The sequence below is a fragment of the Ptychodera flava genome, assembly GCF_041260155.1.
Source record: "Ptychodera flava strain L36383 chromosome 23 unlocalized genomic scaffold, AS_Pfla_20210202 Scaffold_24__1_contigs__length_23054250_pilon, whole genome shotgun sequence".
Lineage (NCBI taxonomy): Eukaryota > Metazoa > Hemichordata > Enteropneusta > Ptychoderidae > Ptychodera > Ptychodera flava.
In genome coordinates, this window is record NW_027248278.1 from 11,445,391 (window position 1) to 11,589,569 (window position 144,179).

The window sequence follows — 144,179 nt, forward strand, 5'->3', positions numbered from 1 at the left end:
CCATGTGACAAATTGACATGAAATCACTTATGATGTCATCTATAGCGTTATTACATTGCAGTTTCATATTCAACATACACTATGCGCCGCTATTAATGCCGCAGTCAAAATGCCTCGGAAACACAAGCAGCTGTTATTGGTGTTGTCAAGTATGAGAACCTTAATGTTCTCATTCTTAAAAGGAATATTCACTCTTTTATGAATTCTTCAATGAATTATATTCGATATTAAAATCCTTTTATTGTTGTTTGAATATTTTAAGCATGCGAAAATAGTGATCAACTGTAGACAACTTGCACCCTGCTTGCACCAAGACAAGATTTAAACATAAAGTGAACCATTTTAGGGTCTATGCAATAAATCAGTTTCAATGTACATACTTCACCATGCATGACTGAATCTACACTGTGACATAAAGTTTGGAAATCTTGAAAGCTGTAATGTTGTAATGAGATCTTGGTTGGCCGCGCTTTTCATCTTGATAAGAATAGCATTGTTATAGGAGCTAAGTTGGAATGGGGCAGTTAATATTGTCTAGAGGTCACATAGAAAATCACCTGCTTGTATTCAGTAAAGCTGAAATTTTTGACAAATCTCACGTCATGAATCAACGTTATTTTGTATACTGAGTGATGTTACGGAAATAGTCCTCTTGTCTCACTTTCTTTTTACGATTGACAACATCTCTCAGGTCAGGGAATTATCTCAACGAGAGGTACCAACATGATACTACTACATATGGAAGCCGTAAAGTTGAAGTGGATGAAGTTTATTGATACGCAGTCAAGTGGGACTACCGATAAGTCTACAACGGCCAGGGGATGCCTAGACTGATAAAATCTAAGCCTTCCCCACAAAGATATATATTTGAGTCCCAAAGTCAATTTTTGTTGCCTTTATAAAACATAACCCAAACTATTTTTTCATGGCCATTTTTTTCACATTTTCCCCAAAATTTTGATGAAAAAGTGAAGCCTATGAAAAGTGCTGACCATTTGGCCCAAAATTATCAAAAGAGTTACATAAAAATCATAAAAGATGGTAAAATGTTGCCCAAAATTACGTGGGAGAAACTAGAGCACTCAATGGGTTAAGTGTCCATTCGAGTACCAGCTTCATTGTCAATATCAGTAAACATCTTTTGTCCATACTTAATGAAAAGAAAAACTGTTGGTCGTTTTCACGTTTCTTTTAATTTACTGATCGGTAACTGCATTGTATGTTAATTAATACATTGGCCATGATACTTGAGTTAATAAAAAAAAAACCCACCGGTAATGATGCTTGATTTAATAAATGACCGTCTTTGACCGTCTACAATTGTTTGTATTCCCATCCAACTGGTAGGATGTTTGTCACAGAATTAACAGAATTATACATATACCGTGTGAGACTTTTACATGAAAATTGCATATTCGTAACACTACGTATATTCTTGATATCATAAAAAAGGTAAACAAAGTTTGACTCTATCCGTTGAATATCTCTGCTCAAGGTCTGATTTTTGGTTTTTAAAGAGGTGATAGTTGATTTTTTCCGAATATTTATGAAATGCTATGGTCCACACTTAGGAGTTTTCTTGAAGTTTTGACCTCGACTTTTGTCTTGAAATGCAGCGCTGCCAGCATGATGTGAATTGTGAACCTCAACTCTACATAAAGTCATTTTGTTCTGAAAAGACGAGTCTGTCGGGAAGATATCAAAACAAGAGATCCTATAATTGTAACAGTTTGAATCAGAGGTTTCAGTTTGCATTTCAAACACCGCCCTAGCCACCGATGTAACCCTGATAAGCACACATATTTATCAGGGTTGCCTACATTCAAAAAATGTTCGCGGACGGGTCAGTCACTGTTGCAATGCTGCTTTACCGTATCTGATGGTGTGTTTTGCATGTATGCGAGATATTGTCAATAAATGGGTTTTAAACAATACTCAAAAGGGGCGTCGTCGTTCTTACAGAGGATATAATCAGAGCTAAAGAGATTTATGTGAACATAGATATCAAAACAGCTCTAGAGGGTATCACGTGAGCTGCACATATGTCATAGTTATTCTTAAATGACAAATTACAAAGCCACCAAAGCTGTATATCTCTGTTCCATAAAAAATTAGAGTATATATTATTCTAGTATAATGAACACGATTTGAACTAAGTTTGGATAATTGGATGCGAAGTAAGGTCGTTTTAACCTGCAAATTTAGGCTCATCTGCTTTTCTTTTTAAGTTATACACACTTGTTTTATAAGTAATTTGTGATATAGCAACACTCAGCTATATGGCACCTAACACTTTTGAGAAATTTAAAAAAATATGAAGATCCAATTATCCCAAATTAGCTCCAATCTTGTTACTGGAAATTCTTGCCCGAATGACCGTAGTGACTTTAGACTGATGCTAATATCTAGCAAAGTAAAAAGAATACAAATAGAGTCTTACTTTCATTGATTTGTTATTAGCGGTGGTGGTGGACAATTAAGTTTATAGACGTGTTCAATCCTGGGGATTGTGATACTCGCATGACTCTCAGTCCAGAATTTAAGCCTTTCACCACCATGGTTTGTCCCAAATCCATTGTTTTCTATGGTAAAGTTGGACCTGTATACAGGGAACTGGGGGTGAAAGGGTTAATAAAGGTGTTTTTGGATCAGGGTATACATGTACCCCTGACAATGGAACGACAATTTCAAAGCACATGTTGCATTGAATTGAGGGGGATGGGCCAATAGTCAAAGTTTCTGGCCAAATAATTATGTCGAAAATCTACACCATTCTGCCAGATCTAAAATCTGTGGGCACAGTAACGCTCACACAATAACTGTTTAAGTGGGACCAAAAGTCGTCGACGAGAAACACAATGAGGGTCAAATGTCCACGTTTTATAAAGATTACGTCGGGCCAAAGTTCATGCGCGCTACAAATGGCCGTACTCTCGAAGTGCCTGTACTCCCCATAGAATTTTTGTCTACTCAAAGGCAGGGCAGTGTATTTATTAACAGCTTGAACTGGCAGGTACAATGAATCATACCATGATATTATGAAGTTGTTGTGTGGAAGTCGTATGAGAAAACAACATTTCAAACCAATAATATGTCGGAGTAGAGTGTGTGAAAATCTAGCAATGACAACAAAACTCGATGTGAATTCACGTCACGTCGCATACTCGAATCCTTTGTGAATGGGGACAAACGCGCTACTGCACAATACAAAGAACAAAACCGAAAGCACGGACAAATACAGGACAGACTGTCTATTTGTCTGTGCCGAAAGGTAGCAATGTAAAAGCTAGATAAAAACTTTAAAGAGTGTCATTCAATGTTAATGAGGTAAATAGTTTACACAAGCAAACGCCCGATGCTAAATAATTATAGGCGCACATAATATAATTATTTATATTGATCTTTATGCTGATCTCAGTACATTCGTAAAATTGTCACGAGCCTAATAAGACAGAAAGCTTTTTAGCCTGTTCCCTAACTTTCAATTAAAGTGGCACACCATGGGAAAACTATTCCTGATTGAATTTTCAAATCAGGAGTATCTAAATATTGAAATTATTACCAAATAAATCGTTACAGATTCACCCTTTATTCTAATATGTGATTGCTACACATAAGGTTTGTTGTTCAAAAATAAAATGAAAGCGCGAATTAAATGGTCTATTAAAACATAAATAGGAATTTCACTTGGCCATCGTTAACTATACAGATCATTATCACTCATTTCTGGTCGAATGCCCATGCAAATGACCATTTCCATCTGGTCATTACGTTATATAGGGTTTATTTGGCACTCTGTCAATTACCTACCATAAACCTACGCACAACAGAGTACTGAATTCCTTCCTGTCACCCAGAATTCTTCCTGTGACCTAACTGAGGATACGGCTTCACTATGGCCGTTAGAATTGACACAATGGTGAAGGAGTGGTCTGGTTTCTTCTACCGCGGTTGCTATTTCCCGAATTGTGTTTACAACATCGAAACTGTAAAATCTAATCCTATGGACCAGTGGGATATCAGGCCAGACGACGTTGTTGTTGTGACGTACATGAAGTCAGGTACATATTGGATGTTGAATTTGCTGAGCAGTCTGTATACCGACCTGAATCTGTTGTTACCGTCTACTAAGAAGGTTGTCAGGCTTGACCAATTTTACGACGACCCTGATTGTGTACCTGGAAGTTATGGTAAACATGCAAAGGCTATGAGGGAATCGTTAGATGAGATGCCTTCACCACGTTTGCTGTACTGCCATATGCCATTCCAGTTCTTTCCAAGGGCTTGGCAAGATGGTGAGAAAAAATGCAAGATCATTTATATCGCAAGAAACCCAAAAGATGTCTGTGTGTCTTACTACCATTTCATGCAGGGATTTCCCTGGGCCGGCATGGATTTGAACTGGGATGAGTGGGTCCGTGCCTTCGTGGATGGCAAAGTGTGGTATGGATCGTGGTTGGATCACGTGTTAGGATGGAGACGCTTTGGTCTGGAAGACAATGTGCTTCATGTGACATATGAAGACATGAAGAAAGATTTGAAATCTGTCTTGGTCAAAGTGGCTGATATTTTGAATCGGCCAAAGTCAGATGAAGAACTTGATGACGTTGTGAAAAAGTGTAGTTTTGCATCCATGAGTCAAGGTGTCGAATTCTATAGACGAGTTTCGTCTCTCGGAGACGAAAATTCTTTTTTAAACAGCGTACAGCACCTACGCAAAGGTAAAGTTGGTGATTGGAAAAATCATTTCCTGGTTTCACAGAACGAATTTTTCGATCGAGAAATCACTGTTAAAGCAGAGAAGGACGGACTGAAGCTAGTTTACAACATATAGGGCCAGGGTGTGTGGGGCACCTGTTCGGTGTAACGTCCATATCGCGAATATAGCACGGTTATTTTCACATCTCGACCATTCAGATCGCTGTAATATGCTTTATCTGTGAACTGTTTTAATATTTATGACTTGATGAATCTTTCACATGTAATTCATATCTATTTTAGAGATTAGGGTCACGCGTTTGAGTATTTTTGGAACCCGTAATTTGACGATAACGAATAAACGCAACATACGGGACACAATACGTTCATAGGACACAAGCTTTTTCAGTGACATTTTGTGGTTATATAAGCTATCCTGACTATCCCTGTGTAGCAATTCAAAGAAAACAGTCCGTATTTGTAATTAGCCATGGTGCCTTAAGTCTACTAGTTACTTCTACAAATCATCAAAGCTGAGGATTATCTATCATCCTGATTAAGCAACTCCTTATCAATGCATCTTATGAGCTCCGTATGTGTGTGTATGTGCTTAACAATATATTCGCATATGAATATATTCATACCAATCCATAATCCGATAACACTGGGTTAAATTCTTAATACAAAATCAACCGTTATAAACACAGACACAAAACAGCACAAAAGAAACAGTAGAGCACCGGTACATATAACAAAGTCAAATTCGTAACAGAAAGCTATATTGACCTCTGGCAAAAGGCATTAATGTACATGTATGTATGCATGTATTGTATTGTATTGTATTGTATTGTATTGTATTGTATTGTATTGTATTGTATTGTATTGTATTGTATTGTATTGCAGCAATAAAGCACACCCAGCGATGATATACCACAAGATTTTGACCAGTTCACGACATATATGCACGGGCGATAGCGAGTGTGTATATGAAGTGAAATGTTCAAAATCGAGTGGTATACCGTCGCTGGGTGTGCTTTATTGCTATTATATCATAACAGTATATTGAAACTCTGGCGCGGAACGTCACAAAGGACTTTTCCTTAAGCTGAGAGCTAGTGCGCATGCCAGCCGTGGTATATCGCCAATATACCACGGTTCTTTTCGCTTCTCGACCAATCAGATCGCTGTATTTACACCATCAATATACTGGTATGATATAATGTAATATAATGTATTGTATTGTATTGTATTGTATTGTATTGTATTGTATTGTATTGTATTGTATTGTATTGTATTGTATTGTATTGTATTGTATTGTATTGTATTGTATTGTATTGTATTGTATTGTATCTTTTAACCTGCAGAACTACTAGAACTACTAGAACTACTTGACCGTTGGCATTTAAAAAATGTGTTTTAAAAATGTTACCAAATGGGAGTGGCTCTTTAAGGAGTTTGTGACTTCCCAGCTGAAATAAGTAGCCTGTAAACTTTACAGTTGGAACATGATGGACACAAAGATCATTGATGTACTTCATCAAATATTTACAGCAGGAGTTTCGAGCGAATGTGATTGAAGAGATTCTTCAAAACTATTTGGATTCGGATTCGAAATTACAACGCACGGCAACCAGTCACTCAGCGAAGACATCACAGTGAAAACCAAATAAAAAAGAGTGGGCCAACAGAAAAGTATTCAAAGCTCATTAAGAGCGGCAGCTCTCGTACATTTTTGGCAGATGCCTCAACATGAAAACCAGAATAACATAAATCATGAAATAGTAGGCCAGGTAGTTGTACTCCTATGGTTCTTGATCAGTGGTTTTACTTTATGGCAGCATCACTCACCAATACCGATTCTGCTGTTTCACAGTACTGTCTTCCCTCGTGATGCACTGATAAAAGGCATTCAGGGTCTCTTTTATGTGCCTACTCACGGTCTTTCCATCTACCTGACTTTTCCACCGTTAGCCATGTTAACAACATGATAAAAGTATGCGGTTTCTGTCACTGCTAGGATAGAAAAACCTAAAGCGTTTCTTCTCAAAAGTATTCATACGTAGTTAGAAAGATATCATTTATATGTAGTAATAAAATAGTCAACTGATAAAAGCATATGTAACGAGGAATGAATCATAAAAGTTGCTGATTTTGATGCACCTAAAATTTATTCCGAGAATGACATAGTCAGTGTCTGCAAAAACTCAAGGACGTATAAGTTTTGTTCAGAAATTTTAAGCATAGAATATGTAAAGAATAGAAATACTTGATTTCGAAAATTAAGAGTAGTTTCAAAATGATTTAGTTCATTGTAAGTACTAGATGACTTTTTTAATTCTATGTCGTATATAATCGCTTGTCATGTGTTTTTTATGCACAGTGCACTGTGATATTATCAATGGAGTAAGAGAAAAACGAACCTTTTGTGGTATGTAGTAAACTGTTAGAACTAAGGTGGATTAAGCTTAACTGCTTACTCACTGTGTTTTGTTTATAGAATTTCAGATAATTTAAACGCTTAAAGAAGTTCAATAAACGGTTACTGGAATTTTGAACCGGAACCGAGCGTAACTTCAGCATCGTCCGTCCTTCGCTAGTCTCAACTATTGAGGGCGCATGTATAGTCCGATTACATTCAGTTGCTGAGCTGCGTTCTCGTCGAGGGGCCCAGTGCGGTGTAAAAGCCAGCCTAGTCTCCCTAGTGTCCATGAACCTCTCTGGTACGTTTTCTCTCGACTTTTCGGCTTTTTGTATCACCTTGGCTCCCAGTACTCATTTCAGAATTGACGGTTCTCATAACCCCTTTCCGTTTTGGGTCCTTTAGAACTCCATTTTTGCTGAACAATAAGCTGCTGTATTCACTGTCGGTGCTCTGTCGCAGCTGCGCCATGGCATTTCCCCAAGGTCAGATATTATTCCTACTTTAGAATTGCTCTCTGACGCCATGGCGAAGGAGTGGCCTGGTTTCGTCTACCGCGGTTGTTTTTTCACCAACTGTGGTTATAACATCGAGACTGTGAAATCTAATCCAATGGACCAGTGGGACATCAGGCCAGACGACGACGTTGTTGTTGTGACGTATATGAAGTCAGGTACATTTTGGATGTTGAACTTGCTTAGCAGTCTGTATACCGACCTGAATCTGTTGTTACCAGCTACCAAGAAGGTTGTCAGGCTTGACCAATTTTACGATGACCCTGATTGTGTACCTGGAAGTTATGGTAAACACTCAAAAGCTCTGAGGGAATCGTTAGATGAGATGCCTTCACCACGTTTGCTGTACTGCCATATGCCATTCCAGTTCTTTCCAAGGGCTTGGCAAGATGGTGAGAAAAAATGCAAGATCATTTATATCGCAAGAAACCCAAAAGATGTCTGTGTGTCTTACTACCATTTCATGCAGGGATTTCCCTGGGCCGGCATGGATTTGAACTGGGATGAGTGGGTCCGTGCCTTCGTGGATGGCAAAGTGTGGTATGGATCGTGGTTGGATCACGTGTTAGGATGGAGACGCTTTGGTCTAGAAGACAATGTACTTCATGTGACATTTGAAGAAATGAAGAAAGATTTGAAATCTGTCTTGGTCAAAGTGGCTGATTTTTTGAATCGGCCGAAGTCAGATGAAGAACTCGATGACGTTGTGAAAAAGTGTAGTTTTGCATCTATGAGTCAAGGTGTCGAATTCTACAGACGAGTTTCGTCTCTCGGAGACGAAAATTCTTTTTTAAACAGCGTACAGCACCTACGCAAAGGTAAAGTTGGTGATTGGAAAAACCATTTCCTGGTTTCACAGAACGAATTTTTCGATCGAGAAATCACTGTTAAAGCAGAGAAGCACGGACTGAAGCTAGTTTACAACATGTAGGGCCAGGGTGTGTAGGGCACCTGTTCGGTGTAACGTCCATATCGCGAATATAGCACGGTTATTTTCACGTCTCGACCAATCAGATCGCTGTAATATGCGTCATCAATATACAGTTATGAATAAATAGTTGTGGCATGTACCAACTCGCATGAGCTGTTTTAATATTTATGACTTGATGAATCTCTTCACCTTTAATTCATATCTATTTTAAGATTAGGGTCACGCGTTTGAGTAGTTTTTCGAACCCGTAATTTGACGATATCGAATAAACGCAACATGCGGACACAATACGTTCATAGGACACAAGCTTTTCAGTGACATTTTGTGTTTATATAAGCTACCCTGACTATCCCTGTGTAGCAATTCAAAGAAAACAGTCCGTATCTGTAATTAGTCATGGTGCCTTAATTAATTAGTTACTTCTACTAATCATCAAAGCTGAGGATTATCTATCATCCTGATTAAGAAATTCTTATCAATGCACCTTATGACTCCGTATGTGTGTGTATGTGCTTAACAATATATTCGCATATGAATATATTCATACCAATCCATAATCCGATAACACTGGGTTAAATTCTTAATACAAAATCAACCGTTATAAACACAGACACAAAACAGCACAAAAGAAACAGTAGAGCACCGGTACATATAACAAAGTCAAATTCGTAACAGAAAGCTATATTGACCTCTGGCAAAAGGCATTAATGTACATGTATGTATGCATGTATTGTATTGTATTGTATTGTATTGTATTGTATCGTATTGTATTGTATTGTATTGTATTGTATTGTATCTTTTAATCTGCAGAACTAATATGGACGCTTTCAATTTGTTACAACTGCTTTGAAATGCCATTCTGTTTTCCATAAACTCTATCAAATGGTTAACAAATATTTCCTGGGCTATATCGATGAACGTTAAATCGACTCTGTGCCTTTCCGTTTGATTCTGTTGATTATAAAAAGATCACCACTGAAATATCAATAAAACATAAAAGTTAAAGGTATACAGTCACCTGTAATCTAAATATGCCCATATATGGTCAAATGGGCATTCCTTGGTATTCAAAATGCCCAAGAAGCAGCAGTGAAGAAAACAGTGAGTTACTTGAAGGCCCGTGTTATTTTTTGTAAATGTTGGTCTGGGGAGGTTCACCCACTGCGGAGAGATACGTTTAGATCTTGTACAGAGTATAGAGGTTCACAAGTATGTGAATTTAATGGTGATTTATTGCTGAAATGTAAGTTACCTGCTGAGGACTGTCCGTGTTTTCTCTCCTTTCAAAGGAATCCTCACATTGTACGTACGTTGAATTGGATACTCTCCAATCACTAATAATCCCGACTGGTAAGTATGAAGTAAGTAAGTAAGTAAGTTAGTGAGTAAGAAGTAAAAAGGTCAGAAAAACATTATTTACTTTTCTCCCATTGGACATCAAATAATGAAATTTACATAATTTGCATCTCTTATACAATTATTAATATGTCAATCTTTCCTTATGCATTTTTCCCAGCGCCTTGAAGTTAGAATAAGGTGTCAGTGACGCAAATTCACTCTTTAAAACCTTGAAAATTACATTTCAATGACGCAAACACAATCAATGTCCCTGACAATGAAGTTTACCCGAGATGAAGGAAAATTTTTATCGTTCACTGACCTTTATACAGACTTAGCGATTAGAAAATGATATTTAAGGCATAGGATATTTTTGTCTCTGACACCTGTACGCTGTTTTGATGCTTTTTGTCGCCCCTTCCCACCAATTACTGTATGGAGAGACTGCCGAGGTAGTACTCTGTTCTCGCATTTAGTGCAATGCTACACAGCTATAACTATAGCATAGATGTTCTGTGAGGCTCTGAGGGTCTGTGCAGCTGTCTTCCCTTATTGCCGCTATAAAGTGTTATAAGGAAGAAAAGACATTCTGAATCTGTAGTCTCATAGCTTGGACCGGTCAAATAATAATGTGGTTCAGCGAATCTCTTATCAACCGCCGCACTACTTTCATCAACTGTCAAGAACCCGCAAGAACATTATCATATGACCGGTCCGGTCTCTCTGTCTCTCTGACTTCTCTCTCTCTCTCTCTCTCTCTCTCTCTCTCTCTCTCTCTCTCTCTCTCTCTCTCTCTCTCTCTCTCTCTCCAGTAACTATTGACTAACATAATTAATTGTATACTTATTTTAGCGTTCAGAAGTGATAAAGGCTTTGTAACTATATACCCGACATCAACATTCGCCTGTCCGACCGTACATTTTCCTGCCGACTTTACTTGAAATATATGTTTTAAGTTCCCAGTTCGAATCTGGCAACACGGACGTTCTGGAATCGTCAACATTTTTCTCTCCCTGCCGGTATACTCACTCCTTGGAGCACTACATACACAAGTATCATACATCCTTTCTCAAGAAACGTGTGCAGAGACCTCAAATGTGTCCAAATGTGCGTCCTGTACTGTATTCATGTTATAAGAAGACACGTCTTCTATTTGACAAATATCACAAATCCATATGGCTTTCTCGCTCAGATATATAAGGTCAAAAAATATTTATTTATTTCTAGCCACCGCAAAATTTACTTGGAGACCTGCATATGGTGTCTGTCTTCTTTAATTTAGTTTTGGAGAGAGATTCCCAAATATACAAAGGTCACACTACACACACTCAGGTGGTTGTGATGATAGTAGAAGAGACAGACTCTACGACCGAGCGCAAGGCTTCTGTGTGTAGGCTTAATTTAGTTTTTATCCCAACAAGACTAAAATGATATACAGCCTAATATAGCATTAGCAAAATTTATTGACTCAAATAGACACATTGTGTAAAGCTGTCCTCCCTTAATGCCGCTATAAAGTGTTATAAAGAAGAAAAGACATTAGTGTCTGTAGTCTAATAACTTGGACGGGTCAAATAATAATGTGGTTTAGCGAAAAGCTTGTGAGTAAAATTCACAATGAAATAAAGAAAATCGCACCGCCGCACTACTTTCATCAAATGACAAGAAACCGCAAGAACATTACTATATGACCGGTCCAAGCGTATTTTAATCCTTAGTACCACCACTCTGGTTCACTGATCGATCAAAATATTTATTCTTTGTGTGAAACCATTTGTGCTATTTGAAGAAGTGAAGGGTTGAACCTGTTATTATGGTTCATGGTAGGTTGTTTTTCTTAGAGCGAAACAACTCTCTCCATTTTGTAGACATCATCCCAACGTCTTTATGATCTTATCTCCTTCTCATCTAGAAGTTTGAAATATTTCGTCACGTACACAAACATATTTTACCGTACCTTTGTATATCATCGCCAAAGGTATTTGACATCTTAAATTTACCCAAATATCGTTCACCCTCAGACAAAATTAGAGAGAATTTCAAAATTAAAATCCTTTGATATCTAGTTAATATATGCAAGTTAGTGGATCCTGTCTGATTACATTCAACTCTTTTCAATCTTTCATGTCCAAAGAACTTCTATAACATTGTGACCAAGAGACGGGTTTAAAGGTCAACCGCTAGAGACAAACCACGTGATTGTTTATCCGAAACAGTCCCTGACGTCATAAATAGTAGTGTCGATCAGAATATTTTGGGTAATCGAGTAAAAGTATCAATGAAAAAAAATACCGAGTCAGACTATGTCCAGATGTACTGTAGATATAGTTTTAAACAATTTACACAACATAAGGGGAGAACCATTTGATTTCCCAGGGGGGAAGGCTGGAGGAACTTTGGTAAAAAAAAAAAAAGTCGTAGAAGAAAAAAAACTGATCCAGCAGTGTCTTAATGGCCAGTAATGGTATAAAAAGAAAAAAATTGATGCCTTAGTGTGTGGGAAAAATTTGCTGCCATATCCATTTCCTCCAGCCCCCCCCCCATCAAATGGTTCATCCCTAATGTCTGTACTAGTATCATATGTTCTCTGCATGAGTCCGGCAATCCTGAAAGCACTGAGTAATGATGCAAAAGTCGGAAATGGGAAACAAAAACAAAAGACGAAATGAACAAAAGAAAACAAAACTGACCCCCACCACAGACAGTAGAGAAACCTTCTATGCCTCCACTCATGCACTCGTCCGTGCAGTTTATTTATTATTAGGGAGCGTTCAGTTTTTACGGCTGGGGGGGGGCCGGCAAAATCTTGTCGCCGGTGTACAAAAAAATGATGACCCCCCTGCATTTTTCGTGAAAAAAAGATGACCCCCCCTTTGTCAGACGAAAAAAATTGATGACCCCCCCCCCCCCCCGCTTAAAAATAACTAAAACCCATACGTCAAATTTACCCGCATGGTTTGGATTTGAACTCCGGTACGCAGCGCACTTTATTCGTGTAGCAGAGATGCCAGTGCACAAACTTCTCAGCCACATCCATTGAAACGTCTGTTAATTAGGACGACTGTAATGCAATTTTTAACTTCATTTCAATAGACAACTCATGTCCATGGACATTGTATAAAGTGAACTTTATTGGAGTGGTTCGCCAAAGGCAGCCTTCCGGTTAAGAGGGTCATGGGCCATTACGTAAAGTCAACTTTATTCTAGTGGGCCACCAGTACCACCGGTAAAGAGGGTCGATCATGGCTATTGCATAAAGTAGACTTTACTGGACAGGGCTGCTGAAGGCGCACGGCCATTAAGATTGCCGTGGGGTATTACATAAAGTCAATTTATTGGAGTGGGCCGCCGCAGGCGGCCCGCCGGTAAAGAGGGTCGATCATGGCCATTGCATGAAGTAAACCTAATTGGAGTGGGCCGCCAAAGGCGTCTGCCCGTTAAGAGGGTCATGGGTAATACATAATGTATATTTATTGTAGTGGGCCGCCGAAGGCGGACCGCCGGTAAAGAGGGTCGATCATGGCAATGGCATAAAGTGAACTTTATTGTTGGTATTATGTTTTTGAAAATGTGGTGACCCCCCCTTTCTTACCTGTGAAAAAGCGATACCCCCCCCTTTGCGGATTCCAAAAATTTGATGACCCCCCCCTGGATTTTGCCGCCCCCCCCCCCCGGCCGTAAAACTGAATGGTACCTTAGCGATTTGGTGAGGTCACGAACACTGGGTCACGAACAGTCAACCCACTTGCTCTGCGCCCTCTATCGATTCAATCTTCCATTCACAAACATAGAGTGAACCTTGCAATATCTGTCTGTGTACATAGGACATGGCGCAAAAATAGCCAGTTTATAACAAGTTTTTGTCTATTATCCGCGACCCGTGTGCCCAGACACCAGTCTAAATATGCAGTTTTCCATGTGTAAGCAAATTGAGGTGCTGATGCCGGAAGACGCTGTGATCTCTGAGCTCCGAACGGGAGACGAGGTCGCCGTACATATACAACAAAATGGAGGACCGTCTGCAGCGTACGGTTTTCCACGGACGCCGCTTACACCTTCACACACGCTAATCCAAGTTTTGACTCAAGAAGGTAAGAATATCTTCAAGCAGTCTTGCATATTTTTCTCTTGCGTGCCGTAAATGGCTTTACCAATAAATTGTGAGTTGGCCGATTGCGGTATTACCGGTAGCGTACATCCCTCGTTTGTGCGAAGTTAACACAGACTCACAGACAATGGGGTTCGGAGCTTGCCATATATAGTGGCCCACTACTTTTACCATAGACAGCAGAGGGGTCTCCCCCCTCTCTACTGTCTATGCTTTTACCGACGATTTCGTGCTTGCCCCGGTGCCGGCACACAAAAATCGCCGGGGGACTCGTGAGCTACGGAACTGCAGCACGGTTTCGAGCTTGCTGCGGTTCCGTAGCCCTGCCACTACCCTTGCTCCACTTCCCCCAACACAAGTAGCAAAGGGGATGGTAGGGCTACGGATCCACAGCAAGGTTCGAGCTTGAAGGTAGCACATAATTTTCCTACCAAAGTTGTAGTGCAAAATTTTACCTATTTTCATGAATTTTTCTGTTCAGTTTTTGACATTTTGGACCGAATTGACATTACTCATTGACTACAATTTTTGAACCATATTTTGGAAAAAATGACAAAATTGTCTGGATCTGAAAAAAAAAATTGTCTGTATTTTATACAGTCCACAAAAACTGACTTCGGCACTCAAAGGGTCAATATTAAAGTTCAGTCCTATGCAACCTCAGTAAGCTGTTATGGTGCAGAAGTGTGACCACAGTAGGGTTCTCCTTGGGGTTGCCCATCCCCCTTAGTTTTGAGCAATCGTTTCACATGTTATTAACCACATATAAAAGAATATACCGTTATAACAAAAGAATGTGCCAATTGTGTAGTGTTATGTAAATTAGCTGCCCCTCTGTTTTTCCTGGCTTTCGGAAAACACCCAATCTGATTAAGATCCAATGTTGTGATGGGTTGGTCTTTACGTTATTGTATTAAGGTTGACCGCAGAAGGAAAAGACCGTAACACAATAGTGTAAAAGACTGACCCATCACTACATTGGATTTTAATCAGATTGGTAAAACACTGTTGTACCACAGATGGTATTTACTACCTGCAGTGATGTTAACTTAACCCTTTCACCACCATGGTTTGTCTCAATCTATTGTTTTCTATGGTAAGTTGGACCTGTATACAGGGAACTGGGGGTGAAAGGGTTAAAGCCCCACCTCACCAATAGAAACAATTACAACAACAAATACAACAAAGGGTTATACAGTATTGAAATTTGTCATTTTTGGGGTGCCTATATTAAGTGATTCTAGATCAGCCTGTTTAGATGAAATCTCAACAGTGAGGTCGAAGCTCACCCATTGCTATTAAAAAAATTCCAAGTAACCCGATTTTGAATTGCCAAAATCTTTTATCTAAAGGTGCAATGCATAATAGTGCTGTTCATGGTTACAGGTTTTGTTACTAAATGTAGATGCATGTGCGTGACATCAGACACTGCTGCTTGAAATGTGGACAAATTTTATCAATGTTGCATGCATGGCTGTTGTTGCAGATTGTACTCTGACCCATTTATATATCTTTTAGTATTGGCAGTCTCCGACAAAGTGGTGTTTTTGTCATTCTTGAATGCATAATTTCCAAAAGTGTGATAAAAAATGCAAGCAAATATTTATCTTTGCATATTACTATGAGATGAATGAACAGCTCTATTGAATTTTTCTTGATAACAGTCCTGACTCCTGAGCTATCAAACTCCGACACACACACACACACACACACACACACACACACACACATATATATATATATATATATATATATATATATATATATATATATATATAATATATAATAAAACGATATATTTGTCCACAAATAAATTCAATAAGAATTCAAATTTCTCCAGTATTCTCTGCTCAGGCTTTAGGGCTGATTGCAACACTAAGATTTTTACTTGATGCCTCTTGCATAGCAGTATTTCTGCAATATATTTTCTGCTATATCCAAATAAATTTTGACTCTGTGCACTTGTCTTGTGGTCGCATGCTGTTATATGTAATACTTAGTTTTTGACAGAACATCAATCATGGTACCTATGTACCAATATCTTCTGTCCTGCACAAGTAGTTTCCGAAAGCCTAATCTAATCTTTCTGACAAACATTTTTTCTCTGCATATGAATAATGGCATGCTGACCTTGATGAAATCAGCAAATGGTGCAGTCCTTTGTTTAATATTGCCATAAATGCTCAGAGTGAAGAATTGTGAAGAGCGCCCTCAACAAATTCCCTCCAACTGTTTCAGCAGAAAGCTCGCACAAGACTCTCTCACAGTTCCCTCGATTACTGGACAGCTCTGATTTTCTACCACACAATGGCACATCCTCGACGGGCTTCCAAGCATGTTAGGTTCAGTGAGCTAGTTAGGCTAACATGTACCCCTGGCTTGTCGAGGCAAACTCTCAGCTCAACTGTTGAGGGCCCTTGATGGCCTGAGTTGGCATAGTTGCTATTAAAAGGGGACTATTTCACACTACTGAAATTTATGAAATTGAGAATGCCTCAAAAAATCAGGCAATAGACTTCAACTGAATAGTCGATACCTTCAAAGAAAGATGTCCTCATTTGACCTCATCATTGATCATTTTGACAATGGTTTTCCACAAACCTCAGTAAGATTAATGTAATGAGTGTGAAGAAGATTAAAGTCGTGATGCAACTGAAATGCTGTTTATCTTCATGGATGAAGACTTTTGATATCATGTGCAAGGTGATAAACAATGTCAATTTTATGGGTAAATTTTCAAATCTGGTGAGACGGCCGCAAGGAATAGGCTGTGAACTCATTCTTAGTATTAAACCTCTCAGGCCTAAACCTCTATACATAGGGGTCACTCTGGTTAAGTTACCAGAAAAATCAGGCCTGAAAGCTATCGGCATTATGTAAATTTTACTCTGTCTGTTTTTCAGAACACTCCTTTGTTTATTTGTTTACTTCACTTACTTACAGCTATATAGACATGACCTTTTGTGTTGATGGTAGACATACTATCAAATGATTATTTGTGGGTAAATTTCATTTTCATCTAAAAAAATTTAAGTTGTTTAGGGCCTGTGAGAGACTTCAAGGTATACACATATGGTTTGTTGACTGACATGACCATTTCCATTATTTCATAAATTGATGCAGATTGCTGTCAAATATGGGATGAAGCAAAGAAACACGATAGAGTTTCTCATCTTGGAAGTCACTTTCTTAGAACAACTCAAGAGTTGTTTCACCATCTTAGCAACAACACCCTGTCAAGTAAAGGTGAGTGTCTCGGCTTGGAGAGGTCAAAGGTTACAAGATATTTTTGTTTGCCTGATAAGCATTCTGAAGTTTTGTTTCCTACTGCAGTGTGTATAAATGTCAAGTATATCTGCTGTTTATAAACTGGTGATATACACATATAAATATACATATAGTATTGTCAGGACTGTTTTCAAGGTAATTTTTGGATAATTTCATTTTGTAAGCAAACATTACAACATTTAATCCATTCACTATATTCCTTTTAGACCATCTCCCCCCCCCCCCCCCACCACAAAAAAAAAAAAAAAATCCATCCCCCACCGCAAAAAAAAAAGAAAAAAAAAGAAAAAAGAAAAAAATATGCAGCTAGTGATAAAAGACAATAACTATTGCAGCAATAGTGCCAAACCAGCATTGTTAGGAATAAAAAAAGAAAGGCGGAAAAAACCTTCATTGCTGCATCACTTTTGCTGATTGTCAAGGACCAGAAACATTTTATTTGGGGCCTTGTACAGGTCAACAACCATCATTGATAATGATTTGTTTGTGCCAAAGCAGGGTGATGAAAGAATTCAATTTGAAAATTTGCAATTTATCAGCTCCATCACAGTTTCCTCGACCTTGTTTCAGGAAAGGCACGGATTATCAACTTTCTGCATGAGAGTGGCGTTATTCAAATGAATGTGAAGACCACAATGCATTGCTGCAACAGTGAGACCGCCCAGACAGATGAGAAACTGATGGAATGCCAAACCGAGAGAGTTGAGGAGTCACATCCCACTGATGAGAGTGAGTCTAGGCATGTGGTAAGTGGCTTTCCACAGGCTTGTTCAAGCAGTCACAGCAAGCAAAGAAACTCCATCAGGTACCCCAATAATAATGGGGAGAAACTCAGAATTCCAGACAGTAACGGTGCAACAGTCCAACTCAGAAGTCAGAACAGTGAAGTCACTCAACAGAAAGAGTGTAGAAAAACAAGCCTGCATATTTTTAATGAGGCCACTCGGCTGCATGCAAGTGAGAGCAGGACCTCTCAACTTCCTGTAAGAGAGGAGCAGGCCACCCAGCTCCGTACTTCTGATATCAGGACTCCCCAACTCAATGGTAGAAGAATAAGAATTCCACAAATGCAAGAATCAGCAGAACAAGCTGTAACTACAGATAAAAACACAGATTCCGTACCACTTATAAGTGAAATAACTCTGTCTGGAAGACTTGAAGGATATGCAAATGAAGTTGAAGGATATGCAAATGAAGTTGAAGAATATGCAAATGAAGTTGCAGAGCCACAGAACTACTTGAATGATAGTAAGACGCTCCTACCGAGGAGTTGCAGGTCGAAACAACTCCAGAAAAACATTAATAAAATGAAGAGAATGCACAGTAACAAACTTGAACTTGGCAATGAAACAAACTGTGCTAGGAGAATTCAGGACAAGCCACTGCAGTTTGATTGCACAGGTGAAGCACATCAGACTGATAGAGAAAGTCAGCTGAAATCATGTGTGGTGACCAGTGAACAAGATGATCTTGGTAGTCATGGTGACAATGCAAATGAGGCGTTGCCTGGGACTCAACATGGTGACAGTGCAAATGACGAGTTGCCGAGGATTCAACACTGTGACAATGCTAATGAGGTGTTGCCTAGGATACAGAACTACTACAGTGTCGCAGAAGTCAGCAATGCAGTGTTTACCAACACCCTTGTTGCAGGATCCATAAACTCAGACAACCAATCACAGGAGAGAGATCATGTGGACCAATCAGAACACATCAATGCCAGCAGAATAGCCATTAAGACAGAGGAGGCTGATGATCTGATGGTTGCTGTGAATAGCCCTGCTTCAGAAGTTGAGAAGAATACGTCAGCTGGTGATGACGTCAGGTTTCTGGAGAGTGTCACATGTAGGTCAAGTACATCACTGGAAGCTGCCAGGCGGCAAAGCGTGCCAAACTGTAGTCAGTTTGCAGTAGAGGAAACACCGACTCACGGGTATACTGCTATAGGTCAAAGGTCAAAGGAGAAAATTGTGAATCCCAACAGTGACATTCCTGTGTCCCATCCGTCTCCTGGAGCACGGGAAGAGACTGCCGGCATAGGTGAAAACATTGTGATTTTACATCAGCAGGAGCGTGACGTCCAAACCAGGGAGGGTGGACATGTGAGGAGACAGCCAAACAAGCCTGACGAGGGAGAGGTGTATGTGTACAATACATCTGCAGTGCGGATGTACCAATGTGAGCATTGTGGGAAAAGACTGGATTCAAGGAGAAGCCTGGCCCTTCACAGAACTATTCACACAGGTATGCTTGTTGAGTAAAATATGGAAGTTAGTTGTAAAAATTTAAAAAAAATGAGAAATGACTTGTCATGTTGCATCAGTATGAAGTTATACTGTAATTAATGCAAAATGTAGATTTACTTTATAGTGACACTAGTATGTGTGCATGGTTGTGTATGTATGAACGTGTATGTATTTATGTATGTATGTACATGTATTTATTTATGTACATGTATGTATGTATGTATGTATGTATGTATGTATGTATGTATGTATGTATGTATGTATCAGTGTTCGCGGTGACTTTTTGCTCCTCGCGTACGGCATACGCATTAGTCTGCTAAGATTGCGTAATGGCTGGATTTGAGTGCGTAATTTTACTTCCGCACTCTATTGATAAGAAATCTGACTGCGAAATACAATGTGCCGTTGAATAAACCTACACTACATATTCGGATTGTACGATGTAACATTAGGCCAGAGTAATTTAATTCTTTGTTTTGCGTCCACTCTAAATGGGAAAAGGTACGCGTCTAAGCGGCTGAAAAACACACACAAGAAAATTAACACAATGTAATTTGATTGTAGCAAATAACAAATTGTAACAAAATTTTTAGTTCAGAAAAGCTAAGCGGTTATGTCCTAAAATTTCCTATTCAAATACACTGTGTGTGTTTTTCATGGAAACCTTAAAAACCTAGGCAGGTGCGGACGCAAAACAAAGAATTTAATTACTTTGGCCTTATTTTAATGAAAACAGTTTAATGAACAACTTGAACAATGTTGAAACGTAACAGCGAAGGGTATACATGCGACCGTCAAAACACATCGGGCAACCCAAAAGTTAGAGTTATGGCAGCTTATTCAGAACTTCTGCAGTGTTCAAAATTTATCGGGATTCCGACGAGCTCTACCGATGAATCATTTTTTTCACGGACTCGTAGAGCAAAGTTGAAAGAAAACAGATTTGTCTGCTTCGACGCCATGCTGCATGTGTGCTTGATCAAAATTTGGGAACAGCGAGACGCAATGATCGTGCACGGTTGGCATTTTAATTTGTCACAACATTTCTGTCAATCACTCACTTTGTGTCATAAGTTTCAGAAACTATCGCTCGCCTGAAAATTAGCAACGTAATTCATAGGCACAGCTGACATGATAACGTGCCTAACGTGATAACGTGTGGACTACGATGCAGATTTTTCAGACAACGCCCAGAGAATCCGAAACTTTCCACACAAAATGAGTGATTGACAGAAATGTGTTACAACAAATTTCGTCTGGTTGTCGCCTAAGCTCAGTCGTGGGGAGTGCTTTCGGTGTTATCCTTTGCGTATAGAAAACGCATAACAATGAAAAAAATGCGTAAAGAGTCAATTTCAATGTGTAAATATGCACAATTTTTGAGTAAACGCGAACTCTGATGTATGTATGTATGTATGTATGTATGTACGTACGTACGTAGGTATATATGTATGTATATGTGCATGCCTGTGTATGTATTTATATACATAAAGACATGTACATATGTAAATATACACATGGGTACGTATGCATGTTAATATGCATGTATGTACATATACACACACATACATACACATGTACTTGAAAGCAAGCACTGACCCTTTATCCCCATAGTCTGTAGATGCACCTAGCCTACTGTAAACTGTTGGAGTGCATCAAAATAATGTTTGCAAGGTTTGTCACTGGTCTCTGTATGTGATAGAAAAATGGTGATACACATGTACAGAACAAATATGTGAATAGGAACACACACTCCTTTTCATGTTGCATAACATAATTGATCATGTCTTCTATTTATTTCTCTTTTCCAACTTAGAAAACCCTATACGGATGGCAAAATCAAAATCTTTCATGAAAACCTCCAGGCACAGTAGAACTGGAAACCCAGGTAGACAGGGGGAATCCAACCAGTATGGCAACACCAGAAGGTCATCTCGATACTATACGCCAGTGTCCATGCTCTCGCCAGCCGCACTGGAAAGGAGAAGGGATGAAATCCGGGAAAGAGTTCGTAAACACCGGGAAAGGAAAAAAATGGGAACATCTGAGGAGCGGTATTTGCAACAGGGTGTACCAGAGAACAGTCAATCATGGTCTGTGTATCTCTCTAACTTAGCACAGTGAAATTTTAATCATTTGAACACTGATCAATGATGACCTAAGGTGACCCCTGGTGACTTAAGATGACCTCCCGTGACCTAGGATGACTCTTTGTGACCTAAGATGACCTCTAGTGACCTCTGATGACCCCTGGCGACTTATGACACCCTGGAGTATTTACCCTCACAAGATTCAAAGGGGAAAGGTAGTCTAGAATAAACAGAAATGGTTGAAGATTACATTTTCTACCTGGGTGAATTATCGGCCTGCTTTTCAGCCAGAGGCTGCACAGACCACAAGATTTTCCACCGGAGAATTTTGAGGGTAGGGTAACCCCTCTGTTTTTGGGAGCAGCCTGTTCATAAGTTGATAACCATACAAAAGGGTACAATTTCACAACAGGAGAATATACAATATATGTATTGGTATGAGAACACTGGACTATACAGTATCTCAAGAGTTTGTGTAGTACATAAAGCAGATGAGGACCATGCTGCCAAACCAGGCACAGACATTGGTATATGCCTGCACAGCCAGGGCTCATGTTAATATTCAGACAAACAGTATGGACCAACATGAATGGTGCCCGGTTCAAAATAGAAATTTAGCCAGTATTGCCCAGATGTGTTCAGACAATCAGCTAGATAATGGGGCTGATGTGCAGCGTCTCGGAAGTTGATATCCAATTGGTAGGCTGAATCTTACCATTATAATTGAATAATAAAAATAGACTCCCTAAGTTGTTGTGAATAGTGACAATCAACCAATCAGATATAACCTTCCGAGCACGCTGCACCTCAGCAGGGATAATGTGTACAACATGTACAAAGCACACATCAACATTGTATGGTTTTTGTATGTCAAAAGGAAGCACAAAAAAGACCCTACTGAAAACAACATTTTAAAAGTCACTGAAAAACACTGAGGATTTCACCAAAAGTTAAAACTTATTTCAATTGTGGTCCTCAAAAGGTGTTACAGAAGCAGGTGTTTTGGATGCTTTTTGACCTTTGACCTCTCGCATATACACCTGATACTATACCCATTGAGTTTTGTCATACAGAAGCTTTTTGGTCTGAGAAGACAGGGACGTGCAGTCTTACAAGCTGGAATGTAATTGGACACTTCTGACCTTTGACCCAACAACTCCTTTGAGGCATCATGGATTATGGATTATGGATTATGTAAGTCAAAACGAAAAGTGAAGCAAATTTTAAGTTCAAAAACTGAATTCAAGTGAAATAAGATTGCTGTACTTTGCTTTTTTGACTGCCCAGAATTGAATCCTTGTGCATAATCATGTTTTTATTTCAGTAATTGTTTTATTGAAAAAATTTAGAAATGTACTTTTTTATTTATGAAAGGCTTGGCCTCTGAGCAATATGTTGTTGAATATTTTTACTGTGCATGTGTTTTGCTGATATTTGTTGTATTTATTTCACTGATTTGTGGTCAAAGTTCCTGTACAAATACTACAAATATTTCTTCCAACTCATTGAGGAGTTGTGGTCTGACCCTATCATCATTGACGTATGGTACAGCCTTGTGTATTGTCTATGGTGTGCTTGGACCGCTATACTTGAAAAAGGGGAAAGTATGATGCTAATGGAATTAGAATACCTAAGGGCAGCAACAGTGAACTAAACTGTTGGACTTTGACAGAAATATTTTCTTGGAATATTTTATCTTGTGCTGTCAATGATGATGTAGGTCCTGTGCAATAGAATTGGTGATAATGTTGGTTTGTCACATTTGTGAAAGGGGACGGGGGGGGGGGGGGGGGGGGGCAGGTGGGGAGCAGGACAAATTGATCAATATTTGTCCTGCAGTACAAACATCAGTACTGCATTTGTACTGCCAGTATCAGTACAAATTGCCATTAATTTTACATTTTTCCTCAAAAGATTATTTTTGCGGACAAATACCACTTGTGACATTCTTTCAGGTAGATGTTTTTTTAAAGTTCCAGCAAAATATTTTAGAAATGCTCTCTCGTGTATTTTTATGGTAAAACATGGCATTTGGAACTCCAGTGCAGATAGACACAGAAAGAAACAGCTTTTTCACATCTCAAGGTAGTATGTGCCTTGCAAGTGAAAGACTCAAATTTTTGCTGAAACTTTCCCGAATGAAAATTTCAAACATTCTCTTACCAAATCAAGAATAAAAATCAGGGGTCACCGTGCAAAGTTTTGAACTATCAAAACAAATTACCCAACATTTTGCGATATTTGAAATTCAAAATGGCCACCATACAGTGTGTTAACTCTATGGGGAAAAATAAAATGTTCAATTTTTGAAAAACTAAGAGTAAGATGGTGAAAGTATTTCTTTCTCCAAGAGCTTTAAAATGAGCTCCCACAAGTGGTAGATTAAAAAAGAATTGTAGAAGTTTGAGAGTCTGACTATCTGTCCCCGAGGCGCGTTCTACATTAATTTATCTTATGCTGTTTCTTGCAACTGACTTATAGTTTCAGGTTGAACAAAGAAATTGTTTATATTTGATGTAAATTAGGACAAAGCACTATGGCAAATCGATATTCATATATTTTTACTGCGGACATTTATGATATAACATTTGCTTCTGCTTGTTTACATCTTTCAGAGGACATTTTTCAGATCACATGATAAGTTATAACCCAAAAGTTTTATGGATAACTATGTAAAAAAGGGCATTGTATTGTCAAATGAACAACTGTAGCAAATTGTCCTGAATATGCAATATATGTGGTATTTGACTCCTGTGTTTATGCCTCTATCAGTGTCACCTTTTGTTTGTGTCTACGTGTCTCTGTCAGTGTCACTATTAGTCTGTCTCTGTGTGCCTGTCAGTGTGACTGTTTATGTATGTGTGTCTTTGTATGAAGGCTATGAGTTCTTACACTCCCATGGTGGTGGTGTGTTATGTAGTCAAGACGATGGCCCAGTGCAAGGGAGGATGTATCTCCTATGCTTTAACACAGGTGATACACCCCTCTTGCACCGGGCCATTGACCTTAGTAATTTCATATAAAGCTGAGTACTTTGTGTAGCTTCCCTCACAAGTTCTCTGTGGACCTCATAATAAAACATCTTTGATCATTGGCACCAACTTGGTCTGTTTCTGATTTGTCATCTCTGACTACAATCCTGACAAGAATTAATTTAATAAGGAGGTGGGGCGGAAAACTTCCTTGAAACCAATCCACTCATGCAGTTTCTCCATGTTATAAAATATAATATAATTATATAATTTTTTAGGGCAAAATATCTCATTCTTCATCAAAGGTACATGTCCAATGGCTTTGAAATGTGGTCTGTAGGTGCCTAGGCTTGACCTTTAGTTCAATTTATTCAAACAATGATGAAATTTGTATGCATCTTTTTTGGGGGGGGGGGGGGAGGGAGCAGACTTCCCCTTCGGTCAAATAATTAAATTTACATAAAGTGCCCTTTTACCGCTTCAAAGTTGTGTGACATTTTCTCCTGGAGTTCCTTTACTTTCTGTAAAGTTGTTGCTCAAACTTAAACGGTTCACACCAGAATTGTAATGTACATGTCATGTAATGACACAATAGCAGTAAACCCCCTTAGCAATGGGTATAGCACTCGATTTTGAGCAGTTAACTCCATGTATGCATGAGTGCTGTTATGAACTGGTCAAACCCTTGTAGTATACCTGCTGCTGAGTGTAGTTAATTGCTTTAATATATATCACTAAGCTATTTCAGTCATTTTTGAAGCACTGCCAGATTATAAAGAATGGTGCACCATGGGAAATTTTCTAGATATTAAAATATATTCATTCTTTATTTCAGATCAAAATTACAGTTCTCACAATGACGTACCAGAAGAATTGGACTCTTCATTGACAATTTCAGACAATTGCAGGATGTAGAAAGAGTAAACATGAAATTTCTGAAGCAAAATATACATTCCATGATAATTGAGTGTGAAGTGTAAACAACAACACAGAAAATTGTTACTGATTAAAAGCATCAACATCTCATATACAAATTATCACATTGTAAAGGCACAGCTATCGATAAATTTTTTCACAGAATATAGAATATTTTGAATATTACATAAATTTATTATAATTTTTAGTATTTACATAATCCTTATCTTCAAAATATAGAATTATTCTAAATGACTTCTGAAAGACAAGCTGTATACTTTGTGGGCTCTCCATTGGCTGTTACTTTTAATATTTTTTCCAGTGTTTTGTTGTGCTTGTGAAATAGTTTCTCATTCTGATCCATAAAACATGTTGGATGGCTAATGCTCAACTTGTCAACTCTTGTCTCTGAATGTTTGATGTTCAATGTTCAGTGATGTTGTCAATGAATGTAGTCTTGACTGGGCTTCATCTATCAGTATAACAGCAATATAACGAATAATATTTAATTTATTCAACACACTTGGCCAAGATAAATTAGAATATAAACCTGTTCCATGGATACATATAATGACAACTTTGCTATTGTTCATTTAATGTTGTGATATTTGACCTGATCTTCATTGGATGTTATAATTGCAAGAAAATATACAATTCTCCTACAACATAAAATTGCAAATATAACAAGTAAAACAACTATAATATTCAAGTACTGTAAAAGTGTACTCTGACACAGTCTACCCTAACCAAGGCATCCATAGCTATGTTATGTTCTGACAACTTCCCTACCCAAAGACCACTGTGTACATCCAATAATTAACTGTTGGTGATGTGTAAGCAGATAAAATACCATTACAATACGCACAGTTGAATTGAAAAATATACAAAATACATCATTGTAAAAACTTCCAGTAAATAACAATTGATCATACTATTTTATCATTATGATTTATTATTAATTTATTAAAGGCGCACTTCATTAATTTGATTTCAGTGGTCTGTACAAACTTATAAATCACAAATTATAATTAGACACTATAATAATCTCTATAAAATATGTACTCTCACCATGTGATTTTTTTTGAATCATCAAGACTACATTATCTGAGCATTCATAATATTTCTTCACTATTTTGCAACATAAAGAACAGCAGTTTTTACATGCCCACTAGTTTCATAGCACCATGGAGTAAAATTTGATTTTTTTATCTAGGTGCAGAGATATTCCATGGAAGCGGTGAACAATCTGAGAAAAAAATCAGAAAGTCTGTCAAGTTTGCAGTTCTGGCATCAAGAAGGTATCTTTCTTTTTGGGGGGGGGGGGGGGGGGGGGGGGGAGGGGTCACAAACCATCTCTAATATTCTTTACATTGAAGTGATGCCATGAACTTTCATATGACAAGCAAGCTGACTGTTGAGTCCGTATCTTTTTCCACAGACAGAACACTGAAAAGGTTTCATGTCAGCATGTTTTCTCATATGCTTGTCTAGGTTGGCTTGATTCAAGAACCTGTTACCGCACAGCCTACACATGAAGGGCTTCCTCCCTTGATGAACTCTGGAGTGGTTTGAAAGGTACTGTTTTTGCTGGAAACTCTTGCCGCACACTTCGCAGTCAAAGGGTCCTTCGTTGTAGATGTGGACGTTTAGGTGAGATTTGTAGTTGGAGCTGGAGCTGAATGACTTACCGCACGTTTCGCATTTGAATGGTTTTCTCTTGAGGTGAACGATTGACATATGCTGAGTAAGTTGAGATTTTTGCGAGTAGTGCCTGTCACATTCTGTGCACGAGTATGGCTTCTCCCCAGTGTGAACACGCTTGTGAACCATCACTGCATACGCCCTACTGAACCGAGCATGGCAGATGTCGCAAGAGAACGGCTTTTCTCCGGTGTGCATTCTCATATGGCCTGCCAGGATACTTCTCTGGGAGAATGACCTCTTGCACAACTTACACGTGTACGGTCTTTCACCGGTGTGAATTCTTCGGTGTATGGTGAGCGTCTTTTTCTCTCGAAAGCCTCTCCCACACACATCGCACTTGAACGGATTCTCCCCTGTGTGCTTCCGACTGTGAACAACCAAGAGGTGCCTATTCATGAAACACTTGCCACACCAGTTGCACTCAAAGGGCTTCTCACCGGTGTGCGTCCTCTTGTGTGTTTTCAGCGCGTAGCTGTCGTAAAAGCGCTTTCCACACTGATCGCACTGAAAGGGTTTTATCCCGGCATGTCTCCTCATATGTTTTCTGAATGATGCGGCTGTCCCTAGCTTTTTCCCACACAGTTTACATTCCAATTTGTTCTCTGCTGGATTTATGGACGTATTCCCACTCTTTCCCTTAGTGCTGACATCTGCCCTGAAATTGCCAGACTTCGATGTTCCCAAAGCCTCGCTCACATTCACAGATTCTTTTGTACCAGACTCTTTCTCAGGCATGTGATTGTCTTTGACCTGCAGACGCTTGTCTGGTTTTCCACACTGTACACCAGCCACAGAGTTAGCATCAATGCGATCACCCACAGACCGGGAACGGTCAGTGATGTGATGACTTTCATGTTCTGTGACTTTCGAGACATCAAAAGTTGCAGAACCATCAATTTCTGATTGTCTATGGGTCCATTCGTCATCTGTTTCACTGTTGTCCACGTTCACCTGATTAGAAGTTGCATCACTTAAATCCTTTGCAACTCGTTTCTTGTCAGTGCTTGCCAGTTCTTCACTTCTGCCGGCATTTAATATATCCGGATCATTGCAACATACACTCTCACACTGTGCCTGGTTTAAACCCTCTGATATTTCCCATTAACACATTGTGGTCGTTTCTCATTCCCTATTTTGCTACCAACACTTAATGTTCCCAAATTTAAAGTTTCCCTTCCCTTGGTCAATGTCTTGGTACATCGTTTTTGTCCATTACTGTTGCCAACATTTCGAACACCAGGGCGAACATCATTACCACTTTCTACTACTTTTTCGTTGACAATAGCATTTATTTCACTGTTGCCAACACTCATCCCATCAGAATTTAAATGACCAATGCTCTGTGACTGGTTTCTGTTGACAAGATCCGCAACTTTACTGTTGTCCTCACTTATTAGATCTGTATTTGTGCAATTGCTGTTAAGTTTCCCCTTGTCTGTCCTGCCGATGACATCACTGATATCATGAGATAAGGAATGAGAACTTACACTGTCAGTACCAATACATTGTTTCTTGTTAAACTGGTCTTGAGTGTCACTGTGCTTGATGTTCACAAAATCTGCCTTTGTTTGATTTACTATTTCATAAAATCTCTTGTGATAGCCAATATAATCCCCATTGGAATCAAAGTCGCTATCATAACTCCCGGCGAGATCTGCAAGAACATCATAGTCACTGTCATCACTATTATCATATTCCTCCTCCTCCTCATTATCATCAATTTCATCCTCCTCATCATCAGTGTCCTCCTCATCATCATTAGTGTCACATACATTATTTCCTCTGGAGGAGTCGCTGTGATTTTCTTGATGTTCTTGTTCAGAAAACCTTGATTTAACAACATTTTCATTTGTAACCTCATCATTTTCAAATTGTGCTGTTTTGGAGGCTCCTTCTCCCGGTATGAATTCAGTTGTTCTTTTCTTTTCCACGCTGATGGACGTTGGCACTTCTGTTACTTCTGGAAGGCTCTGTGTTTTGTCTCTATCACCGTCAGCAGTATTGGCAGCAATGGCATCACCATGGTAATCAACAGCACCAGCATCATTATCACCGGTAGCAACAGCACCACCACCATCATCATCATCATCATCATCCTCATCATCATCAGCAGCATCATTGCCATCATCATTATGGCAACCGTTGTTTTTCATTATTCTCTTGTTTGTAACGACAAACTGCTCATCATCAGTCTCTTTGTCAAGGATTACATCATCAGCAGTATCAGTATCTGATGGGTTCCCTCCTTCGGCCACACAGGGGCTGTTTTGCGAATGGTTAGAATTTTCTTGATGACTGAAAAGACTCTGTGGTCCAATTGAAGAGACAATTGAGGACTGAATATCGATTCGGTCTTTATCAACTTGTGTTACCATATCACTTCCATTGCTACTGACAGCTGCATTGTCCTTTTTATGTGATGTGGCTGACCATTTGATTCCAGGATCTGGAATCTCTTCAGCAGGAATCATCAACTGCACATTTCCAGTATCATGCAATCTTTCATCAGTGATGCAAACCCAGATATTTTCAGCAGTACCTCCATCACCTGGCTTCGGATCTCCTCCTTGGAAACCAACATCAAGACTCTTCAACACATTTTCCTGTTGGATTTTGTCTCCATGATGACTTGCCGTCGACTCTGTACTATCACAAACATAGTGAGCTGAATGTTTGTCATTTTCTGAACAACTCCTGTCCGATGTGCATTCCTGCTGTCCTGGAATTCCATATCTTTGTGTTCCTTTTGTGTCTTTTCTGATTTTGTCTTCAACCTTCAGGGTCACACTACCCATTTCTCCATCATCTGTATAATTTTCCATGACTTCTCTAACAACTGGTAATGATGGTGGTGGCTCAGTGTTTACATAATCTGGATCAGAAATTTCTGGGTCAAGGTGACTTATCTGCCCAGTATCGGGATTACCACCATCTTGTTGGGCACAAATCCAATGATCAACTTCTCCTCTTTCACCCTGTTCACTTTCATCCTTCACCATGGAAACTGCTTCAAAAAATTCCTGGTCTGTCGAGGATGCAGATCCATCTTCCTTTTCCACTTTGACAGAAATCTCCCGGATTTCGCACTCATCTAATTCATCAGAAATATTTCCATGGGTATATTCCATATGAAATGGTTCGCTGCTGACTTCATTTATCTCAAGTACATTGGTTGTAATTCTTTCTGTATTGTTTGAAGGATCATTTCCTTCAGGTGAAATGGAAATTCTTCTTCTTTCTAGTCCAGTATTTTCTGTACTGTACTTCTCGTCACTGAAAACTCTTGTGGTTGTATGTATATCAATGACACCACTGTCACACATGAAGTTGATAATTGTCGCTTTCTCTGTTAAAAATTAAGAAAACAAGATAACCTTGATTATTAAAATCACTGGAATCAGTCTTTATTGAAAAGCAAATTTTCAAAGATGGCCAATTCTTGGCTGATTGTTCATAGCCTGCAGAAAGTGCATCTAAAGCTGATGATATGTGAGTATGCTGACATCCGTATGGATGTGACTGCTATAAATACAAATAATATAAAAATCGGTAAATTTTCACCAAACAATCGCAAAACTAGAAACTGATTTGAAGGCAAGCCAAATACCAGCTCAATCACTGAAAACACAAGTATTGTTAAAGGTATACAGTAACCTGTAATCTTAATATGCCATATATGGTCAAAGGGCTGTTCCTTGGTATTCAAAATGCCTATGTGAGGGCGCTGTTTTTAAAAAGCGGCCATCCGCTTAAATCTGTGATTGGTTAGATTTTCTCTTTCCATGGTAACTGTGGCAAAATTGGAACAGGTAATAGTATACCTTTAACATATAGTGTTGTTGGTAAGGTTGGGAAGACAGAAAATTAGGGTGGCAACCCTGGTACCTATCCTGTTATCTTCTACTGTATTCTAGGGGAAACCTTTGTAGATTTACAGGGGTACTGGCCTTAACAAATACATTCACATAAATTACAGTCCTCACTTTGCAAAAAAGCAGCATCTGGTTTCCTAAGTTTCTCCACACTACTCACATTAGGGGACGACTGCATTAACTTGCATGGTACCTGAAACCCGAGTCCTTGCCTGACCAACTCGGGTGACAAACAGAAGACTTTTAATCCCCAAGGTGTGAATGTTCCATTGTAATGTTTATCTAATCCAGCTGATGCTATTGTAGTGCCATTGTAGGAAAGGCAGCTCTGTGAAAGTGATCCTCTAGGGAAGTACGGTATTCCTAAGTTAATGGACTTTCCCATAATGGTACATGTCAGGTCCAAAAAGTCATTTGAAACTTTCAAAATATTTGCTATCCCTCCTACAAACAACGATCATATTACACAATTTTAATGCACTGTACAGTGAGAAAAAGAGGCACCAAATCAATTACCAAATGTCTCAGATGTAATTTCTGTGCACCGAAATGGTTACTAGAATTACACTGAAATACAGGTAATCTCAAGCACTGTATGTGTATGATCATGTGGCTGTATCATTGTGGACTTTGATAGAGATAATGTTTTACTTTACCTTTCTCTGTGAGTGAATCATTTTTCAGGTGACCCAATAATTCCTGTGTCGTCGTCATGAAGCTTTCAGCGAAAACATCTATTTTGTTTGTCTTTTCACCTCCTCCCAAACCTGACAACAATCTGTAAAATAAATCAACAATAAGAATGACCAATTCTTAACAGATGCCTGAGTGATATAAAATAGTTCAAAATACTTATTATAATATTTTAAAATTGGTCTACGTACAAATTTACTTGTTGTTCTTTACAAGGTTTTCTTGGACTAGTCTAACATACTGTGATGTCAGTGCAAGTCATGTTCCTACTCCTACAGATTGAATACCGTACAATGACGTAATTTCTTAACTCTTTGAGCGCCAAGGTCACTTTTTGTTACCTATATAAAATATACCCCAGTCGATTTTTCAGACTTTTGCAAAAAATTTGACAAAAATCTGAAGCAAATATAATGTGATGTCCATTGGGTCCAAAACTAGGGAAAAAAAATTCAGAAAAATTCATAAATATTGGTAAAATGTTGCACTAAAATTTTGGTGGGAAAGATTACAGCACTCAAAGGATTAATTCATTCACTAGTTTTATTAGCCCTGCGTACGATGCTGTGTGTTCTCGGCGTCATACGGCCTCCCATCATACGCCGGGGACACAGCATCGTACGCAGGGCATAGTTTTCACAGTTGACGCCTTTTGTCTCGCGTATCACAGAGTGCTAGGTTTCGAAGCTGATTAAAAAAGATAAAAAAACACCTGAAACCCTTGACAGTCAAAGTCTACCGATCTCTTTGACAACACTGCAATGCTCATGGTTTTCTTATTGACATAGGCTTACAGACATTCTCGTTATCACGACCTCTGACAAATTGACACCCAACCCAAGAGGTCGCAACTCGTAAATTTTAGATACCGTTCGATGTTTTAGCAGCAACTAAAGATAAGCAAACAACTATCGAAACTACTACGACTTACATTCCTACAATTACGATCATTTTCTAAGGCTGATTTTTACCTTTTGTGCTCAGCGTAACCGGTTCTCTATTTCTAGGATTTGAAGGCATTGTCCGCCCACAATGTTGACCCACTTGTTTGAGCTTATTCAGAGCAGACGACTTTTCACATCCCACCCGACTCTCAATCTCATCGTTGCACGACGACTGGATGCTACGCGGCTTGCGGTGTTGACCATCTTTCGCACCTTCCTCGAAAGCCACTCTAATAGAGGTACTTATGGTAAAGGATATGTTGGCCGACGATGTCATATTGGTAGAGTTGGCCGATAAAAAACGAGTGTTACGCGAATTGCGCAGTCATATCCGAAGGAGTTGACGAACTTTAGAAGTTGCACCCGCCCACACGGACACAGTAGTACGTCGTGAAACTTTGACTGCGTGCGCAATACTCGATGCCCATTGGGTCAATTTGGTTCTGAAACAGCAATAGAAAGTTGAGGGCGCTAGCGTGATCTTAATTTCATCCATACGTTGTTTTCATTGCTAAATTTTCAGGGCCAACAACAAGATTAAAATTAAGGCTGTAGTGGGAGCTCTTACTTACAGTCAACGTATGGTAAAGGTTCGCCTTCTTTCTTATTCCTTTTATCAAAACAGACGTTTTACATCAATTTATTTTCTTCACTCCAAGAAGTTCAACTGACGCTACTGTAGTATCTTTACAATGTACAGGTTGTTGCCATTTAATGTCGTTGTTTTATTTATAGTTTTCTTGAAAAACTTTCCAGCTGATGACGGTCATATTGCCATCTGGGATTCATTTCACGAGTAAATAAACATTTTTCATAAAAAATTATTCGTGTTGTTACCTTTCTGTTGTAAAATTAATCTAAATTTTAACCTCACCAAGAATAATCATACAAGATTCTCTGCATATATGTTTTTTGTCGTTATTTATATTCACAGCTATGTTGATAGTGGTCCAATCTGCAGTGTTTCAGTTGAAGAATGAAATTTGTACAATCTTCTTTCAAAATAGAAGAGTGTAAATTTCTTGTGTGGCTTTTCTATGCTGTCCTAAATACACACTTGTGTTGATGTCTCAATACAACATATTGGTTCTCCAGCGTCTGCTTATACCGGGGGGTATATAATTTTGATTTTATATCTCGATAAATGTTAGATAATTTGTTTCTCCAGAATCAAGCTTTGTTTGGTGACCCCCAATTTTCATTATTGATTTTTATAGAGATTGGTTGAAAGATTCCTTGAGAAAAGTTTAAAGTTGAAAAAAATTTAAGTCTTTTACTTTCGAGGTGCACACTACCTTAAGATGAAATTTTTCATAGGTACCTAGCTCTGGCACAGTACAGGAACATTGTTTCTTGGTTTCATAATATCAACTTTTTCGCATATGAGATATTATAGTTGAAAGGGCCAGCAGCTGTAATGTTTGATGATTTTGTCACTATTTTGCTTTTTTTTTGTCACTATTTTACTTTTTAACCCTTTTAGTGCTGCAATTTTTCCCGCCAAAATTCGAGTGCGACATTTTACCACATTTTATGAATTTTTTAGCAATGCTTTTGATGATTTTGGACTAAAAGGACACGACTCTTCAATAGCTACAGCTTTTGAGCAAAATTTTTGTAGAAGTCTGAAAAATTTTCTGTATTTGAAAAAATACCGTCAATGACGCTGTACCTTCTCTAATGTGTGGCCAGGTCAGGTAATTGGTTGTTGGCATGGAGTTGTTGGTAAATAGTTGATGATGTAGGGGCATGAGGTGGGATATGGACCCAAAGAACCCAAAAGATGATTAAATACATCAATCAAAAATATTCTAAGCTACAGTATAAACTGCCTAAAGATAGTTCAATGTGGAAAAAAGTTAAATAATTCAGAAAATTAACAGTCCAAATAGTAATGACGCACTTCCCTACTGACCTGAGTGCATGTGAAATACACAACCTGGCATCTGTAAATTAAATGTATACCAAGTGATCATTTTAAGTTACTTTTAACTGTTTTTAATGGATTTTCCAAAGAGTCCTGTGGAAATGATGAAAAACCGCTTATCTGGTCTTGTGTTTGTAAAACCTCATGGCTGATAATTGTCATAGTATTGAAAAAAATTGAAAGTGAAGAAATTACTGTTTTTAATAGGCATATTTTCCTTGAAATACATGACCGTGTAAAGAATATATGCTAAAAGTGTTTAAGAGTAAATTTCTTTCAAAAAATAATTTAATCTGTGACCAAAGGATTTTTTTCTTTGAGTTTACAAATTCAAACATTGCAATTTGTTCAATCATCTTGTTCAGTGCAAAATTTATAAAATGACTGAAAAATTAAAAAATTAGCAGAATTACAGTCTTTGTGATGTAAAATCATGGGTTGACATCACGATAATTGTTAATCTGTTCAAAGTACTACTATACTATAATTTAAAAAGAAAAGTTCATGCAGAAACGGTAACATATATTGGCCGCGATGTAGTGTTAATTTTGACTTTACATCAAAATATGCCTTTGCTGGATACCAAATATATAGGGCGAAATATTAAAATCAGCCATGTTCAGCAAAATCCACACAACAGCATTGATCCTTTTCTAATTTGATTTGCTTTGCTTATGTTATCCTTGTATGACAGTCAGTACAATATGGAACTTGAACACAACACAGTGAATAAGTATGCTAATGAAATGGTGTGGCTGCATCCACATGCAGCAATAGGAGTGCCTTTGTCTCTCACCCCTCATTTCCAACCTGTCCCATCCCTGAAAAAATAGTTTGGTCTTATATTTATAATATTAATAATTTCTGTATTTGTTACAATGTCCGCATCTCAAAAATTTTTGATCATAAACATTTGCATTGCTTTTTATAGCTGACCAGTCAGTTAACCTGTTATTTTGAATATTTGCGCATTTTTCGTCAGTATTTGACATTTTCAGAATACCTTCTTATTCAATTTGTCATTTTCTAAAAGGTAAAATGCTCCTTTGTGTGGTCAAGCTTTCCACAAGCATCAAATGTGGTACTTCATATAGGAAGGTCTGCCTCTAGAGGGCGGGCATCATGAACAGTGTTTGCTAGTTATTTCCTCCACATAAACTTCTGATTGTACTGTAAAAATTGAACATGGCCGACGTCCGATTTTCCTGTCTAAAACTTTCACTCATTTTCGTTCATATGACTCTGAAACTCCAGGAAACGATTGGGAAGAAAGAGTTTATCTTGAAATATTGAGATACTCGCCGATATTTTGCAAAATTTATGAGAAAAATGCAAGAAGAAAATGCTGACAGGCATACACAATGACCGTTTTCAGACTCAGAGGCATATGATCATCTGCAGATTGTGCAACAGGCCCATATCACGTGAGGCCATGAGGGGATATCCACGCAACTCAGTACCAAACACTAGCGCACACAGAGTGAGCAAACACAAAGTGAGTACCCCTAACGTCAGCTCAGTAGTCTGTAATAGATCGTAGTCAACTAAGAACCTTGGAGAAAGGCTTAACACTGTGGCTATGCCGCTAAGTCCCTTTTGATTTTGTCACAGCTCAAAATCGTTCTCCTGCACCTCAACATGAACCATGAACACCCCCACCAGTTTATGATATGACCCATCACAATGGCATGACGTCAACGGATCTTGACAGACGGAAGTATTGACAGACGGAAAAGTTGACACCAGCATACTGGTTTTTCAACTCTAATACCTTCTCTGTCTATAAATAGACACGAGAAGGTAAAAAATTGCATGTCTAGGTATATATTTTATAAAGGTGACGAAAATGGACTTTCACGGCACTCAAAGTGTTAAATGCCAACTTCAGTTTCTTGTTCTACTCCCCAAAACATGTTGAGATACACAGACTAGAATTGAAATAACAGTGCATAATTAAATTTCCACATATCAATGTTGACAAACTACACAGTAGGTATTTCCAACATGCTTCCGGGAGTAGAACAAGAAATTGAAATTGACATAGAAAACTGAAAGAGTGAAAAAAGAATTATCAAAAGTTACAACTAATGGCCTTTCAAAAATTATTGTATCATTTCAGATGCCAACTTCATCAATGAGAAATCTGAAATATCTCTTTTAGGGACGATTCAGAATTTACTTCCAGGGGGGTGGGGGGGGGTGGAGGATTTTCAGGGGGGGCCACCCATTTTTCCAAGAAAATTTAGGGGGGGCCAGACAAAATACCACAATCTTTAGGGGGGGGCAAAGGAAAAAAAACATCAATTCAATATTTGCACAGAATTTCTGATCTCTACAAAAGAGAACCATAGACGCTACCTGGGTGACAGATAAACTCAACATGTTTAGTTTGACTCCTTTAGCTGCTAAATTCGGTAATATTCACAGTGGTTGTTTTATGCATCTACTGTACTATCTTGTTCTCCTCCCTGAACCGTCATGAAATGTCCAGTATTTTAATAGCATGTCGACACAAACCATACAGTGAACAGTCAGGGTTGTTTTTGACGAAAAGAGATCTTGGATCAAGTCCAGACTAGAATTCATTTGTCAACAATAACAATGGTCATTTATGTTCACATTGGTATGTTGCTAAATACAGCATTTGGTGTTCTATGTAGTGATAGAATAACAAACAAATGCTGATACACAGAGATGAACATTGAACAAATGCTAAAAATTACAGCAAATGTCTTTTTAAGGTTGGGTTTACCTTGTAGCTTGTAAAGCAGTTGAAAGTTGTGTGATAAAGAAGTGTTAATTTATGCAAATGTTGCAAATCACCCGATTTCTTGGCTTCTTTTTCCTCCCAATTTGAAAATTTCCAAAGAATTAACTCCACTCCGGCTGGGTCAAATTTACTGAAATTTTCACATTATGTTTTTTAAATGCTATGTAACAAAACAACTATCAATTGGTTTGTTCGGCAATAAAGCTCTTACATTTTTAATAAGAGGCATTTTAATTTTGCTGATCATGATTTAAATCAATTATTAGAGTGTCAGTCTTTAAACCCCTACAATTTAAAATGAGGATGGATAATGCCAAATAAAATAGTTGTTTTTTCTACATATACTCTCCTTTCAAGTGAAATATTACATTTCAGAAAACTGTCTAGTTTATGACTTAATTTTTATCATTAATACCAAAATTGAGGTTTTTTACCCTAAATATACACCCACTTCATCCTTTGAGTACACTACTGCTACCATACTAAACTTTAGATTCTCTACTTTTTGAAAATATATGGTATGAGGGGGTTTCCTTGTCATCTTTGATGAGAAATATAGCTTTGAAAAAAAACTGTGAGCATTCAGAAAGTAGCATACATTAATATTATGGTGTCAGAAGTTTCAACCATGTTTTTACAATGGTGTTCTGTGTATTGAAAAATTTTCTACAGTTGAAGAAGTTCTACAAATTCAACACTTCAAATCAAAGCCATCAGCAACTGAGATGGTCAAAACATACCATCTGTCTAACATGTAAATTGTCTTTGTCATGGTCATTCATAAAAACAAATATCCTTTCGTTGCCCAAAACAGATGGAACTTGTTCCCTTTCCTTAAAAATATTATGTATTACTGTCAAAAATATATGGTGAAAAATTTACAAAAGGGTTGATATTCCAATAATCCTGTATGTGCATCCAGAAGATCATGTGGCACTGCATCAATGCTATGGTGTCGGATTGTTGAAATATTGTGTACACAAGAAATTTGCTGTAGTCCAAGAAGTGATCTCAGTGTGTATGAGGCTAGGAGAAATGTGGATAGGCTTACACATTGTGTATAGATGCTAATACTTTTGTGTCCCATTCATTCTGATATGTATAATTAAATATTTCTCAGTGGCGGCTGGCAGAAAAGGCAAAAAAAACAAATTAGCATGTATTGTTTCGTGTCATCTGAAAACATGCGCATCATGACTATTTTAAATTAAAGTTTGTTAAAAAAATTTGAAATATGAATGCTCTGTCAATTTTGAAAATACTGCTGACAAAATGTGAACTTTGACTTACACAGGGTTATCTGCATTTTAATATGAACATTGGATTGTTAATGGAATGAGCAGAATAACATGTGAATTCATGTTTTTGATAAGGTGTTTTGTTCAAGAAATGTTCTAAAAATATTCCTCAGCATTGTTGCTTTCAGTGGCAGCTACTTGGTTTTATGACAACTAAATTAGAAAAAAAAGAGAAAAGTAAAAACAAGTTGGCTTTCACCAATTTTAATTCCTAATGTTTAAACTTTCACCGTGAGTCTGCAAATATTCAGCATCATCAAATGAAAATGTATGCTGAACTTGTGCATGTACATCTCACTTTCCAGAAATATCTGGATATCTGCAAATGATGTATCATTAAACTTCACGATATATATCACTTTGCCAATTATCTGCTCCTCTGATTTTCTGTCACCATTTCTAACTGACATCTTTGCTTGTCTTTGTGTGCATCATACGTATCAGTGAGACATAACGAAAAAAGTATTCTATTTAGTAATTAACTTTTCTTCAGAAATTTACAACCAGATTTATGTTTATTGCTACCCTTTCCAAAAGTGTGCAACTTGCAGTCCCTGCAAATCATTCTTTTTATAGTCACATACCCTGAAATGATTTGTTGTATTCATCGATTAAATGTCCACTACAGTTCCTGCAACTTGTTAGACTGGATATGTCTATAGTGTATGAGCATGCATGTATATATTAGGGGGGGGGGGGGGGGCCATGGAAAAAAAAACAGCAAAGATGAGGGGGGCCATAGATTTTTTCTATAATTTACTAGGGGGGGGGCCATGGAAAAAAATCACCCAGAAAATAGAAAATCTCCACCCCCCCTGGAAGTAAATTCTGAATCGTCCCTTAGAGCTGTCAACTAAAAATAACTTCAACCCTGCTTTGATACAGAGAGAATAGCAATCTTTATTCTTTCAGTAGGATTTGAAAGAAAATTTTACATCACAATGTATTCAGAGTTTGGACACTGAAATATACATAAACAAACAAACACATAAAGTCAAAGCTGTCTTGGCGGTCACCCCTACAGAATGTCACCTCTTCAAGGGTCAGTTGCTGTAACATTCGATGAATTTTTCACTATTTTTGTTTTGTATATCAAATGCGAGTTCTAAGAAGTTCTACTCCTCAAAGTATGTTGAAATATCCACTATTTAGCTTGCCAACACAGCGTCTATACAAATGAAATGCACGGTTACTGTTTAAATTTGAATTATAGCCCGGACCAGAATTCACTTGTCAACAATAACAATGCAGTCTACACATGTACACACTGAGTTGACAAACTGAATACTGTGTATCTCAACATGCTTTGGGGAGTAGAACAAGAAGCTGCAGTTGACATTGAACACAAAAATAGTGAAAAAAAAGCTACAGCTATTGGTCCTTTAACAGTGGTCATATTCAGGCTGTATGATAAGATTCTTTCTGTTAGAGTGCCTATACAGGACAGTCAACTCTTTCTGTGGTCAGTGGCACCCTGTAAATGCTTAAAGACTGAAATATTGACACTAAAAGCAACGGATCAATCTTGATTTGACTGATTTTATACAATACTACATGAACCATCACTCTCTGAGGTACACGGTAGTGGAACTGTGATTTTAACCCTTTGAACCCGGCTCGGACAGAAATGTCCGATGATGTCATAGAGTACTAGGGGGTCAGGGTGCAAAGGGTTAAGGTAGAATGTGCCTCGGGGACAGAAATTCAGACTCTCAAATTTTTACAATTCTTTTCATGTCTACCCTTTGTGTGGGCTCATTTTGAAGCTCTTGGAGTTATGAAACTTTTTTCTATTTTTTGTGCAAATCAAAATTTGTATTTTTTCCCGTAGACTTAACACAGGAATGTGAAATAGTGCTATCCAGATCCATCGATATAAATGCCATTTACACATAATGGTTACTTTGTCTTGGTCCCTTGCATGAACACTATACTATACAAAGGTTTGTGTGAATTTAAGGTAGTTGGCACCTCGAAAATGAAAGACTTAAACTTTCCACAAGCAAACTTTTAACCACTCTCTTTCAAAATAAAAATGACCAATCAGAGGTCACTCTGCAAATTATGGTACTAGAAAAACAAATTAGCCACTGTTTACCGATATTTGAAATTCAAAATGGCCACCGTGTTCTCACTGGGGAAAATAAAGCTCCTGTTTTTCACAAAACTAAGCCGGTGAAAACTCTGTTTTAATTCATAGGTTTCATAAAAAGTCCCCACAAGTTGTAGGCCAAAGGAATATTGTAAAAGTTTGAGAGTCTGAATATCTGTCCCTGAGGCGCATTCTACCTTAATGAAAAGACAAAATGTACCCAGAACATAAATTGATTATTACATTTGAAGAATTGTACATATACTACACTAGGTGTATGTATAGATTATCAAGCTCATATCAGTTCTAGATTTAAATGGTACATGGAAACCTAAGATTTAGATAAAGGCTGCGATTCCTGGCCTGAAGGACAATAATCACTGGAACAGAGAGTTGTAAACGTCAGCTTTTGTTTCATAAGTCGTACACTAGATTCATTCCTATGACGACATAGATACAACACCAATATCCTGTTCCATTTGTATGAACATACTGTCATTAAACTGGAAATACCTTCATCAAAGAATTATTCACAAATATTAATTACAAGGAGCATTTATAAAATATTCATATATAATCCATTTGATAACACTTTCAAGACATACTTTGCTAATCACAAGAAATATGAGAATTGCACTGAATTATCAAAGTTTATTTCAACAAAGGACATTTGCTGTGCCACGGTTCACTACAATGAATTGCTTTGAAGCATTGGCATTACGCATAGTAGACATATTGTCTAAATTGAGGTGTTGCCAACACTGTCAGGTGTAAAGCAAGTGATTCTTGGACAGTGCTTAGACATATGTGGTGGTGGTTTTAGACTGCATCTGACCGTCTGCTAGACAATGTTTCAACTTTTGCAGAGTTGATTCCTTTATGATCGACTCATGTTACTGCTTTGCACCCGACAGTGTTGGCAACACCTCGATTTAGACAATATGTCTAGTTTGTCTTATGCCAATGTTTCAAAGCAAACCACTGTATTTCAGGGGCACAGTCACTCTATCATACAGTTAAGCGATGTATTCATTGCTTTGATAAAAGTTTGTGAGCGATGTGTGGTAGTATATGTGAGTGTGTGTGTGTGTGTGTGTGTGTGTGTGCTTAATAAACTCGAGTGTGTGGAGGGGTTGCTGCCAGAAAAACTGTAATAACTATAGCTCGGTTATTGAACCACTCTTTTTAAGGGTGGGGATTTAGCCGAGCGGTTTTAACTGTGGTGTCTTGGATAGGTGACTAAGTGCTGTTGGTTGTGAGTTCAAATCCCGATGAGAATTCACTGAATACGTAAAAGATACAATCTTTACTTTTAAGAAAAATTGCACAAAAGTCATGTTGATAACAATACGCTGTTAAACAAATGTTCTGAGTTTTATCTCAAAATATTGCCACAAAAACAAATATTATTTGTTCGATTTTTAATCTACATGTATCTAGGGCTGTAGAGTAACGGTATTACCTGGCCATTGCTAGGGGGCAGGTCTATAATAGTTGTGGCAGTTGCTGTCCAACAGCTGCAAGATGCATCGAAATTATTGACAGACTCCCTATACACAAGTCCACACTCACAATTGATAACACTGGGTTTGGGTCAAAACCATGGTTGTGAAAGGGTTCAAGTCTTTAAAGGGGAAGTTCACCAAGGATGATTTTTACATATGTGCTAGCTTTGTGGTCACTTACCCTGGAAAAGATATTTTCGTCATTTATAACTTGCAAGATTTTTTACAAAATACGACAGAAATAGTACAGGAAGTTGCCCATGTAATTTGAATCATGGGAAAAAGCGCCAAGCTTGGAGCTTGCATAATGTGATATGGAAGGGACCATTTTCCCATGGGTATGGCATTGTCCACTCACCCATGCTTAAACCAGGCTGTGCGTATTTACATAATTTGTTTATACTGAGTATCCTTGCATAAACAATGAATCACTTATAATAAACTTTCCACTGTCAGATTTTGTGTTGCTCTGTGTTACTGTGAGTGGACAATGTGGGGGCCATACCCATCCGAAGATGGTCCCTTCCATATCACATTATGCAAGCTCCAAGTTTGGAGCTTTTTTCCCATGATTCAAATTACATGGGCAACTTCCTGTACTTTTTATCGTTTTTTGTAAAAATCCTGCGAGTTATAAATGGTGAAAATACTTTTTCCTGGGTAAATGACCACAGAGCTACCACATATGTAAAAATCATCCTTGGTGAACTTCCCCTTTAAAGATAAAAGCAACTGTGACGGTAATTGTAACTGTGACAACTGCTTGGTTACATCTAGAATATGAATATGTATCGCAATGCCACCGATACTGATGTAAAATGGACAGACAGTTCAGATAATAATATCTATATCTTGTATACATTTTAAAATGTTTTACTTTTGCCCGAAACTGTGAGATGAATCTTTGGCTTCATAGATTTGTCAATACCAGTGAATTTTGTGACATCATCACCTAAATTATTACTGATAATGTATCCGATTATCCACTATTGTGGCCCCAGATGTTTTCAACATCTATAAATTCACTGGCATTGCCAAAACTACAAAATAATAGCAATAATGTACCCCCTCCCGGCCCATAATGGACTGAAGCAAACTTTGCAATCCGTAATGTACTTGAGTCCGTCTCGTACACAATTGCAAAGTTTGGTTTTGTCCATTAAGGGCTTAGAGGGGGTTACATTATTGCTTAAAGAAATGAACCTTATGATAAATATATAACAACAAAAACAACAACAATCATCATCATCACATAAATATCAATAAAAATAGACACTGAGATCATTCATTGCACTAGAGTATATGTGGCAGTGATTCTGGCATTGCATCATGGGAAGGGATTACTTTCCCCTTTCCTTAAACATCACAAACAAAGCTTTGACTGCTTGGTACAAAGTCGATACCAGAGTCTCGTAGTAAATATTCACACACGGAATCTGTTCATAGAAGATGTAGGAGCGTTTCAGCGGATTTGGTATCGGGCAATCGGCCATGCGTCCCAGGGTCTCACAAGCGACGTGGCACCTCACCAGGTACGCGCACACCTGTTCCGTCTCACCACTCGGCGAGCACGTGGTATGGACGAAAATCTGGTAAACCGTTTTGTAGACTAATGAGCCGAATGGAGTCTCTTTTGCGACAGCCAACGCCTCACTGGCCATAACTGGGAGAATCTCATCGAGATCAGCACGTCTGCTGAAGACAGCGTTCTGTGAAAGTACGTATAACAACTCATTGTCAATGACATAGTCCCCACTTGGTTACTGAATTTAGAAACCATTGATGGAAATGATGGCCATATTGGATTGTATCACAAAACAAATCAAAGTCTATATGTATGACATAGTAATCCTGTACCAAGTTTGTAAGAAATTGCTCCAGGCATCTCTGACAAATTTGAACAAACACACAAACACATGCACAGATGCACGATGGACACACAGACATGATCAAATCTATAAGTCCCTCCAGAGAGATTATAAAGACTCCACATCAATGAATGTGATCTATAAATAATGTTGAAATACATTTCAATTTTTAATTTTTTACATATGTGACATATATTCTGTTATTGATTTTTATTTTCTGAGAATATAAATCCTATTGCCTTTTTTATGCCATTCCACACCCACAATAATCAATTTCTTGTGTACAACTGATGCCTGACCTTTACCCCAAAAAAACACTTCAACAAAACAAACAAAACAAAAAAACACACCCAAAAAAACACTTCAGACAGACCAAATGAGAAAGGGGAGTTTGCGAATATTAAAATTCTGTGTGTTTTTCAGCCATTAATGCACATTGTTGAAAAGTTTACCAACATTTCCTTGCACCCAATTGAATCAAACTTAATTTTTACACCAAAGTAATTTTGGCACTTTTGTCCAAGTAGGGTAAATACCCTCTTTTACGAAAATAAGTTTCGACACATTCATACAACAGCAACTTTAGAATTTTTGTTCACAAGTAATTTCAGCACTTTGTTTGCATTGGGTTGTTACTCACCTCTGTAGACGTGACGACCTGGACAATGGTGTCTCCATTTGGACCACAGACTTCTATATCACTTTGCAGGACAACAGGGTGACCACACACAGATATAGAATGAGCGGTTGACTCACGGATTCTGTGAAGGAAGATCAAACAGACAAGATCTTAGACTTGGTTCAAGTCGGTGAATTTTTAAAAAATAAAATCATTTATAATAATTTCTCTTGTGTCTCTCCTATTTCGTACAAACCTATTCGGAATTTGGTAGCCAAGGCCAGATTTCCCAGCGATTGAATGTGTTACCTTTGAGTTTGCGCAGTATAGTGAGTTAGTTTCTGCCTGATTCACTGACTTGGACTTCTTGCAAAGTACCGGCGGCCAGACGGACTGTGTACACAGTGACGTCAAGCAAATACAAAATGATTGACAGCTCCAGCCATTGTTCTGGCCAATAAGGAGAACGCATGAACTTAGTGTTAGTGGCGTCTAATAGGACCCTTTGATTTTCGCACGGAACAAGCCGCCTGACAACTTCTTTCCATCCTTGAATAACCGGCGACGATTATTGCATTTTGAAACATGGGCCCCACAAACAACACAGATATTTTCAGGCATTTTCGGTGATACAACAAAGGTCGTGCTGATGTTTGTGGGAGTGATCGCACTTGACATTTTGTCAACAACCCCATGTGAGTTTTATGCACGTCTCGCTTGGGGTCAAGAGGTAACTCCTCCCAATACAGAGATGTCATCTTATGAATAATATATAAGTAAATAAAAACGTCATTCATGAATAATTTATAGCAACGCAAACCCTGCAAGAAAGCCAAGTCTGTGATTCCGGTTGAAACTCCCCTGTATACGATCGTATCCACTCTACTCTCGCGCGTTTCACATGAAAGCAAAATACATATCATTGCGTTCACTCCACTCAAACATTAACAAATCACAGACTTGAACCAAGGCTAACAAGATCTCTGTGTAAGAACATTTTCTCGTCCAGTGCCATATTTCAAGATGCTCTTTAATATGTCTGGCATCAAGTCAGCTACAGTAGTTACTACATCATGTTTCTCTGTTTTTGTTAAGTGTAGGAAACAAGATCAAAATTAAGCAAACAGTCTGAAAATTGTGGGGTTTTGTACCATTCCGAGAGGTGTTACTGTATTGGTCCAAGGAAATACCTGCAGTCTTCGAACGGTATAGCTGTCACTTTTATTTTCGAAATCATTTTGATTGCTTGTACTTCAAACTGCCTGAAGATTTACAATGCACTAAAGTCAACTTTACATTAAATGTTATGGCTAATGGAATTTCCATACGGTAGAATGCACTTCTTTGGATTCTCAAACTTATAAATATTCTTCTGGCTAACATCTTGTAAGGTCTCATTTTAAGCTAATTGAGTAAATAATGTTTTCAACGGCTTAGTTTTGTGAAAATCAGGAATTTTATTTCTCCCACGCAGAATATGGGTCACAGCGCATATTTTGGTACTTGAGAAACAAATCATAAAATATTTATTGATACGAAATCCAAAATGGCTGCCATCCCTGCAGCTGCATCCCAGTGTTAACTCTATGGCAAAAGTAAAATTCCTGATTTTCACAAAACTAATCTGGTAAAAAGTTTTCGTACTATGAGAGCTTTAAAATGAGCTCCCATAAGTGGTAGCTCAGAAGAGAATTTACACAATTTTTGAGTCTGAAAATCTGTCCTCAGGGCGTAGTCTACCATAAAATTACAGCAGGTCACTGCGCTTTAATGGTTGTTAGATACCTACTTCAGAGTCACAAGGCAGTCCGTTTCATATGATGCTGAGTTGATGATGTCGGCGATCAAATCAACCAGACGACTTTCACTGCATTTGCCATTTGTAGATCGGTTACAGACATCGAGCCATGTGAGAAGTACTCGCCTGTGAACCACGCATGGAACAACTGAATTATGCAAGAACTCCTGTGTCAATTAAAAAGACAAAAAATACAGTAAATGATATTTTCCTTTCTACTGGAATAATTACACTGGAAGTAGCGCCGATAAATTTGAAGCTAATAAATTTCACTTGAAATGTTGCCCAATATTATGTTTTAATTGGTTACTGAAAATCTGTGCCACAGCTCTTCATAGAAAAGATTATACAACAGTTTTGGTATACTTGTATGGCATTGTACTGAAGAATGCTAACATGCATATTTTACCTGATGTAACTGATGATTTCAACTTTCCAATCCTATTAGAAGACTGGTTGCATTCAGGAAAAGTTTTTAAAGGGGAAGTTACAGGACCGTGGGTGCACAATGGCGGGATTGCTGATGAAGCAGCCATTTGCATACACTGGGCGGGAGTTTTTGAATTCTCATAGCATTGCTTTGACCGGGTGATAAAGTTGAATAATTATGATGGGCACTTTCGGAACATATGCAAAGAGGGGTCAAACGGTCGTTCAGGGAACACATTTTGATACATACATGTATGAATTCTCCGACAAAAAATGGAACAATTTTTCGGTTTATTTTTGACTCAAGTTTAGTCGCTATATATTCACAGACATCATATACAAGATTTAATAACAATGAACGCCTGAAACATGGCAAAAGTATGGTCAGGCAAAAGTATGGAATTCTGGGACCAAACACAGCACGTCTGATCAGTAGTGTCGCTTTTTCACATTTGCATAGATTTATGATAATCCGGCATTTACGGGGAGTTCCTGTTTAAGGGTTACCTTCTGTCAATGGCCTTGATCCTGATTGAAGGTTTATTTAAGTTAAGCAATAACTCTCCAAAGTGACTAGTATACGATGGGATTTTGACCAACCGGTAATGATATGCAAGAGCGATAGCAAGTGCATATATGGCATGAACTAGTCAAAATTTGAGAACTTTACCTGTTGTACTATTTTGTTTTATATGTCAATTGCAACTTTTTGTTCTACTCCCCAAAGCATGTTGAAACACCCAATATAGATAGTCTATGTGTATAACACACCGTTATCTTTCCATTAGAATTCTAGTCTGGACCAGAATTCATTTGCCAACAATAACAATGCAGTTTACATTTGTAGAGACTGAGTCGACAAGCTTAATTAATACTGTGTCTCAACACGCTTTGAGAAATAGAATATGAAACTGTCGTTGACATTAAAAACAAAAACTGAGAAAGAAAATCATCAAAAGTTACAGCCACTGTTCAATAGAACTGTAGTTTACTTGGCAATGGTCCCTCTTGCTTGCAATGGATAAAAAGCTTTCACTAATGCCAGGCATGGAACATGCAACATATTTTGCACTTGGACTTCACAGTCAGGAAGATGATTCTATATGGACTAGGTCAAAGGTCACCATTTCACTCACATCAAACACTTTGTATAGAAACACTAGATTCAAGTACCTTCAGTAATGTGTGCGAGTGAGTTTCATTACAGATGACCTTTGACCCTTTGTGGAGTACCTGTGTTTTACCATGGAGCTACTTTCTTTTGGTGGCTCCATGGTTTTACTTACAGCAGTGTTCACAGCCTCGTTCAAAACTGTAACATTGTCAGTTTCAAGATTGTACTTGGCAACAAATGACGACAACAGATGGAGGAATGTATCTTCTTGTAAGCGCTGTTTAACTGTAATGATAAAAGTACAAAAAATATGAATGGAAGCCCTTTAGCGTTTATAAGGGATGATATAGAGATGTTTTGGATTCCTGTTATTGAGTTAGAATACACCTCAGGAACACTTATTCCGATTTTAAAACATTTTCAACATTCTTTTGGCCTACCATTTGTGGCTCATTTTGACGCTTTTGGAGTAAATAAAGTTTTCAAGACATTGGAGGCTGCATGTTTGACCAGCCTTCTAACTTTACTGAACGATAGATGAAATTTACCGGTGTATAAATTCATAATATTCATCGGTGGTTGTGTATGTGGGCCGGGCTGCCACTGAGGCCGCCACTTACTGTATGATTGCGTTGTTACTGCAGCCTTTAGTTAATGTAGACCATCATGAAGGTACAACATGAAGGATCTTGTGGTACCTCCATGCTATAATTTACAGAAGAACATACGGGATCTTTTTTTAGGAGGTAAAATTTTATCCTTGATGAGCCCTTACCGGAACAAGCGGTTTTAGTTGTCCCCACAGCGAGATGTTTAAGGTCATGTTGCACACTATTGATATCAGACTCGTTGTCGCCATGTTGACCCTGATCTCGAAGCTGACAACTTTCATCCGAAAATAACCAGTGACAAACGACACGCTGGAAGGACAAGCCCTGCGGTAAATTGAACGAGTGACAGACGAAACGAAGCCGCTGAATGTGTTGGTTTTCCCATTTTAACGGCGAAGAAGGAAAAGTTCTGTGCGGATGGCGATTCGGCCCGCATTTGTCGGCTTCCTTGCATGTTCCCAACTTGTATTGCCGACATTCAATCGGTCTGGTTGTTGTCAATGTTGATGTGTACGGCGGCGATGGCTCGTCGACGCCGTCGTCTTCGCCACCGTCGTCGCTTATCGTCACAACTGGTAGCGGTAGTATTTCGGGGATTTCCTCAGTGCCGTCCCCTCCCCCTCTGGCGCCGAACTGTTCACCTGTGGCCATCATAATAATCCACAACAGTGTTGCACCTTGAGCGCTCACGATCGACCTTATTATGTTGTTCACCACGGTCAACTTTGACCTTTATTAGCAGGCTTTGCTAAAGGCCTGTGGTGGCGTACTTCATAATTCCCACAGCTGTACCACGCTGTACTGAACGCTGGCCTGGATGGGCCAAGGGAAAGTGCAGATATATATAGTCGAGGACAGGCAATATAGTAGTTTCATTACGGTGGAGAGTTCAGGACCATTTTACCATGATTAGAATAAAAGACAGTATTTTCATGACAGAATAAGGTGAATGGCATTATTTTCACTGCAAACCAGGGCGAAGGACAGCGTTTATACTTTACTTTACTTTTATACTTTATTGCTCAACAACACACTCAAGGAGGGCGAGTCAGAAAACCCGGACCGAGACGAGTCGAGACGAGACCAAAAGACCTCCTATCTTACTGATAGAAAAGTTACGGGTTTTTTGCACAAAGGCAGCATCTGTACCAATGCCACGGGAAAAAAGGACGTTGATCCACTTCTGTCTTAGTCAAAGAAGTGATATCCCACCCCTACCATCGACTAATGCTTGTTCATTTTCGTACATTCTAGTCAGTGGTTACATAGTTCTCCGAATTTGAATCTTAATCTGAGGCTGCCTCAGATTCCACACAAATAACATACATGTACTATAGTATCGGTAATGTAGAAAAATGGTGCAGAGCCACTATAGGTACCTGTTAATAGACAAAAGTTGGCTATTGACACGCTGGACGTTTTTCTTCATAATTCACCACATTTTAGTGAAATAAACTGCTCTTCTTCCACGTAAATGAAGAACACATTGTTCTGCCATGCAGTAATTACAAAATAAGTTCTAATACGTCGGAAAATCAATATTTTGCAATGCTAGCGAAAACCGTCACGCACGGTACGTCGTACGCGTGCACCGTGTCACTCTAGCATAACCACGGTCCTGCATACGCGTATTTTTGCCGATTGGTGATACTTATTTGGTACAATGCCACCCTTTAGTGATGATGAGGTCCGTTTTGCATTGTAAAAGTCGGAAAATCTTAGTAGTTCCGTCAGAGAACTGTCATGACAGGCATCGTGATTTCTGATGGCCGCGACATTGACAGCTTGGTCGCTTTCGACATAAGTGACTCCGCATGCCTGCATTGAGAGAAACGACTATTACCATGGTGACAACATTCTAAAGCTTCGTCAGCTAATCCAAAATAGCAAGCAAAATGCACCCGAAGTGTAACTTCACGGCCTAGAACGGCGCGAGGCAAGAGCCAGAGAGAAAGATACAAAGAGTCTAAACACGGGGAGCCGATATTTTAACCTTGACCTCCAGTTCGGGTCAGCACTGGTGTGCTGCCTCCATGGTATAGTAAAGCCAATGACCTCGGGTACGACAAAACTGTACCCGGAAATTAAAACATTTTGGTAAAAAATTTTTCTCGCTTAAAACATCGTAGTAAACATTGCTATCACTTTCAATATCATGTCTTTCCTTTTCAATGTGCAAAAAATTTTCAATATGGATCTATACTTGACAAATAGGTTTGCAGGGGAAGCAAAGTCGCCTTGCCCCCACAAATTGATTTTTTTACCTAATAAACGTTTTGTTTACTTTATAACATTATTCTCAGAACTATTCTTAAAAGATGATGCCATTTAGGAGAAATTCCTGACTCTCCAATTGCAATAGCATTACCTCTTATCCTCGTATTTCGGCTTTTCCTTTGCAATTAAAAGAACCGTGGACGACGACTTTGTTCATTCTTACGAACAAAATGGCAGAGGAAAACATTCTGAGAAGCATGAGGAAGTTTATTTCGCTAAAATCCGGTAAATTTGGCTAAAAAAGTCCCGCGTGTCAATAGCCATTTTTGTCTATTGACAGGCGCCTGTCAATAGCCACGGCATAAAATTAAACCTATGAGCTTCCAGTTTACTTTCCTATAATGTGTTCATAAATGGTGAATCTAATTTCTAAACAAGCGACCTAGCGGCCGATATAGCTCCGCTGTGTTTATGTAGAGAATTACTATTTTTTGTATGTTGATGTAGAAGGTGGAAATTTTTGACAGCTCAATGCAGTGGCCAGAAAAAAGTGGCTAAAATAGCTGCAAAATACACAATTGAAGATTTCATCATACTTTGAATATATCACATCGGACAATCCCTAAGAACATGTCAACCAAAGCTATCTGATGAGTAGTTTTTTGAGAATAAAATTTTCTGACCACAAATGGCAACGATTGCCCCAAAAATAAAAATCGCAGACTTCATCATAATTTCAAAAGATCAAATTTAGTTCATCTATAGAGACCTGTATACCAAATTTCAAAGCTGTTAGACCAGTACTTTTTGAGAATCACATTTTTTGACCAAAAATGGAAAAAATTGCCCCAAAAATACAAAATTGCAGATTTCATCATAATTTCAACAAATATCACTTAGTTTATCTATAGAAACCTGTATACCAAATTTCAAAGCTATCAGATGAGTAGTTTTGAAAATACATATTTTTTGACCAAAAATGGCAAAAATTGCCCCAAAAATACAAAATTACAGATTTCATCAGAAATTCAATATATATTACTTAGCTCATCTGTAGAAACCTGTATACCAAATTTCAAAGCTATCAGACCAGTACTTTTTGAGAAACACATTTTTTGACCAAAAATGGAAAAAATTGCCCCAAAATTACAAAATTGCAGATTTCATCATAATATCAATAAATATCATTAAGATGATCTGTAGGAACCTGTATACCAAATTGCAAAGCTATCAGATGAGTAGTTTTGGAAATACACATTTTTTGACCAAAAATGGCAAAAATTGCCCCAAAAATACAAAATTGCAGATTACATCATAATTTCAATAAATATCATTAAGATGATCTGTAGGAACCTGTATACCAAATTGCAAAGCTATCAGATGAGTAGTTTTGGAAATACACATTTTTGACCAAAAATGGCAAAAATTGCCCAAAAATACAAAAATTACAGATTTCATCAGAAATTCAATATGTATTACTTAGTTTACCAATACAAACCTGTATACCAAATTTCAAAACTATCAGTTGAGTACTTTTTGAGAAATACATTTTTTGACCAAAAATGGCAAAAATTGCCTTAAAAATGCAATTTTCAATATTTCTGCACAATTTGAACAAATCTGAAATAAGTCATCCCTAGGGACATATGTACCAAATATCAAAGCTATCTGACTGTTAGTTTTGAAGAAGAAGATTTTTAAAGATTTTTTTACCAAAAATGACAAAAATTGCCTTAAAAATACAAATATGCAAATTTCACCACGATTTAAACAAATCTGACTGAAGTCACCCTAAGTAAACTGCATATAAAATTTTAAAGCAATCGGACAAGCGGTTTCAGAGAAGAAGATTTTTTTACCAAAAACAGCAAAAAATGCCCCAAAAATACAAATATGCAAATTTCACCACGATTTGAACAAACTTAAGTGAGGTCATCCCAAGTGAACTGCATATAAAATTTCAAAGCAATTGGACTTGCGGTTTCAGAGGAGAAGGCAATTGTTGACGGACGATGACGGACGACGGACGACGACGACGGACGACGGACGACGACGGAAAATCAACCTATTTGATAAGCTCCGCGTCGCTGACAGCGGAGCTAAAAATGATTACTTAAATCTCCTGTATGTATGTTTCTAATACAAGGTTACCTATTTTGAATTCACAGTAGATATCATAGTAGAATCTGAATCTGGCGCTTATCGCTTAGGCCAAAATGCCGACGTCGCATCGCAGTTCGCATGTTTCGAGCTCGCCTTGAACTCAAGTTGAAAAAACCTCAACAAATCTTTTTTCAGTTGTTCCAATCGTTGATTGTGCTATCTCTTGCTTTGTGCATCGATCTTTGACACTCTCAACAAACTGCAAGCTTTCTGTAGTATTGTATATATGATGTATTTACAACGCCTGGCCTGAGGGGTCATTATGGTCTCGTCTCGACTCGTCTCGGTCCGGGTTTTGAGACTCGCCCTCAGGGAGTGTGGTGAGGCAGAATATGAAGGAGCAGAATATGAAGGACACTATTTTCAACATAGAGTAGGGTTAAAGAGAGTGTGTTCACTGTATAATTGGGCAAAGGACAATGCTACCAGTGCAGAATATCACAAAGGACAATATTTTCGTAACAGAATAGGGTAATGATACTGCTATATATCATAATGATAAATTCCTGCTCTGAAAATGTTGTCTTTCGGTTAATGATTACGCACAGAAAACACTGTATCAATACCTAGGATTTTTGCTTGGCCATTGGGGTCCTTCACCATCCTTTATGTTCTTTCTTTAAGTTTTTCTTTTTTAAAACAAATTTCCGAAATGTGATAAATGAACTCCGAACAGTAACTTCCTCATTCATACTGTATTCTATAAAGTGATTGCCTTATTCGTTATTCAAAATAACATCAAACATTGATTGGTTTTCTTTTTCATGGACTGAATTTTCACTCTGGAGCCGTGAATTTTCACTCAGCAGTCACTAATCACACGAAAAGCCTAAGACTGTCAAAATGCTGAATTAACCTTTTCACCACAATGGTTTGGCCCAAACCCATTGTTATTAATGGATATTGTTAACCTGTTTACAGTGAATGGGGAATTTCCTGACAGTTAAAAGTGGAGCCAATATTTCAGCAGATCCTGCATATTGCCCAAGGACAGATATTCAGGCATTCAAACTTTATCAATTCACTTATGGAGACTCATTTAAGAGCTCTTGGTGTAAAAAAACGTTTTCACCTTCTTAATTTTTCGAAAATTGAAAATTTTGTTTTCTTCCATAGAGTTATCAAACAGGGATGGCGGCCATTTTGAATTTCATATATCACCAAAATTTGCACTATGATTCCCAAGTTTTTATTCTTGGTTTTGAAAGAGAAAGGTTGAAAGATTCCTTGAGGAAAGTTTGAGCAAAATTTTAAGTATTTAACTTTTGAGGTGCACTTAACAAAGAGGCATTTAGGATCTATCTGATTTTATTGGCTGATCAGTGAAAGCTTAGAGGGAAACAGTCGTCCGAACTGTGCCTGTGTGAGTTTCTAGTTTACAAACAATGTATTTTGTGCGCGATATCTAGATGCACCTCATCAATATGGCTGCAACATTTAAATTATATGATGTAGATTATGACAGAAATGTTTTAAGTTTCATCAATCACAATTGTACCTTGGATACAGTGTTTACATTGGCCGTATGGGTCCCATACAAAGCACAGTTTCAACGACTGTATTCCTTTAACACATAAAACAATGTAGTATTTTCCCACACACATGGAACTCCCCTGACCCTTTTCCTGCCAGGTCCATCACTTCCCCATCTGATGAGTCAGCAAAAAGTGGTATTTAGCCAAAAAACCCTACTTTTATTGCAGGCTGAATCATTAAATATGTTTACAGCATTTTGTTTTCAGGGCCTTCAAATCTTCAAGTCTTTTTTAAAATGCAACAAACTAAACATGTTGTGCATTACTAGTTTTCATTACGGGAAGGCTCCATCAACTTAGGAATACCCTACTTCCCTATGAGGATCTATTTCACAGACCTGCCTTTCCTACAATGGCACTACAATAGCACCAGCTGGATTAGATAAACATAACAATGGAACATTCACACCTTGGGGATTAAAAGTCTTCTGTTTGTCACCCGAGTTGCTCAGCCAAGGACTCGGGTTTCAGGTACCATGCAAGTTAATGCGGTCTTCCCCTAATGTCACCAACTTGACCTGATGGTGACCTATGAACTCTGCACGCTAAAAAGTGAATGTTGCATGCTTCTTATCGTAAAGGGGTTCAAAATTTGAGGATGCTATACTTGACAACATGTAGGTGTTTCAGAGGTCCTAATTCACAGGGTGAGTGTTCATGCATGAGGTGCCTGTGGAAATGCACATGCATCAAAAATTTGATTGCAAGTTTGCATGCACTTGTACATATTTGGTCGTGTTATGCTAATGTCACAAGACAAAGTGAATTTCATATTCTAATTTGTGTTAGGCCAAGAAAAACAAAAATTTTGTGTCTCATCCTAGACAATTGCAAAATGATGAGGTGATATTGATTTTTTACTCTCAATTTTTTTTATTCTTCAACCAACAATTTTTTTATTCTTCAACCAACAAGAACGTGCAAAAAACATTAGAAAACAACCTAGGAATGCACATAGAAATAAATGCACAGCGGTGTTGCTTTAGTATATTTGTACAGCAACAGTTCTGTGGTTTGACTTTCAGTGCAGCAATGCACAGTTTTGACAGTGATATATGTGTACAAGTTCTGAATGGAATGTTAGTGTCAGTTGTTTTGTTTACAGTTCTGTTTTATACAGCACTGTGTTATGCAGTATCATCCCGTATTTTTGCATTTTTTTGGTCATTTTATTTCGTCATGAGCAGAAAAAAGGTTGACGCGGTGGGTCTGAATTGACGCACACCAGGATGAGAAACAAAATTTTTATTTTTCTTGGCCTTAGTGTTCACACATCTCCAACACAGTGCACTCACCAGATTACATCCGATTTAACACGATTTCTCAGTTTTCTTCAACCTTTTGAGTTCTACATGTGTCTGGTTAAAGGTATACAGTCACCTGTAATCTAAATATGCCCATATATGGTCAAAGGGGCGTTCCTTGGTATTCAGAATGCCCATGTGAGGGCGCTGTTTTTAAAAAAGCGGCCACCCACTGAAAATCTATGATTGGTTAGATTTTCTCTTTCCATGGTAACTGTGGCAAAATCGGAACAGGTGACAGTATACCTTTAATATTGTCTTTGCACGTTGACATAGACCACAACACAAGATATATCTCGGAGACACGATCAATGTGGAATATTGATTTTGTACCATTTTGTATTATCAGTGCAGGCATTCTTCATTTACAGAGTCTTGAAAAGTTTTGAAAATCTTGAGATAAATTACTTAAATAGGATATTTACAAAAGTCTAACATAGAAGGTAAAAAGTGTGAATTACAAAGTGTGTAACTCAAGTATTACAAAGTGTGTAACACAAGTATCTCCTATACACTTTTATTACATGGCTAATATATCAAACATCACACTCCTACAGGATTCAATGCTAACTTGTTGATGAGTAGCAGTCCTTATTTGTCATTACTTGACTAAGGGGCCGTGGATAATTAAGACATGCGCACGGTAAACTCAACTTCTGTGTTTAGGGGGGGGGGGGGGGATGGGTTTTGTTGTATGTCGATTACCAAGCGCAAAAATCGCACTACAAGTTTTCCTATCGAAACATCTCGCTACACGTTTTTCTGTATTGCAAAATATCGCTACATTATTTGGAGTATACCAGGCCAGTACGGCACAAGCGCTACACTAGACTCTCCACAGTCGCTGTGCCTTGTTTTGTGCGCGCCCACGACGGGCCTGCATTCGAAGACTACGCTGTGCAGCTGTGAGCACGCGCTGCCAGACACAGCGACTGTCCGTTTTTGCAAGGGTATGAATATTCATAAGGGTAGTGACCTCAAAAGAAACACCTATCTAACTGGGCGGAGAGAATATGTACTAGTAGCCGGTAGACCTATATACGTGGTATGTTTTTATTTTTCATTTTTAAGTTTATTTAGCCATGGCAATTGTCATTTTTTATTTGATTAACGGACGTGTGGAGTTCTATAAAGTACCGGATCAGGCAGAAATCCGACCGGTCGCTTGCAAGAACGTCCAGACCCTGGGATTCGCGTCGCGTCTCTGAAGGGCGCGTGTTCAACAAGGGAGAACGCGAAATCGCAGGGTCTCTGCCAGACTAGCGCTACACCAGCATTGACATATATGTGAATCAGTGCATGAGTAAAATAACGTAACAATCAATTTGGATACACTATTTCATTTCATTCTATTGGTTGCGTCATTGTTGAGTTGGCGCTGAACAGAGATTGATTTTAGAGGTGGAATTGGGGAGGGGGGGTAGCATATGCATGATTTCATAGCAACGTAATCACCGATTGTTGGATGAAGATGCAGATACAGAATGAGGCTTGGTTGGATTTTCAGACTTCCAAACTTTCTTTGGGGGGCCGGGGGGAGGGGGGGGGTGTAAGACAAACGCACTTAGTTTCATTTACGGTGCGCATGTTTTAATTATCCACGGCCCCTAAAACTGACCCGGAACTATTTTGACACAGTATAACAGTGATTTAAATACATTCATGTGCTGTTTTACGATAATAAATGTTTATCTAATTTTACGGATTTTCGTCTACCATGGAAATCAAGCATCTGATTGTACTTTGCAAATCAAACAGTGAACTACATATGCAACTTTTGTGTGAGGGGCATGTCAGTAAAAAACATTTTAGCTGGAACAAGGGACTATATATGTACAGGATACCACTTGCCAAAATTACGTCAGGAAAATGGCCACCTGCCCTCAGACAAAGTCTGTTGTGGGGCTGTAATATATATTGTCAACTCAACAATAGATGCATTATTCTTTACTGTATGAGTTGTGGATTCTGAACTTTGACATGACACAGAGTTGACCTGTCATAATTTGCATATATGCCAGTGAATGGTGTACCTATTATACTATATTACATGTATATTATAGCTTTGTCAATACCAGTGAATTTTGTAATGCCATCTGCCCAGATTATTACTGACAATGCATCCGATTATCCAGCATTTTGTCCTAAAATGTTTTCTACGTCTACAAATTCACTGGCATTGCCAAAACAATAAAATAATAGCAATAATGTACCCCCTCCCAGCCCATAATGGACTCAAGCAAACTTTGCACTCCATAATGTACTCAGCTTCACCTTATACATTATGCCGTACTAACGTTTGCTTATGGGCCAGGACAGCGTACATCATTGCTCAATTACATCCAAATTTCTGGGCAATATTGCAATATTTTACAAGTGTGGTTTTTAAAGGTTTGGCTGATTACTGAGTTGCTTTGATCTATGAACATGCATGTGAGTGGCTAGGTGGTGTTTCAGACTGAAACGTTTATCACATATCTGACACTGGAACGGCCTTTCGCCAGTGTGCGTCCGCATGTGACGTTCTAGACTCTGCCTACTGCACAAGAATTTTCCACACACATTACACTTCACTAACGATGTCGCTTTTCTGTCTACTTTCCACATACGAGAAGTTCTGGGCCTCTGATCAGGCAAATGAAGTCCGTACTTCCTTTGAGAGCTGAAAAATGGACTGCACAGCCTGGACAATGGTCTGTCCGGAGGCTTGAAATTCCTTGCCATCGGCATTCTGCTTTGCTTTGCTCTATCCTCAGTGACATTTAACCCTGGCTGTGACTGTGAATATACTTGCTTGGTGACCGTGTTCCTTTATTTGCTTGGCTTTGAGGCATTTCTTTAATTGTTTTCCTGTCAAGACATGTTTGCTTCTGCAAGTGAAAGAGATCCCGACTTTTGGAATGAACTGTCTCTGCCGAGATGCTGTACCTGTGACCAAACATGTCTCTTGAGGTGTCTTACTTAGTTCACCATGGCCAATACTGTGACTGACAGTATGGTTTCTATTTTCTGTATTTCCTGCAGAACTGCTGAATAAAGTAGACTGTGGTAACACCTGTGTGAGACTCGATGTACTAAGACCTTGCCCACTGTTAGTTCTCATTTGCTGAACTTGTTTCGCAAAATTGAGTTCACTTGATGTAAAAGAAGAGTGTGTTTCCGTGTCTGGCTGAATGTGGCATAGATCAGCCTCACGGGGCACACTGCCTAATATCAATTTCTGGTTTTGAAAATTGATGTTGTCTTTATTTCGGATTGTTTGATGCTGATTCTGGAATTTTCTCTGTTCAGGGTAAGCGGTCCGTATTTCTTGCACTGAATTGCATGGATATTGCTGGTGTTCACTGACAATAGTCCTTACTGTTTGTGTTTGTGTTGGACTGTTACTGGTTAAATTTGAAGGCATCTGTGCTCTGTGCCACTGCCTGTGTGTGATTTCTCCATCGTTCATGCACACACTCCTTTTCTGTGTCATTTGCTTGTCATAGTTTGCTTCATAATCATTACTAGTAACTTTTATCTTTCGTTTTCGAATGCTGCCATGCAGCTTATCAGTAATGCATGTGCTATTAGTCCCCGACACATGTTTGGTGACATTTACACTATTACCATCACTATAATTTACACTATTCTGCCTTCCATCATCAGCACTGGACACGTGGCTGTAGTCTTCCACAGGACTGGTCATATTTATGATTTTATTACTCCTTGCTGGCGATACATATCCTTTGTGCACTAACAGGGAGGTCTCTCTTCCGACATTTACATTCCTGGCTTTGTTCGCCTCCTTCACCTGTACAGCTGCATCATTTACATCTTGTGACGTTCTCCTATTATGAATATCTCCACAATATCCAATCTCAGATCTTGGATTTGGTACTTCTTCGTGTATTGTATCATTCTTGGAGTACAATGCTTCCTTCCGGTCTGATATGCTAATAGGATGTGAGGTTTTCTCTTTTGGCTTCCCTTCATAGGCTAAATTTCTGGAAACGATCAAGTCTTCTGTGACATAATAAGATTCTGTTGGCATGGAAACCTCTTCAACATCACTGGCCGTCTCCTGTTCGACTTTCACTAAAGTGACAATACCACCACTAGCATTCTCTGTAATAGTAGTACCACTGGCTTGTTCGCAGTCAGCATCATTTTTCACATTACGACACGAAAAATTCTCAACGGTTTTTCTTTTTTCAAACTTTTGAGGTGATTTTGTGCTCCCGGCATTACTCTCATCTTGACTTGATCCACCCCTGAAATAATCCAAGGTTCCAATATTTCCAAAATTGATATTTGGTATTGGAGTAGATGCTCTGTGTGTGTAACCATCGCAGCTGTTCTGCATTTCGTCGGTACGTTCTAACTTAACTATGACAGGCGTAAGTTGTTTCTGATTGTTCAATCCACTTTCATGGCACTGTGCTTCGTTTGTTGAAGCCACTTGGTCATTTTCAGGAATGCTTTCCTCACCATTTGCAGAAGAGTTATTTAGGCATGTATCATCTTCCTCAATTATCGGGGGAACCGAATGCTGGGTTTTGTCCTCACTATCTGTATGATGCTCTGAGCTGTCTTTTGGAAGAGTGACATTGCAGCCTTCGTAGATATCATCGGGACATCTGCTTGTGAACTTTGCTGTTGTAACGTGCATCTCAATTATGCCGCTTTCACTCAGAAAATTGATGATTCTTGCCTTTTCTGCAAAAAAAAGTAAAAACAAGACAATCTATTATGTTGTTGTTCATTAACAAACTAGCGTGAGCCTGAATCCTTTTTTGATTTTGGTGCAATAATACTATCAGTGATTAAAAGTGTCTTTTGACGATTTCTTTCGATATTTCTTTTTCAAGGTAGAACGAGCCTCGGGGACAGATAGTTGGACTCTCAAATTTCTACAATTCTTTTCTGATCTACCGGTAACACCTATGGGGGCTCATTTTAAAGCTCTTGGAGAAAGAAAAACTTTTACTGCCATTGTTTTTTTGAAAATCTAAAATTCAATTTGTCCCCCATAGAGTCAACACAAGGATGGCGGCCATTTTGAATTTCAAATATTGCAAAATTTTTGGTGATTTGTTTTGCTAGTTCCAATTTGTGCATGGTGACCCCTGAATGTTATTGTTGATATAGTAAGAGTATGATTAGAAAGTTTCAGTAAGGAAAGCTGGAGCAAAAGTCTTTCTCTTTCAAAGTGCATAAAGTTTTTTGTTCTACTCCCCAAAGCATATTGTTATATGGTACACAGTATTCAGCTTGTCAACTCAGCCTATACATGTGTTGACTGAATTGTTATTGTTGACATGTGAATTCTGGTGTAGGTGTAGACAAGAATTTATATGTAGGCCATTTAAAGAAAATTCTTTGTTTGCCGTCCTTTGATTTTTGATAAACCTACCAGCCAGCCAGGGAAAAAAAAAAGGAGAGGGCTTTGATCGAAACGACGGAATTTCGTTTCTTGAACTTATGCGACAATCTGAGACAGTCCCTAAAATAGTAATTGACATATAAACATTAAGGTAGAATGTGCCTAAGGGATAGAAAGACGTGGAGAATTTTCCGCTATTTGGCAAATTAATGCAAAGTTTTCAGAAAGACACTCTTGTTAGGGGGCACACTCGAAAGTTTCATTGAGGAAAGTTTGAGCAAAAGTTTAAGTGTTTCATTTTTGAGGCACATACTACCTTAAGAGTGAGACTGACATGGTTGAGTGTTTATGATTGTACAGTATGTATTATTGTATAGGTAATCCTACTGCAGGATTTCTACGTAGTGCAGTCATTTTCCCTGCTTACTTTTTTCTAACGAACACTAAAAATGGCTATTGCAGCATGTCAACACATGGGACAATGAGAAACAAAACCTATTCTTTTTTTATTGCTTGACAGATGACATATGTGCAGCTAAAAAATTTTCCTCGCAAAAATTCCTTACCTTGAGCTGTGAGTGTATCTTGGCAGAGACGTGAATGAAGGTCTTGGGCTGCTTTGGAAAAGCAGTCACCCAGATGAGTTATTTTGTTAATCCGCTTGGCCTCTTCCCAGACATACTTGCAATCTATGAGGGTAAGATGTCAAAGGTCAGTGATTATACTATTATGGAATCACTTCTCATTGAGTGAAAATAAATTGAACTGTACCGCATGTACCAAATCTGGCATTATTACCTAGCAAAATACACTACCCTTTGAGCGCCAAAGTCAATTTCTCTCGCCTTTAGAAAATAAGGCCCAGTCAATTTTTTCAGATTTTTGCCAAAATTTTGATGAAAAACTGTAGCCAATGAAATGTGATAAACATTTGGTCCAAAATTATCAAAACATTTACAGGTAAATTCATAATTATAGGTAAAATGTTGCACTGAAATTATGGTGGGAAAAAATTACAGCACTAAAAGGGTTAATGACATTTCAGAATTGAAAAATTCTGAAAAATACATTTAAAAAATTGGAAGTATTCACTTTAGGGTAACTTTTTTTTCCTCAAACTTCGGATAGCTTTCCACCTTTATCAGGGTTTTTATAGTTGAAAACAAAAAAATTTGTTTTTTCCCTAAAAATTATTCATGTAATATTGATCTTCCTGTGTGAAGAATATCTTGGTCTGGGAATTTCTGTTTCTGGCTGAAATTTTGGGGTAAATATTTACAAGAAGCACAAGTACACACTTTTGCGTTTGAGAGTACCATAAGACTTGATTGACAATGATAAAGCTAAGCGGTGGTGTCACAGCATTTTCCGCATGCACTTGGACAACATCCACTGTGAAAATCCCATTGACACCTATCGTTCACTATGGAGCCCTGTTTTGGTCAAAATTATGTTACATTAATTTTAATGTGTTAAAATTAATTTTATGCATTCTCGAATTAATTTTACTTGTATCATCAATTCACATTGTGTGTTCCTTGCATTAGTTAAACATATTTTAAATTAATCTTACATACTGGAATTAATAATTTGTAGCATAGAATTAATTAACTGCTCTTGTGAATGAATTTGTATTTCTAATCCTAGAGTATATTGAGAGGACCATTCAAGAGCAAGGTGATTCTAGTCTGTTTCATGAAAGTCTGATGACTGATCCCTCAGTTGTTTATTTATTTTTGTTTACTTGTTTCTTTGTTTACTTATTTGTTTTTATTGTCTTTCTTGTTTTAGTTTTTTTCTATTTTTCTATATTTTGTTAACTTGTTTACTGTTATTCAGTCAGAGTTCCATGTGGTTGCGTTGATTCCGCCTCTCACCAAGCCATCCAAGAGCAAAGACAAGTCTCCCAGTATCAAACAATCGAGAACTGACTTCATATAGATCATCTGTAAAGTCTACATTCAGAGGAGAAAGGAAAGGCTGAACAACTGTCTTTAGGTTGAGCAGAAAGTAGTAGAATCCTCCTTGACTCCTTTCTCGCATGACAACTTGACGACTAAAGCTGGGGGCCACCTTATTGAATAAAAAGCGTGCGCAAAGGACTGTGGGATTAGACGTCAAATTCTATGATCACACAAAATTAATTGAGCCACCGCAAAATTAATTCAGTGTACAAGTAAAATTAATTCTAGACCATATAAAATTATTTCAGCATGGGAAATTAAATAGAAAATGGAAAATTATTTTGGTATACTGATAAAATTCATGCTTGACTACACAAAATTAATTCCGACACATAAAATTAATATTCACAAATTAAATTAGTTCCAAGAAAATAGAATATTAATTCAAGGTAGCAATAAAAATTTATTCTATGCCACATAATTTTAATTCCAGCATGTAAGATTAATTTAAATTATGTTTAATTAATTCAGGGAATATACAATATTAATTGCCAGTACCAGTAAAATTATTTTGAGACTACATAAAATTGATTTTAACACGTTAAAATTAATGTAACATAATTTTGACCGGAATGGGCCTCCATAGGTGGCCACTCAAACAAAGATGGTAACTTATGAGTATGAGCCACACAAGTGGACAAGGTCAGACTTGTGAAATTTTTGATCCAATTTCAGGTTAGAAGGGACACAAATAGCAGCATATATCGAGTCTTACAATCTACACATGTACCATGAGTAACGGCAGGACTTGCAGTTATTATGAAATAAAGTTGATAAAAAGTCGTGGTCAAGTTTACTTGAGTTTCAGGAGATTGCCAATGCCATTGAGTTTTGTTGATTTCAATAATCCTCAAAGCAGGACAGTTTTCATCGGAATCCAAAAAGGCTAACAGCTCTACTATAGTTTTTGTCTTTCATTATCTCAATGATTTTCTTCTGTTCAATTCTGTGTTTCCTTAATATTTACTATAACATCACGGTCTCTCGTGTGTAGCATACATGTTTTTCATATTGCTGCGGCCAACCTATCAGTCCGCAAGCCTCATACGAAACCTTGTTCCGATTTCAACACGTAACACTCTATGACCTCGCTGCAGTACAGTAGCTCGAGGTTTTGCCTGGGTATTTGGGTCGGATGGCAAAACCAGATGTTTTGCCGACCGACCCATGCAAAACCTCGAGCTACTGTACTGCAGCTATGTGTGACATTGAACTACCCCAAGTTAACAAATATCGTCAGCTCCATGATGCTAATGCTATCTGCATAATTGCCATCTTCATCTTCACCGTTTGTCCGATGTTTTTTTTTCACATCTATATGTGCATGGTGCAATCGGAAGCTCTAGTTTGCCATCGATCGTCATGTACGGGAGTATCATGACATAAGGGCCCCTGTTGCTTGACCCATGCCAAGGTTCATTCGCACATAGCTTAACTACTTAGCGTAAACGCTGTCAAACTGACAAATAAAAATAGGGTGGCAAGTGACCCGGAAATCCAAAATATGAACTTACCCTGCGAGTTCAGAGAGGCCGAGCTATTGCACGAGTCGCATCGATGTAATGGTTGACCAGTCTGTTGTTGTTGTTGTGAGGTCGCGTCGTCCATCTGTACCTCGTGTTGTAATCCATAATTTGCTTGAGGCAGGGATTTTTCCTGCTTTTCGGGGAAAACTATGTGAACTGTCCTTGCCAGACAAAACCTTACGTTTACACCTTCCATAGCCGTGCGCCATTAATCAGTACAAGCATTGCCTTTTGTCGGGTCGTACGTGCGATTCACAGTTGCTTTGTATCGCTGAAATATCGCACAGTATGATGGGTGAAAGAAAGCAGTATGGTCATAGAGGGCGCTCGTCCCAATACTTTCATTCGATATCCTATCTAAAACCTTGATCTTTTTTCCATAATACTAGTTCACTGGTACTATGGAAATCAATGAAACTTGCCCGTGATGTCAACTCGTCGAAGCTAACGTTCTAGATTTAAGTTACGAGTTCATAAAATTTGTAAAATACTTTCTGTTTGGCATGCCAACGTAGAATTCGATCACCCTTAGGGGGCCTACCAATATTTAGGACTCCGCATGGCAAATATACCCTTACTCAATGTTTACAAAAATTGAAAAACTGATTTATTTCAACAAAATCTCATCTTTAAAGGTAACTGTTCACCTTCAAAGGCCCCCTTTTTAGTTTCACCAGCGTTTTTTAACTACATCATTGGGCGAAGGACATGTTTCACCACAAAAAATATCGAAGGACAATGTTATCAGTGCAGAATACGATGCTGAAGGACAGTATTTTCACTGCAAAATAGGGCAAAGGATAATATTATCAGTGCAGAATGTAGTGAAGGACAATAGTTGCATCACGGTGTAGGTTGAAGAAGCATTTTCATTACAGAATAGGGTCTGAAGAACAGCACTTTCATTGCAAAAAGGGAAAAGCAGTGGAGGAGAATTTTCACTAAGAACAAGGTAAAAGATAGTATTTTCATGACAGAATAGTGTTGAGGACAGTATTTTCACTGCAAAATAGAGCGAAGGACAGTGTGATCTCTGTACATTTATAAAAGCATAAGTTTTTTTACCAGGCCGGCCTGCTAGGCCGGCTCCCTAATAGAATTTCAAGAAAAGTTGCACAACATGAGTAGTATAATGAAACACTGCTTTATGTGATTTAGTTTTCATATAACAAATATCCGTCAATCGAAATTCTCACAAAGTACCACATTCCAAATGCTTCATATATTCTAAACTATGGATTGCTTCACATACATCCCATTGCAATTCAAGAACGTCGGAACAGCGTTTTATATTTTTTATGATGTTTCAAAGTGAATACAATTTTCACTTGGCCGTTGTTTACCACTGACCGGGAAATCGTCTTGTGTCCTTCCCTTCTTTTATTTCCAAAATAGAACTTATTCGTAATGTTATCTCGTGGAAGCTGACGTTCTTGTCTTATAGTACAAGCTCATAAACGTGGTATAAAGTGCCTTCTATCCGATCCCATGCAAGCTAAAGGAAAATAGTGGATTAGAAAGAGCGCCCTCTATCTTATTTTTCTTTCGCCCATCATACTCTGCGATATGCTCCAATACCTCTTAATTTTTACACAGTCATAACAACGCTCGTACAACCGACAAAGGCGATGTTCGCATCGATTGACGGCTCATCGGTATGGAAGGTGTACATGTACAGTTTTGTCTGGCAAGGACAGTGCATATAGCTTTCCTCGAGGAGAGGGGAAAACCACTCCGTCAAACAAATGACCGATTAGAACACGACGTACAGATGGACGACGCGAACTCACAACATTCACAACAACAATATGTCGGTCAACCATTACATCGGTGCGACTCGTGCAACAGCTCGGCCTCTCTGAACTCGCAGGGTAAGTTCATATTTGGATTTCCGGGTCATTGCCCATCCGATTTACACTTATTTGCATTTTAATATATCGAAAAACCGATATGAACAGTAAAATCGATGTGGTGATAACCACAAAATTCACAGGAAAGACTGCATCTAATTAAATTACACTGTGATCAGGTGCAATTAATTTATCAATTAGGCGGTAATATGAGTCCATCATAGAGGATTCAACTCCGTAAGCTAATGTTGAAATATTGTCTAGCAGGAGGTCAGGCTTTGACAAAAAAACCACCCGATCCACGCACACACCGGTACCGGCGTCTGACTTCCTGCTAGCATGGAACTCTGTTTTTTACATCCTTTCTGCCAGACAATATTTCAACTTTTGCAGACCATAGACCCTCGTTTTGCTGCAGGGTCTATCTGCAGACTGAGTTGATTCCTCTATTACCGCCTAGCTGATTATTGCACCTAACAGTATAATTTCATGATGCAGCCTTTCCTCATAAAATGCAATTAACAAGTCATCGTTGATGACACAGTCCCCACTTGATAATGGGTACTTCTATTACAAGTCCTCGGAGAGGATGGAGTCCTCTTCATTAACCCTTTTCCTGCCGAGCACCCTGTCCGTTATTTTGCCAAGTCAGTAGAAAAACCGCCCCATAATATGTGCCTGCAAAAGATTGGCTCTCCTGCATGTTATCCTGCCAGCCATTTTGGCAGAAATCGCCCATTTTCAGGGTTGTTTTAGCCGTACTTACACGTGTTAGACTTCGATAATTTCTACATGCCCGTAGACAGGGGAAGGAGCTCAAGGGTTACTGCAGAAAAAAAATTGAGGTCACTGGCTTTGTTTGCCCCTTGGAGTGCGTCATTTTATTGCCGTTTCATGTTTATTTATTCGGAAATAAACTCCTTCAGTATTACGCACGTCCGCTAGGCACAAACATCACCTCACTCGTCTGTTAGTCAGAGACCCTGAGGGTCGTGCTAGGGGTGCAGCAGCACCGGCAAACCTGTCCTGTTTCCCCAGGGTAGGGTCAATTGAATACGTACCTCCAACGACTTGGCAGTGTTGCACAAAAACTACGTTTTTGCCGTTGTATTAACGACATGGCTGAGCCATTGAAGCACAGCTCCACGTAGTTTAGCCAGCTCAGTTGGGAGTTGGTTTACGAGTGTTACCGTTCATTACTGACTTAATCGAGTGGTCCTCAGTCAGGTACTGGTTTGTACCGACATGGCTTGGGCTGCAGCTAACCAGTGATAACCAGTCACTACACCCAAGTCTTCAGTTCACTTTTGCGATGCACGGGTGCAACGCAATATGCTTCCATTGTTCTAGCCATCGACGTGTGCACATGCCTGGCAGCCATATTGTACTGCTAGCTGGTTTGCATAACAAAAGCAGTCCCTGCTAAATGCAGGCGGTATCCCCGTAGCATATTGACCTTATGTCACCTTTTGAATTCTCTGTACGCAAAGAGCGTACGTAGTTACCAATGCGTCGGCAAGAGGATACGTTGCCTGCAAACCAGAGCCAATACTTCGGACGATGGAATAAATAAAAAATCCAAAGCTACGTCCATTGAATGGCACGGCCAAGGCGGTGAAGGACGTTGCCTGGCTTGAACTTGCAGAGCTGAAGCCCAGCTTAGTACGTCGGACACTAGTTTGTAATGGTATTTCCGAGTCGTTCATATCCGTTCCATCGGAGGAACAAGTCGAGCCATCCCGTCAAAAATACGTTCTCATTTTCAGTCACGCACAACTGAATAAGTGACTTTCGTCTCGCACCATCGGCATATCTGCCAAGTCGTTTGCAAGAGGTAGCCTTCTAGATTAGCATTGCCGAGTTGGTCAAGTTCGGCAGCAATCTCTATAGTGCCAGGCAGCCAAGTACGTCCAACTCCGCCAGAAAACGTCACCATGCTATCCTGCCAAGTCCGCTAAAAAGCGGTAAAAAAAACCCAGCCCCCCTCGGGTGTGGGGGACTGGCGGACAGGTTTCTGCACCTTTCCCTGTCTATCGACTCCCTGCGAACCCATTTCGAGGGGAAAAGGCGTTCCTTGTCAGAAAACCTCTCCTCGGATGACCCCTAACGCACAGGGAATAGCAAAACGTAGTGCCGTCGACTGGCAGGAAAGGGGGTACCCAAAAAGGGCCCGATTTCCACCGGGTTGGGAGAATAAAGGTCACCAGTGCTTAGATTCTGGCTACACCGAATTTCAAGCGGATTTTCACCGACTTGGCAGGAAAAGGGTTAATTAGGTTTGTAATTAAAAATACTGTGATACAGATGGGGCTTATTGACCGACAATGAGTTCCATGGTGGTGAAAACATAAAACCAATGTAGGCTGCCATCCTAATTACAAAAGGTCATCAGTCAATTAGTAATTAATTGGCAGGATGTCGGCAAACATTTTTGCATCCTATCATAACACTGACAGATTATCACTGATACCATATTTCATAAAGTTTGATGCAGTGCTTCTGGATATTCACCCTAAAACAAAAATTTATCTTGTAAAAGCAAATTAGCATTTAATTTAAACGATACTGCTAAGTGTCATTGAATTGTATTTACAACATCTGTACCAAGTTTCATCATCGATACACTAAAATGCAAATGGTTGTATGTGATCCCATACCACAGGCGCTTCGATCAACGCTTTGTGAATCCCCCATGATATCTTACTTGAATGATGCACAGGCATTTGTGGGCAGGGTAGTCTGTTCGATCAATTGATCGTCTGCTCAGTGCTCTGCCCTCTGACGCAAACTAAAATACCCAAAGGTCCGAAACAATAATTCCCTCTACCCACAACCCAATTCATCAATAGAGGCACTGCCCATATTATGTGATTAACCAGTCACTGATTTAGTGTCCAAATAGATTACATCAGTCTCATAACATCGTTCAAGAGCCACTGTTTCACCAGGTTTTGCCACAAAACAGGGTTGAGTTCTTCAAAACAATGCAGCCAATCTTTGCTGGCATGAATTTTGGAAATGCAGTCAAATTAATGATCCAACAAGGTAAAAGTGTGATTCTGATAGTTGAGTGTGCATGCACAGCAAGTTGAAAAATTTGGTTGTGTGTAGTTTGAATGATTGTTTCAGACCTTGTGGTATTTTAGTTACGTTAGAGGGCAGAGCACTGAGCAAATGATTGATTGGTTGAGCAAACTCCCCAGCCCACAAACACCTTTGGTTGATATATCATAGGGGCTTAGTGAGGCGGCAATCAAAGGGTTGTATGACCTTCTAGTTGTAAAACTCGCTTACAAACTGTGTTAGGTGACATTCAGTACTGGTGCATAGTACAGCTACAGAGGTGAACAAAATGCCAACAAAAAGCACGGCCTTTGCAATCAAACAAATTTACTTGAGCAAATTTATAGTTTGTTTAAAAGTCTAAAAAGAATTCCTTTGTGAGTGTTCATCGAAGTAGGTGGGATAGTTCTCGTTACTGCATGGAAACCTTCATCCTGAGTGCTTAGTGGCAGCAGGTAGCGGAATACTCAGTATATTTTCACTGAGACAGATCAAGATGAAATGAAGATTGTGCAATATGTAAGGCAAAGAAGCATTTTACTTTTCACTTCTATACAATTTACTTGTAGATGGTAAGAAGGCAAACAAAGTTCTACCATACCCCGGCCAACAGAATATTGACATCCTACTGTGTATTTATATGCACTCAGTGAGAAATGCAATATTTTATAAATAATTATGAATTTTCTTGTAATGTTTTGATAATTTTGGACCTGATGTTCATCACATTTCATTGGCTACAGATTTTTATCACAATTTTGGCTGTATTTTTAAAGGCGACAGAAATTGACTTTGGCGCTCAAAGGGTAGTGTATTTTGCTAGGTAATAATGCCAGATTTGGTACATGCGGTACAGTTCAATTTATGTTTACTCAATGAGAAGTGATTCCATAATAGTATAATCACTGACCTTTGACATTTTGCCCTCATAGATTGCAAGTATGTCTGGGAAGAGGCCAAGCGGATTAACAAAATAACTCATCTGGGTGACTGTTTTTCCAAAGCAGCCCAAGACCTTCATTCACGTCTCTGCCAAGATACACTCACATCTCAAGGTAAGGAAGTTTTGCAAGGAAAAATTTTTAGCCCCACATATCCTTCCTTGGGTCTTTGTCTCTCTGTTCCTTTTGTCACTCCAGAAGGCTGCAGTTACGTTGTTTCATGTTTGCTTGAAAACACTACCGGTACATGTAGCAATGGTGGTACACTACTCAAGGTAGAAATACTACTGTAGACGGATTGCATGCACACATTGTACAATAATGAATAGTGACCTTTTCGTGTCATCTCACTTTGTATCACACATGTACATACACTGATGCAAGCATTGATCCTCTCACTCCAGGGTCTATGATCACAGAAACATTTTGTTTTGTTACATATATGCCCACAGTTCAAACCTGTTAGCCAAAAAACCTTTGAATATAAAAAAAATAATCGCTGAGTCATATTTGCATGAGAGATATAATGAGAAAGAAGTTGATAATAACGTGTGTTTCCAGTAATACTTACCTTTGTTAAAACACTCAGACATTTAACCTCATTTCCCATTTTCAAAATTATACATAATTTTCCAAAAAATTTTGCTGTTATGGATGGGTTTTCACTCAAAAAATCAAATTGACCTATCCTCTTTCCGGGAAGGCATGTTAATGGAAAGTCATACAGTATATACTTTTCTTTTGCCAAATTCATAATACTTAGTCTGGGCTTTGTCTTTGTTTCACAGAAAAAGCAAGAATCATAAATTTTCTAAGTCAAAGTGGCATAATTGAAATGCACATTACAACAGCAAAGTTCACAAGCAGATGTCTTGATAACATCTACGAAGGCTGCAATGTCACCCTACCAAAAGACAGCTCAGAGCATCATACAAGTTTTGAAGATCAAATCCAGGATCCCGTTGTTCAGATAAGTGAGGGAGATGATACAAATAAATCTTGTGTGAATGGCATGGAAAACATTCCTGAAAAAGGTGAAGTGGTGGCTCAGTGCCAAGAAAGGGAACTGAACAAAAAGAAACAAGTTACACCGGTCGTAGTTAAGTTGGAACGTACCGACGAAATACAGGACAGCTGTGATGGATACACACATAGAGCATCTACTCCAATACCAAATATCAATTTTGGAAATATTGGAACCTTAGATTATTTCAGGGATGGATCAAATCAAGATGGTGGCCAAGGAAGGAACACAACAGAGCCTCATGATTTTGAACAAACAAAATCATCTGAGAATTCATTCTGCTGTAGTGCAGAAAATGACACCAACAGTGAGGATAAGGAGCAAGCCACTCATCTTGATGATACAAAGAGTGCTTATGACGGGGTTATCTCTATTGTGAAAGTTGAACGGGAAAATTTAGAGGATGTTGAAGACAGGGAGTCCTATTACGTCTCAGAAGATTTGATCACTTCAAGGAATTCATATGATGAGGATAATGAGCATGACAGTAATACTGGCAGTACAGAGCATGGGAATGGTGGTTTTGTCAGTGTTGTTAAAGTCGAACAGGAGACCGCCAGTGATGTTGAAGAGGTTTCCATGCCAACAGAATCTTATTATGTCACAGAAGACTTGATCGTTTCCAGAAATTTAGCCTATGAAGGGAAGCCAACGGAGAAGACCTCACATCCTATTAGCATATCAGACCGGAAGGAAGCGTTGTACTCCAAGAATGATACAATACACAGGGAAGAAGTACCAAATCCAAGCACTGAGATTCGGTATTGTGGAGATACTCATAAAAGAAGAACGTCACAAGATGTAAATGATGCAGCTGTACAGGTGAAGGAGGCGAACAAAGCCAGGAATGTAAATGTCGGAAGAGAGACCTCCCTGTTAGTGCACAAAGGATATGTATCGCCAGCAAGGAGTATTGAAATCATAGATGTGACCAGTTCTGCCGTAGACTACAGCCATGTGTCCAGTGCTGATGAAGGAAGGCTTAACAGTGGAAATTATGATGATGGGAATAGTGAAAATGTCACCAAACATATGTCTGGGACTAATAGCACATGCATTACTGATAAGCTGCATGGCAGCATTCGAAAACGAAAGATAAAAGTTACTAGTAATGATTATGAAGGAAACTATGACCAGCAAATGACACAGAAAAGGAGTGTATTCGTGACTGATGGAGATATCACTAACAGGCAGTGGCACAGAGCAAAGATGCCTTCAAATTTAACCAGTAACAGTCCAACACAAACAGTAAGGACTGTCATTGGTGAACACCAACAATATCCATGCAATTCAGTGCAAGAATTACGGAATGCTTACCCTGAACAGATAAAATTCCAGAATCGGCATCAAACAATCCGAAATAAAAACAACATCAATTTTCGAAACCAGAAATTGTCATTGGGGAGTGTGCCCCATGAGGCTGATCTATGCCACATTCAGCCAGACATGGAAACACGTTCTTCTTTCACATCAAGTGAACTCAATTTTGCAAAACAAGTTCAGCAAATAAGAACTAACAGTGGGCAAGGTCTTAGTACATCGAGTCTCACACAGGTGTTACCACAGTCTACTGTATTCAGCAGTACTGCAGGAAATGTAGAAAATAGTAAATGTACTGTTAGTCACAGTATTGGCCATGGTGAACTGAGTAAGACACCTCAAAGAGACATTTTTGCCCACGGGTACAGCGTAACTGCGGAGAAATTCAATTCCAAAAGTCTGGATTTGTTGACTTCGCCGGAGCAAAGTTGTCATAACAGGAAAATGGTTGACGGTACTCTGTCAGAAAGCCAAACAATTAAGGGAACACTGTCACCGAGCCAAGTGTTCCCACATGTGTCACAGCAAGGAAATGAGGAACTGACTGGGGATAGAGCAAAGCAAAGCAGAATGCAAATGGCAAGGAATATCAAGCCTCCGGACAGACCATTGTCCAGGCTCTGCAGTCCATTTTTCAGCTCTCAAAGGAAGTACGGACTTCAGATGCCTGATCAGAGGCACAGGACTTCTCGTACGTGGAAAGGAGACAGAAAAGCAACATCGTTAGTGAAGTGTAATGTGTGTGGAAAATTCTTGTGCAGTAGGCAGAGTCTAGAACGTCACATGCGGACGCACACTGGCGAAAGGCCGTTTCCATGTCAGATATGTGATAAACGTTTCAGACGAAAACACCACCTAGCCACTCATATGCATGTTCATAGATCAAGACAACTCAGTTATCAGCCAGCGCTTTAAAAAAACACTTGTAAATTTCCAATATTGCCAAGAAAGTCTGGTATTATAGTGTACCATATATACTGTATATTTCTGTGTTAGTGCCCAGGGTTCAAAAAAGGTAATTTTTTTTAGAAATTGGGGTTGACATTCACTGAAATCAAACCCTGACACGTTCAAAAGTGACCACTGCTAGCAGGCTATTGTTATGCAAATAATGTGGCCCTTAGAGTGCTGTAGTGCAATAATGAACATTTATATATGTTTCTAAGATTCTAATATAATTACTATCTATTCATTACATAAAAGAATTCCTTTGATCGACGTTTGCGTCGCCAGGTGTTGCATGCGTATATAGTGTATTGGTGTGAAGCTCTTTTGTCTTCAGTCTCGGTCCAAACTCCACGATGTCAACACAAGTAATTTTTTTTCAAATTATTATGTTATTATTGTAATGCAGTTTTATCATACTTGTAATTCAGTGTCTTCTTGATAATTCGATGTAAGGTGGGGGAATTGCATAATAAATGTGGTGACTTTTTCGGGGGTACGCAGTACAATCATGGGGTGTAATGGCCACCGGATACTGCATATCATCTGTGTTGTGTATCATTTATTCTCATTTCTCGAAGTTTAGTATAGATGAGGTCTGTACAGATAGTGAGCTATGTGGTTGTCAACAGTTACAAAACAAGCAACTTTCCAAAGCAATAACTGCATGTAGAATGAACGAGACTCTCACTCAATGGTTTTGAACTTGGCATTCCCCACCGAAAACACTTGAAAATTGGGTCGGCATTTACCAGAATATTACCTTAGTTTGAAACTTTCATGGAAAGTTGGTGATAGTAACATGCCATGGCATGGGCACAAATGCACATCGCACACATTATGATAGTCTCCTACATCAATTGTTGAATAATGCAGATACAAAATCTACAAAATCTTGTTTATATGTGTAAATTTTGTGTATGTCTTCTGCCATTTTGTTTTGCGGATGACGTTCTATGAGCCAAGTTCATGTTGGTTAAGCTCAGTGAGGCATAATACGTCCCTGATGTTGCATTATAACAAAGAGTTTAACATTAGCAGGCCCCTGAATCGCATGTACCGGTACAGTAAATGTGGCTTTTACTCACAACAGTTTCTGCACAATACCTCTTTTTACAGGTTTTGGAGTTTGATACGTGACACTGACTGCCCGGCAGGATAAGGGTTGTGTTACTGGAGGGCTGTGTGAATGGGAGGGGGGGGGGGATATCAAAACTTCAGCTGTGATCTTTAGTCTGTGAAACTATTAAAAACCATGAATATCAATCCCTTTGTTAAACAGGAGCTAATATTAAAGAAGAAGAATTAGCTGCACTTAACCCTTTGAGCGCCAAAGTCTATTTGTGTCCCCTTCATAAAATAAACCCCAGCCATTTTTCCCAGATTTTTGCCAAAAAACTGTATCCAATGAAATACGATGTCCATTTGGTCCAAAATTATCAAAACAATTACAGAGAAATTCATACAAATCAGTGAAATGTCACACTAAAAGTCTGGCGGAAAAAAAATACAGCGCTCAAAGGGTTAACCCTTTCACCCCCAGTTCCCTGTATACAGGTCCAACTTTACCATAGAAAACAATGGATTTTGGACAAACCATGGTGGTGAAAGGGTTTAAAGGGGCATGTTTTTGTCTGCTTTATCCCTTAGAAAACCAACTGTGCACAAATTTCAAAGGAAAACAGAGGACTAAAATCATATAAACAGACCGTATCAACAACCACTACAGTGAGAACAAGGAATTGAAGACTGCGTTTTTAACTATCCAAAAAGTCTGTTCTTCTTGTGATATCCACTACAGTTATGGCTGAAGGATAACTGAAAAATGTTTGCTTTGACTGTTTGTTCTATGTGAGTCTTGTGTGTTGCAAATCAAAAAAATTTAAAGTATAATTTATTTAAAGTCAAAAACTTGATACTATTTTCTGAAATTTTATATTTCGCTTGAAACAAGAGTATGTAGAAAAAAGGCTTTTATTTTGCATTATATATCCTCATTTTAAAATGGCAGGGGTTGAAAGACTGGCACTGAAAAAAGAGAATAAAATCATGTAAAGCAAAAGCAAAATGTCTGTTATTCAAAATGTGATAATTTCATTGCCAAACAAAATAGTCGTTTTGTTAAATAGTATTTGAAGAACGTAATGTGAAAGTTTCAGAAAATTCGACCCAGCCAGAGTGGACTTAAATTATCTAAAAATCTTAAAATTGGGAAAAATAGAAACCAGGAAATTGGGTTATTTGCACCAATTTGCATAAATTAACACTTCTTTCTCACCTTACTACGACTGCTTGACCAGCTTAAAGCTGAGCCCGACGAATATTTTAATCTTGGGTTGACAAAATACTTAAAATGGAATGAATCGTCGCAAAAACTGATTTTGAACAAAATACGACGTGCTACGTGAAGTGCTATCTTAAATAATGTGCGCACACGCCACGTCACTCCGGCTGCCACATGTAACCAAATATGAGCACAGCGTCATTGACGCCATTTTCTATGCAAAGGGCAGGGTACGTAATTCAAGGGCCACGAGCCACGTGCTGCGAGTCAAAGTTCACGATGCATGATTTGCATGTTAAGCTAGAAATAGGTACACTTTCACTCCAATTTAATTCATTGTTTCATTGGTGTTTCCTACGACGTTCTCTATGCAAATAAGAAATTTCACTTTTTGATCCGACTAGAGGATATAAATAACAGAGAATGTTTATAGCGGGCAGAGCAGTTAGTTCACGTTGATCAGCGTACAGCCACATATTTTTTTTGCTTTGCATAACGATTCGATTTGCCAGTGTGTTAACCCTACCGGCACTTGGAGTCCCCACGTTCCAAACTACGATCAATTTTATACTCGACTCTGAATTTTGCTCTGGCCGTTCTGGTTGAAGCCGAGTCCGGGAAAACTGCGCAATTTATACACATAATGGAGATCATTTTAGTATAGCCATGAAAGCGCCGATTCAGTTGTAAGTATTAATAACACACTTTTCTTCTAATGAGAGTTGGATGCGAGGGAAGAGCACATTGTTGACGTCAATGGCGTCATTGCCAATGTCGAATATTTACACAAAGTTTCCTAACGCGATTATCTGGTGTGAAACATCGTTATGCAGTGCAAACATTTCTGCTGTTTTCTCATACTTCCATCATTCTGGGCTTCCTGTCGATATCCGTTTTTCTCAGTTTACCGGCTTTACAAGGAAGAAAAAATTAGATTTATGGAATCAGTTCCAGACGACAAACCACACACATCAAAGTTTTTTAGTGCATCCTGATTAGTTTGTGGGGGTGGGGTGGATGAATTGTGGGGTGTACTTGTTTTAGGTGCACGTGGGGATTTTCCAGATTGTCTTGCCCCAGGGTATGGAGCATAAGAATAATTTCCAAATCCCCACTATGCCCCAATGTTTGGGTGGGGTAATTGACTGCCGCATTTTGTTGTGATAGTGCGGGTATAGAATTGCAGAGACTTACCGTAATGTGGTTAAACATTATTTATTGTGATTTTCTTGTATTGTGAATTGTTCAGAATGAGACAATTCATCAAGGAAAACAGAGAAAAGTTGGTTGGAGCATAACACACAGGTGTAAGAATTGCCGAGTCGGAGAAGACATGTCTGTCCGAGTGTCGGAGACATGGGCACGCATGGACATGGGTCCATAGCTGTGGTGTTTTCAGACGGGATTCCTGCCTTTTACGGGCTCGTTTCGTAAAAGTCAAAAACAGCCCGTAAAAGGCAGGAATCGCGTCTGAAAACACCACAGCTAGTATGGACCAACAGCTAGGGCACGCAGACACCGAACTGGTCAGTGATCGGGGATGTACGAGGCTAGTCAACATTTGAATCAGATTCTGATTCGAAGGAAATGCAGTGGTAAGACACCAACTCAACATAAGATTACTTTTATTACTTATTTTGATTTCTTTGCTGTTTTTTTTTTTGATTGCGAATAAACATTTAATTTTTAACTCGGTCTAATTTGGAGAAAATCTAAGTGTAGAATATGATCTTCCGAATATTTTTCTCCTGTAACTAGTAGGCCTACAGACGGTCAATTTTAGACTGTGTTGCCAGAGTTATTGACTGTATGTGCAACTGAACTGTGCTGGCCGTGTTTCTCTGTCATAAGCGATGAATTCTTGTAACTTGAGTTGTATAACTTGGGTTCCGAATGAGCGTGGATTCAAAAGAAAAACACATCTAAAAATGGTATTAACAAAGTAACCATGGTAATAATATGAATAGCTGGAGTTCACACATAGTTTTCGGAAGCTCTGGTTCGGTGCAGTACAATGTGAAACAACAAGATCTTGTGAGTTTAACACATTTTTGTATATAAGAAGGCGTACCTATGATGGATTGTTAAATAATCATGATATCAATATTAAGCAATAGGCCTAACCCCCGCCGCAGCCGGAGTATTAGAGAGTGCAATATGAAGCGAATTGTACCAAAATTGAATGTATACCCGACTGCGGTGAGGGTTATTGCTATTATATTATATCAACTTTTGTATCTCTGTAGTGTTATTGGGATATTCTCGTCATTTTAAGCCGGAAATTCAGCGCCCGAGACCGAGCATTCTGATAAGTTGGGATTGCGTTGACAACACATGTGTACACAGTATCCAACGACAATTGTACTGGCTTTTTTGCCATGATACTAAAAGAAGGGTTTGTTTCACTCGGTACCATACACATCAACCGTCGTAACATTTTAGAAGTCACCGTGGTACAGTGAGGTCACACGTAGCCTACTATTTTTGATGGATGAGTTGGACGTTAACTGAACCAGAAAACATGCAGTTTTTATATAATCAAGAAGTGGCATGTCCGCTGCCCGATTCCGCGAGAGCTGAACGCTGACTCTATACTCGTTGCATCTGATGTCAACTTTCGTGGCAATCGCAGAAGTCATTGCATTGTCATCTTGAACTTCTTGGTCTACATCGTTGGAACACCCTGGTCTGTTACAGCTCAAAATTTAGGAAAGAATATCTGACTTACGTTTACTTTTAAAAAGTGTGCAAACTTGTTTTTGTCGAGTCTTAACTCCCGCTAAATCAAGCTAAGTGCATGCTGTTGCTCTAGATAATGCAATGTTTTTGTGTACATCATACTAAAATGTGCTCATTCGGAGATTATTTTCAACGAAGCCCCCAGTGTAATAGCGCCATCACAGTCAGTGAAACGTTCGACCAACGAGAAGAGCGAGAACACACTGTTGACGTCATTGGTGTTGTCGAATGTTTACATACAGTTCCAAAGCTATGTAATTTGGTGCATGCTACGTACAACGAGCGAATATTTCCGTATAATACTCTCTCTCTCTCTCTCTCTCTCTCTCTCTCTCTCTCTCTCTCTCTCTCTCTCTCTCTCTTTGGGAATATCGTCAACATTTTCACACTTTCATGCTGGGCTTATTATATCCTTGTTTACAACTTTTTTTACAAGGAAGAGGAGTGTTATCATGTATTTCAACCCTGACAAAGATGTGGAAAGGTTTGCAGAATCGTTTTTAGACCAACAGCCAAATAAACTTGAATATGCAAAGTATTGTCCTTGTACGAAATTCAACATATCGTGTGCGTTTTCGAGTAGAAATGTGCTTTGTACTGATAAGGACGTACAAACTAGCCCCACAGAAAGGGGGCTAGATAATTTTGACAGAAATTAGCATTAATCTTTGTGCGTAGATATTGAATAGACCAGTCTAATTAATGTTAAATGTGCATCAGTAAGTAATATGGTTCAGTCTTTGTATGCTGAATCATTAAAAATCAGGAGATACGTCGACAGTAAAAGAAAGTAGGATGAACCAACACGCAAGTGTACGGATTGCCAATAAGAGACATTGGTACCCAGACACCTCTGGATTGGTCCGTGATCGAAGACATACAAGCACCGTCCAGATCCGGATCCGATTCTGATTCACAATCATTTTTGTCAGAAGATAGCAACTTACATGAAAACTCATAATGTATTCAGGAGAGTGCCCGTTTATTGTTATCCAGATTTTTTTTCTGATTTTTCCTTTCTCAATAAATATCAAATGAATTATCAATAATTTGTTGTTGTTGTTCTTTTTCAAAATAACATTGTTGCGGAAATAAATTCCGAATATTCTTCTTTTGCGATGTCTGTAGATTTACTGGCATTAACTGAACGTGAAATGTTGATGCGATGCGTAATTGACCGTACTTTGAGCTAAAAACATTAAATTTTAGAATGTTTGTTTGGAATATGTTTGGGGGTCTTAAAATAATTATGCTTAGGCAATTTTATGATTTTACAATATCATTTCAAATAACGCCGAGACTTTGAGGTCGCTGTGGTTTTAAAACTATGAAGTTGTAAGATGTCGATGAGACTATATTTTTGTGGCGCCCGCACCGCGCCCCACTCCTAGGATCCTAAATGCTGTAGCTGGGATATAAAAACGATACTTTCGGACCCCCAACCCTTAAAAATTGTAGAGTTCTGTGCTTTGAAGTTCGAAATCTCCAGGCTACACCGCTATCCTATTCGATCTCAGAAAAACTTCGTCAAATCATACATTCTAGAGAAACTACAAACTATATGTGTATGCGAAGAAAATATTATATCGGCGGTTAATTGAAAATTAGTCAAAATTTAAAGTGAATCAAAGTCGGGTGAACGGAACAACAATTTTTTACTCAACCTTTGAGCTTATGAAATGTCACCTTTATCCGTTTTTATGTCCATTTGAACATTATTGAAGGTATTTTGCTCCCCTTCCATTGAAAAAAAAGTTGGCTCCATATTGTCAACTATATTGTATTGACTACAAGCTAGATGGCAAAATACTAAATTATAAACCGTCAGAAATATCTCTGGGATGTATATTGACATCTGAACTTGATTGGCACGGTCATATAAATTCCATTTATAACAAAGCTAGTAGAACTCTTGGTTTCCTTCTCAGAAACCTCCAAATTAGCTCCCGCTCTATAAAGGAAAAAGCCTACAAAGCTCTTGTTAGACCTACATTGGAATACGCATCCACTGTGTGGGATCCGTACAGGCAGATTGGTGTCATTAATATTGAAAAAGTACGAAGACGAGCAGCTCGATATCTCTTCAGTAGGTACCGTATACAGTCGGGCGATACGCTGCGCCAATGTCCTCGTGCATCCTTTGCGGTATTTTCGTAATAACCTTATTATTATACATCTTATATTCTTGACTGGGGCATCAAATTGTCAGATTAATGACCGTTTTCGTGCAATGTCAACAATTTTTCTTCCGATTTATAGCGCCAGTGTGGAACGCTATCTCGGACGCGCTCTGCAAGTTCTGGATAGTGTGTGTGCACTACACACGTACTTTCAGAGCGCGCGCGAGACATGTTCTCGGCCAAATAATGAGTCCCTTGAAACCGTTCAACAGTGCAGTGAACGCGCAGATACAGCCGCTGGGGATGGGGCGCCTGGAAACCGTACGTGTTACGGAACGGGCGTTCCGTACGGCTTTTTTAGCGCACGCAAAATTCTATTGTTCTCGATGGTAGATGTATAATAACATCCAGTGTTAACGACATGTTGAAAAATTAGACTTGAAAACGTCAGAAGAGCAAAGAAAAGAGGCAAGGCTAGCTATGCATTATAAAATTAGTACATGATTGGTATAACTTGACACTGATAAATTTCTGAATTTTCCAAATTTACTGGACACATGTACTAAATCGTATCAGGTTTTATTAACTATTAGGGAATTTACCTCCAAGACATTGTGACAGCTGAAACACTTGACACCTTTAGAGCCAAAGCGGCAAAATACTTTCTGCAAATTGACTGAGCCGTTTTTTCTTTATATCTTTAACACCCTGTAAAATTTACTTGCGCACAACTAACAAAATCTTCAATTTGATGAGGGTGGCTGCAAGATTTGAAGAAGAAGATGAACCCTCACCAGCAGGTCATAATCATAATGATGATTGCTGGAGAGCTGTTGTCGTTTAGGGCGACATTCACCCAAAGCTTTTCATCCTTTTACTTTCGTCCCAATGTAAGAGCCGCGCGAAAAGTTGACGACGAGTGTAGTCAGATACCGTAAAATTGTGCAAATTCTAGAGTCACCTTCGGCCTCACACTTCGATTCCCTGCTTTCGACCATCCAACAGTTGACGCTTCGAGCACCCGTGGATGGGACCCCGTGTGGGGCAAGGGTTAAAGTTCACGTCACGCCTGGGTTCAAAGAAGAGGTCATTCATACACTGAGGCTACATGTTTTCGACCATTACACCCTTTCTGGACAGTGCCTGATGCCGGTGCCGAGGCCTTCTGTTGGGCGAGACAAGGACAAACACAGGGCATAAAAGAATCAGAACGAACGGTGACGTGACATCAGCATGGATTCCGACGTGATTCCCATGGAAGGATGCAACGTCGAGTTTGTGAGTCCTGCAAAACGTGGCGTCGAGTCACATGTTACGTTTGCTCCCGGAAACCAAGGTATGAATGAAGGTTTATTACAATCGCTGGAGTTTACCCTCATTTCAAGAGGACTCACTGTATGCAAATCCACTGGAAATATATATATATATATATAGAGAGAGAGAGAGAGAGAGAGAGAGAGAGAGAGATGCTTAAGTGAAGCATACTATATTACACATTCTTTTATTCATCCATACATATTGTAATTGAAACATTGATTTAAATACAAATGTGGGCAATAAAGAAAACTGCACTATGCCGTTGAATGTCTAGTTATTCTGTCAGGAAATGGACTGAGGGGGCGCTGTGATTTGAATATTGAGCGAGCTCAGCTGGGACAAGAAACAGAGTGAATTAAGTTTTTGAGCCAGCATGATTATGTTTATTGGCGGAGCATATTGTCTGCTTTATTGATCTATAATTTCATATAAGTAGTAATATCAATGATGTTGTGATGATCAGTATTGAAATGTATTGTTACTTGGGTTTTATTGTGTTGTGTTGAAAGATGATTATTGAAAGGTCGGAATTTTGTAACTTTATGCTAATCAGGGCTTGTATCTCGACTTCCATCAGTATTTTTCAATTTCTTTGATGTTTCTGCTTTTCAAATTCAATCGAAAACTTGCAAAGTTTAGAATATCACTGTTATCAATATTTCATGTTGATTGCCTGTTAGACTTCATTGTGCAGTAGTATTTCTGAAAATTAACTTGTGTTCTGCTCAAATCATCATTTGCAAGAGGCAGAAATAAATGTATTTTAAATAAGGATATGAATAAAGTGAATGAAAACAAACAAATATTGACATGAAATATAGAAATGAAAAAACAGAAATAAACAAATTCAAATCAATGTCTTCAGCCAACAAAACAACATCACATGAATGTGGTACCATAAATATACGAAGCATGCTTTTCAGAACCTATTGAACTAACACCACTTGCCAAAGAAGACCTGAAGTCACACTGATATTTTCCTCTCTTTCAGAATGTCTTAATATACTTCATCAGGCCAAAAATGGAGACAACCTTAGGAAGTTACGAAAGGCCTTTGAAAAGTCAACAAAGAAATTTAATGAGCGTTTTCAAACTGATTCGCTCACAACCAAGGGTATGTAAATTTTTCCAAAAGCAAAGAAATTGCAATTCCAGTTTGTTATGATCGATATCCAAAGCAATATGTGACTTTTTCTTATTGTACTGTTACAGTGAATGTTGACAATTACCAGCACTTGAAGGGTTCCTGTGGTTCAAATTAATGTGATGGTCCCCAAAATATGCAAATTGATGCAAGGTTGCAAATTGTGAAATGGTGGGACGCCCAGCACTCGGCAAGAATCGGTCAGATTCTCTCGTTTGTGCATTGTAGTTTTCTGAGGTAGAGGTATTATAAAATTTCAAGTTTATTTTTGCATTTGTATGAATTATTTTCTTCTTGTTTTAGTCAGCAGCATCGAAGTAAATTCTAATCGAATTCTAATCCGATTCTAATCGAAGCATATTCACCAGATTTTGTACTTTTTTCAAAATGAGGCTGAACATTGTACACTAATCTTAGCTCAATTTTGGTGACTTCATACGTTACAAAACACTAAGGTTGCAGAACACCACCCGAAACCCCAATTTTGGTGACTTCATACGTTACAAAACACTAAGAATGCAAAACACCACCCAAAACCACCCAATTTTGTAAAGCATGAATAATCCAAAGCGTAGGTATAAAGACATAACCAGATAAAACCAGATAAGAATGGACACTGAAATTGATCTAAAGGTTAGGGACCGTCTCAGATTGTCGCATAAGTTCAGGAAACAAAATTCCTTCGTTTACATCAAAATCCCGTCCCCCTCCCCCTTAGTGAAAGTTCAAAGGTGCGAAATGTTGATGTCTGCCTGAGAGGACAATGTAGCATTTTGCTATGGCTACTGAAGAATATGTTGCCCCTGACCACATTACATCGCCAAGTAATCGATCAAATTTGAGTACTAACCACTGCTAGCTTGACACGAACGAGTTGGAAATAGTTAAGCTTACAGCAAAATTTATTGGTGCAGCTTTGTTTATTTTTACACACAATGTAAAGAGAACATGTAATCACAAAAAATGAAAGTGCAAAAGTGAAGTTCACTGAATGCATTGAGGTCAAACCCCCTCTCCCGTAAACAAACGAATTTCGCTTTTTGAACTTATGCAACAATCTGAGATGGTCCCTTATCACACTTGTGTAATTGGTTTGTAAAATTGTTCTAAAATTTGCCTCAATATTGGAGTGACTTATTGTAACTGCGGTGAAAATCAAACAGCTTTTATGGACCCATAATAAACACACACCAGGGAGTACACTTTGCAGTGCACTTCACATATCACAGAATCATATTACACTCCTTACCGCCGCCCTGACTGCATCACTGCCGAGTCAGAGATGAATTGTCATCAGACTTTTGTTGCATTTGCATTGTATGAAGTTCTTAGGCAAAAAAATCACGATCCATGGGAAAAGAGGTGTGCATACGCCAGAAGCTGTACTTGAGAAAGTTGTTAAAATGTACTGGGATTGAAGGTCAGGAAATCTTTACCCTAAACTCACAGACACTAATTACTTCCTACTGGCCGACAGGTTTTATTGCTCTATCTCAACAATTACAGTGGAAGCCTACTGTGAAACAACACTATCATCCGTCTGTTGTTTGCTGCAAATTAACTGCAATTACCGATCCTGTAGTAAATTTTGAAATAACTTTACAAACCAATCACACAAGTGTGATAGCATTTAGATCAATTCCAATGCCCATTCTTATCCCGTTTTCATAGTAAGTTGATTATGTGAGTGGAAAATGGTGTTTTAGCAGAGTGCCTGTTTCACACCGACCGCAATATTGGTCAGTGCTTGTCACTTAGCAACAGCCTAGGCCAAGCCCTGGTTATAGCATTCATAGGCTCATTTTCATGAAAAATGTACTACATATGTAGTGAAAAGACTAGTTTATTTGGTAAGTTACTGAAATGGGGGCGTGAAAGGTACACATGTCCAGTTCAGTATTGTAGTCACAGAAATTATAGTCACACATTGACCCCAAAGATGTCTGAGAATTTAAAATGTGTAATAAAGGTGGTATATTGTACATTCAAATTTCTGCAACTAATGAAGTATAATGTTATAAATGATGAGGGCAATATCGTATGAAAACCGTTCATCTTGTTTCCTTATTGTAATATTTAATTAGCGAGAAATTTTACCCCTCAAGTAGCCTATTTACGGGAACACGATTGGAACTAATTTGGATAATTGGATAGTGAAGTCATGTCGTTTCATCTAACACTTTTGAGAAATTTAAAAAATATGAAGATCAATTATCCCTAGTTAGTTCCAATTGAGTTTGAGGTTAAAATAGCACAATTATTTGTTTCTTAAAGATAAGCTGCCGAAAAGAAATTACAAAATCTGTAGGGCGTACATTTGTAAATTGAATTACTTTAATTTTGTTTATCTTTATCTGTTGATTTATCCATGCAGAATCAGCCATCATTCTACAAAGCCTGGCGGAAAATGGCAATATGTCATTTGAATTTGGAATATTCAGCCGAAAAGGCGCATGCAAGAAGAGCCAGAAGAAAGGCGAAAGGAATGCCAAGAGCCTGTCAAAACGATGGAAATGAAATCTAATGTGAATATACAGAAAGAGAGTGGTGGTGAAATAGATGAACAGTTGAAGTGCGTTAATTGCGGTTTCAGTTTTAAAGGGAAAGAAATTTTTGACAGACATAAGCAAGGAAAAGGGTGTGATTGCGAAATTTTTTGATGAACTACTTTTTGCTCAGAACAACTCATTGATGCCAGAGAATGTTAAAGAGTAATATAGTATTAGGTAAAACTTTTAGGAAAATGCAACCTTCAAAGTTTTATCCGTCTGTTATTCAACAAAAGAGCGCAATAAATGGCAAGGGAAATGAAGATATCTCATTCCAGGGTCGACTGGGACCGACACTGATGTTTATGCATGAGACAATTTCATCGGCCCGTTATATTGAAAGTGGTATACAAAAGTTTCAGATAGATGTGGTTGCAGATCTACAGGAACGAAACTTGAAACAATCGAAGCATATAAGGTCGTTGCTCAACCCAAACTGACACCATCTGGTGAGACACAACGGTTTTTATGTTGCAAATCAAATCACTACAGGGAAATATTTACAGAATAGTGAAAGCAACTCTATTCTAACTTCAGACATTCTAGGTTTGCATTAGGCAAATTAGTTTTGCAGAGTAGACAAGTGGTCTTATCATAGGGCAATCATGACATGTACTGTATATTGAATGGAGTAACAGATTGCACATTTGAAATGTGCGTTTCGTTGTACGTCCATGTCAGTAGATTCACATACAACAAAAGAGAACAATGTAGTCATCACATGATGAAGAAATGACCCTCTCACAGGGATCAATGAACACGATTGTAAACAACTTGATACCTTTGAGAATAACTGCTCATAGACTTTGTAATGTTCATTTAAAAGTTATCATGTGAATGCCAGAGGTATTTGTTATAAAGGGATTTTATTATGAACAAGATTTCCGGTGGAAGGAATCCCTTATTAAGGTGTTTACGTGTGACATATGAAGTATTTGCACAATAAAATAATTTGTGCTGTGTCTCCATTCTGACAAAATCTACTCTCGGCGTGCCACTTCGTATAATGTGCTATAATACAATTCATCCTTTAATATACTGTATAGATTCTATGCTGTTTGAAAAAAGTATGCAAAAACATACAAATATACAAATTAAAACATTTCTGATATTGTTTTATAAAAAAAATCTCTCAAAGTATTTAAGTTTCAAAAAAGTTTCATTCTTTTTTATTTAAATCCATGTGTCGTTCTTTTACTGCAGAAATATTTTAGAGACTGCAAACAGTATTGCCTGTAGCATTGTGGACGTGGAAGTGGTAGATAGTGCTGGACTACATAGGGACGTATAAGGTAGTCTTGAGTATTACTCCTCATACCTGAGGTTGAATGTTACATCCTAGAAATATATAGCAACCATATCCAGTTATTAGTTTGTTTCATTATCAATAAGAATAAAAATCAATTGCTGCACCATATCATTTGATCCATCTGTATGTGAAAATATGGAATCAAGAGTCGGCAGCGCATTCCTGCAACCCCTTGAATATTAAATCATTTTGTGTTCGGATGAGAATGTCACATGCCTACATGACAATCGTGCATAGTGTCTTTTCTGTTCTATGTACAACAGCTGCAAAAATGCCAAAGACATAAGTAAACAAATTTTCGTTTTTTAGGAGGAAATTTGTTTGAAAATAACGCCTCGTTTGTCGATTTGCGACTCAATAAGCTTCGGGAAAATTTCATGGCGTACAGGGAGATACTCCCTGGTGCAGTTTGGGCAGCCGAGAAAATTCACATCTTGACAGTTCGTTGAGCGTGGCGTTAAAAGTAATCTTCTCATTGGACACACCAGGTATTCACTCGATGCGTTTTCGGTTGGCTGCATTGTCAATTATCATGGCTGCATATGTGTTTTTACAAAAAATACTTAAAGGCAGTCACACGTAACTGTTGATTTCCCCCGGTGTTGATTACTACCTTCGATCGCTTATTCAGTGACACTTTCAACCAGTCAGGCAATAACTCATTAAAGGAAGGGTGTCGTCAGAACAGCATTCTTGAGACTATCTTGTTCACAAACAACGTATTTCATGCACGATATCCAGATGCATTTCCTCAACAAAGTTGCTACACTTAACCCTTTGAGTGCCAAAGTAAATTTTTGTTGCCTTTCAAAATGTAACATAGCCAGCAACTTTTTTAGATTGAGACAATTTTTTCAGATTTTCTGCGGAAAGTTTGGTCAAAAATTGTAGTCATAGAAACGTGTGCATTTGGTACAAAATTATCGAAAAAAATTACAGAAAAATTCAGACAAATTGGTAAAATGTTGGCACTAAAATTTTGACGGGAAAAATTACAGCACTCAAAGGGTTTTAGATCATGGCGTACATTATATCATGATTTAGCTCTCATCAGTCGTCAATGTACCATAGATACTATGTTTAAATTTGTTGTATGAGTCCCATACGACCGTATAACGCAGGTCCGACGACCCTTTAAGATATAAGTAAAGTTTACGAAATTTAAGAGCAAAATATAAACTTATTCATCTTAGAAAACATACTGAGTTCTCGCTCGACAGAACGACGGTCACAATCATCGTGCAATTTTATTTTGAAAACATTGCCACTATGTATAACTCTGAGGTATGGACAGGCATTGAAGAACAAATTTAATATACAATTTTTTTTAAAGTTTTGTCCACCGCAATGAAACAAATGTGTCTTGCAATATTATTTATAAGCACAATGTGTGGATGCTTTGGTTATATTCAATAACATTACTGTTTGAGACTGAAATCAGCTGACTTGATTGACACTCTGAAAAGCGCTCGTTCGCGAACAAAATTTAACAAAATTTAAATCAGCCATGCGAATGCACACTCAGTGAGTACGTTGTGACTCTAATTAGGCAGTCACTCAACTTGATTTCTTGGTGTCAAATCTCTCAGGCTGATTAGTTGCAAGAAAGGGTCACAGTCGCTTCTCAGAGTCCCTTCATCTTCATTAATGTTTTTCTTGAGGTTTGTTAAGAAGCTATTGACAAAACAGACCGCGGTAAAGTTAAATTGGTTCATTAAGCTAGTTCGCGCCTCGAAAGTGAAGGACTTGAACATTTGCGTTATCGTTTCTCAAGGAAACTTCAAACCGTTTCTTTTCGTAAATAAAAGACTGGTCAAAGTTCAAATTTTGGACTTGAGAAATAAATTGCCCAATATTTTGCCGAGTCGACGAACACTTGTCATTCAAAAAGGTTTACTCCATAAGTTTAAAACGAACCCCCCAAGTGCGAGATCAAAATGTTTTGTAAAAGTTTTAGAGTCCGAGTATGTGTCTCCGAGGCACACATTACTTTTGACGTGTACATTTTTACAATTAGTGCTATGGGAAAGACTCCATCCACGTTATCCATGTCGGGTATAACCACTGTGAAGACAAGGATGAGCACACCATTTTTATACTGATATCAACGCGCGCTTGCTGTTGTATCACCCCTATTTGTAACAATCAACCCTATTTGTAACAAAACTTAATTTTCAAAATAACTTTGCCGTATTTGTTGAAATATTAATAAAATATGCATATTTGTATGTTTTGGGGCAATTTTCTTTTTTTTTCCTTGTCAAAACTCATTTTTCCGAAACTGCTTTTGTTACAAATTGGTTGATTGTTACAAATAGGGGTGACATGTCAACCTTATTTGTAACAATCAACCCTATTTGTAACAAAAGAAACTTGGCCGTATTGGATGAAATCTTGATGAAATATACATATTTATATGTTTGGACAATTTTCTTTTTTTTCATGTCGAAACTCATTTTTTTCCGAAAATGCTCGTTAGATTAAATGTTGTTGTGCAGGTTCCTAGGGATAAGAGGCCTACTCGTAAGATATAATCAAGTCGTGCAGATACATGCCAAAAGTTTGTTTCGGGGCAATTTTCACCAATTTCGGTCAAAAATGTTAAAAATCTTGTTTTCTGACCGAAATCATACTAAACCTATATGGGGTTAACTTTTGTTACAAATTGGGTTGATTGTTACAAATAGGGTTGACATGTCACCCCTATTTGTAACAATCAACCCAATTTGTAACAAAAGCAGTTTCGGAAAAATGAGTTTTGACAAGGAAAAAAAAAAGAAAATTGCCCTCAAACATACAAATATGCATATTTTATTAATATTTCAACATATACGGCAAAGTTTTTTTGAAAATTAAGTTTGTTACAAATAGGGTTGATTGTTACAAATAGGGGTGATACAGCTGTTAACATGGGACTACATTTACGTTTGGAAACTTGAAACCTACCTTATTATGTTTTACACTGTAAGTAGGCATTTTTGACTGCTCAAAAGACTATTGCCCGGCTAATACGACATACACATGTGCACGTGGAAGAACACGTATATTGGGTAGCTTTTACATCGGAAAATTTGTTTTCAGAGATAGATTGATATGTATATCGGTGTTATGAATCATTCTCATTTTTGTCGGAATAATATAAGGAAAAGTGCAGATAATATCAGGAACAATGCTCTCTTCAAAAAACCCTCAGCATTAGAGAGGTTAGGTTACAGTACGCGTAGCGCCTTCGTCAACTGGTAACCGGAGGTCGCGTTCGTGAAGTAAAGGCGCTGGGAACGGCAAATGACACTTCTACACGTGGTCATAATGAGGTGTGCATTGTTTAGATTTTGTAGATTTTTCCTTGAATTTAGACAGGCAACCTCGCACAGTAGCAGTGTAAATTAGCAAAAATCTTTTAATATCAGAATATTCTTAGAGTTCGTACCAGTACAGGAATTACCTGCTATGATTTCGCGACATGAACAAATTAACTGTTGAAGGCTCATTCCACGTTTTATTTGACACCTCTACAAATTTCTTGAAGCCTCATAAATAACTGTATTAAAGAAAATTTGCCTTTTAAATTTGATTGTGGAACGAGTTACAAGAATAGTCTTCACATAAACAAATTGATTTTCTTTAAAAATTACACGAATTTCACAATATCGAGAAAAATGAAGCAAAATCATCGGAACGCAAAATTAACCGAAAAATTCACACGTGAGCACGGATACGCGTACGCCACTGCGCGCCGTCACTCGCACGCCTACTTACGGATGACCAAACATCTCTGTTGGTAGTGCAGTCAGCAACATGTACCGAAGTTTAGCGAAATGTAACTAACAATTAATTTCTTTGCCAAATCGGCAAACACTGTGTAGTGGCTCTAGCGAGAAGTAAAGTACAGACTGTTTACTAGACAGAGAAATACTTGTAAAGTGTAGCATATTTAACGTGTAGCGAAGTATAGCAAAATGCAACTGTCGGATTTCTGTGCTGAAGAGGGAAATAGCAGTTTAGTGGCTGTAGAAAAGTGTAGCGAGATGTCGCGAGGCGTAAGACACTGAGATTTGTACTTATCAGAGAAGGACTGAAAACCTGTAGCGTAGTTAACATTATGTAGCGGAGTGTATCAAAATGTTATACTTGAAGCGGCTATAGCTAGGTATAGCGAGATTCTGCATAACAAAACGAGCAGTAACTGACCAAACAAAAATACTTAAGATCCCGAAGATTATCTGACTCTCTGGATTGTTTACTGGACAGGTGACGTTTATTCCAGCCGCTGCAGACAAGACATGCACGTAGAAGAATTGAACTACTAAACGTCCATTAGTTATTCATATGAAGATGTTTTGTTCGTAAAATACCGTTTATGTCTACTCTCGAAACCCTTTAGAAATGCCATGTATTCTAATCGTCAACTCAACCATTGTAAATGTGTAATTATTAATTCGAAATACTAAATTTCTGTATTGGGACAATAACTCACTACGTAAATGCACTTGCTATCCAGGATAATAATAATGACTTGATATAATAATTACAGCTATTACTCATTTCAAGACTTGTGCTACAGTTTTGCATCGTAGAAAATATCAGTATCGCTATCTATGTGAAGAAAAAACGGCAAAATCAGACAAAGGTGACACCTGCAGGCAAGCTCCACACAGAGATTGAAGCGCGGCGTGGCACTGAGTTCTGCGTCGATAATTCTTACCATGCTAGAGAGTGTCCGAGTCGTTGACCGCGCGCCCCAACCAATCTCTGCTGCCGGCAAATTTAAATATTCCAAACTGGGACTTCTTTTAGTCCTGCACCTGCGCACAGGTGGCTGAATAAACGTCAAGGACATCTCAGATTTTGATAGGAGCTGTCCAGCACGAGATCGCATTTTCCGTGCTCTGGTAAAAATAATACACATACACAAGTGAAAATAATACATTATGTGCTATAACTTTGACAATCGTGTCTGCAAAGCTGATAGCTATTGGGGCATACATTTTGAATCATCGATTCACACCCATGTAACCTAGAGCAAGGTCTATGTTTTGCCAGTGTTCATGGAATCTAGGATCGATATCGAATTGGTGTATTTTTCATTTTATTTAAAATGTTTGGTTCGAAATATTATTTATAAAAAAAAAAATAGAAAATGTTTATATTGGAAACAGTCGCCTGTGGCAGAGATTAGTGTGGCTAATGCTAAGATTTCCTAGCTAAGTTATAACTATCCACTCCGGGCTACAATCTCTCTATGGAGATTGTTACGCATTTCAGGGGGATATCAGATATCATACTGCTGTGTGTGTAGACTCGGCAAATGGGCGGTGTCCAGTTGACCGAAGTCAAAATTCTAAGTTTTGTCCGGTGATGGAAAGAACAGATGAGTTTTTCGTTGCAACGTAAATAGCATTTGCCATTTCCCATTTTTCTCATGTATGTCAATCACAATTTGATTTCAAGCCTTTAAAACCTAAAGAGATGTCGATATTGGGTAGGACCGCAGAGTCTTGATAGAGCAGATAAGGTCCAAGCTTCAGCCACAATTCAAATTAGTCGGTCGGCGATTGTGAGCCTTTCGAAAAATTTTACCAAGCTAGTGTTTCTCGTGAAAATAGAGATTTTGCATTGACAGTCGTCAAAGCTAACACCAAATAACGTTAAACGTAAATCGTGTTGTAACCAGTAATTCACCAAGTCACAGAATCATTTCCACAACTTCCCATTACCGTCTACACATGTATGACTGGAGAGAGTGGCAACATCAATCTCTAGGGTAACGATAATCGCAAAAATTGGTCTTTCAATCGAAGCCATGTTTCCCTTAATCAATTATAATATAACAATGTTTCGTAATGCCATGATTCAAAATGCATATAGTCGTTCATACGTTCCTTCGCCAAAATTTTTATCGATTGCATTTCAGAGGGAAGATAACCTAGGGTAAAAATCTCGCGTGCAATAGCGTGTCCGACTAACTGGCGAATCTTCCCCTGCAACTATAAGGTATATTAAGAAAAGTCACTTATGTTTCCTCTCATTTTACTGTGTAAAGATGTAGCGTCCAGCGAAAGTCACTGTTTTGGAGTAAAGAAAAAAATCTACTCTGACATAGAAGGTCGCCAAGTAATCAACATACATTCTTGTTGAAGATATTATAACTGCCTAGACACAACTTCCCCTGGTCAAATGGCATTTACAAAGAAATTGAGTCCTTTACATTGTTCTCTTCAGTCACTTACAGATCAAAACCTTTGTAGAGTACATCTGTTGAATACGGTATGTACACTCATACAATCCTTGACGGCCACGGTCATTTATTGATTTGTATAGAAAGAATGTCGTATGACGGTTGATAAATTACTTACCAAGTTGGAAATAGTAACACTCGCGAAGCAACACTTTGTTATAAGAGTGTAAATAGACATTTATTAAATATCATTTGATGGCAATCATTGGAAAACCTACACATGTATTTACCTGATAATTGAGCTCAACAAATCAGTTGTTCAAAGAAAAGCAACAGGAGTTTCATTGATTTCATTACCCTAGTCATTGAACCATCTCCTCAAAAATAACATGATTTGACTTTTAAACTTTATGATCCAGAACAAATTCAGGAGTTCCCTGGCAAAATTTACTGGAGAAAGTTACCTCAGATGTACCGATATATTGAATATAAACTTGTCTCCTTTATCTGTGAAAACGTTGCCAACCAGGAAACAGAATGTTCAACTTTTTGAGAGAAAACTTAAACTGATTAAAGTCTCTAACGAATAAGTTACATATGCATAAAATCTACAAAATAATTGTAGGATGTCTTCTCAGAGCATATTCTACCTCTATTACAGCACATGTAGGAATTGTAGGCTGTTCATGAACTACATATCATTACCTTTGGAAGCGATGCTTTGACATCAAAGGACAGGTAACTGTCAAGGCTGTTCGCATCCCTTTATTCAAGATCGTCTAACTCATTTCAAAACAATTCTTTCGTGCCTCGCACAAACAAGCAAACAATAAATATCAACAAGAAAATTGAGATACAGCACCATGACAACAAATTCAGATCATTCGACGGTATCTCTTCAAAATTTAGATAGTGGTCAACACAGCAATACAATACAATACAATACAATACAATACAATACAATACAATACAATACAATACAATACAATACAATACAATACAATACAATACAATACGATACGATACGATGCGATGCAATGCAATACAATGCAATGCAGTGCAGTACAGTACAGTACAGTACAGTACAATACAATAATACAATACAATACAATACAATACAATACAATACAATACAATACAATACAATACAATACAATACAATACGATCTTTAAAATACATACAATTCAATACAATACAATGTAATACAGTAATATACAATACAATACAACACAAAACAATACAATTTTTTTCTGTGTGTGTTTATTTCACGATTGTAATTCTTTGTGTGATTTAGGTATTGTGTTTTCCTTACATTGACATTTCAGTCTGATAAACTACTATACTACTATTATTGTTATTTTATACAATGCAATGCAATGCAATGTAATACATACAGTACAGTTCAATACAATACAATACAATACCATACAATACAATACAATACAATACAATACCATACCATACAATACAATACAATACAATACAATACAATACAATACAATACAATACAATACAATACAATACAATACAATACAATACAATACAATACAATACAATACAATACGATATAGGACGCTGGATTTGTGAATAGGGTGCTGGGTTGATGATTGCATATGATATTTGTAAGATGATAAGGAATAGGATAGATGGTGTACATGGAGTGTGGGATTGAACGGATATGTTAATTACTTTATTAATTTGAACTTTGACCTCACAAGTTGTAAATTATGGGGTTAACACAATGACGAAACTTAAGCAAGTGAAATTCTCCAGATAGTAGCGAACGAAACTTTCAAGTTTTGTTAGTTTTTTATATTTCTTTGGGGACATTTCCTGAAAAGTGTCTTTACGTTTAATATTAAAAATACCAGTGTGCCCTGAAGTGAGTTAGTTACATTGAATATAATGCTCACTATTTCATTGTCGACAAACATGTCAACCAGAGCAAGACTCCAAATACAGCCTGCAATGACGAATATTTTTGCACTTACACCAAACTGCTGCCTCCATCCATTTTGTTTCGTCTTCAGTGTTCCTACTCTAATGTAGTGTACAGCAATTGAAAAACAGATTGTATTTGACACGACAATTGCGATGACAGGGCTAATGAAAAATACAATGAGTGCTAGGCGTCGACGAATCCAACACACCCCATCCTCACCGTAGCCTATGCGAAAATTTGTCACCTTGCTCAGGTCTAGCAAAATACAAAATGACACAATGAGTGCAGGCATCAACCAACCAAAAAGGCAATAAGAAACCAGCCATTTTGTATTTTGTTTAACGAACAGCGTTTTGTTTATCGATCGAAATGTTCGACACAAATCAAAACTGACAACAGCCATCCAGAAGAAATTTGCCAACCACGAGTAGTGCAACAAAATTGCCAAAGGGAAACACAATCCTGCAATTTCGTTCAGCCCCATACTTGATAAAAAAATTATTTGGGCACAAAACATTGAAATCACCATATTCAACATTAACTTGTTAGGAAAAGTTAGCACGGCAGATCGTCTAATGTGTAAAATTACTTGAATAAAGAGACAGATAACGGATAGTGAGGAACATGAAATAGTCATCCATATAATATAGTTGCCATTGGAAACATGTGAAATGAAGCATACAATTGCTAATGATCCGTTGGCGAATATTTCAAACATTTGACTTTGAATCACATCACCGTTTACTTTGAAAATAAGCGTACCTTCAACATTCCGAAAATCAGATTTGTTTAACACAAGTAACGTGGTAGATAAGGGGCATTTGTGAGGGAATATTATCGCCACATCGTCTGATCTATTGTTATAGGCATTGTTAATATCTTTATCTGATGAGTCAAAGGTTGAATTATACGTAGTGTTTTGTAGGTATTCGTTATCTACAGACGCCAAATTGTTACTTAACTTCGAACAGGTTTGTAACTTTGGGTCGAAAATCTCACCAACGTCACAATGGAAATTGTAAGCGATGTCTATAGTCGGCCCATATAAGCGTTCCGATTTCACTGCAAGCGATATATAGCCATTTTGTTTTATGTCAAACAACATACTTAATGCAAAAGGAAATCTACCATCTGTATTAAACAAATCTAGGTTTGCTCCGCAGGACATCGGGACTGGATGTTTGTTGTTGCATATGCCACAGTGCATGTTTCTATATGCAACAATTGCTCCAGCCGCTGAAAATTCAGTGACGATTGAAAACTCGGATTGACACATATGCTCCATTCTTTGAAATTCTGACTCGTCATCGTTAGAGAGATGATTGACATGAATCGATGATTCCATAGAAACAGGACGCAGAAAACCCACTGAAATCTCTTCCATTGAGATTATCAAGTCCTTTTTTGTCTGTGTTTTGTTCATAATTACCATCACAGGGTTGCTGCTATTCGTCCATTGCTCTAAATCGCTGCTTTCATAATGAGGCCACTTCACTGAAACGTTCCACATTACCACCTCTGTATGCCCGATGCCGTTACATTGTGCGCAATAGATGTTAGCGAAGACGTCTCTACCTGCTGGCCAGGTCACTGGGATACTTCTTAAGGACATATCTACAAATGAAAAGATCACGATATAAATTAATGCTTGCGAGAAGATCAAGCTTAAAATTAACTCCCAGTTTCCAAAATTCGCGATCATTATCACATGGTTTCGACAAATCTTGCAATAACCCAAACACCGTTATCTATCAATATCAGAATTAAAAATTTGTTTCGTTTTCGAGTCTCTTTATATCTAGAATCTCCGGACGAGAAAACTCAAACTTTGAACGTTGAAACAAGTACTGAAAGCTGCATCGAAATACAATATAAAGGCTCAGTCTATACATCGTCAACTAAGGGTTTACGAATACAAAGCGAGTCTGTCATGTGACATGTGAAACATCGGTGAGTTTCTAATGTACTTAAACAATATCTATGATACGCAAAGAAAAATGTAACCACCAAAGACACTTAAAATCACCTCAATACTTGGTGCTTAACTCTTTGTGATTACTACACGATTTAATGTTCAGCAAGGGTTTTGTTATATTTTCAAAAACTAAATGATTTAACACAAGTGTTAACAAGTATCAGAAATGTACTGTGAATGTGAGCTTCCGTTCACACCATATCTGCAGCAAATGTATAACCTTGAAAATCCAATATTAATATCTTCTATTTTCTGAGCACGTATTACACATGATGGGAACTGCACTATAGACGTAGAAAAGTAATAATCACAGTAGATTTGACGTTTGATTGAAAGGTTTCACATAAAATGTGGTAGGAGCAGCTATTTAACAAAACGTCTTCAAGAAGTGGTGTTACCATGCCTTGTTTCGATATAAAAGGGCGAGATTAAAACTGCAAGTCTTTTTCCAGTGTTTCTGGATAAATATCCCATTATGTGACGCCATTACCTGCTCGGCAATCACTTGTTTCTTCAGACGATCTACTCTTTCTCTAAAGGAACGTTTTACAATTTTCGCCGATCGGAAACACCCCAGGCGACATAAAATTCGCAGTATTGGAGGAGTTGAAATTTTCATTACTACACAAGGATGTTTTGTACCTTTGGGGACTAGGTAAGACGGGAACATTTCATTCCTCATAATAGTTCATTTTCGTTGGCTTCAACCTATCAATTAGTTTTTCAGTATTTGTTTTTGCGCAGTCACCCAACTCATCAAAAGCATAAATACGAGAAAGTCGCATCATAAAATTCATAAAGCAATCACGCTTGATGTTATTATACAACATTTCAATTATCTCAATCGCAGGTTCAACAATGAAGAGAATCGGGAATCGGGACGACAAGCACTGTTGGCATAAAACTGTCCTTGTTAATACTGTTTCTAATGTAGCTGATAGTGGCAATAAATGCAGAAATAAAACACGTTTCTTTTATCTGTGTGCCTTACTGCTACGCTCTTGGGGCCGCGACGGCGCTAAAGAGACATCTTGGTTATATTTACAAATCGTTCACTTTTAGTATGACTGTTAATCTTGTAGCTCTACAGTTCCCATTTTGAATTTACACTCGACTCCGAGGGGCTCGCCTGCAGCAGTTTCAAACGTTTTGAAACGCATAGAAGCGTCCATTTTAAAAGTCAGGTCTAACATTAATATGATAATTCCCTTTGGCTTCAAGTTGATTTAGCTGCACGTTAACAGAGAAAATTCATTTCAGAGCCATCTTGCACGGTTAAATAATCACAATTACAGCTTTGTCAATACCAGTGAATTATGTGATGTCATGTCCTCAGATTATGACTGATAATGTATCTGATTGTCTATCATTGTGGCCCCCGATATTTTCTAGATCCACCAATTCATTGGCATCGAAAATACTTAATATTAACAATGTACCTCCCCCAGCGCAAAATGGACTAAAGCAAACTTTGAACTTCATAATGTACACGGTGCTTTGCCTCCTACATTGTTTCGTGCAAAGTGTACTTTTCGTCCACCATTTGAAACTGACACTGTATTGTATTGTATTGTATTGTATTGTATAGTATTGTATTGTATTGTATTGTATTGTATTGTATTGTATTGTATTGTATTGTATTGTATTGTATTGTATTGTATTGTATTGTATTGTATTGTATTGTATTGTATTGTATTGTATTGTATTGTATAGTGTTGTATTGTATTGTTATTGTATTGTATTGTATTGCATATTTACTCATCAGATGAAAGGAAAATCCCAAAACAATAACACAAATCAAAGTCTAAAAGTCGACAATAATATGGGGATGACATAAAATATCTGAACTTGTCTAGTCTGTTGCCCGGGTAAACAGTACATCATAATGTAACTGAGGAAGTGCGCATCGTGTAAGGTATGCTATTCACAATACAAGGGATGCGAAATGAGTACATGGAAGAGAAAAAATAATTAATATACACAAGATTACACTTTGGTGATAAACAAATAGTCACTCTCTCATAGCATGTCTTTGTTACTCACGCAGACTAATTGACTGCTTGGCTAAGTCATAGATATTTTGGCTTATCATTGTTTCAATGCTAAACAGTAAAGTGAATAAGATAACCTACCCAACTGAGTGACGTTTTCACAATTTTCGCGAATCAGGTCATCTTTCCATGACTGGGGACATTTTCTAATCATCCAAAAACCTCTGTTCGACAGATTTGTGACACTGGTACAAACGTGTATGTTCTCATTGTTATGTTCGTCAGTGTAACGGGAGTCAGCTCCATTTTGACAGACATCTCTGTAGTCATAGCAACAGTCTCCAAAGTAAAGACACTTCGGATCGCAGTTACAACTCCATCTGTATGTTGTACCTTCGGGCAGATCATTCACATTTGGCACCGAATTGCACAGTGGCCCGTATGGCGATGTGTTCCAACACGAATCAAGTCGACTGAAAGACCATGGTTCAGAACATCCCATAACACTTGAAAACATACCGTTTACCAGTAAAATCAGCAGCAGTTTGCCAAACATCTCCATGTTAAATGCCTTGTGCTGTCAATTTAAAAAGGAAAAGAAATATTTGCATGATAAAAGTACAAATATATTTTATGGGGTGTGGGACACACACACGTAGAATCAATGATACATGCCACCAAAAGTGACACTTGGACACTCAGCCATTTAGCGATGTCAGGCGATAGAAAGGGTGTTTTGACGTAGCATTTATTTTGAATCTTTTCAACGGTAGCCCAATTAGTCCAAAGTATTTCAATCATGTTACTTATATCATGTCGTGGAGTAACGACATCCTTTGTTTCCCAAAATATTGTATACAGCAATTAACAGTCTTTGCGTATTGCTTTGCTTCAACAAGATAACTTAAGGTCGAATAAAAATAAGCTTTGAAATGCTTTTCACCCCTTGTCTTGACACGATTAGATTATTTGTTCATTTCGAAACATTTAAATGACTTTGTTGAAAAGTGTGACATCATTCCAACAATTTTGTCAGACCATAGAGCTGTGTTTATTGCTTTTAATTTTACAAACATGAAAAGGGGAAAAGGGGTCTGGCGCTTAAACACTTCTGTTTTAAAGGAAGAAGCATATATAGGTCAAGTTAAGGAGATCATTAACAATGTGCGTAGTGAATATGAGGAGTTGTCTGCAAGCTTAAAGCTTGAAATTATAAAGATGAGAGTAAAAGAGTTCACTATCAGTTACTGCAAAGATAGAGCAAAATCTCAAAGAAATGAAATGACGGGTTTAGAAGAAAAATTGAAAGTATTAGATGAGTTGATTGATGAAACTCTCAATGAAGAAGTGCTTAATGAGTATTCACATGTGAAAGCTCGGTTAGAGTACTTGTATAAAGAAAAAGCTCGTGGGGCACAGATCCGTGCGCGGGCAAAGTGGGTCAAAGAGGGTGAAAGAGCAACCAAGTTCTTTCTGAATTTAGAACGCAAGAGAAGATGTAGTAATGCTATTAGTAAATTAATTTATAAAGACAAGGAAATTTCTGGTAATAGTGAGATTTTAGAAACTATTGTTGATTATTATCGAGATTTGTTCGCCTCTCGTAAGCCACTTACTGATAACATTATACAGTATCTTGAGCAAATTAAGGTTGACAATGTGTTATCAGATGAGGATAAACAATTCTTGGATAGCCCAATCTCGATAAACGAGTGCAAAAGCGCAGTCTTCAAAATGAAAAAAGAAAAAGCGCCTGGGTTAGATGGTCTACCGACTGAATTTTACCAAACGTTGTGGGAGTCTATTGGGGATATCGTCTACCAGTCAATCAGTGAGTGTCTTGAGAAAGGAATGCTTAGTCATAGTCAACGCATTGCTGCTCTTAGACTCTTGTACAAAAAGAATGAAAGAACAAATCTCGATAACTGGCGTCCAATCAGCCTGTTAAATACAGATTATAAAATTCTTGCTTTTACACTTGCTAACAGAATGAAGAGAGTACTTCATAAAATCATTCATTCTGATCAAACTGCGTATATTCCTGGAAGGTACATCGGACAAAATATACGCTTGGTGTATGACATCATTCATTATACTGATATTGAGGATTTACCTGGTGCCATTTTATTTCTCGACTTTAGAAAAGCCTTTGATACAGTAGAACATGCCTTTTTGTTTAAAGCACTTGAGAAATTTAATTTTGGTAATAACTTTATCAGTCATGTTAAGACGATTTATAATGGTAATCGATCTGCAGTGATTAACAATGGGTATGTTTCAAAACCTTTTCAGCCTTCCAGAGGAATTAGACAAGGCTGTCCTTTGTCAGCGTTATTATTTCTACTGGTAGTCGAGATTCTTGCAACTGCAATCCGTAGTAACGATAATATCAATGGTATTACTATCAAAAATATATCAATTAATAGATCAACACAGATTAAAATTCCCAAGTAGCTGATGACACAACCCTATTCTTAGCAAATGAAAATAGTGTCCATGAAGCACTTTGTACAGTGAAGAGCTTTGGCGAAGTCGCCGGTACACAATGAATACACATAAGACAGATGGTATATGGATAGGTAAATGGAAGACCAGAAGTGATATTATTGCTGGAATAAGCTGGTCAGATAAACCCATCAAGTCTTTAGGAATGTATTTCCACACCAGTATCCAACTTTGTAAAGAGTTGATTGGCAGGAGACACTCCAAAAGTGTCTAACACTCTTAAAGTATGGAGTAATCGAAATCTTACTTTGTATGGGAAGGTTGCAATTTAAAAACTTTTGCAGTGTCGAAATGTATTTATCCACTTTCTATGTTAGATTTTTCACCTCATCAACTGAGGCAAGTAGATGCGTTGTTCTTTAATTTTTATGGGACTCGAAAACGCACAGAATTGCACGAAACACAATCATTGGAGATTATAAGAAAGGTGGAATCAGAATGGTTGATATTTTAGAGCAAAATAAGGCACTTAAAGCGTCATGGTCAATGCGCTTGTGTAAGTATATGCATACAGATGAAGGTGAGAAACCTAGTTGGACGCTTATTCCAAATTTTTATTTAGAAAAAAACTATATTGACTACATTTGTTTTTATAGCAATTTTACAGAACCTAAAGATTGTCCTGAAACCACTGCTGTCCCTTCCTTTTACAGGAAAATGATTTTATTTATGCACGAGTGCCTTGAAAGACAGGTGAAAGCACCAAGTACGGCAGAGTCCTTACTTATGGAAGTGCTATGGTCTAATCAATTCATTCGTTTTAAAAATAAAACTTTGTTTTTCCCTGAATGGATCAAATCAGGTATTATTTTCGTGAAGGACATAGTCACAGGTGATAAAATAGATTTTGATAAGATAACAAATCTACTTGTTAATAAGAGTAATTATGTTAGTGAATTTTTTATGTTATCAAACGCTTTAAAACCTTGGCTAAGCCTTTTATCTGAATCGAGCACTGCAATGGATGTGACCACAACTGATGTTAATATTAAGGTTAAACAATTGTATTTGAACTTAATTGAAAAGAAAGGGAAGAAATCTTATGTAGAAGCTATGTGGAGTAGGAAATATGGTTTACAACAATTGAACTGGGATTTTATCTGGGATAATAGATGTACGAAATGTGCCATGGATAAAAAGCTTTGTAATTTTTGTTTAAGTTTATTCATTGTATCTTACCAAATGGGTACAAATTATTCAAATGGAAATTAAGAGCATCTCCTCTATGTGACAAGTGTAACGTTGTGGAAGATCATCAGCATATATTTTTTCATTGTATTAAGATACAACATTTTGGGACAAAATAAGATCCATGATTAGAAAATACTTTGGTATAGATCCAATTCTTAACATGGTATCAGTAATAGTAGCATCCGATAATGCAGCTGTCAATCATATTTTATCAGTTGCCATGTATGCAGTCTTTAAAGCATGGTGTCTAAATAAGTTAAATGTACACAATTTATTTCAAACAGACCTCAAGTTTTGTATTCTGTGTGAAAGCTATATAAATGAGACTAAAGCTAAAGAAAAGTGGAAAAAACTGTATATGGTTACAAAAAATGCTAAAAAGCAAGAAAATGATCTATTTACTTAAAACTTTTGGTATCTCTGCTGAAACGTGTTTTTCGTCAGTAGTTGATTTTTCATACTTAATACTTAAGACCTTTTACATGTTGTATTGATACCTACTTCAATAACTGTTAAATAAAGAAAAAAAAAAAAAAAAAAAAAAAAAGGTCGAATAAAAATAAGCTTTGAAATGCTTTTCTTTCAACCATTTAGATTTGCATTAACCAAAAGCACACTACAAGGCGTATTTCACCATTGTGCCAGCTAGTATATGTGTGTCATTTTCCTTGTCTTTTTGTGCGTCTGTACATTAAATGTGACATTATACTGACATGAACCATTTACCACGGTAAGATATCAAAAACAATTGACACTAAGAAAAACATACACCGATTGTGGTTTTCGAGGCTTGACATAAAACAAAAAATTATACTAAATTTGTTTTAATGGTTTGTAGTTCGAACGTTGGATGGTAAGCAACATTGGTTTCTGCACTTGAACATCAAGAGTAAAGAAACTGTGACATATTTTATTGAAGGGAATCGAAACAGAAAGTAACCCCTCTACATTTCGCCATGACGAGAGGTGTGGAGGCTGTGCGGGGTCGATCATCGATGATGACGACAAAACCATACGGACAGTTAAGGAAATACGAAGATATCTGCCGGCGCTTTCTACATTCTCGACACAAAATTAAAGATTGAAAAACTGAAACTTGTCACTGATGCTGATGCAGCCCTTTTTCACATCAATAGCAGTAATGGTACAAAATGAATTATAATCCTATTAATAAACTTTGCTGACTGATAGTGAGGCGAAAGGCTATAGACATAAGAACGCATATGTTGAAAATGTGAGAAAACTTGATAAACATTATTTAAATAAAATGCCATGGGATAGGCACTTATTAGTCCGTAAAATAACGCCTTCGTCATCTTGCGTTTGTATAAAGATATTAAGACCGAGATTTTGAAGATTACTGTGTATAACTTTGCCAAATATTTAGACTGGACTACTTTCAGTCTTTTTTTTCAAAAAAGGTAAAATGCATATGCCCTGCACAATGATTTTACAGGCATGACGTTTACCTACTGCCAGTTTATCTACTGCACGAAGGTCTTAACTAACGCATATTCTTGCCATTGACAAATCAAGCTGGTCAGATTTGATCAATGTGATAAGCTTGTCTTTTTTGGCCATTTCATGGCAAGTAGAGTCACATAGTCTATGGACGGGAATTAGGGCCGTCGATAATTAACGAAACTAGGTGCGTTTGTCCTCCAGCCCCCTCCCGTAAACGAAAGTTTGGAAGTGTGAAAATCCAACCAAGCCCCATTCTATATCTGCATCCAACAATCGGTAATTACGTCGCTATGAAATCTCGCAACGGGACCACCCTTCCACTGCATACCCCTCTAAAATCAATATCTGTTCAGCGCCAACTCAATAATGACGCAACCAGTAGTATGAAATTAAACAGTGTATCCAAAATGATTGTTACGTTATTTTACTCGTGCACTGATTTACATGTATGTCAAAAGAATGCTGGTGTAGCGACGGTGCCATACTGGCCTGGTACAGGCCAAAAAAACATAGCGATATTTTGCGTTACAAAAAAACGTGTAGCGAGATGTTGCGATAGGAAAACTTGTGGTGCGATTTTTTCGAACGGTAATCGAAATACAGCCAAACCCCCTCCCCCCTAAACACAGAAGTTGCATTTACCGTGCGCGTGTTTTAATTATCCAAGGCCTCTTACTGACTAGCTATTGGTCAGAAGTTTTGGAGGAAGCACTTGAAGCTGCATGATTGGTTACTTGAAGGTGGCTAATGACGTTTTGACAGAGCACGAAGTCGTGTCCCTCCAGGCTGCAAGCTTCAGCGAGGGGCATGTTGCTAGAAGCCGAGTCCCCCATTGGCAAATACCTTTAAAATCCTTGTAAATATCTGTGTTAAAATTGAAACTTTAATCTGAGATCCACATTGTGCAAATTCACTTCTTTCTTTATATAGTAACACAAAGTTTACTCTCTGTTACTTGTAGTCTCTAATGTCTCAGACCATTCTTTTTTGTGTGGTCAGTCATTCAAGGTTTTCCAGAGATTTTTTCCTAACCGAAAATAAGGAATATGCTCTTTAGGCAAAGAAAAATAAAAAAAATTGTTCCTTATCCTCGCGCGCGTCAATTCAGACCTGCCGCGTAAACCTTTTTCTGCTCATGACGAAATATAATGAAAAAAGACAAAATAAAACAAAACCTCAAAAAATACGCGCCGATAGTGCATAACAGAGTGCTGTATAAAACAGAGCTGTAAATAAAATATACAATTCCATTCAGAACTGTGCACATATGTCACTGTTATATTAAGCTGTCAAAACTGTGCATTGCTGAACTAAAAGTCAAACCACAGAACTGTTGCTGTAGAAAAACATTGAAACAACACTGCTGTGCATATTTCTCTCCGTGCGTGCCTATGTCGTTGTCATGTTTTTGCGCGTTCTTGTCGGTTGAAGAATAAAAAAAAAAATTTTTTGGAAAGGAACCCCGCGTCACCGCATTATTTTTGCAATTTGTCTGGGATGAGAAATAAACTTTTATTTTTCTTGGCCTTATCTCTGTTTTTAGTGTGGAGTGCGATCCACTGTTCCATTTCTCTCTTCGCTAAAACTGTTTCCTTGGATTCAAGACCTGATCAGAAGAAATCTTACAAAATGTGAGTCACCTTGCCACCTTGCCAGAATAAAGCTAAAGCTTGTGAGCCACCTTGCTTCCAGAATAAAACTTGTGAGCCATGGATTGTGAGTTACGTGCTTATTTGCGTAAATGAGAGGGTAGATGAAACTACGCATATGTGTTGCCATAACTCTATTCAAACACACTGCAGGGATTGATGTTGAGAGAAAAACAGGACAAGATCTTTACCTGCTTCCACAGCAGTGGAAAAGGAGATTAGAAATAAAAATAGAAAAAAGAACATGTTTTACCTGCTTCCGTGTAAAGTACAGAAAAGTATAATCGAAAATTGAACACATCTTTACCTGCCACCATGTACGGTAAAACAGAAGAGATTCGAAAATAGAATAAGATCTTCTATTGCTACCACTACAGAGAAAAAAACTGAATAGAATCGAACATAAACCAAGATCTTTTATTGCTACTACTTCATTGAAAAAGGAATTGAAAACAGAGCAAGATTTTACTTGCTAACACTACAATGAAAACAAGAATGGAATCGAAAATAGAACAAGATCTTTTCCTGCTACCACTGCAGAGAAAGAAAGATTAGAACCGAAAAAAGAGCAAGTTTCTGCCTATTACCGCTTACAGTGAAAAAAGAATCGAATCGCAAATAAAACACGATCCTGACCCACTACCACGTGCAGAATCGAAAATGGAGAACACGCCAAATTGATCGTCGCGAAAAAATTGTAATCTACAATGTCTTGGAATTACTCTTAACCGAAAAGTTCCCGTTTTACAGTGCTTTATAACTCATCTCTACTTTCCAAAGAAAAGAAAACACTGAATGTGGAAATGATGTAAATCAGCGATGCTTCGTCGTATGCAACAGGCTTGTGTAAACTCTGATAACAACATTCAAAACGTTCTATTGAATCCAATGTATTTTAATGGATTAAAACTACAGACGATATGAAAAAAACTTAGAAACTGCTGAATATTAACCAATTTACATGGAAGTAAGAAAGAAAGATCAGAATAATGGGAATAGTGGAATAGAAATTGTGAATATCAAACGTACCTTGATATTGAATACGCAGTAACCCGTTTGTGTCTTGAGACAAAGCTGCTTCGCCGACTGTATGTTGACAAAATAGTTGAAATCTTTTGCCGTGGTTTCTCTGGTGAAAATGATATTCGTCTTGCAATGAACCTATTTTTGTATGAGCAAAAACACTTGTCCTTCAAAAGGGAAATATTATGACGAATCAATACTTGGCCATCAAAGGAGTGATCCAGTCACGTTCGCATCTATCCATGTGCTTTCATATGGGGATGTTTACATATCCGTCCCCCGGGGTCTGGCTGGGTGGGGGTAGAGGTGTCTTGGTCTACGCAAAACTGAAAAACAATCTTCTGTTATACCTTGCTGGCGGTGCGTTCATTGTCCACTTTGTCAAAGTTAATCCGGTGATAATCTGGTGACAACATCTGCAGATCAGTAACTTACTTGCTTGCTTTGGCGCAATGGGCAATCAAACGTATAACAGGCGAAACAAGTAACAAAACTTCGCGTACGATTTTCAAAGGACAAATACACGACACAGAGAAGGAGAAAAAGAAATCTTTGCAAAACCAGTGATAACATAAAACCAAGACACAATGTATTGGTGGTATAAAACTTTATTGGCAATACGTATCATAGTCAAAGGTATTATAATAAAATAAACAACAGCAAGAAGAAACCTGTGCTTAGACCAAGACACCTGTACTTCCACCCTACCCGAGGAGGACATGTAAACAGCCCTTGTGATGATATTTTTCCTCAACCTTGTTTGATGATAATCTAAGAACATTATGATGATACTGTGAGTGTCATGTTAATTATCTTCTCATTTGCATATTTAATGAACTGTTGTTATTAGTGAGATAACTCTGAAATTCCTGCACCAAACTTGATGATACTTGCAACAAATATTGATCTGATATGTATCTAATGATACTTAAAAGCATTAGGCAGTGTCAAGTTAATAAATAGCTCATTTGCAAATTTTATGAATGTTTGTAATTAGTCATATAACTCCAATATAACTTCACCAAATGTGATGAAATCTGCTGCAGATACTGATCCGACTGATATCTAATTGTAGTGTAAAGCATTTAGTAGTGTGAAATTAATTAAGGGTTCATTTGCATATGTAATGAACTCTGTAATAAGGTATATAACTATGAAATTACGGCACCCAAGTCAGTGAAATTGGGTACAGATATTGTTTTGATAAAAAAATATAAATTTTACTATAACCCAAACGGGATTCGAACCCCCACACACTCACGGCAACATCGCCTAGCTGCTAGGCCTCACACAAAACCAGTCGGCCACTGCTTCCAACCCAAAAGAGTTGGTCACAGTAACCGACTTAGATGTTGCAATTCTGTGCGCGACCGAACAACACGGTATGCGTGGAGCAGACGACACACAGACACAGTACACACACACAGTACGCACCTATATAGTAATCGGAAAAGCACGAAGCTTTTTACTGAGCTATCAGACACAGCTTGAGCGGAGATACCCTTTTGCATATTTATATTAGAATTTCGTTCAAATGGAAGTGATGAGGGCGCTGTTCTACTTGACCGTTAGTGTGATTTTTCCTGTTTTTTGGGGGGCAATTTCAGCCCATTTTTTCCCAACAAACGATGTCAGAGACGTTTCTATGGTCATATAAAGCAGTTAAGTTTGTGCCTATGAATTTTTATCAACTTCTACGGCTTACTTTTGGTGCTATGTGTGTATTGTCGATCTATGGCTCGCTAAACATAGGCCTACTTTTGAGCTGCCGCAACTACATGCACAGCTGATTCTCGTGAATATTTTTACATAGTTAGACAGTCTAATCATTATTTAAGCCCCCTAACTTAGTTTTATTCTTGTTCATGCCCTGCAAATCACTGCTTTGGCCTCGTAGGTCGTACACCGTCCCGCCATCAGAAGACAAGATGGCCGCTTAAAGTGAGGAACGTGTTGCACTCCGCTGACGCCTTGCTCACGTTTACAAATTGTTCAGGCCCAAAGATTGCACAATATCACATATTTTACTGTTGTCAATCCAACTTATGTTATATTTATATTTGATGCTTGGGTTACAATTTCGCGGTAGTCCTCGTAGGCATTGGCTACCAATATTCCATTGGGTAACCGGAGAAGTCGGGCAGTTGCGAACTCGGCCATCGCCAGCGCCGATGGTGCCGACCAACTCCATGAACTCGGCCAGCGCAGTGGGACTTGGCCAGGAGAAGTCTGCCACTCGCAACAAAGCAATATCATTGCATACGCATTCTCTTCACAGTTGAATATGCCAAACAATTTTAACTTTTTACTACCATAGTTTTTGTTATTTTGTCGGTTTAATACTACCGGGTACTACGAACATTCAGAAAACAACTCAAAGTCGAAGAGCTCCCACGTCCACCCTGCAAAACATGTACGGTCTGCCTCCGTGTTTCTGCAGATCGCGCGCGTACCGTATTAAAGTTCAGGCAAACACTATGCCATTTCTTCAGTAAAATTCATGGCTTGATGACTCTTAACTAAGTTGCTTCGCCATCTCCTATGACTTTTAATGAACTTCAAGTGTAACTATGACGAAGATTGCAAAACTCGCTACCACGATCGCGATACACCGCCATCTTTAATTTACCCAATGTGTGTATATCATACGTGCGTTGAACTGTGATCTGTGAAGTTTGCAAACATTACGCTCATCTTATGAATGACATTTAGATCGCTTTCGTATATAACTTAAGTGAGACTTCAAAAAAAGAAACACTAATATGGAGCATATATTCTAATAGGGTGCATACTGTACTGGCCGACTTCTCTTGTATTCGGTCATTGTCAACTGTCAGTGTCTGTCTGTTTGGAGTCGAATATGTGGTGGTCGGACATTCCCACGCCTGATTTTACTGACCGCTCAGCCTTTCAAGATAATAATATCGTTGTAAGAGTGGATTTGAGTGACCGTGATTTGTCACAGTTTTCCTTTTCACTGGTAACGGGTAGTATATCACTGTTCAGTTACCATGTTTCAACTCGTCAATGTTGACTGAAGTCCGATAGCATAAAGGCGAGTTTCAGTGCCATAGCGTTGTACGCTGTACACGCGTACACTGGGCTGTACGATCGGCCTTGTACGGTAACACTAACAGCGCATACATGGCATCATGAAATCATGCCGCAAATATAGGCGCACTGTCAGAAATTCACGAAACTTGTCACAAGCGTTGTTCAATAGCAAGTGGTTTGACACAACAAGTATTATTTTGTTCAAGACCTGTATCAGTGTGTTTCGGGTCACAGTCTAAAAATAGCACACAGCTGAGAGGTATAAACCATCATTGCAACGTACGAATTCAGTTGTCAATTATCATTAGTATTTATTTCTATCATGCATAGATACGATGAAATTACTCTCAAAAGTGTACATTACCTCGAAGCATGTTCAATTTCGCATTAAATAATCATATTTGAGAGCTTTCGAGCCCATTTTCACGACCAAGTCGCTCGAACGACGTGTATTCCGACATATTGCTTGTTTACATTCAGAACGAGGCTCTGCAGCCTATTGAATTATGCAAATTTCTATACGTCCGCTCAAGCTGAGACAGACTCGGGGACAAGTAAATATCCACCAGCAGAACTGTCCACTCAGGTTAAAGAAATATAAATTTTACTATAACCCAAACGGGATTCGAACCCCCACACACTCACGGCAACATCGCCTAGCTGCTAGGCCTCACACAAAACCAGTCGGCCACTGCTTCCAACCCAAAAGAGTTGGTCACAGTAACCGACTTAGATGTTTCAATTCTGTGCGCGACCGAACAACACGGTATGCGTGGAGCAGACGACACACAGACACAGTACACACACACAGTACACACATATATAGTAATCGGAAAAGCACGAAGCTTTTACTGAGCTATCAGACAGACTCGGGGACAAGTAAATATCCACCAGCAGAACTGTCCACTCAGGTTAAAGAAATATAAATTTTACTAAGCTTATAACCCAAACGGGATAAATATCTAATTGTACCGAGAAGCCTTTTGCAGTGTCAAGTTAACAAATAGATTATTTGCATATTTTATGAAGTTTTGTAATTAGTGATATAACTCCAAAATAACTGCTTCAAATGTGATGAAATCTGCTGCAGATACTGATCCGACAGATATCTAATTGTGGTCTAAACACTGCATAAAAACCCTATAATACTTACTGTATTAATATGGATTTTTGCCTCTATTTTAGCTGAACAGAGCATATACGGATGAATACAGTCAAGAATCCATTTTTTGTATTCAGCAAGCATGTATTCATGTGGATTCATGTGAATACACGTGTATTATTCTATAATACATGCTACTCATTAATGTGAATTTATCTGAATTATTGGGTTTTCACGTAGTGAAAGTATTTAGTTGTGTGGAGTTAATTAAGGGTTTATTTGCATATTCAATGAATTTTGTAATTAGTGATATTAGTCCAAAATTACAGCGTTAAATTTGATGAAACCTGCTACAGATGTTGATCTGATAAATATCCAATTGTACTGAGAAGCATTTAGCAGTGTCAAGTTAATAATTAGCTCATTTGCATATTTCATGAAGTCTTATAATTAGTCATATAACTCCGAAATAACTGCATCAAATGTGATGAAAACTGCTGCACATACTGATACGACAGATATCTAACTGTGTTGTAAAGCATTTAGTAGTGTAAAGTTAATTAAGGGTTCATTTGCATATTTAATAAACTTTGTAATTAGGTATATAATTCTGAAATTTCGGCACCAAAATTTTGTGAAACGTTCTACAGATATTGATTTGATAAATATTTAATTGTGCTATGAATCATTGAACAGTGTCAAATTAATTTAGGGTTTATTTGCATATTTAATGAACTTTGTAATTAGTGACATTACTCTAAAATTACGGCATTAAATTAAATAAAAAGTGCTACAGATGTTGATCTGACGGATATCTAATTGTTCCATAAAGCATTGAGCAGTGTCAAGTTAATGAACAGCTCATTTGCATATTAAAATAAATTTTGTAATAGTGATTAAACTCTGAGAGAACTGTGCGAAGTGGAAAAAAACCTGCTACATATAGTGATAACACATATCTCATTGTTCTGTGAAGCACACTATTATTACGAACCTTCTGTAAAACACGCGAGCATATTAAGTTCATATCTGGTCGTCTGAAGTTGGTAGCCCAGCGACAAGGTCTGGTAGCCCATGAATGAAGAGTTTTTTTGTAAAGGATATGTTTATTTATATCTGGACACTGAAAGATTTATTTTGCATGATTCTATCCAGGAAGTGAATATTCTAGTCATTTGACATCAATACCTGCAGATCATAGCCTTAGGAGAACGCTATAGCATGTGTAGTGGACAACGGTGACGCCTCAATGTTTGACGACCTATGCACACATACGCAGAGCTTAAATGCAAATTTTGATGTTCGCCATGACAACGAGTTTTCACTCAGCACGTGTAAACATAACATGGCTAAAAATAGATTGGCTATGAATTTCAGGATGGCAGCTTGGTACAGTCATGTTCCTAATATTTTCGTTGCAATTTTGGCTACATTTCTCCACCATAGTAAAGTATCATGGGATGATCTCGTACACTTCGGAAAGCGTAATTTGTGGATGGCCCGACAGCTTTTTCTTTGCAGTTTGAATAATTTTGTGTTTAATTGTGATTGATACATTGTGATTAAATAACTATGAAAATGAATTTTCATTGGCCATCATTTCCCGAGCCTGTCATCCAAGTACATCAGTTCAGATAATGATATTTTATTGAAAGTTTGTCGCAACAAATTCGACTGCACTGTCGCCTTTTAATTTTCATAACAAAGTCATAGCCTGGCCTTTCTGTGTCCAGCTGGGTTTACTGTATGAGCGTCGGTCATCTCACAGCGATCAACATCATGTCGCCCACTCAGTAATTTCATGTTCCAGACTTTGGTAGTCCGTGTGGGCTACCATTCGTGGACTTTGGTAGCCCCAGGGAAAAGTTGGTAGTCTGTGGACGCGGGACTACCGCTAATTTCGAGCCCTGGGAGGGGAGGGGTTTGGCTGTATTTTGATTACCGTGCGCAAAAATCGCACTGCATGTTGTCATATCAACATCTTGTTTCACGTTTTACCGTTTCGCAAAATATTGCGCTATACTGTTTGGCGTGTACCAGGCCAGTGCGGCACCTACGCTACGCAATTCGTTTGACATACATGTGGTTCAGTGCATGATGTAAAATAACGTGACAACCATTTTGGATACATTGCGTTATTGTCGAGTCCGGGTGTCAAGTTGGCGCTGAAAAAAGATTGATTTTAGAGGGGTAGTGTTGGTTGGAGCATACGCGTGATGCGTGATTTGGTCGAGTATTTCTGTCCGTGGCTTCTCCGCTAGGTGACTGGATGCTGTATGTTGTTGGTTCGAACTTGATTGAAAACACCGTATATTCATAGCCATGTAATTACCGATTGTAGAGTATGATACAGAATGAGGCTGGGCTGGAGCCTCGCACTTCCAAACTTTCGTTTAGGAGGGGTGGGGAGGTCAAACGCATGTAGTTTAGTTTACCGTGCGCATGCTTTAATTATATCCACGGCCCCTAAGTAGTATGCGGGCAAGTTGGTAAAACTTTATGTAGGTGTTGTTCGCTGATTTTGGCTTTAGATCAGTCATAATCTGAACACTGAATGTATTGTGTCAAATGTTTGGCACACTCATCGCTAGCGTTTTAACATCTCGACATAGCTACGCTTCACTAGTGTATTGAGTTTGGAAATGTCCGGAGGCGCCAAAATATAATCCTAGGAATTAAGGCACCTCCATGGAATATGAATGGACCAATAGAAAGTTAATACGCCATCGAAGTTTGTTTCACCTAAGTTTAAAAAGTTAGTATAACGTGTTCTTGGCAAAGGTAACCTGCGTGTGACTGACATCTTTAAGTGTGATTGACATTTTAAATGCAAACTTGCGCCAATACAAAATCAATAAACCATTCATGCAGATGCCCAATTAGTAAGTATGTAGTGAATGTAATGAGCCTATTGCTTGTTTACGTGCTTACTCTCTACTTGCGAGGTGTTACTTTTCTCAAAGTCATCAAAGATTCCTTTTATAGCCATCTTTCAGTCACGCTTGTAACTCATTGGTTCCGGAGCGTGTCACAACGAAACGTCATGACATTAAGGTTGCCCGATCGTTTGCCGCAGTCCAAATTGTGATGTTTGGACTCAAAACGTGCGATTTTTTTCAAAACAAGTGCAAAAATCTATACATCAATGAGATATCTTAGGAGGAGTGTTTTGTTTATTTTGGCGGTGTAAACGGTCAGTTGAAATCTAGGGTGACCCGTCGCGGATTTTTTTTGACATAATTGACATTTGACATTTGACATGATGTGCAACTTTTTTGATAGCCTTGCGGACATAGTCCCGCTCACGGACAATAACAAGTTCCGCCTGTTGACGGAAGGACGCGTGCGCTACAACTTTGATCAGCATCCTACGCATGTAATTAACTTATGAGATGATCACAGTCACAGGCCGCAATTATGAATAGTTACTGTTTTTGACACATTATGATCGGGAAAAGTCATGATAGATTTACATTTTATGAACAATCTTCTCGCGGCCGCGGTTTGCACGTGTTGTGCCTTGCCATGAGGAAAATTTTACCTACTCGTTGTTTAGCCACTATTTTTGGTAAGTCAGTACCAATAATTAGCTGGTAATTATGTCGAAGACTGATATAAACAGCCATAATTTAGTGTTTCATCAGGCCGGAAGGTGAGCAGATCGGAAGAGAGAAACTCGACAGAAGGGAAAGAATGACAATACGGACACGGAACATATATTCGTTTGCGGTTTTATACATCTCAGACACGGTAGTATCTCCGCGTTCATCGAGGAAAAATGAACACAAATTGCGAAAACCGAAAAGAAACATTTGACCCATTAGAATAATATAAGGTTATTCATAAAATAGCTGGATTGATATCCGAGTACATCGTATAGCAGAGTCATTGTCCGAGACCCGTAGCGTTGAGGACAATACTGAAGCGTACGATGTACGAGGACATAAATCCCGGTAGTTTGGGAATAACCTTATTATTATACACCTTTTTAGTCCAACTTTGCAAGAAAAAAGTCGAAATTAAGGCGTCTTTTGGATGCTCGTCGCGCACTGTACTGAGCGATCGCGAGCAGACTTGGTGTCATCGAGCAAATCATGAATAACTCTAGATCGTAGAGCCTAGTTATTTGGTGAATAATTTATTGTCCCATGTGGATGTGCAACAAACAAAGAACATAGACTGTTTGTATTGCAACATGTGTCGTTGTCGGCTTGGAACTTTCCGATATGGAAAAGGTCATTTGTTGCTTACAGACCAAATAAATTGTTTAAGGTTGTTTGCGCCTCCAAATTGAAAGACTCACTTTTTTATGAAACTTATTGTAAAATCTTAACACCATTCCCTCTGAAATCAAGAATATAAATCAGGGTTTATCGTGCAAATTTTGGCACCAGAGAAACAAATTACCTTAAAATGTATCAGCCATTGAAATTCAAAATGGCCGCCATCCCTTCGTTACCTGTATCGAGGGGGTCGAGGGGTTGGACTAAATTTTGGATTTCGAAAAACAAGACGGTGAAAATTTTATTTATTCCAATAGCTTCAAAACGAGCCCACACATGTTGTTGATCAGAAAGATATTGTAAAAATTTGAGAGTCCGACTAACTGTCATCGAGGAGCATTCCCCCGTAAAATTCAAATGAGTCCATGATTTGTACAGCGTACTCAGGAAACTTTCAGCATAAGTGAACCTAAAGATACCAATGTACGTTGTGATCCAATACGGATCAATGTTGTCGGTTTTCGTACATCACCAACATAGAACAAATCGTCATACAGACTCAGCAGGTTGGTAAATCATTATGTCGAGCTGCTAATGAAACCCACGTAATGATTAAACATTTACGTATTATCTTTTTATTATAATCTGATCTAAAATTTGAATCAGCTCATGATCTGTTTATAAAAATTAAGGACATCAAGAGATGTCAAAGGCATAATGGCCAACATGCAAATTAGCCTGAAATTTTGCAAGTTTCAGCGTCCCAAGCTTAAATCACACTTATTTTCCTCAATATGCTAGATAACCCTGGCTGAGAGCTTTCAGATGTGACTGGAACAGACACACAAAGAAAACCCTTGGCATGTACACCAATTGTGCTGACCATGTGCACACGCTGGAGAAAATAATTGATTACGTCGAGTCACTGAAGCTGTCTTCACCAATTACAACACATGAATGTCGTGAACTCTTTGTACATCGATTCCATGAAAGCGGCTTCGATAATTTTGCAACTGACAGCATTACATAGCATATCAGAAATTAAGATGAGTTACCCTCATGCTAACTTGTATTGCCTTACATGTAGGTGAATGGGGATCTGTCAATTTGGGACATACCGCAAGTAATTGCATTGGCTCAAAGAAAGAGAGAATGTATAATTATCTTAAAATATATTTTATTTATGCTGCCTTCAGGATATCATATAGAGCTTAGCCAGGGGATAAGATTAGAAACTTTATTTCTAATGATTCATGATAAGTAATAGTAAAATTAAGTGGCCCCCTCCTGTGCTGTTTGAAAAATACATGACCCCCTTTGCAGTTTTTAAATTTAAGTTACACCCCCGAATTTTGCCGGCCCACCCAAAGCTATAATAGCTGAACACCCCCTAAAAGTAAAGTTAAACCCAGACAAACATACCATGATTTGATCGAATGTGGCAATCCAGAAGAAATGAATTCAATACTGCAAGTTGCTAAACCACGTGATATGCTCATGTTTATTCATTTCTTCTCCAGCCATCTCAGAACTCAAGTGTTCGACGATTACTTGTTGGGTTCCCTGGTTACACGACAGTTGCCGAGTAACTTCACCCGGGTCCAACGTCTGTCTTGCTGTGCACCCACACTGTGCCTCACAATGATTGTTAACGGCATGTTCTACAACACAGACGCTGCAGTTCAGAGAACCATAACATTTGAGATTGCCTCGGAAAGCCTGTCGGTTGGTACTCTGTACACATCCGATATCTTTCAAGATTCTAGGGCTATCCAAACGAACGCGACGCATCAACACAATTTCTCCTCTACGTGTTTGTGGAGACGAACAAATTCGAAATGTTCCGAATCAAGAGCCATCTCTGTACTGCTTCATAGCTGCCTAGACATTTATCTTTAGCACTGCTTTCGTATCAGCCTTCTTTACCCTGCAGTGGGGCCTGGAAGTCGCTAAGCAGTGGGTACTGACGGAAATAACGTCTTTCGTGCTGTTCGTAGCTATTCTCGACCCTTTGAAGGTAGGCGCGGAATTGATATATAGAATTTCATAAATAATATCATCAACTCTTAGTGTAAGCCTTTATTCTTATTCTCTCAGTTACCAGGGATGAGGCGATTTCACATTTACTCGCCGAGGGGGCTATATAAACTATACTGTCAGGGAAGATTACTGTAATGATATCTACCCTCTTTGTTTTCATCAAGGCAATTCTGTTTTCCGTGGTTTACTCAATAATTGGCAAGCTGAGAAAGAAGCCATTCAAATCCGAGCCCGATGATATTTACAGACAAAGTTTAAGGCTTCCACGGACGGACTAGAACGTCTCGCTGACTGTATAATTTTACCCGCCTATGCTGGGGGTAACATAATTTAGCATCAAAATATTGTTATTGTGCCTAACTTGCTAAAACTACCCATTTCAGCATACCAGTCGTGTAAAATTCCGAAAACAAATGTCTTTTTTTGCATTTATCCCATAATTATGAAATTTATAAATTAGAATTATAAAACCTCGCTATCATGATCATGCAGCTGACTGATGTGGTCATTCGCAAATAGAAAATACGTTAAAACGTATTAAAAACGAACGACTCACGCCTTCCAAGTCGACCTTCAAAACAAATGCCCCTTATTGGGTATTTATAAAAAAATAAAGCAGAAGGGTGAAAATTGAAGTAACATCAAAAGTCCGTGATTATTTATATTTGTTACGTTGTCTTTGCTTCGGTTTTAGGGGCTTCTTGAAGGCCGCTGTAGGTTTCAAAATAAGTACAGACGCACTGTCGTCAGCGTAGTCATCCCGTATCCATGGTCAGAAGTCTGCAACTTTTTAATTTTTAAAATTTTACATTTTAATCATGCACATTTACGGTCCTACCATAACTCGAACTCTTAAATGTCATATGTGCAAAGCTATCGTGCAATATGCCGACTAACGTGTAGGGACCTAACGCGTCTAAAACGTCTAATGTGTATTTTATTTTAGAGTCTCAAGATAAGTCAAATTCTATCATGCCATTTTCCCTTCATCAATTATCATATAATACCGTGTGGACGAGTAAATATCACAAGTCGTTGACGCGCTCCTTGGGCATAATTTTTATCGATTGCTCTTCGGAGGGAAAGTAATCCAGAGCCAAAATCTCTCTCGCAGTAGCCTGACCGACTAACTGGCGAATTCTTCCTAGCAGAAGTCCCTGTTTTTGAGTAGTGGAAACATCTACCACTAACATAGAAGGTCACTTAGTAATTAAGATATATTCGTAATCAAGATATTATTATCTGCCTAAACACAACTTCTCCTGACAAATAGTATTTGCAAAGAAATTGAGTCCTCAACATGTTTCTCTTCAGCCACTTACAGATCAGAACCTTTGTAGAGTACATACCCTGAATACGGTATATACACTCATACAATCCTTGATGGCCACGGTCATTTATAGATTTGTATAGAAAGAATGTCATTATATGAAAATTGATAAATTGCTTACCAAGTTGAAAATAGAAACACTCGCGAAGCAACACTTTGTTATAAGAATGTAAATAGACATTTATTTCATAACATTTGATGGCAATCATTCAAAATCCTACACAGTTACATGATAATTGAGTTCAACAAATCAGTTATTCAAAGAAAAGCAACAGGAGTTCATTGATTTCATGACTCTAGTCACTTGAACCATCTCGATCCTCAAAAATAACATGATTTGACTTTTCAACTTTATGATCCAGAACAAATTCAGGAGTTCCCTGGCAAAATTTACAGAAGAAAGTTACCTCAGATGTACCGATATATTGAATATAAACTTGTCTCCTTTATCTGTGAAAACGTTGCCAACCAGTTAATAGAATGTTTAACTTTTTGAGAGAAAACTTAAACTGCTTAAAGTCTCTAACGAATAAGTTACATATGCATAAAATCTACAAAAGAATTGTAGGATGTCTTCCCAGAGCATATTATACCTCTATCACAGCACATGTAGGAATTGTAGGCTGTTAATGAACTACATATCATTACCTTTGGAAGCAATGCTTTGACATTGAGATGAAGGACAGGATACTGTCAAGGCTGTTCACATCCCTTTATTCAAGATCGTCTAACTCATTTTAAAACAATTCTTTCGTGCCACGCACAAAGAAGCAAACAATAAATATCAACAGGAAAATTGAGATACAGCACCATGACAACAAATTCAGATCATTCGACGGTATCTCTTCAAAATTTAGATAGTGGTCAACACAGCAATACAATACAATACAATACAATACAATACAATACAATACAATACAATACAATACAATACAATACAATACAATACAATACAATACAATACAATACAATACAATACAATTCAATACAATGCAATATAATACAATACAATACAATACAATACAATACAAATCGTTTCTATACAATACATACAATTAAATACAATATAATATAATACCATACTATACAATACAATACAACACAACACAATACAATTTTTTTTCGTGTGTGTATATTTCACGATGGTAATTTTTTTTTGGTTTTAGGTATTGTGTTTTCCTTACATTGACATTTCAGTCTGATAAACTACTATACTAGTATTATTGTTATTTTATACAATGCAATGCAATGCAATGTAATACATACAGTAAAGTGCAAAACAATGCCATACAATACAATACAATGCAATACAATACAATGCAATACAATACAATACAATACAATACAATACAATACGATACGATACGATACAATACAATACGATACAATACAATACAATACAATACAATACAATACAATACAATACAATACAATACAATACAATACAATACAATACAATACAATACAATACAATACAATACAATACAATACAATACAATACTATAAAATACGATATAGGACGCTGGATTTGTGAATAGGGTGCTTGGTTGATGATTGCGTATGATATTTGTAAGATGATTAGGAATTATAGGATAGATGGTGTACATGGAGAGTGGGATTGAACGGATATGTTAATTACTTTATTAATTTGATCTTGGACCTCACAAAGTTGTAACTTATGGGGTTAACACAATAACGAAACTTTAGCAAGTGAAATTCTCCGGATAGCAGCAAACGAAACCTTGAAGTTTTGTTAGTTTTTGATATTATTTTTGGGGACATTTCCTGAAAAGTGTCTTTACGTTTAATATTAAAAATACCAGTGTGCCCTGAAGTGAGTTAGTTACATTGAATATAATGCTCACTATTTCATTATCGACAAACATGTCAATTAGAGCAAGACTCCAAATACAGCCTGCTATGACGAATATTTTTGCACTTACACCAAACTGCTGCCTCCATCCATTTTGTTTCGTCTTCAGTGTTCCTACTCTAATGTAGTGTACAGCAATTGAAAAACAGATTGTATTTGACACAACAATTACAATGACAGGGCTAATGAAAAACACAATGAGTGCTAGGCGTCTACGAATCCAACACACCCCATCCTCACCGTAGCCTATGCGAAAATTTGTAATCTTGCTCAGGTCTAGCAAAATACACAGTGACACAATGAGCGCAGGCATCAACCAACCAAAAAGGCAATAAGAAACCAGCCATTTGGTATTTTGTTTAACAAACAGCGTTTTGTTTATCGATCGAAATGTTCGACACAAATCAAAACTGACAACAGCCATCCAGAAGAAATTTGCCAACCACGAGTAGTGCAACAAAATTGCTAAAGGGAAACACAATCCTGCGATTTCGTTGAGCCCATACTTGATAAAAATATTATTTGGGCACAAAACATTGAAATCACCATATTCAACATTAACTTGTTAGGAAAAGTTTGCACGGCAGATCGTCTAATGTGTAAAATTACTTGAATAAAGAGACAGATAACGGATAGCGAGGAACATGAAATAGTCATCCATATGATATAGTTGCCATGGGAAACATGTGAAATGAAGCATACAATTGCTAATGATCCGTTGGCGAATATTTCAAACATTTGACTTTGAATCACATCACCGTTTACTTTGAAAATAAGTGTACCTTCAACATTCCGAAAGTCAGATTTGTTTAACAAAAGCAAAGTGGCAGATACGGGACATTCATGAGAGAATGTTATCGCTACATCGTTATTGATCTATTGCGATAGCTATCGTAAGTATCTTTCCCTGTTGACTTAAATTTTGTATTGTGTGTACTAGCGTTTTTCAGGTATTCGTTATCTACCGTTGCCAAACCGTTACTTAACTTCGAACAGGTTTGTAACTTTGGATCAAAAATTTCACTCACTTCACAAAGGAAATCGTAAGAGATATCCATGCTCGGTCCAAACGATTGTTGCGAGCTAACTGAAAGCGATATATAGCCATTTTGTTTTATGTCAAACAACATACTTAATGCAAATGGATATCTACTGCCCCTCCCTAACAATTCTAAGTCTAGACCACAGGACATCGCGTTCGGGTTTTCGTTGTTGCATAAAACACAGTGCTTATTTCTGTATGCCAAAATTTCTCCGGTCGCTTTTTTACTTTTGCGATGAGTGAAAAATTGGATTGGCACATTTGCTCCATTCTTTCAAATTCTGATTCGTAATCGTACAAAGATGATTGACATGAATCGATGATTCCATAGAAACAGGGACGCAGGAAACCCTCTGCGGTGTCTTCCATAGAGATAATCACGTCCTTTCGTAATATTTGTGTTGCGTTCAGAAATGCCATCATAGGGTTGATGCTGTTCGTCCATTGCTTTAAATCGCTGCTTTTATAATAATGCCACTTCACTGAAACGTTCCACATTACCACCTCTGTATGCCCTATGCCGTTGCATTCTGCGCAATACATATTAGCGAAGACGTCTCTTCCTGCTGACCAGGTCACTGGGATACCTCTTAAAGACATATCTAGAAAAGAAAAGGATGACAGCATAAATTAATGACAGAAGATCAAGCTTAAAATTCACTCTCCGTGCCGAAATTGGCGATCATTATCGCATGATTGCCACAATTATGAAAATTAGACCCAAACATCGTTATCTCTTCATCTCCCGTTAATATCAAAATCAAAAACTATTGTTTCAGTTTCGAGGCTCTTTATATCTAGAGTCTTTCTAAAGAGAAAACTCAAACCTTGAAGTGAAAAACACAAGTACCAAATACCTGCATTGAAATTCAATGTATACTTAGGCTCGAGCTGCACATTGTCAACTAAGTCTTTGCCACGACAAAGAGAATCAGTCATGTGACATGTAGATTATCGGTCAGTTTCTATTCAAACAGTTTCTATGATATTTCAAGAAACCCAGTAACCACCGAAGACACTTAGAGTAGAATGCGCCTCGGAGACGGATATTCGGACTCTTAAACTTTTACAATTCGTTTCTGATCTACCACTCGTAGGGGATTTGTTTTAAAGCCCTTGGTGTCAGAAAAATTTTCACCGTCACGGTCTTAGTTTTTTAAAAATTGAAAACTTTATTTTTCACCATAGAGTTAAAATAGGGATGGCGGCCGTTTTAAATTTCAGTCATCGGTAAATCTTGGGTAATTTGTTTGGCTAGATCCAAAGTTTGCACGGTGACCCCCGCTTTATATTTTAGATTTTGAAAGAGTACGGTTTAAACATTCCTTGAGAAAAATTTGAGCAAAAGTCTAGTCTTGCACTGTGAAGGCGCATACTAACTTCAGATGATAAAAAATCATGGTACTTTACTCTTTTTCATCACTTCACTACTTAATGGTCAGCCTAAATTTTGAACTGCCGTTCACACCAAAATTGTAGCAAATGTAGTACCTTGAAAAATGAATGTTAATTTTTGCTGCTTTCTAAGCACGTATACTTTCTTAAAATGTCGTTTATTTGCTGCACATTTCGCGACTCACGCCATCTATTTTCCTTTACTGACATCAAGCGTAGCTCTTAAGGAAATATCTACCCAGGGCATGTCGTGGTTAGTAACGCAGACTTGTTGATTGCTTGGCTAAAAATGACCAGACGTTTTGGTTTATCATTGTTTTGATGTGAAGTAGTATAGTAAATAATAAGTATAACCTACCAAGCGTGGTGACATTCTCACAGCTTTCACGAACCAGGTCATCGTCCATGACGTTGGACATTTTCGAATCATCCAAAAACCTTTGCCTGACAGATCTTTGACACTGGTACACATATGTACCTTCTCGTCGTTACGTTCTTCAGTGTAACCATCGTCATTGTATGGACTGGAGTCAGTTCCCTTCTGACAGACTTTCTTGTAGTCATAGCAACAGTCTCCAAAGTAAAGGCACTTCGGGTCGCAGTTGCAGCTCCACATATATGTTGTATCCTCTGGCAGGTCATTCAAGTTTGGCACCGAATTGCACAGTGGCTTGTATGGCGATGTGTTCAAACACGAATCAAGTCGACGGGAAGTTTCTGCTTCGACACAAATGTCTCCCATAGCACCTGGTAGCACGCTGCTTACGAGTAAAAACAGCATCAGTTCGCCAACCATATTTAATGTTTAACGTTTCGTTCTATCGATTAAAAAGGATAAGAAATATTTTGCATGATAAAATGTCGGATATGCTTTCATTAGGTGTAGGAAACTGACATGTAGAATCGGTATAACTTACCACTAAAACATCATGGGGTGGGGGCTCAGAACCGTGAAAAATTGTCTAGTTTAAAGAAATGTGAAGGTTTTAATGTTGATTTTTTTTTAATCCTTTAGACTAATCGCAGGCCATTATGAATCAAAGACCGGTATCTGGCCATGTCGTACACATAAAATATTGTGTCACCAGGAGCGCATTATTTTTAAATTTTGACTAGGACCCTTTTAAAACTGTTCTGCTCCCAAGATTTCACACAGGTTAAGCTTATTGCAAGAGGAGAATAGCAAGAGGAGTGGACAAAGAGGTCTCTCCCATTATTCCCTGCTCGTAAAACAGCAATGCCGATATTAAGATTTTACATTGAGCAAAATCCTCGTTTCCTTATTCGTACTATGCCTCGGACCTAATAAGCGATGGTCAAGCCCTGAGGAATTCGTCTCACACTACTGAACGTTTCGTTTTTTGTAGGTATGGCCTTGAGGACTGTCCGTATTTCAGGGTGCGCAAAGAGACTAGACTATAATGTAAAATTACTCGATTCATAACAAAGAGTCGATAGACGTTCACATTTCTGTCAGTGATCCCCCCCCCCACACATCAACTGCTTTTCAGAGATAATTGACAGTGTTTTGTATATTGCGTTTATTTCCCCCAAGAAGCTAACTTCAGATCAAACATAAAATAAGCATTAAGATGCTGTTGTTTTCAGCCATTCTAGATTTGCATTATCCAAAAGCACACCATATGGCATTTAGGTGAGCTAGTATGTGTTTGTCATTCTCCTTATCCTATTTTGCATCTGTAGTTCAAATTTGACATATTGACTTGAACCAATTATCACGTTAAGATATCAAAGACTATTTACACTCAGACAGGAGAATGTCTCAGGTGAACGCAAAACGACAACTGAAACTGAATGCGTTTCAATGTTTATGGTTTGAAATGCGTTTCAATGTTTATGGTTTGAACTTTGGACGAAAACCAACGTTGGGTTCTACTCTTGAACATCAAAGAATAGCAAACTGTCAAACGAATCTGGCATTTTCCTTGGTTCCTACCAGTTTTGGCTTTTTAAGTTAGGCAGAGATTTTGTGGAATCGTGTGTATCACTCTACCAAACAAGCAATTTGATTGCCGTCAGGTTATGTAAAAAGGGTTATATGCTTTTGCCCTTCACAATAGACGTGTTTTAACTAATGGATGCTCTCGCGATCGACAAGTCAAATTAAGGTTCCAAGACAAGAAATTTGACCTTTTTAATCTAACAATTCTCGAACGGTTAATAAGCTCAGAACCCCTGTAATGTATACATTTTCTGAAAGCCTAGATATACGGAAACATTTTGGTAACCACAGTGTCTCCATTGTTTACATAACTATCACGTGACACAGTAATTTGCATAACCTTTCAAAAAACGGTTTTCCCTATGTTTTGTCTCAATAATTCAAAATGTCTGACTCAAACTTGCTGGAATGCAAGCTGTCACAACGCTCTTCCAAAGTGTGTCTCAGATTTGTTATATCTTGCTTAGTTGTTTTGGAGCACAATTTTAAAGAAATCAACTATGCTTAAATTCACTGCTCTGGAAGTTTTTCTGGCATAAAAACTGTTGTAGAAGGTTTAAAAAAATTCTGAGACACTCTTTTGAAGACCCTTCAGAAAGCTTGCACTCACACAAATTTCAGCCACATATCTCAAAGCATTGAAACAAAACATAGGGAAAACCGATTTTTGAAAGGTTATGCAAATTACCTGTCACGTGATAGTTATGTAAACAATGGTGACACTATGGTAACCAAACTGTTCCCCTATATCTAGGCTTTCCGAAAATATACAATTTACGGGGGTTCTGAGCTAATTAAACACTAGAGAATTGTTGGTTTAAAAGGGTCAATTTCTTGTCTTGGAACCTTAAGTTATTGTCATTAGCTTGTCTTCGGGTATTTTCTAGCAAAAAGAGGCACATGTCCACTAAGGTTGGTAAAAATGTAATCACTGTGAAGGTGCATAAACTCTAGCTTTGAACTTTGATAGAAGAAATTTACAGTTTTGGTCACTTTCTAATAAACTTGTCTGGTCCCAAATACGTTAAAATATGCATTTTGTTGGGTTGACCCTAGTTTAGGTAGCACGCGCCTCGGGACATATGTTCAGGCTTTCAGATTTTGTCAATTATTTTCTGATCTACCACTTGTGGAGGCTAATTTTAATGCTCTTTATGAAAGAAAATGTCTTTACCGTCATAGTTTTTCGAAAATTATATACAGTTAAACACAGGAATGGGGCCATTTAGCGAATTTCAAATATTGGGGGATTCTTAAGCACTTTGTATCTCTAGTACCAAATTTTGTACAGTGGCCCCTGTTTTTTATTTTTGATTTGGTAAGAGAATGTTCGAAAGTTTCATTGAGGAAAGCTTGAGCAAAAGTTTGAGTCGTTTATTTTCGATTTTGGCGGAGCATACTACCTTAAACACACAGGCGGTGATGTAGTATCAAAAACAGAACAAGATATTTACCTGCTACAAATTCAATGAAAAAAGAACTAAAGTGAAAATAGAACATTTTACCTGATAACGTGTACAGTAACAAAAAAGAATAGAATCAAAAATAGAACAAGATCTTTACCTGCTACAAATTCAGTGAAAAAAGAACTAAAGTGAAAATAGAACATTTTACTTGATAACGTGTACAGCGATAAAAAAGAATAGAATCGAAAGTAGAACAAGATCTTTACCTTTGACCGTGTATAGTGATAACAGAATAAAAAATATAACAGGATCTTTACATGCTAACATGTACTGTACAAAAAGGGAAAAGACTCGAAAATTTAACAGAATCTTTTCCGCTATCATTGGTGAAAAAGGAAGACAATCGAGATTAGAACAAGATTTGACCTGGTACCATGTTCGGTGAAAAAAGAAAACAAAACCGAAAATACAACCCGATCTTTGCCTGCTACTGTATACAGTAAAAATCTTAGAATAAAATCGAAAATCGATCTTTTTATTTCTTGCTACCAAAGAAGAATATATTCGAAAACAGAACGAGTTATTTATCTGCTACCATGTTAAATGAGAGAGTTAAATGAGTGAACAGAAACGAAAATAGAACATGTTATTTTGCAACCATTACAGTTAAAATTTAGAATAGGATCGAAAAACGAACAAGATCTCTGTTTGCTACCACTACAGTGAAAAGAATGCTATCATGTACAGTGAAAAGGAATATAATCTAAAATAGAAGAATTTCTTTAACTTTTACCGTGTACAGTTAAAAAGAAAATAGAATCGAAAATGGAACAAGATCATTACCTGACACGATGCACACTTGATAAGAAAGATCGAGAAAAGAATGAAATCTTTCCTTGCTACCATGTACAGTTAAAGAAAAATACAATCGAAAATACAACACGATTTTACCTGCTACCTTATATGGTAAGAAATAGAATCGAAAAAAGAACAATTTTTTTTTTGCTACCACTGCAGGGAAAATAGGATAAACCGAAAATAGAACAACATTTTTGCCTGCTATCTTGTAGTGTGAAAAAAATCGAATCCAATCGAAATAGAACAAGATTTAACTTGTTACCTTGTACAGCGTAAAATGGGAAAATCGCTAAATTGATCGTCGTAAAAAGACCGTAGCCTAGAATATATGTCGCGGAAAAGGCTTCACCTGAAATTTTCCGGTTTACTGTCCTCAAAGTTACTGAACTCAGAGTGCAATGTGAGGAGTTCGTGAGACGAAAAGAAAAAATAACCTGTATCACAATCAACTAGGTAACTCTTCGATCATGTCATCAAATTTGCGACGAAAGATGCATGTGTGATGAAATATTAGTTTGAAACACGACGCAAACGCTGTCGTTCTCGTATGTTTCGCGAAATATCTCTACTGGTAAGATGGTTTAAAACAGGACCATGCCACAATATAGGTACACAGACTCCTGAGGAAGCAGAGTCGAGTGAAACTCGGTTCATCAACAATGGCTTTCCTAACGAGGCTTTCTGTGTGTTCCTTGTCCCTGTACATTTATCCACTGCAGTGTGTTTTCACAGATAGCTGTATTACTTTTCATGTTGTCACTGAGCTCTCTTCCGCAGAGCAACCATGTTAAGTCAATAAATGATATATTGTCAGGGAACCATGGCCAACCCTTGTAGCGATAAATACATTGGTTCCTATCATTTTTGGCTTTTTTTACAATCAACCGTAAAATTTTATGCACAGCCATGCCAAAAATTGCTCAGTAGAATGAGAATTACCTTACTATCCATACGGAAGTGAGCTTTCTTTGAGGCCGCATACGCCTTGAAAGTGCAAGACGTTAACTTTCGCCCCAACTTTCCTCAATGAAAGTTTCAACCATTCTCTTTCAAAATCAAGAATAATAATAAGGGATCACCATGCAAAGTTTACCAATAGAGAAATGAATGACCTGACATTTACCGATATTTGATATTCAGAATGGCCGTCATCCCTGTGTTTTCCCGGCGGGAAGAAATAAAACCTTCGAATTTCGAAAAAATAAGACTCTGAAATTCTTATTACTCTAAGATCTTAAAACAAGGCCTGTGCAAGTGGTATATCAGAAAAGAGATTTGCAAAATTCAGAGACTGAATGTTTGTCCCCGAGGCGGATTCTACAGTTTTCTGTTATTAACGCCTTATTTCTACTTTCCAAAGAGAAGAAAACATATATTGTGAAAATGATGTAAATCAGCGATGCTTCGTCGTATGCAACAGGCCTTTATAAACTCTGATAACAACACTCGAAGCTTTCGATTTTATCTGATGTATTTAAGTGGATTAAAACTACAGACAATATGAAGAAAACAGAAATTGCCGAATACTAACGAAATTTTATCGAAGTAGGAAAGCACGATTAGAAATATGGGAATAGTAGGATGGAAATTGTTAATGTCAAACGGTACCTTACAGAATATGCTGAAACGTCTTTGTGTCTTCAGATAAAGCTGCTTCGCCGACTGTATCTTGACTAGGTGGTTGAAATCTTTTGCCGTGCTTTCTCTGCAATGAATTTAGTGTTAGGGAAACCACTTGTCTCCTTTCGATAAAAATAACGACGAATCATCAATCCTTGGCGATTTAGGTGTCAGTGACGCAATCATGTTTGCATGCATGTGATATTTCTTCCTCTAGATAGTTTAGATTTAGGATTAAAATAGAAATAGTTCGCAGATTGTTTTTCAACGACGTTGTTAGAATTTGTTAATCGTTTTTTCTCAGTTTTAAGTCCATAACATTCTGTGAAGACATAGCTTACTATCGATTGCTGAATGCATTTACCATTGTGTTTGTGATCACAAAAACATAAAGTACAATATTTCACGTATACACCCGAAACAAAAATATTCAGAATGACAGAGAAGAAGTACAAAATGCTTTCATTTTGCAATACACAAGTTTTGATATAAATGAAAGCCAGTCTTCGCTTTGTATTTTCTTTGCAGGCAAGCAGACAGGTAGGTAGGTAGGTAGGTAGATATGCAGGCAGGTTGGCAGAAACAGTATGTAGGTATTTTTTTCGTGGATTTTGGCTTTATATTGCCGCCATAATCTGAAAAGTGAGAGCGGTGTGTCAAATATCTTGCACACTCATCGCTAGCGTTTTAGCACCTCGTTATAGCCATGCTTCACTCATGTATATAGTTAGAAAAAGTGCTCATGCGTCAAAAATAATCGTAGGATAGTATGCACCTCGAAAATGAAAGACTTAAACTTTTACTCAACTTTCCTAAATGAAACTTTCGCCTATAAAAATCGGGGTCACGTGCAAACATTTGGTACTAGAGAGACAAATGTCTAAGGTTTTCCGATATTTAATATTCAAGATGGCGGCCATCCCTGTAGAAAGGCTATTAGCAAAATAAATTTTCGATAACTAAACGATGGAAACTTTTTTTACACCAAGAGCTCTAAAATGAGCTTGACAGGTGGTAGATTAGAATAAAATTGTTAAAATTTGAAAGCCCGAATGTCTGTCCCCGAGGCGCATTCTACCTTAAAACATCTTCATGGACTATGAATGGACCAATAGAAAGTTGTAACACGACATCGAATTTTGTTGCATTAAAGTTTCAGGAGTAAGTACAATGTGCTGTTGCCAAGGTAATAATAAACAACTGCATGACTGACATAGTTAAGTGTGATTGACATTTAAAAAAATAGACTTGTGTCACCAAAAAATTAGTAAACAAGTCATGCAGATGCCCACGGAAGTAAGTATGTAGTGAATATAATAAGAATACTTAATTTTTAACGCTGCTGTACACTCTACTTGCGAGGTGTTACTTCTGTCAGTCTCATCAGAAGACTGGCATGATTTGATGTTTCATCAGGCTGAAAGGAAAACAGAACGAAAGAGAGCAACTCTGCAGAAGAGAAAAAAGGACAATAGAGACACGTGACCTATATTTATAAGAGGTTTTAAACGTGTTGACTCAAGTAAATTTTATACAGCTCCGATGTAGTACTAACTCCACGTTCACCGAGCAAAAATTGGATAAATACTACGACAACCTGTAAAGAAACACAATTTGAACTGTAAAAAATAACATGTTACACTTTTGATTTGTTAGCGCTCTTGGACGCGAAAACTCTCGCCACAATACCAATCGTTTTTTACTATAACAATACTGGCGCCACGAAATACTACCACGGATTCAACAAAATGGCCTAACTCGTTCAAACAATTATAAATCCACCCAGTAACTTATCCTCCTCATGGAGGAAATATACATACTACATGTTACTACTTGTTTCTCAACACCTGGCAAATTAGGCTGTTTGATATCGTTTTAATTCATTCATAGCTTGGGCCTGAAACGATAGAATTGTGGCATGACGCGCACGGGCATGTGATGGCATAATCTTTTGTATTTTCCCAAATGACGGTTTAAGTCAGTATGTCATATTATTGTTTCTATATGGCGTCGGTATCCGACATAGCCATAATACTGTATAAATCGACACACACAAACAATCAGACAAGCAGAGACAGACTCAGACTCACAGGTAGAGACACTCACAGACACTCACTCACTTAATTACTCTCTCATTTTGAGGGATACTCTGATGTTTCAGCGGCTGGGCCTTGAAGCCAAACCATGTTTCCGTATTCAATAAACGGGCTCCAATTCTGTATCACCAATCTTCAGTTCCAGCGTCTTTCATATATTTCCTCATTGAATTACGACACAACCCTTTTCCTCAAACCGCATATTAGGGCCGTAAAGATTATTATCTGCACATTTCCATTAAATCGTCTGTGTGAATTGCAGAAAAAAACTAAGGTCCAATACCAAATTCATGTGGGAGATATATCACCGTCATTTATGTCAAAAGAATTGAAAGAGAGTTTATCATGCACTCCAAGCAACTTTCTTTTGTGACGCGATAATTGTACTTCAGTCTACGTAATGTATCGACGTCGTGTGCCCCATAGGATTCAGTGGTAACTGGTTGATGTTGTCGCGAGCCGTATGGGCATCATTTAACCGAAAGTGACCGGAAATATTTTCAACTTGACAGCTTCTGGATTTTAAAAAATGGTCAAATTACATGTTTTCCATATGAAATAAACCCCATATAAGTGATTTGAATTTATCAATGCACCGAGAAGAAGTAAGACGTTGACCAAATGTTTGAAATGCTAGTCATTTGTTTGGGAGCGTTGACGTGGTGCCATCTTGTAAATAATAAACAACTATAGATCTTATTGCCTAGTTATCTGGTGAATAATTATTTTCCATTGTGGGATGTGCGACAAACAAAGAACATAGACTGTTTGTATTGCAGCATGTGTCGTTGAGGGCTGGAAACTTTCCGAGATGGAAAAGGCTATTTGTTGTTTACAGACCTAATAAATTCTTTAAGGATGTTCTCGCCTCCAAATGAAGTCTAAATTTTTGGTCAAACTGTCTGCAAAACTTTTAAACAATTTCCCCAAAATCAAGAATAAAATTCATGGTTCGTCGTGCAAATTCCAGAAACAAATTACCTCAAGTAAATATATCGATATTTGAAATTCAAATGTGTTAGCTGTATGGAGAGGGGGGGGGGGGGGGGGGGGGCTAAACTTCGGATTTCAAAAAATAAGACGGTGAATTTTTTTACTACAATAGCTTCAAAACGAGCCCACACATGTTGTAGATCAGAAAGATATTGTAAAACTTTGAGAGTCCGACTGTCCTCGAGGGCATTCTCCTAAAATTCATGTTAGTCCATGATCTGTATGGCGTGTTCAGTAAACTTTCAGCATAAGTGAACCTAAGGATATCAAAGATATAAATGTACGTCTATAATCCAGTACGGTTCAGTGCTGTTAGTTTTCATACATCACCAAAATAGAACAGTTCGTCATATAGACCAGCAGGTTAAGAAATCAGTGTGTCTAACATATAAAACTACAAATGATAAAAACTTTAACATATTATCTTATTATTATAATCTGATCTAAAAATGTTCAAATCAGCTTATGATCTGTTTATACACATTTAATTAACAGATGTCAATGTCAAAATCGTCAACGTGCAAATTTGAAATTAGCCTGAAATTTTGCAAGCTTCAGCATCCCTAGCTTAATCACAAGTACCTTCCTAATGTGTTAGATTACTTTGATCGAGAGTTTCCAGATATGACTTAAACAGACAAAGAACCCTTGACATTGCATTGTACACCAACTGTGCGGACCACGTCCACACGCTGGAGAAAATAAATAATTGACTACGTAGAGGCTCTCAAGCTGTCTTCACTAGTTACCGCACATGAATGTCGTGAACTCTTTGTATATCTATCGGATGAAAGGGGCTGACAGCATTACAGAGCATATAAGAAATTAAGAGGAATTATCCTCAAGCCGACTTGTATTGTATTACACGCAAGTGAATGAGATTCTGTCAATTCGGGACATATAACAAGCACTTGCAGCGGTTCAATGAAAGAGAGAATATATAATAATCTTAAAATGCATTTTAATTATGCTGCCTTTAGAATGTCATCGTCTTCTACAGGGCTGCATTTTTTATTCCTTTTGATCATTCCATGCCTGCGGTCCAACTATTAGCATGCACTTAGGAGTAAAGTGCCTTGCTCAAGGGCACAACACCGTGCTGGAGTCTCGAACTCACCATCCTCCGACAGTGAGTCCGTTACTCTGGACCTACCGGGTCTTGAACCGGGTCTCGAACTCACCATCCTCTGACAGTGAATCCGTTACCCTAACCACTGGGCCACGGTGCCTCCTATAATTTTCCACAAAGACATATGCATATATATATATATATATATATATATATATATATATATATATATATATATATATATATATATATATATATATATATATATATATATATATATATATATATATATATATATATATATATATATATATATATATATATATATATATATATATATATCACATGCAATTTTTCCGTAACGGCAAATACAGGAAAAGTACAGAGTTATCAAAGTTTATTAGGAATTTAAAAAGCCAAGGGCCAAGTCTTTGACGTCTCATGGTCAATATTGACAAAGCATCGATTTTTTAATACGTTCAAACCTGGGTATAACAAGATAATTTTAGGATATGCTTTTAAATTACAGAAATTAGGTAGAGCATGGAGGAGACGGTGGAAAACACCAGGCTCAAAATAACACACGTACAATATCCGTACCTATTTCATAGTCATTCCAACTTAAAGTCTATAATTTATCCAATACAAAACTTACTTCAGTTGACAGTATGCATATATAGACATTAGATAATTGACACATATGTACTTGGTTAGAAGAGGATAGTTACAAGTGCATATATATACAAGAAATTAGATTTTAGAGTTTCACCGGAAATATTGATCTGCAATACATGGCAGCCTATGTGAAAACTATGAATGATTTTTTTAAATACAAAATGTACTATACATAGTCCAGTACATGTGTAGACGTTTGATAATTTTCATGAATTACAAGTGTAAAGACCGTTATAATTGTTATTGATAAAAAATGAATTCTAGTCGACATTTGACTTCAATTTAAACAATAACAATGCTAACTGTACAAATATGGTTGCACTGGACTTTTCATCACGTTTCAGGGAGTAGAACAAGAAACTATAGTGAATACATAAACAAAACCACAAAAAATTTGCTAAGTGTTACGGCTTAAACTGATAACCCAACACATATTTCATATAAATCAGAGACAGTTTTGTATCGAGTTTCCCCTTTAAGTTCCAAATCCTTCAAGTCCCCTTAACATACCCTTGATATTTTCAACTCCCCAGTCAATTCACCTCCGCCACCAGAGGTGTTTGTTAATGCAGCCTTATAGCTCCATAATATCTGATTATACCTTATCCATGTCTTGATATTATTCATTTCCGGGTATGTTATGATACCGTATCTATGAGTACTGAAAATACAACGATTTTGCCTCTTAAGATGCGACAATAACGATGCTAAGTTGGCATATATACTAGCTTTGAACCTCTGCAATTGGCCCTGAATGTGAGTTACCTAATCATTAAAAAACCCCATTTATTTCGGAAGGAATCTACCTAATATGGCCTTACGTGTTTATGCACGGAAAGTAATAAATAAGCAAAATTAATTAAACTAGTCATTTTTCAGAGGTGAGTGAAAATTTCTGGTTAATGGTGGTGTCGTCTGCAACAGCAAATAGCGGTTACGCAGTCGTTTGGCTGCACGATATCTGCAGAAACACAAAGTGTCCACACAGAACGTTAGTATATGGTTATGGTATACAAGATCTGAATGAAAGATATTTGCTCAACGAAAGACAGGAATTGTTACCGCCACCACCACCACCACAGGATTCTTTGAGCTGCATCACAAATAAAGAAAACCGATTGAGAACAATTCCGTGTTAAAATTTGGCATACCATTTTATAACTAATATTCAATGCAAGGTCGGCCACTTTTACATTCGCAAAATGAATAAAATTGCCTAGGTTATTTTATGACTCTCTAAAATCGCCATTGGTCACTTCCGATAATCACAAAGAACTTTATTTAAAGCATATTTCACTGTGTAATACGTTATTCCCAGGGGAAATAAAAAAATAGTAGAGACTTTCTTGTGCTCCACTAAGTTTATATGCACATAACATATTTGTCATTGCATATCAATAAATTATATCTAGATTTTTGTATGGAAAGTCACTCACGAGTACAATGGGCAACTTTCTTATGAAAATATTTCTTAGAGAAGTTGTTTCCATGGGCTAAATAAGATACGATTGTTACTATCATTTTTTATCATTGAACATAATGAAATGTGTTGTTCATTGCTTGAGGAACAATCTGCATAGAACTATAAAACATTTGATGAACTTGATATTCATCATTCGTGCTAGAGTCTTTGATCTTGACATGGCTAGCCACAAAGGCATGTGGAAAGCAGTACTAGCAATACTACTCATTACAACCGTCTTCATCTACAGCTTGATCGCAGGCGAGTCTCACGGTAAGATGAACTCTATAAAATCTAAATTACAACAGATATTTTGGAATTATTTTGTTTACGTGAAAGGTAAATAATATTGTGTCTTTGAATGGCACTTTGTGTTGTGCAGTGGCTATTTAGTTTACTAAGTGTAATCATACAGGCTATTACATCAATTAGCTCTAAACTATGAGTTACAACAAATATCAAACATAGGCATGGAATGGCTTTAATCGCCCTATGTAGTCAATTCTGTATGTCTCTGAGGGGCAATATTTACTTTAGCGCAGAAATGTCTGAAATACTTTTGTTACATAACATCATAAAGTCGGAAAAATATAAATCCGTAAAGGAATCTTCTCGTCATATCTGCGCGATTTAGCTCGGAGTATCCATTCACATGCGTTAAAATGCTTCTAAAACTTTAATGACATCTGTATTTCTTGTGACACTGGTATACGATCAAATATCGCAAGCCTCTTGTAGCCTTAGAAAACAGAGACCTCAGCGATTGCTGGTGAGGGAATCAAAGCATCGTCATTTGAAATGTCTGCCTGAGCAAAAACATTATCTACCAGTCAAAGAGTCACAATTTTTTATTGCCTATTAGTCTCATTTCTACCAGAAATTGTACAATATCAAAAGCATGACCCATTTGGCATTTTAGAAACCCGTTTACCATTTCTTGCAAGGTCATAGTGATGTGCTAGCTTGTCTTAGGATAGTTTGTTCATCGCGAGTGAAAGGTGAAGACTTTCCCTCAAACTAAGTAGAAGTTTAGACTACTCAATATCAACGTCAAAATATAAAATCAGGGTTAAACAAAGAAGTTATGGTACTTGGGAACAAATAAATAAGGTAACACTTGCGGATATTTGAAATTATATGCATGGCCACAATTCTAAAGTTAACTCCATGGCAAAAATTAATTTCTTTTCACAAAACATGATGATGTAAACTAAATTACACATCAACCTTCAATAAAAACGTCCACCGGAAGAAGAATAGTAGGACATTTTATAACAATATTAAGTCCAAACAGTTGTCATGGAGATGCATTCTACCTTAATTTATTTGTGTTCAAAGCATGGTTGGGAAGCTTAAGGCTATAATCTGGTTAACTTTGATTTAAGAAAGTATGCACTCAGAAAGTGGAAGACTTAAAGGGACAAAGTCGGCCATTTTTCATGAATTTTGTTTGGTGCAAGATACTTCTTATATTGTTTGACATGTTGAAAGATATTGAATGCATTGGTGACCATGCATTTAGTCGACCCCGGTTTTTGACAAAATAAATGAAACCATGGCGAAAATGAATTAATGGTCATGACCATTAATTCATTTTCGCGATGGGTCCATGTATTGTGTCTAAAACAGGAGTCGAATATATGCATGGTCACCAATTCATTCAGTATCTTTCAACATGTCAAACAATATAAGTAGTATCTCGTATCAAATAAAATTCATTAAAAAGGGCCGACTTTGTCCCTTTAAACTTTTCTCAAGGAATGTTTTAACCATTTCTTTCAAAACCAAGGATAAAAAATCGGGCGTCAAGGTGCAAATTTTGGTGCTCGAGAAACAAATAATCTGACATTTACCAATATGTCACATTCAAAATGACTGCTATCCCTGCGTTAACTCTATGTGCAAAATTAAAATGTTCGATTTTCGAAAAACTAAGATTGTGAAACTGTTTCTCACTCCAAGAGCTTTAAAATGAACCCCCACAAGTGGTAGATCAGAAAAGAATTGTAGAAATTTGGGAGTCCAAATATATGTTCCAAGGCGCATTCTACCTTAAGTTTGTTTTAAGTGAAAATAAGATTGTATAATTTTCTCTTAAGGCTTACGTTATGGTCTTTCCGGCAAAGTGCTCACGTTTGGCAAATTACCCAAGCCAGGCTACGCGAAATTCCAAGGTCAGATTCCCGCTTTGGCTGCAGTGTCCGCATGTCTTTCGTTCAGGATACCGGACATAGAAACTGAACACGGTCACGTTCTGTTGAAATATGCAATCGATGACAACTATCCCGAACTAGAAATGTCAACGATGGAACCAAAAAATAAGCATAAACACATTTATATGTTTGTCCGCGTGGACAAACGCTACATTTCTATACCTTTTCCTGACATACACTATCAAAATTGGAATTTCGTGTGCTCCACTTGGTCTTTATATCATGAAAGGTTTGCACTTTACTTTAATGGGCAGCAGATGGAAAAAGGTATAGAAAAACGAAACTATAACTCCTCGCCCGCTGAGCTTCGGGGCGGCGGGATATTAACGCTCGGCTCAAACGAATCAGATGAAGCATTTTCAGGAGCAATTACAGAGTTTCATCTCTGGAATCGATTCATGGAAAAGGAAGATATAGAAACAGTAATGCACAGTATTTGGTGCAAGGAATTAGAAGAAGCCATTGTTTCCTGGAAAAGTTCAACCTTCGAATTGTTCGACAATATCACAGATAGTGAACAGGATACTTGGAATATTATCGGTAAGTAAAGCTGTTGCGGAATGGAATTGTAATTTTTAAAACGTATAACTGGTTATTGGGTAGTTTTGCTGGTACAAGGTCGGATTCCAAAGTTTTCCTTTGGCCTCTCTGTGACGTCAAGGAAGTGGGTATTACAACACCGAACGTTGTTTTGTACAGTGTAATCTTGAATAATTGTTCAAAGTGCAAGATGAGTTATATGGCGACCCGTTTGTTTTTTGTACCCACGACTTTGTTATTTTAAAATCACTATTACCTGTCACTTAAATGTGCGTGTTCTTTGTAATCATAAACGTTCACACAGCATTTGTAAGTTTGAGAAATTTTGCTTGGAAAGATAATGTTTGGATGTATGTGACAATTTATCAAAAGAGTCCTGTAAGCTGGCAAACCAGCAAAAAACATCATCCTTAGCATTCTCTTGTCCTTTTGAACATGATGACAGCTCAATTGTGTAGAAAACTGCCAGCCTCATAATCACATTTGATGGCAAAATGGAAAAATATTCACTCCACTTAAAAGGAAGATCTTCCTGTGATAGTCTCAAATTGCGTAAGTCAGTTTATCGGTAACTAAACAATTAACTCGGGCACTTTGAATGAAACAAGGTTTGCTCCCGAAGTCTTCCTTTGCCAGCTTTGGACTTGTCGGTAACAAAACAATTAACTGTTTTACAGGTAAATGTTAATGTAAAAATGTGCATTTATATATAACCAAGGTAATTAGTCTATAACCATTGTTGCAAATTTATGGCAGCCTGGAAAAATCAAGGTCCTTTTGGTGGTTATTGTGACGTTAACAGAGTCAAAAAAGGTAATAAAAATATGCACTTTTCCTTAGCACATTATTTGAATTGTATCCCATTAAAGGACTGAATGATTCGCCAAGGCGTTGCTTTTTAGATTAATTTGTAACAAAACTGGAAGGTATCCGCGGCCTCCGTCGAGTTTACAGACACTATTTCAGCTATATGTATAATTATATTAACCTGATTGGCTAGGAAAAAAGATGAAATAGACATCAGCTGATAACTTGGTGAATTTGTGTGGTATTGTATACCTTAGGTCCAACTTATCTTGATGAGTATTACGTAGAGTGTTATCGATGCATGATGATGGCAATTACACACTACCTTGGGAAGCTGAGTACGATGTCAACAACAATACTGTGGGATTGACCTTCGAACTCAGGATCCGGGATAAAGGGGCAATAGATGTTGGCCAGTGGGTCTACAAAAGCTCATTGGCATCATTTCCATGATAAGGCTAATAAATGGTAAAAAGGAAAGTTCTTTCACCTTGGAATTAGAAGTGAAAATTCAAGATGTGCTTGGTGAGTACGTCACCCATACAACATATCAACAGGTGAGGAAAAGGTTTTCTCATTATTCCCGCTTTACTACAAAAACTTCAGCAATTAACGTGCTGCTTGACAATAGAAGTGATCTTTGGTGACAATGGCTTTCATGGGACAAAGTCTGGCGACACAGTATCAATGGAAAATATTAACTAAAACGTGAATACTGTCAGTAAAACCTACATAGACGTAGATAAATTAATAAAGAAGGCAGTTCAACCTGTACTCCTTGTCTTCTAATGATCTTTATTTAAAAATACCGACGTTTCGGCAACACACAAGTTGCCTTCTTCAGGGCAAAAGCTGACAAATAAAAATGATTTTTACAAGTAAATGATTGCATGCAAAGTCTTTACATTTCCAACAGTGAGTAAGTAACATGTTTATAAATCATGTTCAGCGTGTTCGGCAAAGGCTGAATCTGGTCTGATCCTCACTAATCAGATTTCACTTACTTACACTTTGATCTTCAATATTAAAGTCGTCATCCTCTCTAGCGAAGAATTTCCTGACAGTCTTTGCTGGAGAAGTAGCCTACTGTTATCGAACACATTTTTTTACAGGGTCTTATGTAAAATTGCATGCTTTAATTCGCAGGTGAAGCCATTTGATTATGCATCTCTGAATGCCTCTGAAATAGTGGATTTATTTGATAGCGTGGAATCTCAATGTAGACAATTCGATCTCAAGTTAAATGATACCAACATTGTGCTGAATACAATAAACGTGTTTGCGGACATGGTGAATCAGTTACCACAGGTAAGTTAAACACACACAATTACGGAATATATTACTTCAGAATGTTTTTGTTATGTCTCAATTCCAAAGGGATATTAGACAGGGCTATTAATTTTCGACCTCTAAACATGAAATCATTTCTTCAACATATCAAATCACTTGATGCAGTACCTCACAGATCTAAGTGCTATTTTCCTTTTAATTTCATGAGAGAGAGAGAGAGAGAGAGAGAGAGAGAGAGAGAGAGAGAGAGAGAGAGAGAGAGATTTAAGATTTTATTTGACTCACATAATTATCGTCTTCCTTTACAGGAGAAGGCTGTACTTATCCTTCATGCCACACAAAAAGTAAGTGTCTCTACAGTATTGTCGGAGATATTCACGTATTGATGTTCTCTGTCTCTGTCTGTCTGTCTGTCTGTCTGTCTGTCTGTCTGTCTGTCTTTCTGTCTGTCAGATTGCATTATAGCATTGACAGAATGAAATCGTGTGCGTTTGTCTACATTATATATACCTTATATGCCTTGACAAATTATTGATATAGATCATGACCAATCAAATACCTATATATATATATATATATATATATATATATATATATATATATATATATATATATATATATATATATATATATATATATATTATATATATATATATATATATATATATATACTGTACAAAGGTCTAGCATTTCTGTTTAAATTATCTTTTGTTTGTCTTTTTTAAAGGTGAGATCATTTTTAATGAATGAGTCATTCTTGGCATATCAGGGATGTGCACATGATTCAAACTGTATTGAGCAGAGTTCGCAGACATTATTGGGTGTAACATCATTCAACACTCCACAGGAAATCACGCCTGAAGCGCAGGTAGGACTGAAAAGGAAATGCCATGTGACAAAATTAATATAAACTATTTTCCGTTCGCCTTTCATGTACAATGTCATTCTCAATTGGGTCTATTGATATGAATAATTGTATTCAAGTATGTGTGTGTAACTATTGTTGCGTTGTCTACCATGTTATACGTATTCGAAGTGACATCCATGATACAAGATTTGATTTAATTTGTGGTCACACAATCAAACGATATATCAGTATTTTAACCAACTCCGAATCTTTCGAAGATCAGATCATTCGTTATATTTAATGTACCTCATTTCAGCTTTTAGGTGCATCATTTGTTAGTGGGGTTGTTGGTAAATTGGACGTCATTTCTGACAATGACACAGAAATACTTTCAAAAGCAACAACAGGTAAATATCAATCCAAAATATTACCTCTTTAAAATAAATGAACAAAATGCAGTAAGCATTAAACTGGCCCTTCAAATTGGACAGTATGGCCGGAATGCATGTTTTGATAATATGTAATTTTCCTGTCTTCTTGATATTTTAAACTACTTGCGAAAGGGTGTTCTTCTGCCTCTTGTATTGTAGACCTTTTCCGGTCAGCGTCCAACATTATAGAAGCTAACAACTATGGATTCAAGAAGCGCGGACATTCAGAATGCAATAACATGGTGAGTCGTCAAGAATAAGGAAGTTATTTTCAAAGACGTGACGAGATTCATATAATGATACATTTGTCTCGCCTGCAGCTTTTGGAACCAATTTTTAAACTGAAAAAATGTTTTACTATTTCAATTAAGTCGTCATTAACAATTGTATTATTTCCATTGCGATACATTGATTTCAACACCGGTCACTTTAAGTTAATGATTTGCTACTTTTTTGATATTTATAAGCTTTGATTAGCTTCTAAACGTTGTGAAGAAATAACGTGAGACTGTATTGATAGTCTTCTTGTACACATGTTACTTTTTTCGTAGTCACACTTTCAAATAACCCAGATTTGTATAACATATTTAGGATTCACAGATATCAATGTTGACTTTTAATGCAATAAATGGTAGCTTGAATAGGCTGATTCCAATGCTCGTTACATCAAGGGAAGATCGTGTTCATCATGGTTTGGAGTCTCCCCTGATACAAGCTAATTTAACAAAGTATGGACAGGGTGTTGTCAGTAGCACAGAATTGTCTTCTACTGCTGGAAGTGTATCTATACCAGCCCAGAGAAGAGTCAACGTTCCAGAAGACAATATCTACAGCAAGGTAAAGTTTGTACAGTAAACGATTTACTGATAATGTGTTATCAATATATTCATGTTGGTTAATTATCGGAAAGTACGGGATAATAGGGTATGTAGACAAGCTACGTTTACTTTTTTGCCTTTTTAACCAACCAAATGTTTCTTACACGTTAAGAAATAATAATGGCTGCGGAAGCGTTCTTGACGAGTATAAATTTAGTAATCTTTCTCAGGACAACATCAAAAAAATGTTATTCATATGACAGACATGTGTGAGTAAGGAGGTGGTATCATCAGAGAAATGGGTCTGAGAAGAAAATATGTAATATGCCCATGTGGACATTTGGATGTCGTCAAACTGTAAAAAGACAATACACAGTCTATTCAGATGAAATGCAAAAACATGTTTTATTCTTTCAGTTCGTAGGATCCATGGTAAATGAAAAACAATGCTTTTCTCCAAGCTCAGTAATGTTACAACCCACTGTAACTCTTGAAATGTTCGATCAACATGGGCAACCTGTGGAAACGAGTGATTCTTACACGATAAATATCGCTAATTTAAAAGTAAACAATGACTCGATACAAATGACGAATGTAAACATGTCTAATGGCAAACCAGTGCATTTCTCCATCATTGAGACCAACCCAGCCCAATTACTGAAGATTTCTATCCACGTTGGTAAAATCGGAGGGCAATATGAGCTCTATTACAAAGCTGATGACAATTCAGCAAAAGATATACACGACAACCACTGGACGATAGAAGATGGTTTATCAACAACCATACCAGTTGAAGTATCACCTCGTGTAAACTCTCATAATTTCAAGCTAACGATGAGTATGTTTATCAGTGCATATTTCCTCGTTTGTGTAGAAGTGGAAAAATTCTGGGATTTGAGAATCATATACTGTCAACCTTACTGCAAGTTTTAGGACACGGTGTCTTGTATTTTGCGTGTTAGTTTTAAGTTGAATTATGAATAAACCACAGTACGTAAGCAGTGGTAAACATTTTTCACTACGTGAAAACCCAATAATTCAGATAAATTCACATTAATGAGTTGCATGTATTATAGAATAATACACGTGTATTCACATGAATCCAATTGAATACATGCTTGCTGAATACAAAAAATGGATTCTTGACTGTATTCATCTGTATATGCACTGTTCAGCTAAAATAGAGGCAAAAATCCATATTAATACAGTAAGTATTATAGGGTTTTTATGCAGTGTTTAGGAGATGCTATGCCATTACAAGATTGAGGGACAACATTATTGAACTAAAATCTCTAAAGCTGTATTATTGTTCCAGATAGTAAGAAAATGTGTCATTGTTGTGTTGGGCTCATTGATTTACATATGATTTACATATCGTTTCTTCGCTTCGATAAAGTGTGTATGTGCGATGTATGATAGTGAGCATGCTTGCGTGAGTGCCTCACGAACTCTACAACGTGTTGAGCGATCTCAGTCAGAAAAATGTAACAACTTAGCCGGCTGTTGAACCACTCTTTTTTGGGAGTGGAGATTTAGCCGAATGGTTCTCTCTGTGGCCTCTCAGCTAGGCGACTATGCCGTATGTTGTAGGTTCGAATCCGATTGAAAACTAGCCGTATTACATATGATTTCACATGACCGGGATGAAAATATAGGAACAGAGACCCATT

At 37.8% G+C, this 144,179-nt stretch overlaps 8 protein-coding genes across 9 annotated transcripts; 4 read left to right on the forward strand and 4 right to left on the reverse strand.

Annotated features, from left to right (window-relative positions):
- Window positions 1–3,859: 3,859 nt before the first annotated feature.
- Window positions 3,860–9,533, forward strand: LOC139124996 (sulfotransferase 2A1-like). 2 transcript variants are annotated; one of them, XR_011550122.1, is made up of 2 exons: window positions 3,860–7,418; window positions 7,523–9,533. XR_011550122.1 is itself a non-coding variant. In XM_070691107.1 (2 exons), the coding sequence occupies exon 2, from the start codon at window positions 7,643–7,645 to the stop codon at window positions 8,561–8,563; it is 921 nt and encodes a 306-aa protein (XP_070547208.1). In that variant the 5' UTR covers window positions 3,861–7,418; window positions 7,523–7,642; the 3' UTR covers window positions 8,564–9,533. The 2 variants fall into 2 exon arrangements, 1 of the variants encoding a protein (XP_070547208.1); XM_070691107.1 differs by having other exon boundaries at window positions 3,861–7,418.
- A 4,129-nt stretch (window positions 9,534–13,662) lies between these two features.
- On the forward strand, window positions 13,663–24,730 carry LOC139124944 (uncharacterized). Its single transcript, XM_070691059.1, has 4 exons — window positions 13,663–13,992; window positions 17,133–17,255; window positions 17,868–19,541; window positions 21,360–24,730. The coding sequence occupies exons 1-4, from the start codon at window positions 13,806–13,808 to the stop codon at window positions 21,665–21,667; spliced, it is 2,292 nt and encodes a 763-aa protein (XP_070547160.1). The 5' UTR covers window positions 13,663–13,805; the 3' UTR covers window positions 21,668–24,730.
- A 2,111-nt stretch (window positions 24,731–26,841) lies between these two features.
- Window positions 26,842–28,287, reverse strand: LOC139124563 (zinc finger protein 180-like). The gene has a single exon (XM_070690696.1). The coding sequence runs from the start codon at window positions 27,957–27,959 to the stop codon at window positions 26,886–26,888; it is 1,074 nt and encodes a 357-aa protein (XP_070546797.1). The 5' UTR covers window positions 27,960–28,287; the 3' UTR covers window positions 26,842–26,885.
- Window positions 28,287–33,120, reverse strand: LOC139124562 (dentin sialophosphoprotein-like). Its single transcript, XM_070690695.1, has 3 exons — window positions 32,761–33,120; window positions 31,753–31,874; window positions 28,287–30,570 (listed from the first exon to the last, which is right to left on the reverse strand). The coding sequence occupies exons 2-3, from the start codon at window positions 31,808–31,810 to the stop codon at window positions 28,304–28,306; spliced, it is 2,325 nt and encodes a 774-aa protein (XP_070546796.1). The 5' UTR covers window positions 31,811–31,874; window positions 32,761–33,120; the 3' UTR covers window positions 28,287–28,303.
- Window positions 33,121–39,914: 6,794 nt separating this feature from the next.
- LOC139125058 (uncharacterized) lies at window positions 39,915–49,478 on the reverse strand. Its single transcript, XM_070691170.1, has 5 exons — window positions 48,929–49,478; window positions 48,326–48,438; window positions 46,602–46,777; window positions 44,834–44,954; window positions 39,915–44,034 (listed from the first exon to the last, which is right to left on the reverse strand). The coding sequence occupies exons 1-5, from the start codon at window positions 49,416–49,418 to the stop codon at window positions 43,666–43,668; spliced, it is 1,269 nt and encodes a 422-aa protein (XP_070547271.1). The 5' UTR covers window positions 49,419–49,478; the 3' UTR covers window positions 39,915–43,665.
- A 9,083-nt stretch (window positions 49,479–58,561) lies between these two features.
- Window positions 58,562–65,129, reverse strand: LOC139125037 (uncharacterized). The gene is made up of 3 exons (XM_070691148.1): window positions 64,827–65,129; window positions 61,915–62,037; window positions 58,562–60,681 (listed from the first exon to the last, which is right to left on the reverse strand). Exons 1-3 carry the CDS (start codon window positions 65,032–65,034, stop codon window positions 58,736–58,738), a joined length of 2,277 nt encoding a protein of 758 aa, XP_070547249.1. The 5' UTR covers window positions 65,035–65,129; the 3' UTR covers window positions 58,562–58,735.
- A 1,272-nt stretch (window positions 65,130–66,401) lies between these two features.
- Window positions 66,402–75,173, forward strand: LOC139125060 (uncharacterized). The gene is made up of 3 exons (XM_070691171.1): window positions 66,402–66,709; window positions 70,684–70,806; window positions 71,481–75,173. The coding sequence occupies exons 1-3, from the start codon at window positions 66,496–66,498 to the stop codon at window positions 73,949–73,951; spliced, it is 2,808 nt and encodes a 935-aa protein (XP_070547272.1). The 5' UTR covers window positions 66,402–66,495; the 3' UTR covers window positions 73,952–75,173.
- A 7,049-nt stretch (window positions 75,174–82,222) lies between these two features.
- On the forward strand, window positions 82,223–87,542 carry LOC139124637 (uncharacterized). Its single transcript, XM_070690765.1, has 3 exons — window positions 82,223–82,460; window positions 83,433–83,555; window positions 85,960–87,542. The coding sequence occupies exons 1-3, from the start codon at window positions 82,358–82,360 to the stop codon at window positions 86,100–86,102; spliced, it is 369 nt and encodes a 122-aa protein (XP_070546866.1). The 5' UTR covers window positions 82,223–82,357; the 3' UTR covers window positions 86,103–87,542.
- The last annotated feature ends 56,637 nt before the right edge of the window (window positions 87,543–144,179 follow it).

Excerpts from the sequence above, each read along its gene's own strand:
- LOC139124996 (XM_070691107.1), top strand. The coding sequence starts at position 7,643 with ATGGCGAAGGAGTGGCCTGGTTTCGTCTACCGCGGTTGTTTTTTCACC.
- LOC139125060 (XM_070691171.1), top strand. The coding sequence starts at position 66,496 with ATGGAAGGTGTACATGTACAGTTTTGTCTGGCAAGGACAGTGCATATA. Across the intron at positions 66,710-70,683 it reads GGCCTCTCTGAACTCGCAGG|ATTGCAAGTATGTCTGGGAA; the intron begins GTAAGTTCATAT and ends TTGCCCTCATAG. Across the intron at positions 70,807-71,480 it reads AGATACACTCACATCTCAAG|AAAAAGCAAGAATCATAAAT; the intron begins GTAAGGAAGTTT and ends TTTGTTTCACAG.
- LOC139124563 (XM_070690696.1), bottom strand. The coding sequence starts at position 27,959 with ATGCCTGAGAAAGAGTCTGGTACAAAAGAATCTGTGAATGTGAGCGAG.
- LOC139125037 (XM_070691148.1), bottom strand. The coding sequence starts at position 65,034 with ATGGAAGGTGTAAACGTAAGGTTTTGTCTGGCAAGGACAGTTCACATA. Across the intron at positions 62,038-64,826 it reads GGCCTCTCTGAACTCGCAGG|ATTGCAAGTATGTCTGGGAA; the intron begins GTAAGTTCATAT and ends TTACCCTCATAG. Across the intron at positions 60,682-61,914 it reads AGATACACTCACAGCTCAAG|AAAAGGCAAGAATCATCAAT; the intron begins GTAAGGAATTTT and ends TTTTTTTTGCAG.
- LOC139124637 (XM_070690765.1), top strand. The coding sequence starts at position 82,358 with ATGGATTCCGACGTGATTCCCATGGAAGGATGCAACGTCGAGTTTGTG. Across the intron at positions 82,461-83,432 it reads GTTTGCTCCCGGAAACCAAG|AATGTCTTAATATACTTCAT; the intron begins GTATGAATGAAG and ends CCTCTCTTTCAG. Across the intron at positions 83,556-85,959 it reads TGATTCGCTCACAACCAAGG|AATCAGCCATCATTCTACAA; the intron begins GTATGTAAATTT and ends TTATCCATGCAG.
- LOC139125058 (XM_070691170.1), bottom strand. The coding sequence starts at position 49,418 with ATGATGGCCACAGGTGAACAGTTCGGCGCCAGAGGGGGAGGGGACGGC. Across the intron at positions 46,778-48,325 it reads ACGAGGCTGTGAACACTGCT|GAGTTCTTGCATAATTCAGT; the intron begins GTAAGTAAAACC and ends TAATTGACACAG. Across the intron at positions 44,035-44,833 it reads AGGTCGTCACGTCTACAGAG|AACGCTGTCTTCAGCAGACG; the intron begins GTGAGTAACAAC and ends GTACTTTCACAG.
- LOC139124562 (XM_070690695.1), bottom strand. The coding sequence starts at position 31,810 with ATGACGACGACACAGGAATTATTGGGTCACCTGAAAAATGATTCACTC. Across the intron at positions 30,571-31,752 it reads TGATTCACTCACAGAGAAAG|AGAAAGCGACAATTATCAAC; the intron begins GTAAAGTAAAAC and ends AATTTTTAACAG.
- LOC139124944 (XM_070691059.1), top strand. The coding sequence starts at position 13,806 with ATGCAGTTTTCCATGTGTAAGCAAATTGAGGTGCTGATGCCGGAAGAC. Across the intron at positions 13,993-17,132 it reads CCAAGTTTTGACTCAAGAAG|ATTGCTGTCAAATATGGGAT; the intron begins GTAAGAATATCT and ends AAATTGATGCAG. Across the intron at positions 19,542-21,359 it reads TCACAGAACTATTCACACAG|AAAACCCTATACGGATGGCA; the intron begins GTATGCTTGTTG and ends TTTCCAACTTAG.